The sequence below is a fragment of the Siphateles boraxobius genome, unplaced genomic scaffold (genome assembly GCF_051911475.1).
Source record: "Siphateles boraxobius isolate OS27281-9 unplaced genomic scaffold, OSU_SipBor_1 35, whole genome shotgun sequence".
NCBI classification, from domain to species: Eukaryota; Metazoa; Chordata; class Actinopteri; order Cypriniformes; family Leuciscidae; genus Siphateles; species Siphateles boraxobius.
In genome coordinates this window covers 9,519,195-9,635,941 of record NW_027508975.1, presented here as the reverse complement: position 1 = coordinate 9,635,941, position 116,747 = coordinate 9,519,195, and the positions used below count along the sequence as shown (strand labels likewise).

Sequence of the window (116,747 nt, the reverse complement as noted above, 5' to 3'; positions counted from 1 at the left end):
GAATGAAATGAATAGTGTTGGAAGATTTCAGCACAAACATGTAATAAAAGTAAGAAACGTTATTACTCAATAGGCCTAACGGTTTGGAACAACATGAGGATGAGTAGCTACATACATAATGTTATAATTTTATTTTGTGAACTACGCTATTCCTTTAAGGTGTCGTTCCACAGTAATTTAAAATACATTTTAGCTTTAAAGGGTTAGTCCACCTCAAAATGAAAATTCTGTCATTAACTACTCGCCCTCAAGTCGTTTCAAGCCCATAAGTCTTTCGTTCATTTTCGGAACACAAATTAAGATCTTTTTGATGAAATCTGAGCGCTTTCTTTCCCTCCGTTGACAGCTACGCAACTACTAAGTTCATAAAGAGATCATAACATCCATATGAATTGAGCGGTTTAGTCCAACATTTTCTGAAGAGACACGATTGGTGATGAACAGATTGAATTTAGGCTTTTATAAACATAAACATTTATCAACTCACATATCATTTAAGATAAACGGAAGCTCAAGCATGTTCGGTTGATGTGTGAGAACCAATGAGGTTCATTCTCGTGTTGCGCAGCACGTTTGAGCTTCCAATGAGGTTTGTTCTCATGCGTCAACCAGTTGAGCTTATGTTTATGTTCGCTGATCAATATTTATAGGTGAATAAAAGCCTAAATTCAATCTGTTGATCATCGAGTCTCTTCAGAAATTTTGGACTAAACCGCTTAATTCAAGGAAGAGTTTTAAAATCTGTTTATGAGCTTTTTGAAGCATCAAAGTGGTAGTTGCGTTGCTGTCAGTGGAGGGATAGATAGCTCTCAGATTTCATCAAAAAAGATCTTTATTTGTGTTCCGAAGATGAACGAAAGGCGTATGGGTCTGGAACAACATGAGGGCAACTAATTAAAGACAGAATTTTAATTTCTGGGTGAACTAACCCTTTAAGGTTAATGTTCACACAGTGCACATTATTCACTTTTAATCATTTAAGAAGTTCACCATACCTTTCCATCTAAAAATCATGTAAAACGATTTCTGTAAAAAATATAACTTTGTAAAATTAACTTTTAGCCAAGATAACAGATGGCAACTCCTTGACATGAGGCACAAACATCTTTTAGTGAATTGAGGGTGATACAGCAGCGACATCTTGTGGTAAAAAAAAAAAACTCAAAATCATAAACAAAATGTTAAAAGAAGTTTAACCTTTTTAGATAAAAATAAACTGATTCTTGAGACACAGGACAAAACTTGTTGCAAGCTTTTAGCTGACATAGCTTTTTATATTTTTAATAGAAACATTTCAATTTTTAAATGCATCCGAGATGATCACTGATAATACTCTTTAAAAAGGTCCCAAAACGAGTCCTTTTTTCATAGCGATGACATATAATAATCATTTTTCGGTAAACCATAGTGTGGGGAACATTTTAAAACTCTAAAGAACATTTTTTAACCATAAAGAACCTTGTATTCAGTGGAAAGCATCCATGGATGTTAGAAGTTTTACAGGGACAATGCCAATAAATATCTTTTTTTTTTTAAGTGCATTATAAATTCAGTAAGCCTAAATTGTAGGCCTAAATGTTAAATTACATTAGTTTGGTAGCAATTACTAGTTGAAGCTCACTAATGAGACAGCTGCTAAATCACACAAAAATACACCCACAAAAAAACTATACGGAATTAAATAAACTCAGTGACCCATGCAGCCAAATTAAAAGACAATGTGGTTTATAACTAAGCTTCCATTTAGAAACCCCTTGACCAAGGCCATTGCATCCATGATCTTTTGTAAAGGGAACAATTCATTACCCTTGAGCAGAGTGTGCATTAATGTAGTGTGGTCGGATGAGTCAGTTTACAACATTTATCCGTTTACTTACGGACAAAGCCAAATGTCGCCTTCAACGTCTAAAATAACAAAGGATCCATAATGACATGGAAGACAGTCTGATGATTCCTCAATGTGGTAATACCTGAATTAATGACTATCATGCAAACCGTCATTCTCATTTCCAGACCAGTCTGATAATATTCCCATGAATACTGATAAATAAATTAAAAATTGATTTCCTGAAAATCAGTGTAAAGTCCAATGCCTTTATAACCTTCCACTCTCAAAATCTTTGAACTGTTATGGTCCATACAAAAGAGGCACCACCTTCATTTGGCAGAGATCCAGACGCTTATTTTCATCTGTAATTGTGAAATATACAAACTACAGTAGCTAAGGGCTTGTGTGACAGAATTCCAAGAAGGGCAGGATCTGTTCTAAAGGTGAAGTGTGTCAAATATCATTAATCAGCAATGATAAGACCGGATGCCTTTAACTAGCTATTTTAGGGGCAATTATTACATTTTACCATCTTACCAAAGTCGGATTTGTCAACCTATTATTATATTGTGCTTCAGTGGGTTTACAAAGCAAAATATATTTTTATTTGCTGAAGGAAAAGTAGTGGTAGGCAGCATTGAAATTTAAAAAGCTTTGAATTTGATTATGCAAATGAAATGCAGCTTTGCTGTTGTCATGAGAATCGGTTCTGCACGAGAATCAACACGTACTGTGGCTTTATGAAGACTGAATATTCTATCAATGAATGTCAACAGGACATTCTCAAACCTTAATTTCTTAAAAAACATTCTTAATTTCTGTACCTGTGTCTGAACTAAATTTATGACACACACACACACACACACACACACACACACACACACACACACACACACACACACACACACACACACACACACACACAGACAGACAGACAGACAGACAGACAGACAGACAGACAGACAGATAGATAGATAGATAGATAGATAGATAGATAGATAGATAGATAGATAGATAGATAGATAGATAGATATAGATAGATAGATAGATAGATAGATAGATAGATAGATAGATACACACACATATATTTATATACACAGTATATTATATACAGATAGAGAGAGAGAGAGAGAGAGAGAGAGAGAGAGAGAGAGAGAGAGAGAGAGAGAGAGAGAGAGAGAGAGAGAGAGAGAGAGAGAAATTAATATGTTAAGTCAGTTTGGACTGAACTTACTCCACCACATAATAATAGATATGACATAGCCTACAAAGCCACCTAAAAAACAAACATTTGTCCCGGGCTCTAACAGCCTACTATTATAGCCACAACAGAATAGTCATGAAACCAGAAGAAAAAACAGAGACATAACATAATAGAAACTGTCCAATGTGTGTTTTTACCCGTCAACACCCAAAAGCGGTGCTTTTACTAGACTAGTACATTTATGTATATTGGATTAAACGATCATCTGACCTATATATATTCCCATTAGTAATTGTACACCACTGATTTTCAGGGCAATCAGGGAGCTGTTTGTTATCGCGATACTTACAGTGACGAGTCGAGCAGATGATATCACGTGACGACCTCGCACAGAATACTGGGAAACAAACAGTGGAATGAATAGCGCTCGGCGTAAACAACATCCGTTGCTGAGGTGGGCAAGAGCTCGCAGAACACAATTAAATCAACTCGTCCAGGGAACGCAACGACCGTCTATCCGCGACTTTTATAATCAGTGTTATTCTGGCCAACAGATGTGACATGTTGAGCTGGGTGAGCGGCGGGACTTTGGACCGGAGCCTGGTTGGGAGTAACGTTACTGCAGTGAGCTGTGCCTTGAGTCGGGAAAGTTGAGCGACGCGTGTGTGTGATTTATCCGTCAGACGCGATGACAGCAGCGATCTGAACACGCCTGGAGGGATTTCATTCCTCTGATGTTGGGAAGGAGAGTATGGCGTTCGTAAGTGAACGACAGCAGACACATTTGCATCTTGAGTCCTTGAAGTGGTACAAGTCCACATCAGTTTTCCCCAGATAAATTATTATACATAACTGGACTTTTCGGGATAATTGCTCACTATCGAGGGAATTGATTGCTGATCCCTTTGTCAGAGGATCCCCGGGATTTGGCAACGTGTAAATCCAAGGGTCAACATTTTGGACTGGACGTCCAATCAATCAATCGAGGGAAGTCATATGAAGAAGGGGTGAATATGTGGAGCTCAGGGTCAGTGCAGGGTGTGCTGAAAGCCCTGAAGCACGCCGCGGGGAAAGGACACATCCAGCTCAACCGCTGGCTGCAAAAGACCCCGGACTCACTGGACTGCGAGAAGATCGACATCTTGATATGTAACGTCTTTGACGAGAGAGCCAACGGCGGAAAATCGGAGGCAGAGCCCGCGGGACTGACCGAGACCGGTGCGCCCTTCACCCCCGAGTTCAGGCATCCGTGTTGCATTACCACCTGTTGCTTTAAAAGTGCCCTGTTGGCGTGCATCCTGACAGCCGTGTGCTTCTCATCGGTAGCCCTCGTGCGCCAATACCTGAAGGATGTCTTGTTGTGGGTGGAGAGTTTGGACAGTTTTGTGGGAGCCTTGCTGTTCATTGTCGGCTTGATTACGGTGTCTTTCCCCTGTGGCTGGGGTTATATCGTGCTGAACGTGGCCGCGGGGTATTTATATGGGTTTGTGTTGGGGATGGGACTGGTGATGGTTGGGGTTTTGATCGGGACTTTCATAGCTCATGTGGTGTGTAAGCGATTGCTGACGAACTGGGTTCTGAATAAGATCGGGAGCAGTGAACAGCTGAGTGCTGTTATTCGGGTGGTGGAGGGGGGAAGTGGACTCAAAGTTGTGGCCTTAGCGAGACTCACTCCGATTCCTTTCGGTCTCCAGAACGCGGTCTTCTCGGTAAGTCTGTTTTGGACATTCTTGCTAATAATGTTATTATGCTCATTTTTAACAAGGCATGAACAAATGTTTTCATTATAGCAATATCTCACCAGTGTTATTTATTTTATTATCATTGATATTCTGTTGTAGTAGCCTATTATTTATTCGTATTTGATTCGATTTTGTTCACTTCCATTTGAAAGTCATTTTTTAAAATGTTTTTATAGTTTTTTATGTATTATTATTAAAGTTGTTTTATTCATTTTAAGTTAAACTAAACGAGAATTAGATGTTGCCTTGGCAACTAGCTGGAATAAAATTTGCCTGATGTGCGAGAACAAACAAACCTCACTGGTTCTTGTAGAATCTCAAACGTGCTGCGTAACACGAGAATGAACCTCATTGGTTCTCACACATCAAGCGAACATGCTTGAGCTTCTGTTCAATCTGTTCTGTTTGGACTAAACCACTCAATACAAATGGATTAGTTTAACAATTAGTTTAAAACACTTTCTGAATCATCAAAATGTCAGTTGCATAAATGACAGTTAAGGGACATAAAGCTCTCAGATTTCATCAAAATGTCTTTATTTGTGTTCCGAAGATGAACAAAATCTTACGGGTTTGAACGATGGGTGGTAATTAATGACAGAATTATCATTTTTGGTCGAACCATCCCTTTAAAAAGCTGGTCTGTATCAGCATATATGAGTAGTGTGATAGATTTCCCCTCTCCTCTTAAATAATTCCGTAATCATTCCGCTTAAAATCCATTCCGGGAGTTACATTTCTTCATTGGTGAGAGAAACCTGCATGAGCGACCATGAAGCAAAAAAGCGCAAAAACACAGACTTCCAGGACGGAGCAAAACAACTTTCTCCACAACAGTGCTCACTAAGTCTGTATGCCATGAACACAGACAGGCCAAAAGAAACAGAGTGAAATATTATTCATATCAGTCTCAGAACGGTAACTCTATATTGAGGACAGAACTGTTACATTTGTTATAGTACTTGTCAGTTTTATTGTTGAGGTTTTTTTATTAGTAAAAATGTTTATACAACATAGAAGTCTCTGAATAATTACATTAAGGTTGCTGTTAATCTTTAAGGGGCATCCAGGTGGCTTTATCCAGCTTCGCTGGAATTAAACAATTAAGACCTCCTGCTCTGAGTCGGATTTAAATCAAACAAAACTGCTCTTCACGCAGGATCAAGGGTAAAAACAGGTCTCTGTGTACGTTGAAATATGTTGCCTTTAGACGCTCTGCAGAATCTGCAACCTTTAACAATGATAGAGGACCGTAAAGAACAGTGATGCACAACCTCTGCAAGTGTCTAGCATCATTTTTTTTAGCCTTACTCTGTCAGAATTGAATTATTACTGACCCAGTTTCTTCAACCCTTTTGTTAATGACACAAAAATATACAGTCAGCAACATTTAAATAAATAATTTAAAAAAAATAAAATTACACATTGGCTCTTAAATGGGATTTTAATGACAATTTTTAAATCATATTTGGCGTAGTCCCTTAAAATATGCTCATGCTTGGACTTTTCAAAGAGCTGTATCTTATTCTGTTTAATAAGATTTTCTCAGGCATTAAGGCTGGTTTGGTTTGTGGTATGAACGTGGACCAGCAGCCTGTCATTGTGTAACATATTTGACTATTATTTGTACTGTTTGCGTAATTTATTCACTGGATGATTCATAGGTCAATGTATTGCTGCTTTGAAGTTTTTTTATGATTATGAGCAGATTGATGATTTACATCACTCAAAAGTCTGACAGTGATTGACTGATTATATCTTGGTTTCTTGAATGCTGTGTGCTGGTAATGAACATTGAACGCCTGCTTACAGTTGGAGTTTGCATAATTTTAGCAAGCAGCCACAATGTTAAACAGAGCTGTTTTTTCTATGTCCAAGTATAGGGCTGCACAATTAATTGAAAATAATCTAAATTAGTTACAGCTGCTGTGATTTAAAGAATTGTACATTTTGTCAGTTATAATATTCAAGTTACGTCTGCTCTTGTTTCATCAAAATAATCTAGTATTGTGCTGTTTGCTTAGCCTACTGAGTATAATTAATTACAAGTTTGAATAACAGTTTTGTTTTCATGCAGCTCCACTTTTAAGGCCAATTCACACCGCAACAGACAGTCACCAGATTACAGCACGTCACTTCTCAGACATTCTAACTGCTATTCAACATGTTCATGCGGCGAAACAAAATTGGCCTATAAAAATAATGGTTCAAAAGGGGGGTCATAGAAGAACCATTATTGGTTCCCCAAAGAACCTTTCAGTGATAAGTTCTTTATAATAACCATTTTTGTTCTTAGTGTGAAAAACATTTTTAATAATCTAATTCTGAATAACTGTTTTCCATTATAAAGAACCGCAATAGAAAGCTTCAATGGATGTTTAAGAACCATCAATGCCAATTAAGAACTGTTCTTTTTTAGAGTGTAAGAGGACAAGTAAAAAGTTGGCTATTTATGTACAGACTTGATTTACAGATGTATAAACCCCCAATAAATCCATAAACGCACTTCTCAGCTTGTTTTAGATAAGGGCAGGGGTTATTATTGTTAACTAAAACCAAAAGAAGTTTAAACCATAAAAAAACATAAATGTTAACTATAAAAACTTGTTTATATAACATTGTTTTAGATGCATACATAAAGATGATATACATGCATTGCCCTGCACAAAAAAGAAAAAGATTTGTCATAATCGTGGCCCTATTTAGACATTACATTTGAGTCAGAAGTAACCTACATTACAATAGTAAGTCATTGCTCTTGAAGCAAACATAAGTTTCTGTTCTTTTTAAAGGACACTGTAATGATCAAGCACTCATCTCACTCGCTGTTCAGTTCTGGATTTGCTTTTACTTGGAATTGAACCTGATACTGTGAGTCAGTACTCTTGCTACAGTAGCATGCCTCTACCCATAGTCCTCCTTTTTAATATAAATGAGGATGATATTCAATATGCATCAGTTGGAAAGCGAGTGAACATTAGGGTCTCTATAATTGCCAGTGACTCTAATTGTGTTAGGCTAATTGGTTTTATTTCGCCTTTATTTTTTTACGTAACAGAGGGATCACAGCCCAAGGGTATGATGTATGTCGGCACCAAACAGGTCACACTGGAATTATGTTTCGTACACCCTCAGTAAGGTCCTATAGACCGGGCTATATTTCAATGTGCCCTGCATTTTCTGCTGAAGCAGAAAGTGATGCGTTATGTAGGTAACCCAACACAATGCATGCGTGTGCATAGTGCATACTTAAAATTTTGCCTCATGGCCATTTATAATGAAGTCACTTCTAAGAACGGGAATGCATCATTTTACCTTGTTCATGAATATTCATAGGTTGACGCAACCCCAAATCCAACACTGCCTGCATCTTCTGCAGTCTATTTATGTACAAAAATGGATGGGTTTGATGTCATGTTTAATAGTTTAGCACTGGAAATACAGGTTTGTGCCATATTTTATAACTCTCACACAGCAGGTGATGCAATTCAATTACACTAACCTTTAATGTGTTTATGTAGGGTGTGTTTGCATAGAGGCTATTGGATTTGGAACAGGGCAGACGCGCTGCTTAAATATTTGCTTTTTGCTTTTTCTTCAAAGCATTAGAGCAATGTAGTACAACCAGTAAAACAACCTACTGGGGTTGATGTGAAAATCTGTGCATAACATTGTGTTTAACTTTACACAGAAGAAATTGAGTTTACAAAGGATGTGAAATGTATTAGGATAAGGGCATGTTCACATATGGCGTCTTTTGCGCGCTCAAGTTCGTTATTTCAAATGTAGGCGCGCGGTACGCGCTCATATTGGAAGCGACGCGCTCGTTCTTTCCAAGCGCGTCCGCGCCGCATCGACCTAAAAACATCTCAACTTTCCGAATGCCGCAAGCGTTTTCCTTGCTGTAACGCATAGATATAAACACTAGGGCCGTTTCTCAAAACCAAGAATGCAAAGAACGGACTTGTGTTCTTGGGGAGAACGCTCTTGCTAGTTGTTCTTGGAAGAATGAACTTACAAGGTGACGAGCACACAGAACGCTGCTGACAGTTTGAGGCGATGTGTTCTTGCTGGTATTGCGCTATACCCCCACACAGCGCCGTCATCAGTACCCAAACATAACAAGAATTATTGATGATAACAGCCAGGTTTTTAGCATGACTGCCCGGTTGGCTCGCTATCTACACCCGCGTGCGCTTATGGAGATTCTTCACTACCGAAAATGTTTGAGCATATTTTCGATTCGCCATTAATTTTCGTAAAAATGGCAATATTTGAAATCTACACAGTAGATTTCTCGCATCAAATGTTCTCAGAAGTGAATTTAGTGATCAAATAGCATACGAAATTGTAGAAAAACGACTTACTGTTGTTCTGCCTTTCTGCTCCCCGCTTCTTCCTTGAATGCCGAAATGAATGCTGGGATATTTCTGCCATCAAGTTCACACAAGTTACCAACCGATGCATCCTCGGTAAATTGGGCGTGTCAAGAACACTTCCGGGATTTTTAACCGTTCTTGCCAAAATGCAAACTTGTGTATTGAGACAGTACTTGGGCAGCGACTGATGACGTTTCACAAGTCCACAAGAACACAAGTACAGACAAGAACGCATATTGAGAAACAGCCTAGGGGTGCTTCTCATTTCTTATTTGTGCATCCTCGTTTCCTTTCCTCGCTTCCTTTCCTAGCGTCTCAGCTCCACCCCCTGTAGGATACGAGGGAAGGCTGCAAGGAAAGAAAACGATGACGGAGGAATCGAATGAAAGCTTTTTTATACATTGGAATACTTGATCACTCGAGCGTCACTTCACTGCGTCATCAGCAGCGCTCAAAGGATCTGCCCTTATTTTGTTGAAGTTTGTTTATTTAAGAATTTCATAAGAAATAACAATAAAGCAAGATACCTTGTTGAAATATTTGAGATATGTAGTTTATATAAACTGCAAAGGTAAAGAATAAATTAAAATGATTGTGATCCATGTGAAGGGGGAGGAGAATTGACACGTGCGTCCCGTTTAGTCGATAAAACTCTTCCGCATAGGATACACCCGTGTATCCTCGCTCATGACTCCTCTGGAAGCCTCCTCACTCCTCGATCCTCGACTCCTCGCGGTGCAATTAGAGAATTGAGATGTCCTTCAAGATGGCTGCGCTCGATCGGTTTCCGGGTCATAGGATGGAGGACAGAGGAACGAGGAGACGAGGAGGGATATTGAGAAGCACCCTAGATGTCGCCTTGGGGGTCTAAACATGCGTCAAAACCGCCGCCATCTTGAAACAGGGGTCTTGTCATAGGAAGTCGCTAGGTAACGCTGAATTCATGGATTCATGAACTGCCGTAGCCAAGGCGACATCTAGGGTTGTAACGGTATACCGGTATGGCGGTTTATCGCGATATTGACTTGCACGATTATCATATCGTGAACATTTGCTTATCCACGGTTTTGGAAAAAAAATTAAAGCAGATCTCAAATGCGCATATGCAACTTATTTCCACTTGACTACTCCACCTATACATGTGCACTGGAGAAAATGTCTGAGACTGAGGCTGCGAATTCTTCGAAAAAAAAAGTTAAAATCTGCAGCGTGGGAATACTTTGGGTATCCGAAAAACGAACGTGGGTTTTTCCTTGAAGATTGATATCCAGTTGTGTCCAGAAATATGGACGAAGAGTGGCTGCAAAATGAGGAAATATGTCAAATATGTTCTCCCATATTCGCGAACACCTTCCCTCCCTGCAGATAAAGTTCCATTTATAACTTAAGGCCGTATTATTTACGTGTTGCTGAGGGAATTTACAATATAACGCAGATGTCACGTAAAATGCGCGATTTGATAGATGGATGAATAAATCTAAAATATAGCTGTGCAATAAATAAAATCGCTATATGAGTGTGTCTATTAAACAGCGCAAAAAACTGTAAATCTATATTCTGCCTGTTCAGCGTGTCTGTGTGAATGAGCAGCACCGTTTCACCTAGTATATACTCAAGTATGTGGGACGCTCATGGTGTTTAAAGCGTCTGCCGTCTCACTCACTATATAAGGACGTGAACACATGAACATATCCAGAGCTGCTCTGAGAGAACTAAATGAGCATTTCATAATTTTGTTGAAAATAATCATTGTCAAATACACTCTGACTGAAACTCATAGGAGTTTAGTACAACCTGTCAAAATAAAAATTATCTTAAATAATAATTAATAAATTAAGAATTTTATTAATTCAATTGATCAAACATGTTTGTTCAAATGGGAGATCTGCAGGTTTATTTTTTCTTTCTTATTTTTTCAAAAGGTAGATTAAAAAAGTTTGTTTTAATAAACCATATGTTCAACCAAAAAACCCTATCAGTTTTCATTAATTTAAGGTTCATTGCAGCTGATAATAATAATCATTGTTTAATACCGTAAACCGTGAAACCGTGATATTTTCTGAGACTATTATCATACCGTGAAAATCTCATACCGTTACAACCCTAGCGACATCTAGTGCTTATATCTATGGCTGTAACGGAGATCGCAGCTGATGGTTGCGCTTAGCAACGACAGACGCCTCCAGAGCGCAACCGCCCTAGCGCTTTGGAAAAAGGAGAACGCTGCACGCCTAGCGTTTTCTCCGTGTTTTTAGGCGATATGAATTTAAAACGTTTTTCTGCTCTTTAGATCACTTAAAAAAATCAATATTGTTTTCTAAATAATCATGCATTGTAGAGATGTAGGATATATATATCGGCCACCATATAGGTATCGTAACACACTAAGTGTTTAAAATAATTTAAAATTGAATGAACAATTGCTAGCATATCAACATATCAGGGATGCACCGATATGAAAAAATTTGGCAGATACCGATAATTCTTTATATTTCAAAGCTGATAACCCATATACTGGACGATAAATCTAAATCCAAATTTTTATATAATTATAGAAAGCCTGATAACACAAACAAATGCTTCACCATTAAAAGCCATGACCTAAGCACACAATTAAATTGTATAATTTTTATGTAGCCTATATGACAGACTTGTGCTGTGCATGTTGACTTTAACCATATTTTCCTTTGTTGAATTGATTCCAATCATATTTCAAGCAATTCAAAACCATCATGGCAAACTGCACATCTGAAGTGTCTCAGCTGAAGGAAATAATCAATTATTTATCTGCTTTAATGGCGGCCCAATTTTGCTTTTAGGCCGATAACAATAACATTAAAAATGAACATATATCGGCCGATACCTATATGGTGGCCGATATATATATCCTACATCTCTACAATGCATGAATATATAGAAAACAATATTGATTTTTTTAAGTGGTCTAAAGAGCAGAAAAACTTTTTAAAATTGCTTTAGAAATTGCTGAAAAAGTCCAATTAATATGTGAAGAACGGGGCTAAACAAGGCTTATGATGACACATTCTTGCATGCAGTGAAAACACTGTGATTAATATTGACCAACACCATGACCAAATATACTTGTCACTCTTTTTGACAGATCACAGATGTGTCCTTGCCAAATTATTTAGTGGCTTCCTCAGTGGGACTTCTCCCAACACAGCTCCTTAACTCCTATCTGGGCACCACCTTGCGCACAATGGAGGATGTGATCGCAGAACAGAGCGTCAGTGGATACTTTGTGTTCAGTCTACAGGTAAGCCTCCAGTAACAACAGTTTGAAATAAAATCAGCAAAGACCCTGGATATACAGGCTCACAAGTTTACATACTACTTGCAGAATATTCAGCATTTTATTAAAGTTTATATTTATTAGAAGCAAAAGTTATTTTGTTGCACTGCCCCGATTTGTTCCACATGACAAAACATTAACTGCATATTTTTTGTAAATTATTTTAACACATTTTATCCATTTTAATAGTTTACAAAGCCTTACACGCGAGAAGCGTGGCACGACATGGCAAAAGATAATAGTGATACTGTCAACACTGGATGCAGATTCTTATTTTCATTTATTTATTTAACAGGCATGCTTATTCAAAGCAACTTGCAAATGAGGAGGATTACAAGCGATTTGTCAGCCACTTTTATATATATTGCACAATGCAGATTGTGACACTTGACATTGTTCCTGTTTATTAATGTAAAATAGGCAACAATATCAATAGCACACAGTAACATGATATGTTACTGGTATGAGCAGTGATTTTCAGTTGAGGAACTAATGGACAACTATCAAAAAAACTACAACCAGTCACTGATTCTTGAGTGTAACACAATATGAGGATTATTCAAGGGTGTGCACATACTTTCAGTATCATTTAAGTTATTTTGTGTTGTAGAACATACTACTTGTCTGTCTTCTCGACAAAAATTTTTTTTAATTTAATTTTTAATTTTTTAAATTTTTTAAATGCTAAACATTTTACAGATTCTGCAATGGATATATAAACTCATAAGCAAATGAAATATTTATATCTAGTCTAGATTGTAGGGCTCATTCTTGTGGAACCTGTAGTAAACCATAATTATATATGGTCATTGGCAGAGCTTTAGCCAAAAATGTGTACGCATTTTGCATTTGCTCTTGTGTGTAGTAAAGTTAGATGCCAATAATGGATTCTTGCCTGAAACGGACTGTTCCGATATATCAGCCAAGGACATTTTGCTTAAATTTACAACCGCATTGAATAAGTCACATCATCTTGATCTTTGTATCAACCGTCGTCCAGCTCAGTCAGCAGATCCACCCGGTGACTCACTCTCTCTGTTCCTCTCATCAGATCTTCATCAGCATAGGCCTGATGTTTTACGTTGTACATCGAGCACAAGTGGAACTGAATGCCGCCATCGCCGCCTGCCAGATGGAGCTGAAGACGTCGTACATGAATGGCGGAGCGACCAACCACAGCGGCTCGACCTATTGCAGCAAAAGGGCTGTGGCGGGAGGAGGGATCAACGTGGTCTGATCAACCTTTTTCTTGATGACGAAAAAGTTTTCAACCCTCCATCCAGTTGCGTTGCCCTGACTGGATGGGAGGAGATCCGTCAGAGGGGAATTCCTTGGCTGCGTCGGAGTCTTGGGAGCTGTTACAGTCCCAGACAGCTGTTCTAGTTATGATGAAGGTCTGACTGCGGAGCGGTACTGGACTATCAAACAGATGAGAAGAGCTGACCATCAGATTTGATGGAAACGTTGCCCAAAGATTGGGACCCTGCGTCAGTATTGAATGAGAAGTTTATAAAATTGACTTGAGATGTTTTTGAGGTACGTTTTCTTTTTAAAGTTCTTTTTATGATGCTAATAGAAATTATAACTTTATAGGAGGTCTAAAGCATGAAATGGGTTAATTAATTAAAGAGAATGTTATAGAATTGTAGTTAGATATTACAGAGGGCCCAACTAATATATCAGGTTAATATGCTTCTGATGTTTGCTCTTTTGTTTTATAAATATATATACTGTTATTTGGTAAAAATGAAGAATTGTTGATTTTTTTTAATTATATATATATATATATACTTTTCTGAGTTAATCTAAAGGTGTTGCTTAATGGATTGTTTCTTTTCATGTTATGTGTAGAGTAAAAAAAAAACTAGTCCGTTAGTACCACCTGGATAAAATTGTGGCTTTTGCCAATTGGGAACACTTTTTTGCTACACTGCAGTTTTGTAAGGAACAGATGGAAGGAGCGGAAATTTTCTTAGCTGGATATTTAAGGCTGTCCTGCCAAAAACCTTTAGTACAGCATGATTAGCTCAGCAGTATATGTTCGATTTCTCATTCTCATATTGAGAGGACTGAAATTATTTGCCTTCTTTCTTGTATGATTTAACCAAATGCTTTATTATAGGGCTGTTGGCATTTTATGACATCACTTTTGTTAATTTACTCATTGTTAGAATCATATAATTCCAAAAGTTTGCACATATGGGATTCTATTCAGATAAATATGTAAGAGGCAAAATGCTGAAAATCTGGAAAAAGCTATTATATATTATATATACTTAAAATATAATGTATTTATATAATTATATAAATCTATGTGTGTATGTATATATACATATACATACACACACACACACACACACACATATATATACATACACACACACACACATTTATATAATAATCGCGATTAATCGCATCTGACTTAAGTTTTTGTTTACATAATGTCTTACATAATATATATGTCTGTGTGTGTGAATTGTACCTCCTGTGTGTGTCTGTGTGTGTGTGTGTGCATGTGTATATACAGTAGCCTATGTATATATATCTGTATATACACATGCGCACACACACACACACATATATATGCATTTATATAATAACTGCTGTTAAGTCGATTAATCGCATCAAGTTTTTGTTTACATAATGTATGTATGTGTATATATATGTATATGTGTCTGTGTGTGTGTGTGTATATATATATATACACAGACACACACACACACACACACACACACACGCATACAAATATATAAAAATATATATTATATATACACCTATTACGTAAACAAAAACGTATGTTAGATGCGATTAATTGCGATTAATCGATTTGACCACACTAATATATAAAGGGAAGCATTTTTTATATGTTAATTCATTATTATTATTATGTAATGAATGCTGAAGCTGAAGAGCATGGGTCACATTGGTCTGATGGGTTGCCAAAATGGCTCACAGTTGCCTACAATGCATCTTTTCGGTGTTTTTCTTGTTTCTTCAAAATGCTCACCAGTGAAAATTCAGCTCAAACCCTCTGTGGCACAGTTACTCGTTGTGAGTGCAAGGCGTACAGCTACAAATATCTGACAAAAGTGCAAACTACAACCAAAATATTATTACGTGACTCCGGTCATGGTTTTGTCTGTTGTTCCCTCCTTAGAGGTTCACCTAATTAGAAACAAAAGACTCCTGAGCACTGACTGACGTATTTGGGTCCCGGGTATATAATTTAGCACAGGCTTCTGTTATCGAGCCCAGAGTCAAAATGAACTTGCAGCTTCCACACTGGGAACATGAAACCCCTCAATGCAGGGAATTTCACGGAATCCTGGTGCATAGTTTGTTTTTGTCTTTTCACTTCATTCACTCATTCTCGATGGTCTGCAATACTGTTGAGCTGTTTAACATGAAATTACACTGTAAATACAGCCGTTCATGCTGTAAACCAGTATAGACATGGAAAAGACTTTGATTTAGCTTGTTTGTGAGCTTTTATTTGTGTTGAAAAGAAACATGATCTCAGTCTCAATGATGGATTTCTTAGTAACTGAAATTTACACTCAGTTGGTAGTGACTTCATTCTGAGTGTCATTTGAGACTCCCCGTTTGGTTTACAGCATCAACACTAGAGCGTCACCATAATCTGACAATCAGTGGAACACTGGTGCGCTGCTCATTCCGAAGGCTGATCTCATCTTGTTACTCTGTATTTATGTCTCCAGTCATAGTTTTGCTGCTACTTAGACTGTAGGGTCTGAGTGAAATGCTGACAAGGGCTCAAATTAATATTGCAATTTTATTACAATGTGATCAACACCATCTTGGTTTTTCTTACATAGAGTGTGCAAATTAATAGATTTTCTAACAAGTTGTTACATTTATTTTGAAAAGTGCTGGTGTAATGGTGCACAAATGGACACATTCCTTAACTTAAAAATGGGATGAATGTTGTTGGGTTTTTTTTTTTTGAGGAAATTGAATAAGCCCCTCTGTTTTCTGAAATTAGCAATAAATAAAAACTGAACATGCTGACTCACCATCTGAGTTACATTGTAGAGATCCAACAATCCTGGTCTTGTGTTACGATGTCAACCTGCCTTGTACCTCTTGCTGCCTAAGACATTGAAACAGGACACTTGCCTGCGGTGTGTTCAGAATCCGACTGTAAAATGCAAAAATGTAAAAATTTGAAGTGTTGCATAAAAATCCAACGGGCAACAAAAATAAATTACAATTTGAGGATAAGTATCAGTGCTTTGTCTTATTTTTCCAGTTCAAATGACAGAATGGGATATGCAACATTGCGTATAACAGTGAAGGGGTCTTGTGGGGTTCTTGGCTAACTTTAATCTGAGATTACAGCACATAAAAAAATTAATTAAAAAAAAGTACAAATGTAATTTCAGATTAGGGCACATCAGGTACTATATTGAAACCTCTTGACCCTGTTGACAAGTGCATTTTACATACACTGCATTTTGTAATACAGATAATTTTGCATTGTAAATGGATATTTATCGCTGTACCATGCTTGTTCAGTGTTATTTATTAAATAAAACGGTTGAAAAATCACACAAGCGTGTTTGTTGTGCCATACTGTGCAGTCTGCATATACCCCATTGTTTCTTCGTTTAATTCAGTTTATCAGTGTAGGAGATACGTCTTAGAATGGGTTCCAAACAGAAGGATGTTTGTGTGCTGATAATTCAGTTTAGTTACAGATTGACAGTGCGGTTTTGTAATTGCGTAAGATTTTGTCAATCACGTGGTTCCCTCTTTCGTTATCTTAGTTGCAGTGACATGGTACAAAGTACACCATAGTCTAACCTAAAACATGTAATCTGAATTGTGAAATGAAGGGGAAGATCCAACCCGGTCTCATGAGAAAAGTAACTATTTTATGAGGTGGTGATTTCGAGTGAATTTGTACGATTTTGAATAGTTCGAAAATGCACGATTATTAGGATCATGGGATTTTTAGGATTCTTTTACGAGTTTAGGAAAACAATAAGCATGAAGGTCCACCTCTAAACATAACCGAGCTCACAGGAAAGTGTAACTATTTTACGAAGTGGCGATTTCTTATGAATTTGTACAATATGAATTGGAGAACTTTATTTTTAGTAAAATAGTAACCATAAACCCTCAACATAACAAATATGATGTGATTTATACAAAAAAAGTATGATTTTTAGAAAGAAGCAAGCATGAAGTTCCACCCCAAAACATAATCAACCCAGCTAACACATGATATAGCCTAAGACCTAAGTTGTATAATTTATTGGTATTTTTGGTAATTACATGACTTACTTATTAACAATGTAACAACAACTTTGCATGTCTGTAATTTCATTGCCATCAAAATGCCAACTACAATGACTGCTCTAGCGTCAACACAACATGCATGTGTCTTGGTGCTCTTGAGAATGCGTGTTGGAGGTTCATATTTTTCTTTTCTTTTTTTATGTAAATATTATTCTGGGGCTTGAAAGTGTTAGTTACATAGGCTGTCAATGGAGGGACAGAACGTTTTCAGATATCATTAAAAATATGCACAAAATACTTATGGGTTTGGAACATGAGGGTGAGTAATGACAGAATGTAAAAAAAAGTGTTGAGATCTAACCCTTTAACAACATCATGTCGAACAAAATCAATTTTAAAGCTGTCTTAGAGTTCAAATGATGTTATTTATGACCAAGTATATTGAAGTTTATTTAAAGAAATAATTTGAGACATTTTCCAGCATTTTGAACCATCATATATCATAATTTTTCACAGGCTTGTGAATCCCAATTTAATTATAAATACAACACTTCCATACGCAATTCCATGGAATCCACTGTTTCCATTCCGTAATCAGAACTAAAGTAATGCATTTCAAGTAATGTACATTAGGGAATATAATCACACTACTTTTTTGATGTTAATGGAAATTACATTCTAATAATACAACTACATTTATTATACGGTCAAAATAAAACAAAAACATTTATTTACGGTTATTTACTGTTTCTGCAGATGAAGTTTTTTTTTGTTTTTTTGTTTTTAAACGGTAATAGTATGAATTGTAGCTGAAATATAGCTAGTGATGCATGATGTCCAATGTAGTGGACAGATGATTAATCAGAATTTCCTCCCAATCTAAAAACAATACTTGGAAAATGTATCTGTGATATGACTCACTAGATATCGCTTGATGCTACAACATTTTTTTGTTCCTGCAAGAGTCTCTCCTAGGATAGAAGGAATGGATGGATATTCTGGTGCAACCTGACCATCGGCCATCTTGGTTTGGAGGGGGGACAAAACGACATACATCGGCTTGCCACTTGGTTGCAATGAATGTATAGGATGATGCACTGGTTCCACTGTAGAGGTTGATATGCAACTATGCCATTAAAACCCATGCGTATGCAAGATAATGCTTTTTGAATAGCTGTCAACTGTGGTGACCTCTATGTGTGAAAGGGTTCAGGAATTTGTATATAAACATAACTTATGAATTACTTCTCACAAATCACCATTTTAGTCTGATAATGTATCCGTCTCTAAACATAAACATTAATTGGGCACAAGCAGATAATATGAAAATGTACGAATAAGATTGTATGAATTCATTCATGATCAATTCGCCAAAATGTAGTTATGAATTGCCTTGAGATTGTGTTGGACGATCCCTGCTGGAGTTGCTCCATGACCATCACTGTGTCCTAACGGAAAACCCTCCTGGAAAAGTGCTGACCAAACAAATACATTGTGTTCTTCTTGTGCAATCAATATTTACATATGTGGTGTGGTATACTGACATTTCTGTCTTTAACAGTTGGAGTAGGACTGATCTGAAAGGCACTATTCCCCCTTCACTGAAATAGCATGTGCTCCTGGCCATGTGTCAAAACAATTCAATGTGCTACAGTGATGCCTATTGAGGGGAATGGCATTGAGATTCATTAATATGTCTCATTGGAGGAGGTTGGGAGGACAGAGCGATCACTTAAACCATCCCCTCATGTCACGTTCTTCTGTCGGCTATAAGTAAGCATACGCTAAGAAGGATGTTCAAACAAAACCAATTACAGGACTGGTCCTTTAAGTGGCAGTGGACGTGATCCCGGTGAGAGGGCCAAGGAGAGTGTGTTTGTGCTTCAAGCTAACTTCTGTGAGCCAGTCATACAGACCCAGAGGGCAGATTCGTGGCAGTCTGACCTGTTTTGGGTTTCGGACTTAATATTTACTCATCTGACCAAGCAAAAGGTTTATTAGCCTTGGCAGTGGGAATGCCTTTCAAGGTTGTCTGGTGTCACGTGTCCACCCTGCTTGAGATAGCTGGTGCCTTGACACTTGTATGCTTTTCACTAATTCAGGGCAGTTAAGAAGAGACCTCACACTTCTCAAACTGCAACAGGAATAGAAAAAGCATTTACCAACCTTTTTTTTTTTTCAGAGAACAATTTATCAAGTGAGCTCCAACCCTGATAATTTAAGCATCAGAACATGCATTGGTGTAATAGCATTCTGTGATGAAAATGTCAGAAATCTAATTTCATGCATTCAAAATACGCAATAGTATTTTCACATCTTTTGCACAAAATTACAATTTGATTGGTAATAATGCTGATTGCAAGTTCTATTTACCTATTTTCCACTGCACAACACATGCCATATTTCATCTAAAGCTATTCACTGACACTGGTAAACAAGTATAATAACTTTTGAGAAATCTTTATTTGGGGCCAAATTTATGACATTTAATAATAAGAATAATTATTAATACAATCAATAATAATACAAAATTAACAATAAATGAAAATATATTTCATACTTTAAATTTACCAGTTGAGTTTGGTTTAGTATTTTACAATAGTATTATGAGTATTTTCAGATTACTGTAAATGTAAGTTTCATTGTTTTACTTTTTACTCAATTTTGATGATTTTACACTTTCACTGATGTTTTTTACAGTATATATATATATATATATATATATATATATATATATAGTGGTGTCATATCGATTGATTGCGATTATTGCAAATAATATAAAAGTTTGTTTACATGTGTATATATATTTTTATATACATGTCTTTGTACACACACAGACAATATAAATATATATACACACACACATTATGTAAACACACGTCAGATGCAATTAATAACGATTAATCGATTTGACAGCACTAATACACACACACACACACACACTGTTTCAATAATAATACACTGTGCCTATGTTTTAATGACTTTCTAAAGCTTATTTACAAAAAGGGCCATAATATTTGGGAAATACTGACCACTTGTGGTAAAATATAGGATGCACAACATATACCACAATAAATCAAGGTCTTGTTTATTTAAATAAAATCATTTAAATTCAGTCAACACTTCCACATTTCAATAAAATCACAGAAAACATTAACACAAATGGATTTATACCACCAAGATATTGGAGAGCAGTGATTGACTGAAACCATGGTTTTGTGATAAAATATTTTGTACAACAAATACAAAATAAAACTGAAGTAATGAGTACTGCGGTTTAAAAATGTAAACCATTTCATTCAAACCCCTCTCTCAACAATGTTTCCTTTTACAGTATTTTATAACCAGCTATGCATCCTATTATTATCTATATGCCTTTGTTTCTTACACTGATCTGTAGTCTGAATTTGAAGGCACTCTTCATCAAAAAATTCACAACTCTTTAAAACCAACTATCTTCTATATGGAAGACATCTGGTCTTTTTGGTATTTAATAATCATGTGTTGAAAGTGCAGTAAATTCCCCAGTGATCACTGGTATAACGGCCACAGTCTAGTTTCTCCATTCCAACCAAGGCCATGTGGTCAGGAGTGACTCCTGAGCCAGTTTTAGCAGACCTAAGGAAGATGCGGTCAAAGCGACATTTGCTGATGTAAGGCACAGTCTTATTGCTGTTTGCTTTGGTGTCCCAGGTGTATCGGCAGTGTTCCTGTTTGCCCAGCTGTTCCCAGACGTCGCAAACACCTGGAGGCAAACCTCCCACCTTTACGACCTACACGGACAGAAACGTTCTTCAGAAATACTGCATTCCACTAGTGACTTCCACTGTGCTTTCATTCCTCCATCATATTTGGAGTTAAGGTCCTTGCACATTGAGTCTGAAATTTTCGTATGCGTTTTTTCGTATTCGTCATTCGGTGGCTCTGAATTGTCAAAACACATCTCAAAATGCTTGCTACGGATGCAAAAAACGCAAAAAATCAAACCCGATCCGATTTTTATTATGACGGACGAAAGTTTCGGAGAGAGTGTGATACAACGTGAGGTCTTATTTATTTTTAAATGTGCAAAAAGTTTCGGACTAGTGTGCAAGGACCTTTATTGTGATTGTTAGTCCAGAGTTTTCCCAACCCTTTCTCCTATTCACCGGCCCATCAGTAAAATTTAAGTGGCTTTCATCAACACCAAAGCAAAAAATAGGGTTAATTTTGACTTGTATTATTAATACAATACATAATTTCACCAATTTTTTGTCAACATTTACATTTTATTTTATAGGTTTAACCAAGAAAATTCTTCCAAGTATACCAAAATTAAATCAAAATTTATTAACAAACTCAGTTAAATTTATATTTTCTTCAGGTTAAACAAACTCTGTGTACCACTGGTTGGGAATCACTGATCTAGTTCATGTGGTGAATTTTAAAGACTTTAAATTTACCTCAGTGTCTCTCAGATTAGTGTCTCCGGCAAAAATAACAGTGGTATCTTCTGGTGCTTCCTTTATCTTTTGAAGTATGACCCGCAGTTGTTTCATTCTCTCCTCTGATTGGTTCTTACAGCTTTCTAAATGTGATGTCATCAAGTACAGCTTTTTACTGGAAAAAGTCACCTTAATAAGAAACCAGAGTCAAAAAAGAAATGGATGCGTGTATAAATGATGAGAGGCAAATTAATTATGAGACACACCAACATAGAAATATGTACACACAAAATTTTGGGGTCAGTTTTTTTAAAAAGAGATGAATACTTTTATTCAGCAAGGATGCAGTCAATCAATCAAAATGTATTTACTTTTTTTTTTTATCAAATAAATGCAGCCTTGATGAGCATAAGAAACTTCTTTCAAAAACATAAAATCTTACCAACCCCAAACTTTTGAATGGTAGTGTAATTCTGATTCATTAAGAAATGCACCGGTGCCATTAATGATCTCCCCAAACAATCTTTGGATAGCTCTTATAAACCACAAACTCACCCGAGCAACTAACAGATTTCTCAACATTTGTGTTGTAGGATAACTGATGACCTCACTTTCCCAAAGTTTCACTCTTGATTTCTTCAACATTATTGCCGTGAAGTAACCATCATCGCTCCCTTTAATGACAGGAGAACTTCATGAATCAGCAAATAACCCATAAATAACTTCACTAAGATTATTCTCTTACCTTCAACAAACAGGTAGCTAACAGCACGTTTCTTAAGATACTGAATGTAAGTTGGAATGAGTTCTTGAAGAAAAACTACATCTGGTGTATATCTACAAATGAACAACAGATAAAAGGAAACTAAGTGTAAAACAAAACTCCCTTATTGTCACATAAACAAACTCACAGAACTAGATAACAACTCACAGAACTAGATATGAGCACAAGCCCCGGGCACGCTCTGCAAGACTTAATGTGTCCAAACCATCCACATTCCAGCTGATGATGGAGAGCTTGCTGTCCTCAGCATCAGATTTGGTTACGTCACTGTCAGCCGGACTTTTCTTTAAATTTACACTGCTGGAGCAAGTGGGTTCCTCTGCTGTCAAGTCAATGCTGCACAAAAAACAATTTGGAAAAAGAAAAGAGAAAGAAACAAAGTCAGCATGAAACAGAAATTGCGATAGTCTTTTCTTCCAGGGAAAAAAAATGTAGGGCGGGACTTGATTTTATCCATTGGGAATTGATTAATGGATCGTTTGATGGTTATGGTTTGCTACTGCTGTGATGTCATGTGAGTGACGGTTGATCCTGCCCTCGCACCAGTAAACACGTTGAGCAAGAGGGAGGGGAGGTTATTTTGATTAAAAGTTACATAGGCAAACATTTAAAAAATAATAATAATGATGTGCACAGATACTGCCATATTTTTTTATGGTGACTTTTAAATATTTTTAATTAAAGTATAGAGTAAATTAAGTTTTCTAATTAATAGTATCGAGTAGTGACCATTACCAATCCACCTTATCCGTCTTAAATTTCTTTTTTGTTCCAGAAGTATCAGCAGTGTCAGAAGAATTCACCCCCTTTCTCTTATTCCCAGGCACATATTTAGTTTCCTCTGCGTCTTCAACATCAAAGACTGAATCCATATGAGCTTCAAAGAAAGAGTTCAAGGCTCTCTGGCGGGAACACACAAATAAATAAAACAAGAATGTCGTTAATTACTACACATGCTATACTCAATCTAATGGCGTAATGGGAAACTTTACCCATAAAGTGCGTTTATAATGTGCAGTAATAGAGACATATACCTCCATGTCCCATTCGTTTTCTGCTAGATAACACTGCGCGACGGCACTATCCGATCCAGAGATAGAGGCAAACTGATCGCAAAGACTCGTCCTCGCTTCCTCTAAAGCAGACATTGGTTGATCCTTGTGGTTACCTGACATTACAGTGCTGGACAAGTTCGTAGTTGAATATAACGGCGGGATATGAATGTGTACAGCTACAAAAACATTCCGGGTGGATCCCGGAGAATACGGATAATATATCGATATTTACATATGCTTTTGGTCGCTGGAGCTACTTTATATACAGATTACTATAATCACGACCTCAAAGTATTATAAACTTAATTTTCACAGTAAACGTTGCATCTTTTTAACCGATTAATTACCATTGTTCAAACAAAGCGTTTCCGGAAGAATTTAACTGTAGTACTGAAAGAATCGGTTCTTTCGAACAGTTATTATGTTCGTTATTAACACGAATAATATATTGATCAAATGTGTAGGCACGTGTATGCCGGTACAGTTTGTTGCAACCATTAATTGGATCATAAGACATTTAGAACCAAAATATAATTAGCATTAAACAATTCTAAAATAAAGTGTGTTGCCTGAAAAGTTCAAATTGACTCAGTAATATTGAACAAATCATTTAGAACGACTTTGTAAAACGAATCAGCAGATTCATTGAAAAGACCCGATCCATTATTTCATAATAAAAGTTCTCACAGCCGAATGGTATGTCTTAGCTTCTAAAAATATTGGTTGTTAAATCTTTACATTTTGTTTACCCATTTAGAATAGTGTAGTGAACATTTTCATTTCTTCTTGGCAGTGGAGGACTCCAAAAATGCCTTAACCTCTTAAAATATTACCACTCTTATTTTGTATAACACTTAGGCAACCTTTCAAATATTCTGTCAGAGTGAACTTGTCCTTTACTGTGTTTTGGTATTTGCAATAGTAGAAATGGTTTCGTTGTCGCTGAAATCACTAAAAGAGATCATGAGAGTGATGGTGGATTGTCCTGGATTTGATCGGGTTTTAAGTAAGGTACGGTTGGTGTCTTGGTTAAATTCAGCGATTCTTCTCGATAAACCATTGATGTGCAAACCAGCCTGACCAGTTCACACTGCTGTAAACATAATGAGCCGTTTATATTGTGATCAGGTCGAAATACTGTCTGCAACCCCTGGGAAAGTGGTGTGTGAGATGAAGGTGGAGGAGGAACACACTAACAGAGGAGGCACTCTTCACGGAGGACTGACAGCTACACTGGTGGATGTGATCTCTACTACTGCAATCATGTACAGTGAGAGAGGAGCTCCAGGAGTCAGCGTGGACATGAACATAACGTGAGCTCTTGGGTATAAGTTTGTGTCACTGTACAGGATCATCAAAGTATGTGTTACTGTGTCATATAAAGGGATTACCTCCAGCAAGGGCTATATGTCAGCTATGCTTAAACCTGAGATATGGTTAAATAAAACTAATTGTTTTCGGCAATTGAAATAAAGCTAAAAATTTAAAAATGGAAATATAAAAAACGAGAATTCTAAGGTCAGACTTTAGATTAGGGTCAAATTCTCACTATTAACTATTACTTTTGCCTCAGTAAACTTATAATTACAGCATATTAATAGTTAGTAAGGTAATTAAGTTTAGGTATTGGGTAGGATTAAAGGTATAGTTCACCCAAAAAAATAAAAAAATGGTAATCATTTACTCACTCTCAAGTTGTTCCAATCCTGTATGAATATTTTGATGAAGGTTGGTCACCAAAACAGTTGATGGGCCCCATTGACTTCCATAGTACCATAATTTGGTAACAACTGTTGGATTCAGTGAAAACAAAACCACAATGGCAAACTATGTAATTCAAATGTAGATTTTAGCTGAAAATTTGAACTATTTGCTCTGAATATGGGTATTTTTCATAAATGCCTGGTGATACATTTCTACAATTAATTTATAACATATTGGTTTTGAAAAGTCTTATTAGGTTGTTAAATGGCAAATTCCAAATGTGACATTTATAGGGGCATGTCACAAAAGGTCTACATGTATTTTATTCCCTTGCTAATAATGGTGTAGCTGAGGCTTTAAAGGTATTAACTTGGAATAAAAGTGAAATAATATAAAAATGGGATAATAAGTAGTCCCAGTCTCCATTAAAAATAAAATAACTTCCATTCATCATCTAACACTTATTATATTTGTTTGCTTTCTAATTAACAGATACATGAATGCAGCTAAAATTGGAGAAGACATCCTGATCACTGCGCAGGTTTTAAAACAAGGAAGGACTTTGGCATTTGCAACAGTGGATCTCACCAACAAGGCGAACGGAAAACTCATTGCTCAGGGAAGACACACTAAACACCTTGGTAACTGATTATGTGCCCTGTAAATTATGTAGTTCTTTATGGTATATAATAAAAAGTCCAGCATAAAAGTATTTTGCACTGTGTTAAGATATGTTCAACAGTGTTTATTTTTAACAGAATTATTCAAACAATGGGTACATCAAAATGAAGACAAAAACCCACCTTCCCCTTCAATGTGAACTTAGTTTCAAAAGGGGAGAAAAAGTAATGATTTTATGCCATACGAACAGACAAGGATGGCTTACAGATACCAAGTCCCAAGCACTGCAATATTTAGTACTCTCAGAACAGGGTGGTCTATAAAAAAAAAAAAAATCCATAATGATCAATTTCAAGTTTCTCAACAAAATTTCTCATTAGGTACATAAGCTTGAACATTAGTCTCCCATCACATTCCCACCACCAATGATTACATCTGGTATCAGTAGCTTGTATGTATATAGTGCAGGAATTGCTTAATTGGTGACTATTACCATCCCAAGTAAAGAACAGCTTCAGAATCCCCCCACCTGACAGTTTGTCAATCATCTTAGATATACATCCCACCACACCTCCGCCCCCATCAGGCACCATTACTCCAGAAATTATCAAAACAAAGTGTGTCATATTATAGGCAAGGAATGACACTCAAATTAAAATGTCCAGCAAAAACTAAGGCAGTAACTGAATGAGAAGCAATGCCTACACCAAATGAGTTAAGTTATTGTTCACCTTGTAATAGAAGCCTTTTGAGGAAGACTACCCAGGCTCTTCTGTCCTCTGTCACTGATTGTCATTACTCATGAAATCCCTACTCAATATAAAGGACATGTTAACTATCCCTCATGAAACTGATGTTAAAGCCAGTCCAACACTAGAAGATCACATGTGAGAGACATCTGTCATTGGTTTCCTTTTTTCTCGCTCTTGTTTTTTTGTTTTTGTTTTTGTTTTTTTTGTTGCCTTAACATAAAGAGTTCCTTCGGTGACTGGTATTGTTGACGGTGCAGCTCCAAGAGAACCACTCAAAATCAATGTTCATGCAGGTTCAAATAAAAACTGATCAAAGAGAGGAGATGGGATGAGCCAAACCAAGATTGGTCGAGGGAGGGATAAAAAATAAAATAAAAAAAAGCTAAATTAATCAAGAAGAAAATGAGTGGTTAACAAAAAGGAGAGTTCCAAGCACAAGTTCAATTCTATTCAACTGAGGGATTTGTAGATAAGGACAACTTGCTTCGAGGCCTTGAGGGGCGTCTTCCGTGCGTTTCTCTCCTAGTCAGGCATGTATGGGCGGAGGTGGTCCTCAATGTCTCCAACCCCCCAACAGGTAAGCTGATCCTGTGGCAGGTAGAGACAGAGGCTGCACAACTTGAAAACTGTAAGCTTGGCTTTTGGAGTCTGTGAAAGAAAAGAAAAAAAGGTTATTGATAAATACTGTATTATGCAGTAAATATTAGGGTATAATAAGATGGGATTCACTAAAATTCTGACAATAAATGACACTTTTAAATACATAGTACATAATAGGTTGTTATAAGGTGTATAATTATTGGGGATTAACTTGTATTAAAATTCGGGCCAATACAGACAAGTCAATCAGTTATTTATTGGTTATTGGCAATAACAAAAAAAGTAGGTTATTATTATACAGTATTATATATAATAATATTATACAGTAAACATTAGGCTATTATAATAAGTTGTGTAATTATGAGGAATTCACTGATATTAAAACTCTAACCAACAACGATGACCAAGAAATTACTTTATATTTTTGTCTATAAATAGGGTTGGGAATCGAAAATCGATTCCAATTAGGGATGCTAACGGATGACCGTTTGACCGATGGTTGACCGTCTCAACGTTAACCGATCAAAGTTGTCGGTAGTCGGTAATAAAAAAAAAGTGATCTCTAAATTAGGCTATTATAGACAGTGGACTAAACGCTACTACAGTTAGCCATCTTATTCCAAGATATTTTTGTGTGAAGTGAACAAATCCCTCACACTCAATTTTTCATAACTCAGCTGTTTGTACTTAATAAACCAATAAAAACATTTGGCGCGATCACAAGGTTTGCGAAAAGTAAAGGCTACAGGCTAAAACACTGGAGGTTAGAGCCAGGGCAGACGACAGGATGAAGCGTGCAAAGAAACATAGTGTGTGGGACCATTTCACCAAAAAGAATGACACAGTAAGTTGCAACTTGTGTGATACAGTGCTTAAATACAGTAGTAATACCGTAGAAATACATTACATCTACATTTCAGTGGTAACAGATAAGGTGATGATGATCATCATCTTTCTTTATTATTGTTAGCACTAACGTTACCTCAAACTATGCGGAGTCTCTTCGGAGCTGTCATTTTTTTAAATGAGACGCTGCAATGTTTCAAATGAGCTTCTAACGCTAGACTAACGCCTTTATTTTCAACGCGATCACCTTGTACCCAAACCATTTCGAAACTAAGGAGCCATTTGTCCTCCGATTACATACAAGCTCCTCGGCGCCGCGTTTGCGGGACTCGTGTTTCGCGCTGTAGGGGATCTAAAAAAAAGCGACGTGAGTTGAAGCGCGGCGCCAGGGCAGTGTGTGTGTGTGTGTGTGAGCGGGAGGCAGAGAGAGATGCGACAGAGTTGCGAAATTGCAGGCGCGGCTCGAAATGGCTGTTATTTCAAATTGTGTGGCATATTTTAAACTAATCGGTTAACCGGTTTCAACCGGCTAATGAGGCTCTGTGGTCGGTCAAGAAAATTTTTAGTTTTCGCCATCCCTAATTCCAATCTGGAATTGGATGCTTAAGGTCAGGAATCGGATACTTGTTATAAAATGTAAAATTTGATTCCTCTTATCGATTCCTTTGAGTGCATTTAACTGAATATTGCACGATAATGAAAGGAGTTCTCATATATATTTTTGCACTCAAACAGACAAATAATCAGTCGTAAACACGTTAGTTATGTCTTATGTAAATGTAAACAGTTGACAAGAAAACGTAGAACACTATACTGGATCCATGCAGCTCAAGTGACTGCAGCTGCCGTCTCTATAATAATGTTAATCAAATAACAAAAGACAAAATTCACTCGCTGTTCTTGATTGAATAACCTTTGACTATATAAGTAATACATATTTTATTTAAAAAGTGCAGTGTTATGATTACAGTTTCTGTACCTGAAAATCTTAAAACACTATCAATTGCAACTTTGTACAGTTATATTATTTGTGTGATTGCTAATTTGTTATTTTTGTGTTTACTTGTCTTTAATAATCTTAATCTTTAAACTCACTATGTGAGCTGTTGGCACAAATAATCTAAATGTAAAAAGAGGAAATTAGCATGTACAACCAAACATACAATAATAATCATATTTTTTTTTTTTTAAAGTACTTTTATACTTAATGTTTTAATGAACCAACCTGTAAGTGCTGTCTGTCCATGAAGAGAAAGACAGACTGATTGGGGTTATTCATAACCATCCCAGCCTTGTCCTTCCGACCAACAGCATGCAAAAACTGCTTTTCATAGTCTCCGTGATGAAACTCGAACTTGGCCTGTGAATGTTGAGAAAGTAAATGTAACTAAATGGAGTCTGATTTACATTTATAGCATTAAACTTGTACATGGATTTTCAATATTTCCCCAACAAGACTCAAGGTTTTATGTACCTCTCATGTCCATAGTGCAAATGGCGCATGTGCTAAAGTTGAATACTTGGTGTCAAGGGTTTGAACAAGCATCTAACCCCCAAGTATGATTAATAAGAAGCAAGCGCCAGGAAAGACAGAGTTATACCTGAACAGGCCTGAATGGTTCATCTTCAGCCCCTTTCCATCTGGAGAACAGGAGACAGACAATCTTCTCAATATCATTGCGGGGCCAAAGGATAAAGTCCATCTCCTGGGTACAACCTATCACATCCTGTACAGATTTAGAAACATCAGTGAGATGCGAAACAGAAATTGACCTCGAACGACATGACATGGATTTTTAGACAAGACGGGGATTACGATCACAATGCTGCCGATAGAAGCAATCTTCAAAAATGTTGTGAGTCAATACTTACTCTACGCATTGACTGGTAACGCGGCGCGTGTAACTGCACCACATCTTTCTGGAGAAGTTCTAAAGAACTCTCTAAGGAGTAGCTTGTTCCCTTCACGCCTTTAAGGATATTCTCCTCATAGTTGTTTGTCATCACAGGTACCACCTCAGCAACTTCGAATAGTGCAGACTTCTTTTTCTGTAAAAGTGATAGAAAGGCATATTAGAACAATCGCAGTTCATTCCCAAATCATTTCTTGGTTTCATACAGAATCAGTCAACGCACCTTTTCCTTAAAAACAAAGGCAATGTAGATCTTGAAGTCGAACTGATCGGCCAGAGATTCTCGTTTCTTCCGTAGCTGGGCGCGGAGTCGGTTTCTTGTTTGATTCCGGCGAGAATTTGGGTCTCCCATTGTTACGGACAGTAAGATTTTCCAAACGCAGACTTTTTCGCTTTTGATTTTCTTGACTGTAGCTTATTTGGTTTTCAAAACCTTTTAAAAACTAAAGCAGCTATAACCAAGCACTACCTGCAGTACGTACTAATTTGAATTAAATAACAAAGTTAGTGAAATCAAATCAAGTCATTTTTAATCCGGGTAGAGCACTTGGGCCAAGTAATTTTACACTTGTCTAAGTTTTGATGAGTTACACCATTTTTTTTAAAGCAAACAATCAAGCCAAGGCTAAGTATAAACTAAAAGAAGCCACTCATATAACACGACCTGATCAATTAGTATATTTTTAGATGAGAAATTGTGTTGTATTACTGAATAAAGGACAGAAAACACAAATGCTTGCTACACTGAAAACCCATAACGACAGTTGTGTGTGCGAGTCCGTGTGAGGGGACAGATCCCTGGTTTTAGACAAATAAACCTCGCTTCAAGTTATCTAAAAAGCTGACCAAGCGATTTGACTTTGAAAAGTCTCTTCCAGCATTGACTCTTGCTTGAATCCATGTCTTTGTATAAACGGCCTGATAAAAGCACATCTGAATGACAGGTGAGAAAGACAACCATGGCAGAGAAATGCAGACGCCATGAGATATTGGCACGGAGTAAGAACACAGAGTTTGCTAAACATCTTGGGGTTTAAGGGCATAAAATGGGCCCACGAGCTCTCCTGCCACGGTTGAGTTTCATTGTGAGGCTTTTATTTTGTGGCTGGCTAGCAAACTAATGCTAGCTAAGCTGAATACACACACGCCACCGACTGATAACCTGGTCGAAGGGAGCTACATTTCTTTTCTAACCAATATTAGATCTACGAGAGCATTCAAAGCTAGTTGTCATCAATAAACCAACTGTTACATTGTGTGCTTGCCTGTTTTTTGTAATCGCGATGCTAGCAGAGACTGGCTTCGATGAGTGGGTAGCTAACTAACTATTGTTTCTCTCCATTTTTTATTCTCGAGTTGTCTATTAAGCCCGTTTTGATCCGAGCAAGTACTGCAAACAATCTTAACACGTCTTAATACATCGATCTCAGTACAAAAACCCGCCCCGGATGAATCGATCCTCGGCTGAGGTTTAGCTTGATGGTCTCCGTTTGTTTTCGAGCTTTTCCACAGTCGTCACACACCCGCATATGCCATGTCAAGATAAACTGACAAACCGACCGAAATCCTCCGTTCTCTCAGGTAACAGACGGCGAGATCTGCATCGCGGTGGGCCCATAATGATGGAAGGAAAGGGTGAAATGTCTTTCGAGCGATTCTTTCGACTGTTTCGGCCCTTTGTTCTGCGTTTGTCTGGAAAATAACAAGCGTTCCTCGCTGAACAAACAACTCAAAATGGCCGATGCGCGTCACGCAGTTGTGCACATGTGACAGAGGAGGAGCGCGCGCTGCTGAGAGCTTCTGTCAGCTGGATTTATGTAGCGAGGAATGTAGAGACACGTTTTCTTTAAACGTGTCACGACAGTCTATTTCAGTTTTGTTTTGTTGCGCAATGTGTCTCCAATACTCCCATTATTTGTCTGCAACAACTCAGTTTACTTTTAACTTACCATTAATAGTGCACATATTGCTGTTGTTACAAACTAGTGAAAACAATTGGCGGGGTCGTGGCATGGATTTAATGATTAAAATGGTTTTAAAGTGTCTACCTAGAGGATAGATAATTTAGTTGAATGTAGATACAACCATGAATTTAACTAAATAAAACCATTTTATTGTCATTTCGACCATACTTTATTAAATATTTAACATATACACATAATTGAATTGTGCATAGTAATCATTTGATTTTTGAGAATTGGATAGTAATTATATAATATTAAATTAGTAAACTTTAAAATCCCTTCAATCACATGGACTGGGAAAAAAAGACGGCTGTTTACCATTTACGTCTCTCTATCCGCGCGAAATTCTTGCGTCACGTGACGGTACAAAGGAAGTACTTAAACCAGTGGCGCGCTCCACACACAAGCTTTCGAGAAGTCGTGAGTTGTTGTTAGCAGTGCGTGCTTATCGTTCATTTCCCGTGAGTATTCTTCTTTAGTTTGAGTGGTTTATGTTGGCTTTTGGTCGTTTTAGGTTATTTAAGGCTTTCCATTGATTTTAAGAAGTGCCAGCGTGCGTTTAAATGTTGTTAACGTTATGAGTGTGGCTCGGTTTCATTCAGTTTGTGTGGGCCTGCTCCCCTTTTGATGTAACGTTAACTTCGGCTTATGATTTTTAGATTTAATTAATCTATATAACCTTAAGGAAATACAAACGTCATATTAATGTTACACCAAATTTAGAGTTTTAGTGTAATAAAACATTGGGTTATCTAGTCTTGTCACGTTAACTTTTTCTCTAGTAATGACTTTAACTTTAATCAACAATATAAAATGGTTGACATGAATTTTCAGCTCCCTGACATTTATAAACCACTGCGATGTAATGTGCTTCCTGTAATCTATACAGTAATCTAAGTCAATTAATGAATTTAAGAGATATTATATTCCTACTATTTATCATGATAACGTAGTCAACGACATATCAGCTGTTTTTTTTAAACTGATGAATTTGTCACAGAGTTCCTGAACTGTTTTCTAGGTGAAAACATGAGCTCCATCAGAAGACCCAAACATGCTGAGAATCCCTCTGAAAACATCAAGGTATTTGAGAACATCTTACTTTAAGTCCCTGTAAAGTCAAAATTAAGTATTTGTTCTGAGTTTGTCACACCACAGAAAAATCTGTTATTAGCCACCCAGCTAAATTTGAATGATAAAAAAAGCCTGGTGGATCTGAATTTAATTCCGTTACTTTTAGATGTAATGTATGCTGATTAATGGCCCCTAAAGGTGGCATGAAATGGATGTAATAGTATTTTCTTCCCTGTTGTGATGTATATGCCACTACAAGAGGGAGGGGACATTATTTTGGTTAAAGATTTAAAGGGTATATGATTTTTTTAAAAAGGGTAAATCCTCTAATAATTCTTGAATGTCCCTTAAGAATTGTAGGTTGATTTGTAAAAGCTAATGGATGGTGTTTATTGTGGCTATGTAACTGTGACCTCTAATTCTTATGTTTTGGTTATTTATAATGGTCAGGTCAGTTTTGTAAAAAAGGGAAGGAATTAGAGATCCACTAATGTATCGGTCGATGTTTAAAAAACGCCGATTATATCCTGTCAGTCAAAAGGGTGCGGTAGATATGATCGACTTGAACTTGCACTGTGTGAAGAAAGTCTCATGTTGAGTAGGGATGGGCATTTCTTAAAAATATTGCATTCGAATATTTGGGCCCATAATCGAATATTCCTTTATTTAAATGACGTTTGATATAAAACAAAGTTGCCACCATTTTTTTAACAAGCTTACGATTAGGCAATGGGCTATACACAAGAAGCCTAATAAATGTAAAATAAGCCTAATAAAGCAGACAGTCATCGTACAGAACGTGCGCATGCACTCGAGTCATATGATTATCGTGTTTATGTTGAGAAATGATGTACATGCTCTATTGTGAACGCGCTGACAGACGTTTCAGAGACCAAGATAACGGTGTTTATAAGCGAAGTTTCTAACAGCACTTTGCGTTTTCTGTTCTATAACATGTCTCCAACTTAAAGGCAGTATGTCTCAATCATTTTGCTATCAGATAAGTTATCTCTGATCACTCGGGGTCCAGCTGCACTTACCTGCAGCCGTGAATGCAGTGATGGACAGCTGTCTTTCCTCATTCGCCTGCTGTTTGGATTTCATGTGATTTCTCATTGTGGGATATAATTTGTGCACAACCCTAATGTTGAGTTAGTTAAGGCAAGTTAATGCGACAATAACACTTTAACCGCTATAAACAGCTACATAAAGCAGGCTCTATCTGACCCTATGAATCAGCCATAGTTCAAGCCAGGATTGCCAGATCTGCAGTTTTCCCTATAGCCTACTAAACATTATTTGTAACGTCCCTCTCACCCAATAATCACAAATAGCTCTGTGCTTTTGTTACTTCTAAAAAGAAAGTATCATCTTTCAAATTCTGTCTATTTTGTCGCTAAATTCAAACAATAAATGGCATTTTGACGCTCTTAAATGTGACGTGACCGATTGCTCTGTTCAAGCAAGAGCTCAGAGCAAGTATTTTTCCACTCACAAATTCTAACTGAAAAGATGTCAATAAAACTTGCTTGTGAACAATATCACTTAATATTGCATTTACCTCAGGAGTCATCCGTTTGTTAGTTGGCTTTATAAAAAAAAAACTAGAGGAGCTTATTTACTGTTAATTATATTAATTATATATGTCTGAATAAATTTGCCATGTAGACAAGTCCTTATAAAAACTGAGTTCTAGACAAACATTTCAGCTTTTATTTGTGTAAATTTATCTAGACATAAATGGCAGCTGAATATAATTGTCACATACTTCTTTGAGACACGAAGGTTGAGTATCCAAATGCAGTTAATTTTGAAAGGGTAATCCAAAGTACAGGCAAGGTCAAATGCAGACAGTCCATACAAAAAGACAAGGGGACACAGGCTAAAAGAGGAATCCAAGAAATGGGCCAAGCTCAAAAACCAGGAACACTGGATCAACAGGGAGAATGCTTGGAATTGCAGTGTAACACTAACTTCACAATCACATTCATTTCCAGTGAAGTCTTGTTTAAACAAGGTAATGAGACAGCTGAAAACGGTGAGTGCTGATGAGTCAGGCAGAGAATTATGGGACATGTAGTTTGTGAGGGAATGACAATAGTCTGATGTGGAGTGCCCCACCAGTTGGTGATGTTACAATAATAGCTCTGTTTATTTTAACCTCTAATATTATTATAGTGTACCAAATGAGAGAATCTCTTCCAAATAATGCTGCAAACTATACAGAGAACCATTTTATCCATAAGAAAAAACAAACTATCGGTATTGGCTGATATCATTCTGAATAATCTGGTATAGGCTCAGAATTCATGTCGGTGCATCTCTAGAAAGAATGTTTTCAACTACTCGATCAAGTTAGGATAAACTGAACTGCCAGAGACCTTGCTCTGTCTCTGAATTAATCATTGTCAGTGAGTTGAGATCCAGTAACTTGTGCATCCGTCTGCCACTGTATTTAAGTGAAAACATTAACCAACTCCAAACTTGCAGTTGGTCATAAGGAGACTTCTGTGAGTTCCCACGGTAATTACAGGTTAAAGAATGTTGCAGTTAGATAATAATGCAGGCGGTCCAATAGCTGCCCGTGGGAACTGGAGGTGTTTACGGCATGCAGCTGATGTGTGGCCTGCCCCTTTCCCACGCTTGTTAGAACGACCGATACGTGGAGTTGCTCCGATACCTTGCTTGTTGCCGTCTTGAACTGACAGCTTAAGACGTGTAAGAGGAGAATAATGACTGTTGAGGCAGGTGAATTGAGCCTGTTACTGTGCATGGATAGAGTTGCTCAGTTTTCCGTCTCACCAAAACGAGCCTTTATCCTCAGATTCTTGTTTTATTACTGATGACATCTGAGGACCCTGAGATTAATTCTTTAACTTTATTCTTTTCTCAGAAATTCTTTGTAGCACCAACATCTGGAGTGGGATCAGGAAGGAGGACGCTCCAAGTCCTTCAGCCGTCTGCTGTAAATAAGAACCTTGGTCGTATAATTGAGGTACTTAACAGTTGTTGCCATTTTGGACTTTGTAAAGTTTAGAGACTCTAACAATCACACAGTTTCACTCCAACTAAAGTCGATCTCACTCTGTTTAGAATGGCAAATCAGTTCCTAAAAGGAAGATGTGGAGCGCAGAGCAGGTTAAAGGTTCAAAGAGGGTGAAGGCAGAGGTGGCTGTAAAATCCACAAGTCCAGAAAATGAGAACCAGCCTGAGGGGGTTACGCAGGAGGCCTATGAGCTCATGATCAAAGGTAAGTTATCACGCATGGTTCAGAGGCATTGATTGGATTATTTACATTCTTGCCAAGGTATTCCTGTTAATGCTGCTAGGCAGAGACAAATTGCTTGGGGTTGGTAATGCATTCTCTTAACCCAGTTTATTGTTCATTGACTATTAAAGTGGAAATGTAACGGGTAGTCAAGTTAAAATTACGTAGAAAAAGAGGTTTTGTTATATTACCAATATCTTGCAGTTAGGGATGGGACGATTACCGGTTTCACTATAAACCACGATAAAATGTATTGACTGTTAGAATTATCGTTTAAAATTCAATTATCATTAAAACCGTGTTTGATTATCGCGGTTTTAATAACTCACTATAAATCCTGTCCAGCCAGCAACAGTCTGACGCAGGCGCGCAATGGTAAGGCAGTGACCGTGTTCGGGAGATTTCAGCCTTATAACTATAAGAGGACCAAATCTGAGATGTGGTCATATTTTGGCTTTTACAAAAATTCTGAGGGAAACTTAATCGAGGATGGTCACTCTGTCTGCAGAACATGCACAAGAAAGTCTCAGCAGATTTGAAGTGTTTACCCCTATTGCAGAGTCGTCTTGTGTGACCATCACACACTGTTGTAGCGAACGCAAGGCAAGTTTACTTTGACCTCTATACCAAAACTACGTCTGGGAAATAATTGGGCACAAAATGTTTTGAGTTGAAATATTTTATCTCCCTCACTTGAAATAAACTTGAAGCTTCCGCGAAGAAAAGTTCGCAGCAAGTGGCTTTGAGCCAAAGACGAACGAACAAATTCAAACAAGACTATTAAGAGTGACATTTAAGAGATAATAATGTATATTCATTGTACACTTAACATACACAGATTTTTTAGATTTATTTTTTAACCACATAATTACGGGGACATATTGAATAGTTTAATGTTTTAAATCTTACCTGTTAAATCCATTTTGTACAGCGTGCAAAACTCGTCCAGACAAGATGATCACAACAATATTATCAAATTCTGTAAACAATTAATCAACTCTGATTTAATTTTCAATACAATCAAAAATGGAGACGCAAGTTGACATTGTATCTGAATGAAATGAGCGCGCGTCCGTTGTGATACATGGATGTGCGCTGAGTTATAATGCGTTGCTATTGACGACGGTCATTATAAGGAAGGAAATGCCACAGAATAGAATCTTACTTTAAAAAGTGCATAGAGCTGCTCGTTTTATGTGTTTGTTGTTTTTCAAATATAAAACTTGTTGAAATGTTTTCAGTGTGAGCATCAGTTATTTTTTAACACTTTCATCTTGTTTTAACAAAACCGTGATAATATTGATAATCACGATAATTTTGGTCACTATAATCGTGATATTGAATTTTCATACCGTCCCATCTTGCAGTACAACCTGTGACTTCACTGGGTTTGTCTTGCCTGAGTTAAACTGATATAACTGTAGAGACATTGAAGGGCAGATGGTGAAAGATAAAGACAAACCATGAAAGATGGAAACTGGAAAGACACAGGGCACCAGAGGACAAAAGAGGCCACTATTGCATTGCTCCTGGATGTAAAGATCAGTTTTACAGTGTTAAAGCAAAGGACAAAAACACTCTGTTGGTCCACTACTTGGTGACCGCTGTTTAATAACAAACTATAATGATCTTCATTAACTCAACGGAGACAACCAACCCTGACTTCACAGGTTGTAGGACTGCAAGATGGCAGTTAAGACATTAGACATTTAGCTGTACTTTCAGTAGTGAAAGCCAAAATTCACTGCTTTTAGACCTTGAAAGATTAAACTGGTCGGGGCATTTCAATGGTCGTTTCAGTACTCTAAAGCATCATCATGCATCCAGGAAGACATGTTGCACAGGTTTTTCTCTTATGTCCTGTTGACCGCTTCAAACGGTTGTGATGTGCCATGGCAAATGCAGCCAGTGCAGATACGTTGGATGGGTTAAACGAGACCCTCTCGTTCACTCATTCGCTTGTGGCACATAGCAGCACTGGCTACGTCTACATGCACAATTTTGTTTAATTCGGACCGAATTCATTCCGATTGATGAATCCGAATATTTTTACATGAATGCTAAACGTGATCGGGTTGATGTGTGCGTTTTTCACACGCTTCAAATCGGAATAGATTTTTTCACATGCGCACACTGCACAATTACAGAGTTTCCATGCTGTTTGCACATACTAACTATTCTCCTACATTGGTTCTTAGTTTTAAACGGCAGACTTCGAATTATGACCAGAAATAGATAAATATTGAGTTAATGAGCATATGAACCGTTGTGCCGTGCTGCTTATGTTTATCATGCTGTAAAAATGCCCCTCCCAGTGCCCAAAACCAGTTGTCTGTGGATGAGAATCCAAAACCAGGACTGGTGGTACGTTGTTCTGCTCCACTTCACAGATGCTGAGTGAAAGGAGAATTTTAGGATGACGGTCACTCATTTATATGACGCTTTATTCATCAGAAATGGCAGTTCATTCTGTGCATCATACGTCATTATGCTACTTCAACGTCATTGCACATGCGCAGTCCTTTCAGTTTCGGTTTTCAATCCGATCAAGTGTTTACGTGTTCTCTCGATCAGATTAGAAAAGGAATAAACCACCCCTTTCAACCCGATCAATTTCATTCGGACAGAGCTCAAACGGATCAAGGTGTTTACATGAAGGCTTTTCAGTCCGATTGAGCTGCCAATCCGATTACTAACGGATTATTTGGCTGCATGTAAACGTTAAATGTTGGGCCTTTTATTGAAAGTACCATACTTGTGACATGCCTTCAAGCACCTCTAAGAGCGGTATTTGTAATATTTTTAACTAAAAAAAAACATTTAAATAATAAAACTACTTGTAATGAATTAAAAAAATTCTCGGATGCAGCTATTGTATTGGATGTTTCTCCTCTCTCCCCCCAGAAACTCCTGGGTCCTCCTACTGGAAAGAGGTGGCAGAGGAGAGGCGGAAAGCACTGTTCAGTGTTCTCCAAGAAAATGAGAAGGTGAGTTAATCGTTAAAAGGGTGATTTTGCTAATGTTTTGCCATCTTGCTCCATTTCTCTTATAGGACTGCTGAATCAGTTGTTCATGACACGTGTTTGGCATGACCATAGGTAGCCGTAATTAGTACATTATCTGGGGGGAACTATTTGGCCTCCCTTGAAGTTTGTCAAAGGTCCCCCTGGTATGATTGTTTTTATTTTTTATGTATTTAAATGTGATGCCTGTTATTTCGTTTCAAAACTAGTTGCACAAAGACATTGAAGCCAAAGATGAACAGATTGCTCAACTGAAGAGTGAGAACGATGAGTTACAGGAGCTGGCACAGCATGTACAACACATGGCCGACATGATCGAAGTGAGTTCTTTATGGCGTTTAATAGTGGTGTCCGCCTTGCCAAGATTTGAATGCAAGAATTTAACCACTCTTATGGTCGGACCAAAGAATAAAGTAACCTCAGTGTTCAAATAATGCCCATGTTAACATTTGCTTTTACACATTTCAATCAGAGATTAACCGGTAAAAGTCCAGACAATCTAGAGGAGCTGCGTGAGATCGCCTTTGAGCCTGAAGATGACGAGGATCAAGAAGAACATGGAGATGAGAGTGATTCTGATGGAAGCCTGAACGGTGTTGAACTAAACCCAGAACAATCACACTGTGTGCCACATACGGATTTCACAAATGAAGAAAGCTGAAATGATGCTCTTGAAAATATTGAACTCACTAGAACTGTGATGGACTAGTTGTTTGGTCTTAAGTGAATTTTTCTTTTTGCCTTTTTAGGACAATTTTGCACCTTGTTTTAATACTTCTCTTTGCTGTAAATTAGCTTTTTATTTTCAGTACCTGTAGTTCATGTTCACTGCCAGTGTACATATTGTAAACTTGAATGCATACAGTGGAAATAAACTATTTTGTACACATGTGCTTTTCTACTGATCTTTTCTCTTCCTGGTGTAAGTGCAACCATACAGGTTGTATGTCTTGTGCAGAGCATCGTTCCTCAAGCTTTGCTGGAATCCTAAACCTTGAGGAGCTCCTGAAGGTAGTTTAAGGCCAGCTGTCCCAGTCCAGACTCGCCGGTTTCTCCAGACCCATCTTGAGGTGGCGGGTCATTGGGATGATACAACGGAGGATGTTGTGCAGGTAGCAGCTCAACTGCTGTTGTGGAGAGATTGCGGTTTGGATTTTAGTAAGATGTTGTAGAGTCCAAATTCTTGACTTCTGTTTGGTGCCTTTTCAACAAGGAAGTCTTTCCTACTTCAACATTGTGCAATTATTAGTGTTAAGACATGTTTAGAAGTTCATATGCTTCAGATACTGTACATTTGTGCTCTGGTGATTTAATAAAACTGAGCATCTTGCAGAAGAACATTATAGCCAGAGCTACTTCTGTTTGTTACACTGGATACTCTGCAGTTGTCCTGCCAGGTCCAAATACAAGATAAGACAAAAACACGGTTTGAAAGCTGGATTCATGTATTTGTGAAACAAAGAAAGTTACATTGTTCAAGAAGTGTTTTTTTACACTGTCATTACACAATTATGTTAGACTAAAACTGGAATGAAAAATTCTTATTCCCAGCATGCTTTGCATGAGACTGGATCATTCATTAAAATTGTGACATGTATGACATCAAGTTAAACTAAAAACAGTGATTTTGTGAAATATTAAATCATTTTGTGATTTAAAGTAATTTTCAGCATCATTACTCTTGTCTTCATTGTCACATGATCTTTCAGAAATTATTCTAATATGTTGATTTGCTGCTCAAACATTTTATAAATTGTTACACATGCTGCTTCATATTTGTGGAAAATGATATACATTTTAGGGAGTTCTAATCAAGGAAGTTTTATTCAAAATAGGAATTTGTGTAACAAAGTATTTTCCCTTTGGATAAATCTAATGCACCCCTCACTGAATTTTTCAAACCCTTTGAATGATAAGTGTATGATTAAAAAAAACTCATGTGATAATTATGCAAAAATAAATTTTAATTACCACTTTCAGCAGAGGAAATACAGTAAATTAAAAATAATAATAAACGAGGGAACATTAGCATTGTGACATCAAGTGAAATACGCTCTCATTCAAACAGTAGTACCTAAAGCTATTGCAACGGCAAGCTGAGCGCTCAAGCCCTCGACACGTACAGTCACACGCTCACAAAACCATAACAGCTTTCCCATCAAGGAGAACACTAATTTAATGAGGTTTAAACAATAAAATGGAGTTCACTGAGCTTCTGTCTGAGATGAATACAAGGCATTAAAGTCAACCTTTTCACTTGATATCTCTGTGCAAAGAAAGAAATTCTCGAGGAGTGATCACCAATGCCCAGGGTCAAATACTGTAACGGATGTCATTCCTCAAAAAGCAAGAGGAAAACATTAAATTCGGTGACTCAATACAGAAAACGGGAAAAATAATCATTTTTGAGTATGTCATAATTCTGATAAATAGAAACCACAAAACAGTCTTAAATATATTGACTACGGTATCATTATGGCTTGAGGAGTTTGTGCAGTAGATGCCACATAACATGTTAAGAAACAATCTTCCCGAAACATTTCAGTTGTGCTTTTGAGGCAAATACTTACAGTAACCTTTCCGTCCTCAGTACATTCCTCGAAATGTGCTCTTTTGATGGATTTAAGCCCCTGCTTTCATACAATTCTCAATGTCATAGAAGAAATTTGTAAAAAATAGGTACGGTGATCTACAAAACCGTGTCTTAATTGTCGCTATAAGCGTAAATTCACATTTGTGAGACCAACATTGGGTGTGTTAACGTCATAAAGCGAGGCAAGCATTCGGTTAGCAAAGAGCGTTTTTTCAGGTCATGTGCATAAGCATTCTGGAAAGACGTTCAGGAAAAGTTCCCTTCAGCACAAATACTGTAGAGCTCAGCGAATACATTGTTAAAAGTGGATACTGGTCAATAAAACATCTTTTTATATGTAAAATGCCAATATATATATATATATATATATATATATATATATATATATATATATATATATATATATATATATATATATATATATTTATTTCATAGTAGCCCCTCAATAATACCAAATCCCGACTGTACCTAATCATATTGTGAACAGATGTTTAGTACAATATTAATACAATCTGTTCTCAGTATTTATTTATTTTTAAGAGGGTCAAATCAGCATCTTACCATTTATAGGGAAGAGAGATTAAAAAATAAATTAAATGATGTTACAGTCACGTGACTCAGTAGTAGTACAATAACAATAGGCACAGAAGCAAGTTCGGATCACAGAGCAAATAAGCTTCCAGTTTTCATTTATGCACAAACCAAAATTCACAGTATTGCATCACGCTTCTCTGACTGAATAAAAGTGCATTTTCAGATACTCTGATGGGCTCCAAACAGCTCTTGTTGCAAGATCCCATGTGCCCAGGTATTAGTACCATGTTAATGCAATTGTCCACTACAGGCTCTGTCGTCCATAGAAATATTCACTCCTGAACAGAGAAGGCAAGCGAGCGACCATCGTCCACGCCGTTTTTTTTAGTAGTTCATATGCCCGGCTGGGCTAGAACAACACCTAAAATCCTTCCTTTCCCAGCGTTTATAGAAATCTCACTTTGTCCGGGTCAAAAAAACAAAACAAAAAAAAGACAACGAACTCAAGCATTAAAACGGTCCCTTGTAATCCCTGAAACGGAACGGCACGTACAGAGAAGGAAAAAAAAAATCCCAGGACAAAATTAAAATAAGATTTGCTGTGCTATTTACACGCCTCTGACAGTGCAACTGCAAATAACTGCCAATAATAAATACTCTTATTGTTCGATCAGCAACAGTGAGTCATGACCACTGCGACACGAGTAGTATAAATGAAAACATCCTGTAGAAAAGGAGACCTCGTGATGAAGGTCTCAAGATAAGAGCCTGCATCGAAGCCGAAGCCTCGCCGAGCAGGTCGTGTGTATTTCCCGCCAGGTGTGTGCAGGCGTCACGAGGATGAGAAGTTGATTTTTCTAAAATGAAGTGGTAACCGCATTACCACGGCGAGTTCCCAGCCGCACAATCTCCCTTGGTACTGTGTCCAACTGCTCGTAAGCCAGACGCCCATCTTCACCTGAGAACAGAAACACACACAAACAAACTCTGTAAGACACAGGGAGGCTGGAGTTGTTGTTTATAGGCGTTGAGACGATGTATGTGCAACAGAGTATCTGCAGGGTTTTGAAAATGAAGTTTAAGACTTATTAGACCTTCACAAATTAAATGAATACAGTTTGTCCATAGAGAACAAACCCATATTCTTAAATTAAATCACGTAACTCAGATTCTTTTACTTTAAACAGGTTGGAAGAGATGTCGCTGAAAGTTATTTTGATTAAAGATTATGAGGGCACAGGAATTTAAATGAATATTATTTATGCACTGATAAAGCATTTATAATACATACCGCAATATTCCATCAATTTTGAAATTTTGATTTCATAGTGACTTAAATACTACTTATATCAGCAAAACAGGGGAACTGCAAGTTGAAAATACTTAAAACATGTTTTATTCAATGTATACCCATGGATTGAAATTGGTTATGTATCAATACTATATATAGATACAAATTAATTAGAGGTCAACTGATATTGGTTTTCTGATACAATAATAATGCGTTTAAACTAAAGAAAGGCAATTAACAGATTATTGTGTCGATACTAGCATAATCTATATACTGAATTTACCCTTTTCTTCCTTTTAATCATAAAACAAGTCATAAATACAGCGATATTTATTTTGAAATGTCTTTGATTACGTCTTTGATATGAGCAGTGCTCATATTTATTTCATTAAATCATTGCATTTTTAAGTTTATTGATCCACAGGGACTCTGATGCTAGCATATTCCCAAATAATAGATCGTACAGTATTTTTTTTCTGAGAAAACTGACCAAAAATACACATATAAACATTTGTGTCTAATAAAATGCTGTCTACAGTTTGGTCAGTCAGACATACACTCATTTGCAAAAAAGCGAAAACAAGAAGTATCATTGAATTGACTAATTGTGCAGCCGGTGTGTCATGTGTATGACTAGATGTTTTACCTAAAGTGAGGAGGGTTTCTATGGCAATCTGGTGGAGCTCTTCATCCGCTGAGTCACACAGTAACACCACGGCGTCAATGCTCTCCACAGCCTGAAAATAACCCGAGACACACAGAGAGGCTTGAAGTAACCAATCGCTGACATGATTTTAGCTTCAGTTTGAAGTGACGTGTGACTCAGTGAAACTCACCTGCAGGCAGCTCAGAGCGGCACATGCTGCTCTTGGTGTGTGTAAGCCAACTTCTGATAAGGCTTGTGTGTAACAGTCAACAGCCTGTTGAAGAAAATCACACATAGACAAGATTAACCACTCGATCGTCTCCTGGTGTCCTCAAACAGCTGTACATTCATTTTGTGCTGCATGCTGCTACAGTACCATGATTATTGAATTATTAGTGAATTTGCGCATTTATTTTATTAATATTTTTATTTTGTATATTTTTATTTCTTCATTTATATTATTACATTTTTATTTCTATGATTTTCTTTTTATAAATGTGTTTGCTTTATAGTTTATACACTTTTGGGTATTTGGTATTTCTATCCAGCATTTTAATGCAATTTTTCCAAATTTGCTTTGAAATAAACTACTGTTTAAAAGTTAGATTTGAAAGAAATTAATACTTTTATTAAGCTAGGATCCATTAACCAAAAGTGACAGTAGAGGCATTTATAATGCTAGATTTCTATTTTAGAATAAATGTTGTTCTTTCTATTCATCAAAGAATCCTGAAACAAAATGTATCAATGTTTCCACAAACATATTAGGCAGTACAACTGGTTTTAACATTGATAATAATAGGTTTTTCTTGAGCAGTAAATCAGCATATTAGAATGATTTCTAGAAAATTCAGCTTTGTCATCACAGGAATAGATTACATTTTAAAATATATAAAGTCATTTTAAGTTGTAATAATATTTCACATTATTACTGTTATTACTGTATTTTTGATCATATAAATGCAGCCTTGGTGAGCATAAGAAACTTTTTCAAAAGTATTACAAAAAATCTTACCGACCCTAAACTTTCGAATGTTAGATTATGTCGATATAAACCTGGCTATAGACTAAAATCATGTAATGTGGTAAACGACTGACCTTTGACCTGAAGGGCTTGTGTTGGGCAGCAGAGGAGAGGAAGGCAGAAGCGGCCTTCGTCACGTCAGGGTCATCAGAGGTCAGCAGCCCAGCCACGGCCCACAGTGTTTGAGTCCGGGGCTGGAGACACATGACGGACACTTCCTGTAGTTCCTTCAGAGAACGTTCTGTGTCCCCACAGCTCAGGGCTTCTTCAAGCATGACTGGTTTGGACACAAAAGAGAAAGATTACACTATGCTAATAATCTATTAAAGCTATTCAACAAATTATTATTACTCAACAAAATGTCTTACCTTCTTTGGCTAAATCCAGCAGGTGTCGCTCCATGTCCGTGACATCGTGTTCAACAGAGTAGCGGTGGAACTGAAACACGGTGAGGACATCCTGTGCCATAGAGGACGGTGACGGACATGAGGAAGAGGCCAGCTCGCTCCTGTCCACCATTTCGTTCACCACCATCCTGATCACTGGACACACATGTGAACACAGGCAGATGAACGCTGATGTTACATTCATAATAAATCAGCAGATTGCCCATGTCTCCTCCTGCAGATTATTACTGTCACTACCTGAGTCAGGAGAGTGAGGCAGAATCTGTTGCAGAGGCAAGGCAAAGCTGAGATGCATGTGCTTTAACACTTGGTCCAGTGTAGTATGGAACAGACCACCACTGCAGTCGGACCACAGAGACATCAGCGCCGGCCGCTCCGCCAGCCCAGGCAGCACTGGTGACCAAAGACAGGGGAGGTTACAATAAAAAAAAAAAAAAGAGTTCATAAATATTTCTTAGGTGCCATGTCATTTTGAAATATTATTTTTATTACACACACACTTTGTTATTGTATCAATTTAATTAATTAATTAAAAAACAGGCACACTTATATTATTATTTCCAGTCTTTTTTATTGGCAATTTCGACTAATTTATATTATAATTTATTGGTAGTAGTGATCTGTCACAAAACATTGTGATTTAGATCCCCATATAAACAATATCACACATATGTGTCATCACATGGAAAAATAAAATACAGGGTTTGTAAAAGTATCACTTGGGTCATCAAGATTATACTGTTGTTCTGTCAAATAATTATTTACTATTTATTTTATTATAATTTATTTTAATTATTACTACCATTTCATTTGAAGTATGCAATGTTGCTGTTGCTAGTAAAATAACTGTTTTCTGTCTGGTAACTTTTTATTGACTTTCTAAAGCCATTACTAAGTGCTATAATAAAGTGTAGGATGCTATTTGTAGTTATGCTTCTGTAAGAGCAACAATATTTAGCTCAAACAGCCAAAACACTATAAAAGTCAAGCTTTGAAGTAAATATACACATATTAAAAATTAAAGTTCCAAAGGGAGAGGGGGGGGGGGGGGGTGCATTGATGCCATATAACAAACTTTCAGTGAACAGTTCTTAAAAGAACCACTTTTTTTCTAAATGTGAAGAACATTTTCTTCAGAGAAGAGATGTCGTTGCAAGATGGAGGGGGGAGTTATTTTTGATTAAAGATTAAGATTAAAGATGACAGACTACTTTAAAAAAAATAATTATTTATAATAAATACTGCATTGTTCTATAAAAAATAAGAATGGTTCATTTTGATTTTATGGTGATTTAAAGGGATAGTTCATCCAAAAATGAAAATTCTGTCATAAATTACTCACCCTCATGTTGTTCCAAACCTGTATGAATTTCTTTCTTCTGCTGAACACAAAAAAGATATTTTGAAGAATGTCAGTAACCAAACAGTTTATGGACTCCATTGACTCCCATTTTTTTCATACTATGGAAGTCAATGGGGTCCATCAACTGTCTGGTTACCAATATTCTTTAAAATATCTTCTTTTGTGTTCAGCAGAAGACAGAAATTCATTAAAGTTTAGAACAACATGAGGGTGAGTAAATGATGGCAGAATTTTCATTTTTGGATGAGCTATCCCTTTAATAATCTAACCTTTTTCCACTGTAAAGAACCTTTTTTGCAATGGAAATAGGCTAGGAATGTTAAAGGTTCTTCATGGATCCATCCATCAATGTCATTAAAGCAACTTTATTTTTATTGATAAGTAAAATGGGCAATGCAGTTGAAACAACAAAAATTATCCCACAAGGAACATGAACACTTTACAAAAACCAAACAACATCTAAGATATATTCACCATCCGACACTGAAGTGCAGCTGCCCGGTCTGTCAAAGTTTTTCTCACTGAGCTCCTCCAACAGGAAAGTTTCAGTTGCTAGTTTGTGCAGGTACGTCTTGTGCTGCGACTGCCTTCCTCCTGAGGTCAACAACTACATCCCATACATAAAGAAACAGCATTTTATATCAACAAAACACCGTGATATGCTTTAATCTGTGGTGTATGTGAGCAGTTGAGACCCAAGGAAAATCACACTAATGTATGGAGTCTGAGAAGAAGGAAAAGGAAGTTGTAAAGGTGGAAACACAGAATCACCTGAATGAGCTGATTACAGTATTGTAGATGAACAACGATGGCAACGTCTAAGTTCTCGTTTCCCGTGGTGAGAGGCAACGGGCTGCCGGCCACACTGTTCCCTACACCAGTGTCCTCTGTGAGGGCTTCACTCAGGTGTCCTCTTGCTTCTGGATGTTGGACTGACCTGTCGGACGTGTAGGACATACTGTCACCACAAGGCGGCGCTGCATAATCACAACTACTGAGGTTCCTGAGAGAAACCAGGTCACCAAATGCTGTGATGTCCAACTCACCCGATTCGTTCCGACTCCATGTCAATAAAGACAGAGCGTGAGAGGGTGCCCACATCATCTCCTGTGTCATCATCATCGAAGTCAGATGTGTTAAGAAAGTCGAAGCTTTCCAGAGCGCTCTCCACAGTCAAACTGAGGCTTGATGAGCGGCTCCTATGGGCGGGTACACGGCACTGAGGAGAGACAACAACACCCTTCACAGACTGTTCACTCAGAATTTAAGTAAAAGCTTTCCCTTGTGTCTGTTTTGAGTTTTTCCTGAACCATTGTATGCTTTAACATCAGTGCAGTATATGCTGGTGTTTATTCCTGCAAAATCTGATACTTTTTTTTTTAGCAAGATTATATTACATGGATCAAAAATTATATTAAAGACATTGTAATGTTCAAGGATAAACAATATTATCTGTTTGTTATACCAATATTTAATCGTTCATGCTAATTTCCTCTATTTTTACATTTAGATTATCTTTGCCATCATCTAACACTCACTTAAAGTTAATCTTTAAAAACACCAATAGTTGAATAACACTGTTAAATGTAATATTTAGCAAATCATACTGAAAATTGTTTTCTTTAGTTATTTTTTGTCTTTTTTTTATTTTAAATATATTAATTTAGACAAAACAGTACAGAAATTTTATATCAGCCATAGCATGAAAATAGTTAGTGACATATCAAAATAGGCCAGGTTTGTAATATAGGTGGATCCCTATTAATATTAAGCTACCATGTATATTTCATATAAATACTGTGTACATCAAATTATGCAATGGCAGCTTTTTATTAAGCAAATTATATCTATTCGGTTGTTTTTACTGTAGATGTATACTTAAAAAAATATTTATTTTAAAGGAAAGAAAAAAAATTCTCATCTACCACAGTTCACTTCCAGATGAACCATGAACCATCAGTACAATCTGACAATTTGATGACAATCTGAACATCCTTTTCAAACCAGGGTCATAAATGACCCCAAGGAATTTATTTCCAGGGACATTTTTATCTTGGTAACATTTTTATTTATTTATTTATAATTACCTTATTTAATGTATCTGTGTTGTCTTTCATGAATTGAATTACATTCAGAAAGCGAACAAAAAAACATACCCCACCCCATCACTGAAGCAGTTCATGACTTCAACTTAATAAATGAGTTCTGCACTCATACAAAAAGTCCTGTTATAATCTCTGAAGCTGTCTACACTGCATAATGAATCTAGTTTACATTCGTCATTTTAGAAGAGAGAATTCGCGAGAGTGCAGATTCAGTTAGTAAGCGTGCACATTGAACAAAACGTCCGGGTACTAATCGGAACGGCTCTGATTGGCCATTGCATGTTTGCACAGCAGAAATATGCGTGAAAAGAAATTATTGATGCAACATGAGCAGAACTAAATGTAATTCCACAATCAACACTTTTCATTCATTTCTTTTCACTCTATCTCACATTAATCATGGCAGTCGTAATACATTTAGATCAGTTGTACAGGGGTATCTTTTGCCGCTTATCTTGAATTTCAGTGGCATTCTTGCTCCAAGCCTCTGTTAATTCCCGACCCGGTTTCAAACCAACTACGTTTCTTGAGTTCAGATGGCTTTCTTGCTAATAAAACACATCAAACTTCATGATCAATCAAACTCGAGTCTGCATGAAAACATCTAAAGTTTGAAGACCACAAAAAAGAGAACTAATTCACCTTGAGCAGGTCTTCAAGTCTCATGACCTCCTGCTCCAAGTCCTGCAGCTCCACGCAGCGCTGGCCTAAGCTCTCCAGCAGCAGGAGCAGAGACTGAATGGCCTCCTCCAGGCTGCTCTCCAGGAAAGTAAAGCTGCCCTCTCCAGCCCAGCTCAGAGCGCCGGTCTCTGGAAGCATGTCAGAAGAGGTAAGTCTCCTCACCAGCTGCCTGGTCAGACTGCCTTCCTCCCCGTCCAGCTCCACTGGCTTCAGCTCCAGGGCTTCATCAGGCATGTTGGGCTCCAGGAACATCACATCCTCCGGTCCCACTGCGGACAGCTGACTCTCGGAGCACAACGAGAGGGCAGCGGAGCCTGTGCCGGGCCCCTGGCCCTCAACCTGGTCCCACTCCAGGTCTGGATCGCTGGTGCTGACACTGCCGCAGTCTTCCTCAACGCACTCCTCCTCAACTAGCCTGTCCTCAGGGACGGGAGCCGGTTGAGAGTTAGGGTCCGTCTCAGGGGGCGTGACGGTGATCTCGGGGTTTGACTGGATGGGGGCAGGGCTTGAGGTTGACATGTCAGAGAAGGTGAAGGACAGGCGCTTGCATTCGGCCACACCGCATCCTCCGTTTTCAAAGACGTCATCTGGTAAAGTGGACTGTGCGTTTAAAAGAGAAAGAAAATATGGTAAGTATGGCTTGCTTATGCCATTTAGTCTTTTCAGTACTATTATTTATGTTGCTTTAGTGATCTAAAGATGCGAACCATAATTCAAGTCCAAAAGTTCCAACACACTAAAGAGCAGTAAAAGAAATAAAAACCTCTATGAAATGGTTTAACACAGGAATTCCCAAATGTTTTTGTAGGTTGAACAAAAGCAAATTGTTTTTACTGTGTTAACTAATCCTACTGAAACAAGAAGTTGGGTGTGACATTCTATAATTTATGTTTTTTTTTGGCCAATCAAACCATGATTAGCCACTTCCTATTGTTAATCAGAGACTAGTGTCAAACTGCATGAAGACCACCCACAGATTGTTCACTGACCATCATACATACTTCATAACTGAGAGTAATTGTGAAAACTGTGATAACCTGTGTTTAAAATGTACTAGGTTGATATTTTGTGCATTGTGATTTGTGGCTTAAATGTATACATTTACACATCTAAAGATTAACTATTTTTAGTTTAAGTGGGTGATTCTTGGTCAGATTTTATTTTAATCAGATTAAATTTCTTAAAAGTCCATCTTCCTGGAAGAGAAAGTTTTAAAACATGAATGTGTCTCCTAAATGTTTGTTTTGTGAACTGTGCATACAACAGTCCTCAAAGCTAACAGACATGAACTAAAAGCCACAGTTTCGTTTTCATGGGGACTTTGAACAGTAATACTAGTCTAGAAAAGTGTATACAGTATGTGAATGTGAGTGTGAGTATGAAGAAACCTGTGCATGAGAAATGTGACAAATGTTAAAGCAGAAAATGCAAGCAAAGAAAGTGACACACAGACTTGACTCAGAACGGCAGGGCACACAGTGACCTGACTCACGTAAACTTCCAGACTGGACCTTGAGCGAGGTCTCAGTGCGGCCAGATCGCCAAAAGAGCGACTGCGTCTGAGTTTCTCTAAAAGCGTCTCTCTGAGCGTGTGCAAGAACGAAAGACGCTGACCCTCCCACCGTCGGGGCTGCCACTTCTTTGCCATCGAGAAACACACAGACACAGACACACAGCCACGATGCACACGGTGCCACAGGGAGGATACAATTCATTACACAACAGCACAGACTACACAAGAACATTCACACACAAGCTGCAAGTACGGTCATATTTAATAATACACACAAAATAATAAAAACTGAACTCACAACAGCTAGCAGTGTTAATATGTAGGTTAGTACTGAGGTGTTAAGGCGAGAAAGGTGACAGTGTGATCTAAAATTAACTTTTTTCAAAATCTCAGTATTCTGTATTATACACTCACCTAAAGGATTATTAGGAACACCATACTAATACTGTGTTTGACCCCCTTTCGCCTTCAGAACTGCCTTAATTCTACGTGCAACTGATTCAACAAGGTGCTGAAAGCATTGTTTAGAAATGTTGGCCCATATTGATAGGATAGCATCTTGCAGTTGATGGAGATTTGTGGGATGCACATCCAGGGCACGAAGCTCCCGTTCCACCGCATCCCAAAGATGCTCTATTGGGTTGAGATCTGGTGACTGTGGGGGACATTTTAGTACAGTGAACTCCTTGTCATGTTCAAGAAACCAATTTGAAATGATTCGAGCTTTGTGGTGCATTATCCTGCTGGAAGTAGCCATCAGAGGATGGGTACATGGTGGCCATAAAGGGATGGACATGGTCAGAAACAATGCTCAGGTAGGCTGTGGCATTTAAACAATGCCCAATTGGCACTAAGGGGCCTAAAGTGTGCCGAGGAAACATCCCCAACACCATTACACCATCACCACCAGCCTGCACAGTGGTAACAAGGCATGATGGATCCATGTTCTCATTCTGTTTACGCCAAATTCTGACTCTACCATCTGAATGTCTCAACAGAAATCGAGACTCATCAGGACCAGGCAACATTTTTCCAGTCTTCAACTGTCCAATTTTGGTGAGCTCTTGCAAATTGTAGCCTCTTTTTCCTATTTGTAGTGGAGATGAGTGGTACCCGGTGGGGTCTTCTGCTGTTGTAGCCCATCCGCCTCAAGGTTGTGCGTGTTGTGGCTTCACAAATGCTTTGCTACCTTGGTTGTGAAGAGTGGTTATTTCAGTCAAAGTTGCTCTTCTATCAGCTTGAATCAGTCGGCCCATTCTCCTCTTACCTCTAGCATCAACAAGGCATTTTCGCCCACAGGACTGTCGCATACTGGATGTTTTTCCCTTTTCACACCATTCTTTGTAAACCCTAGAAATGGTTGTGCGTGAAAATCCCAGTAACTGAGCAGATTGTGAAATACTCAGACCAGCCCGTCTGGCACCAACAACCATGCCACAGTCAAAATTGCTTAAATCACCTTTCTTTCCCATTCTGACATTCAGTTTGGAGTTCAGGAGATTGTCTTGACCAGGACCACACCCCTAAATGCATTGAAGCAACTGCCATGTGTTTGGTTGATTAGATAATTGCATTAATGAGAAATTAAACAGGTGTTCCTAATAATCCTTTAGGTGAGTCTATTTACACCCTTGTGAAAAAGAAGTGCACTTAATTGTATTGAATGTGCAATTTTAAAAAGTGTACTTTGTAAACTTTACAGTACATATTAAATTATGTTATTATGTCTTTTGTCCTACTTAAGTGGGTCAAAAAAGTTCAGCTAAATGCATTGAATTTAAATTTTAACTTTAATACATTTTATTTACTTGTATATAACATGCAATTAAGTGTAAAAATATGCACATTAATTTCACACCAAAGTGCACTCACAAAGAAAGACGTGTCCTGGAAAGTGGGCGTCTCGGGTGTGCCTTGGCTGTACACTGAAACTCGTCTCTGAAGGGCGGTGGCTTTACTCACGTTTCCTGAGGACAGGGTCAGATCCTCCACGTCAAATGGACTGTAAAAACAAGGCAGATATATGTTCATGTACAACAATCTGATATCATACAATAGTAATACAAGAAAGGCAACACTAAAATGAAAGAAACTGGAGGGGAAACATATGACTTATAAGCCCCATCAAAGGTTACACCGAAATCATTATGGCGCTTCCATGATTGTCCTGAAGAGGGCAGTGTACATCAACACTTTCATCTACTGTGGCTAAATTGACTAAAACACCACACTTCTTATCTTTTTTTTATTAGATAATGTCACTTACAACCAGGCAACCTCCAGGTTAAGTTTAATGGTTCCCAGGTCGTTGACATCTACAGCTACCACCTGAGGCATAGCGGTGAACAGGTCCTTGGTTTCACAGATCACACTACCCACTAATATGTGACTGGCCAACCCCTTTAACTCCGTCACCTAGCAGGAAAAAAAGGTCATGCGTTGAGAAATTTCAGTTCAGCAATGTTTAATTCAAAGCTTTCTTTATAGGAATACATTTTGTTGCAATCAAGGATGTAACCAAATACTCAAGACTGAGAGGATGGAATGTACATTTTAGGACTTTCTTTGAAAACAAATATTGAGGGGAAGTGTTCTCTTGAATATCTATGGTGGTTACAGCCCAGTTTTTCAATAGCCCCTTTCACACATATAGTCTTTACAGGACCTTTTCAAAAATATCAGTAAATAATTGCTGCCAATTTACCAGTATGAGAAGTTGCAACATTACCAGTAAATTACAGGTATGATGCTGTGTGAACCAAGAATGAAGACTATTACCGGTATGAGCATGTACGAGGTCCAAAAGCACTGACATAAGAACCAAAGTTCTTATGGACACGACACAATTACTCCGCACTGTTGACTAAGCCTAGGGTCTAGGGACTAGGGTCATATAATGCCATTTTTGTACAAGTTAATATGAATATGCATATGCATATGCCTTTAAATGATAATGAGCTTTGCTCACTCCGCCCCTCTGTTCTGTGGGGCGTTTTGGTTTTGACACAACCGCACGCGGAGTGTTGCCTTGTCAAATGTTGAGGGTATATTTTGGAACAAGAATGTCAGTGGAAGTCTCTGAGGAAATATCTGTGCAACCATACCAATTTGAACCGGAGTTGGACCCGGAACAAGATGACGGCCCCGAAGAAGTTCGACAATTAAGGCTCGAACAGGACATTTCTGAATGGTTGGTTAACGTAATATCCCATAATGTACACCTGCGTACAGTTTTTAATAACACATTAACCATAACGCGTTGTTCATTATAAACGTGGGATTATGAATTATATTGAGGGCGTCGTAACGTTACATAGAAAACATCCCGTAATATACCCTGAGTGTTAAACATTAGCCGCATTCATCATGAAGTGTGCAAGCGATTTGCATAGATTAATATTTAAAGGTTAATAAAACGTTACACTCACTTCTTCTGGAAGTGCAGCAGGAACACGAATAGTTGGTACCGATTTTGTTTTCAGGACCAGCTTCTTAGCAAAACCAGATTTACACTGACCCTCGTTTATAAAGCAGTCTGGTGAGAAATGAGTAGCGCAAACATAAAAGCATTTATGCAGATCGTTGGGAATATTCCCTTCAAAAATAAAACTCAGCCACTGCGCCTTCAGCGGTTCGAATTTAGGAACACCAGAATGACGACTGCTGTGTTCCTTATTACAGCCAAGAACAGAACACCACAATCGCTTAGACGCCATTCTGCTCCAGCGTATCAACAATGGCTGACTATGAAGACAGCTCGCTCAGGGTGGTCTGTGTTGAAACGCTGCTGTCAATTAACAATCGTGGGAGGGGCCTCCGATTTAGTGATGTCACAAAATCGAACAGCTCAATTTGAGGCAGGGGAAAATATATAAGGAGATTAAAACAAAAACACTGGATGGATTTTTATCATGATATGATGGTTGTGTACAGGCACTGCCAACACACATTACAGTACAATAAACTTGTAAAAGTGCATGTACCATTATATGACCCCTTTAAGTAAATATGTGCTAGATGGAAATCTTTGTATGTAGTGCCATATCTCGCAGCTTTTTCAGAGTGTCGCGCTCGAGACCCAGCTTTCTCTGCAAAATGCGTAAAGCCAGAATGGCATTGCTTGTGAGAACAGCAAATTTGTGTATTTACTGGTAAAGCTGTTTCAGTAATTTACTGGGATTACTGCGTGGAAGGGGAAATTATCAAAATGAGTCGTTACATTGGGATGCTTTCATGGAAGACTGCAGCCCACCTTGATGTTAATGAGGTCTGTAATGAGGGGCATGAAGATCATCTCCTCTCCATCCCAACTCTGCTTGGAGTTTGTTTCGATCTTCCCCTTCAGTTTCCACCGCTGTCGGCCGTATCTCATGAAAATCTGCCAGGAATAGAAAGAGAGAGGCAACAAGAAACAGCAGAAATTGGAAAAAGCTACCAACACAAGTTCACTCAATCGTTAATAGAGCAATAAAGCAAAGGGAGTTTTCAGTATTTAGTTTTATACAGCCTTAAAAAAATGTAATTGGGTTTGGTGGGGATCAGAAGAGAAAACGTTGCTAGGAGAGCTGTGATTACTAATGAACTGGATGTACTTGGCAGAACAGCAGACAATTTATATAAGAGTTAAGTAATTTGATAGAAGACAGATGCATCTGGCTTTATTACAGAAAAACGGCATGAAACTTAGTATGTTTTGAAAGACTTTCTCCAAGCTACTCACCTCATACTGATCGCCCGGACAAAGCCTGGCAAAACCAGCCAATCCTGAGACAGGAGGCAAAGGAGTTGAAAAGTTTGTTATTGAAATCCAACAAAAACATTATAGATTTTCCTTTTTTTTTTGTGCAGAAGTCCTGTACCTTTCATTTTGATATGAAACTCCCCCAATAGGTTCTCCAGCTCGCACTCAAAAGTGCACATGTTCTGAAAAGAAGGGAACATATAATAATACAAATTGCAGCTGAACTGAGAAATTTTATTAGCCATAAATATTTCTTACTTGTACTATTCTTACTAAAAATAAACTGTATTATTGTTATTAAATAAATAAAAAATTGTATATTATATATTTATTACTTTAAGTGATAAATAAAAAAATAAAATAAAAAAGTGACTAGATAATCACGCATTTGTCTGTAATTAATTATGATTAATTGCATCTAACATTAAAATTTGCAAAGTTGTTCTCCAAATTAATGTAGAAATGCGGTTTATTTTAAATATTTGTTTAATGGTATATTTTTAAGTACTATGAATGAAGGACAGTCTCACAGATAACAATACTGCTACTGATGTCTATTAAATCTTTTTTTTTTTTGGAAAGTCTCTCAGAAAGGTAGTGTCTATAATTAGTATTCCCTTTAAAGCACCGCCACTACATATACACAATCTCATACTATAATAATAAGACAAATCATTTTTGACTGTTGCATCATGACTTTTTACGACACAAGTTTTGCTTTTCTAAGAAGCTGTCAAAAATAGTTAAACTTCTAAAAGTGAAAACTTTGAGGCCTGTTTGTCTAATGAAAATGTCCTCTCAGAAACAAATCTGATTGCTATCAGATAAACCGAAAACCAGCCTAATTAAATGGGTTAATTAGTCGACTGGTCATTCAGACAACCCACAGACTAGTCGATTTAAAAAATAAACTGTGCCAATATGCTAAAAATGGCCAAATGGTTAGAGAAACAAGCAAACATTTATTATGTACCTCTGTATATTCTTTGTATCTACGGTTGACCTCCGCCAGGCTCTCACGTGTGCCTTTAGTTGAGGGTGAAGCAGTGAAGGCCTGTTTCATCTTACTGGCGCCATCACGCAACCTTCTCTGAATACAAAAGCCCTCGTACAGCTCATCGATCTGTAAACACACACACACACACACACACACACATCATTAGTGCACAGAATTATATTATACAAAGAAGCAGACTACACACACTCGCACATGGCAACCCTCACTAAAGATAGCGTAAACTCTAGCTTTGACGTCTAAATCGCTAGCATACATCATTACAGAGCCCTGGGGGTCCCCATTCAGCATAGAAACGTGGCTATTACAATCTACTGTAACCTTCTGTTAGCACAATGGAGCGGCGTACTGTACGGAGCGATGAAAAATGAATTTGGGCACTTCAAAAGCAAACACAAAATGATGCGGCTCAGCGGCCCTCGGGACAATGGTTAGCCATACTTCTGTGACAGACGAGCACCTCGGAGCCACAGCCTTTATCATGGAAACGCACATTTAGCACATTCACAACTCAGTGAACACTGGCCGGCTCAAATTAGCTATGCTAATCCTAAAAACGTTGAAGAGCGAGTGATTGAGGGGGGTGGAGAGAGAGCGAGAGGGGCAAATGAGAGTGAGGAGATGGACCGCAAGTGACAGAAACTAGTGAGCCGAAAGGGGCAGCAGGAATAGGGGATGATGTGAGAGTAGGCAGGAAGAGGGACGGACAGTTCAGCTGAACGAGCGATACAGCAGTGTTCAAAATTATACATATGTCAGTGCTGTTTATGTATGCATTTTAAGCTGTTAATGCTGACTGGAACTGATTGTCCTTAGTGTAATGCCTGTTTGTGAGTAATAAATAAATTAACATTAAAGAGGGTCCAATTTAATCAAATTTAAAATAATTGTTTTCAATTTGTAATCTAATATTGTTGTGGAAACTGATACATTTTTCAGGATTCTTTGATGAATAGAAAGTTAAAAAGAACAGTATTTATTTGAAATATATATATTTTGTAACATTATAAAAGGCTTTAATGTCACTTGATACATTTAATAATATATCCTTGTGGAATGAAAGTATTCATTTATATATATATGGTATGGATATATATATATATATATATATATATATATATATATATATATATGGTATGGATATCTATATATATATATATATATATATATACACACACACTGAACAAAATTATGTTTTATTATGTTTTTACCCCCATTTTTCATGAGCTGAACTCTATGTACTTTTTCTATCTACACAAAAGGCCTATTTCTCTCAAATATTTTTCACAAATCTGTCTAAATCTGTGTCAGTGAGCACTTCTCCTTTGCCGAGATAATCCATCCACCTCACAGGTGTGACAAATCAAGATGCTGATTACACAGCATGATTATTGCACAGGTGTGGAATAATAGGCTGACCACAATAAAATGCCACTCTAAAATGTGCAGTTTTATCACACAGCACAATGCCACAGATCTTGCAAGTTTTGAGGAAGCGTGCAATTAGCATGCTGTCTGCAGGAATGTCCACCAGAGCTATTGCTTGTGAATTGAATGTTCATTTCTCTACTATAAGCCGTCTCCAAAGTCGTTTCAGAGAATTTGGCAGTACATGCAACCGGCCTCACAACTGCAGACCACGTGTAACCACACAAGTCCAGGACCTCCACATCCAGCATTCACCTCCAAGATCGTCTGAGACCAGCTACCCGGACATCTGCTGCAACAATCAGTTTGCATAACCAAAGAATTTCTGCACACACTGTCAGAAACAGTCTCAGGGAAGCTCATCTGCATGCTCGTCGTCCTCATCGGGGTCTCGACCTGACTGCAGTTCGTCGGCGTAACCGACTTGAGTGGGCAAATGCTCACATTCGATGGCGTCTGGCACTTTGGAGAAGTGTTCTCTTCACGGATGAATCCCGGTTTTCACTGTACAGGGCAGATGGCAGACAGAGTGTATGGCGTCGTGTGGGTGAGCGGTTTGCTGATGTCAACGTGGTAGATCGAGTGGGCCATGCTGGTGGTGGGGTTACCGTATGGGTTTTATTGATGGCATTTTGAATGTAGAGAGATACCGTGACGAGATCCTGAGGCCCATTGCTGTGCCATTCATCCACGACCATCACCTCATGTTGCAGCATGATAATGCACCGCCCCATGTTGCAAGGATCTGTACACAATTCCTGGAAGCTGAAAACATCGCAGTTCTTTCATCGCCAGCATACTCACCAGACATGTCACCCATTGAGCATGTTTGGGATGCTCTGCATCGGCGTATACGACAGTGTGTTCCAGGTCCTGCCAATATCCAGCAATCTTGCACAGCCATTGAAGAGGAGAGGATCAACATTCCACAGGCCACAATCAACAACCTGATCAACTCTATGCGAAGGAGATGTGTTGCACTGCGGGAGGCAAATGGTGGTCACACCAGATACTGACTGGTTTTCGGACCCCCACACATGTGAGGTGGATGGATTATCTCAGCAAAGGAGAAGTGCTCTCTAACACAGATTTAGACAGACTTGTGAACAATATTTGAGAGAGACCCCGCCCAAGGTTAAAAAAAAAACAATTAAATGTTGGAGAAAAAAAATAATTGGTTAAGTTGTATGAAGATTCCCTCCATAACGTACAGATTATCCTCTTATAGGAAAAAACAAAACATGTCAAAAAAACTAAATCAAAAGGAAATATTCAAACACATGCAGGGAAGGGACATGAAATATTGATGCAGGGCTTTTTGATGTCTCTCATTAGGATGAGAGGGTGAGAAAAGGGACAATCTAACCCGATTTGTGTATGCGGATGGGGTATATTAACGGTGTATGATGGATGTGTATGTGTGTGGTATGATGTGTGGGGGTTGTTCGTGATAAACGACTTACATTAGACAAATAGTTAGCTGTGTGCAAGTGGGGATAGAGTGTCTGGACGGTGGTCCAGTGGGTTTAATTACACTAGGAGGAAAGACCCCACCCAAGTCTGGAGAACTGTACCACGTGCTATAATCCCCCTGTACCACCCACCCACACACACACACACACACACACACACACACACACACACACACACACACACACACACACACACACACACACACACACACACACACACACACACACACACACACACACACACACACACACACACACACACACACACACACACACGTCACAGCCCTGCTGTGGTACACAGCTGCCTGTTTATTTGGCTCCATAAAATACCCTTGTCTGACTCCTCTCATCTGCCATAGCAGCTAAACAACATGGGAAATTAATCACCATAACCGCCCCCAGCCCGGACCATTCTGTCTGACGGGTGGGGTCTGATGAGTGAATTTTTATGAGCTGCGTTTTGAAAATGGAAAACAAGTTCTTTAACTCGAGCTATCAACCCAGTGTCTAAGAAATTTGAAGAAATTGTCGACACAATGAAAACAGGGACTTTAAAGCTCAAACAAAAACAAAGCACCATAAAAAGTACCATAAAAATAGTCCATACAACTAATTTTACAGATTGTGGCAGGATTAAAACCCCAATCTTAGCATTTTTTTAGTGCCCTGATGGTGCACTAGATTTAAGCTTTACTGAAGTCATACAAAATCTTTCTCTGAAAAACCCAAAATTTTATGGAATAGTTTACCCAAAAATGTTTACCCATTTTCTCCACCCTCATGTCATTCCAAAAACATAAGAATTTTTTTCCTCCCCTAGAAAGACAATTGAAGATATTTTTAATGAAGCCTGAGATTTTTGTCCCTCCATTGAAAGTCCATTCCACCAAAACTTTCATGCTTCAAAAGTTAATAAAGACATCTTAAAAGTAATCCATTTAAATCCGGAACAGATTTAATTTAGCCTTTAAATCACATACTTTTATTCACGCACATACATAAAGCACACTAAACATGGTAAATGGAAGATCAAAGTGTATAGCTAGCAACCCGAGGTATGTAATAGTGTATTATATATGTGTATATTGTGTGTGTGAATTATATATATATATATATATATATATATATATATATATATATATATATATATATATATATATATATATATATATAAATCTTTGTCCTTGGTTACTATTGATTTGAAACAAAGTCTCGGATTTCAAATTCCATACTTTACAGCATTGGTTAAGAGATTTGTTTTCCTTGAGAAAATTTTCCATATATTGTACCCGATATCCAAAATAATCGGAAAACAATGGCATCAGAAAAAGACTGCAATCAAAAAAAGGTTACTTAAACAAGAGAAAATTATTTTTAAGCATGCTAAATAAATTGCACACATCAGCTATGGAATGTGAGAGAGAGAGAGAGAGAGAGAGAGAGAGAGAGAGAGAGAGAGAGAGAGAGAGAGAGAGAGAGAGAGAGAGAGAGAGAGAGAGAGAGAGAGAGAGAGAGAGAGAGAGAGAGAGAGAGAGAGAGAGAGATGTTATCTTGTCAAAAGGAGGTTGCAAAAAGTATTTAATAAAAGGGTGTCAATAATTATGGCCAACGTGTTATGGAGAAAAACATTTATTTCATAATGTGATTTCTCCCCCACTTTCAATTCTTTTACTTCAATGAAAGGTTAGAATTTTGCAAATTGATTTAATGAAAGATTAAAAGGATAAACAAAGCAAATATTTTTTTACCGACTTTTTTACCAGGGGTGCCATTAATTCTGACCACAACTATATATATATATTGTATATGTTAAACCAATGTTAAACCTGCTTCCTGGTAGGTTAAATTTAAGCCTCAATTTAGTCCTGGGGTAATTCTAATCTTCCTCCAGGAAATCAGTTTATTAAACTCTGGGCTAAACTAAATCTGGGACTATTTAAAGCCATGACAGAGAAAGCAGATTTCTGTTAATCTGGTTTAAAGGGCCATTTTAGTCTAGGACTAGGTTTAATCTCTGTCTGGGAAACCGCCCTTCAATGTTTAAAACCCTTAATCTGGTTTTGGAATGACGTGTGTGTAAGTAAAGGAGCACAGAATTTTCATTTTTGGGTGAACCAACCCTTTAAGTCATTATTCACTAAAAACATTTACTAAAAACTCTCCTTATCAAATCTTGACCTCTTGAACAACAAATGTGACAACATACAAGCAAGAACCAATTATTAAGGTCATAATGATATTTGAAGACATTTGAAGAATGATATTTTAATGATATTTAAAGATGCCGTGTGAATATCCGAACACAAATGAGATTTGAGAGCTCATGTGTTATGTGATCCACATGACACTAACACCAATGTAATCTGACCAATCCTCAACAGCTTTCCAAATTTACCAAAGGCATCTGTGGAATGGGTCTAAACAAGAGTGACTCGTGACTAACAGGATAGTGTGCTGATACGGTTAGCTGTTGGTTGTTTGGCTTTGTGTTTGTTTAATAAGGACAAAGCAGAAAAGCAGCACTGAGCCAATACAATCAGCTGATACTCTGCCAGATTTATATTTTCTCATTTAAATATTCATGTCCACTTAATGACCGCTTTCTATCTCATTTGCTGTGCCCACAGCATTTGTTCTCACAGGCAGCACCCGTAGCAACACAAACAGACAGCTCTGCCGTGACTGCCGCAGTATGACCACTTCATCTGAGCACATGTCTGAACAGTGCCCAAGATACAGTGGCCTCAAAACCTACTTGGACACTTACACCACACTTAAATTGTGAATTTCATGATATAGATAGGTCAGTGACAAATACCACAGTAAAGAAAAGGAATCTTTAAAAAAAAATAGTTTAAAACATTTGCCAAGTACGTAGGAATTTACTCTTTGTATTTAGGTTGGTTTCATACGTTTTTTCTTCTTTTTTTTTTCAATTATTATTATACAATTGTCAATAAAAGGTAAAATTTTATATCTCGAAAATAACGTGATGTAACCATTAAATAAAAAGAATTAAAAAAAAGTTATAATATATTTTCCTTACACTTGTGAGCATACATAATGAAATAAAAGGCCACTTAAGTATACTTGAGTGTAAAAGTATACGTCTGACTGTTTCTTTACGCCCTTAAATACACTTTTAAAAAGTGCACTTTGTGATAATGTCAAACTAAAAGTTCAAAATTATGTTTTAACAATCTTTTGTCATGCTCAAAAGAAATGCACTTATTTTGTTAACTAACATACTAAAGCTTACTTTTAGTTTACCATAAATGCTTATTATGTAAGGCAGCACACATAACCATAACTATATTTCAAAGACAATAGAAGTGATTGTGAAATTACAATAAATATTTACTTAAGTCATGTCAACTAATTGCATTTAATATCCGTTTATAATGCATATTAATTTAATTGCAATGAACATGCAATTAATTGCCTGAAAACATTACATTGGGTTTGGACATAAGTATATGCTTTTCTACTACGTTATATATCAAATACTCTTTTTTTTTTAAGTATGCTAAAATGTACTTCTTTTACACAAGAGTACATAGGACAAGCGTTTTGGAAAATGGATGGATTACAATATAATATAATATAATATAATATAATATAATATAATATAATATAATATAATATAATATAATATAATATAATATAATATAATATAATATAATAATGCGTCAGTGAATTAGTTGTGTGGTGTGTAGAAGTGTGTTGGCGTATGGAAGATGATGCATCTGGGGCAAACAGAGACACACACCCAGATATGCATTTCTACAAACGGTCATTCCCACTGGGAGCGCTTTTGATCTACTTGGGTATGACTTCTTTTTTGGTTGACAGCAGAAGTGCAAGGCGCGACTCAACCCAGTCATGCGTGCGTGTGAGCAGCTGTTTGTCAGCCCTCTGTCCATCACAAGTGTGGGGTTTCGGATTAGGCCTACTGAGTCAAATAACAAGCCAAGAGTGCACAGCTGGTCCACACACCACAAAAACAACAGAAGAAACAAGGCCATGAGCACACTTACAAGCCATAATAATATGCATTACTGTACAAAGAGGAAATGGATGAAGAAGAAAAATCCTCTTAAATTACTAGCATCTATCAGCTGTGATCAGAGGATTTAGACTGCACTCAGTAGGGGATGCCAGCCAGATTAAACAGAGATTAAACCTACAATACATTCACCCACATCAAACATTGGGGTTCAAAGCCAGATCATAAAGCACCTCCAGCACTGATATCTGACTGCAAGCTGAGGCCTTTTGAAACTTCCTGTTGGTGTTGCTTGACTTTCTATGGGCAAGTGGGACGACTACACTTGATGAGGATGATTTTTAAAAACACAATCCCTGCTGAGAGTCTGCTTTAAAGGAAAAAAATTAAAAATATTTACCTACTAGAAATTAACTTCTTAGAATGTGTTTCTGTGCTCCAGTATCCTGAAAGAATAACAGTACTAGTTGACTGTCAGCACAAAGGAGAACTCCGGCGCAAAATTAACCTGGGGTTTAATAACACATTGGTACCGAGTCGACTGTTCTCTGTGATTTGTTTTCATGATAATCGTGTGTAAAGAGTTTTATCTCTAAAAACTGTTTAGCTTAAACACTAGTATATGGGGCGTATAATAAGTAAAATAAAAAAAATTATATACTTTATAAAGACAGTACCATCGCGCAGCCATCTTTAGAAAACAGCCTCGACCAGTCGAACCACTAACGCCGTGCTAAGTGAGCTGAACTGTGAGATTCCAAGTCACAGTTCAGCTCGTAACACGGCGTTCGTGGTTCGACTGGTCGAGACTGTTTTCGACTGGCTCCGCGATGGTACTGTCTTTATAAAATATATTATTATTAAACTGTCTGTACACTTACAAAGTTCTCAGTGCTTCGGTTTGTATGTAGAGACCCTCATTAAGCTACCGTGTGGGGCTATTTTGAGCCTTGTTAGTGGTATTAACTAGCGATCTCTTTTTACTTATATGCCCCCATATACTAGCGTTATAAGCTAAACAGTTTTTAGAGATAAAACTCTTTACACTCGATTATCATGAAAACAAATCCCAGAGAACAGTCGACTCTGTACCAATGTGTTATTACACTTTTACATCATATTATGTTGTCATTAATTCATAATGCTATCACCAAAGGAATGAAAAATACATGCTTAAACATATTCAAATAAAGTCAAGTGTAAATGCATAGCTGATTTACACTTTATTAAATTAAACAAAAATAATAATAACATTAATAATTATGAGGGTGTTTCTTTTCATCAGTACATTGTTTCATCAGTCTATCGTTTGACTCATGTGAAGATTTAGTCCAATTTGGTGAACTGGTTTAACTGGCAAATGTTAGAACAGAGCAAGACTTTGTTGATATCTCTTCTGAATTCAGAGAAGACACATTTGAGATTACATAGAGATCTCATTTGTGATTTTCTTGTCAAGACTGATGATCCAAGCGATATAAATAGGGCAGCACAGATTTGAACATAAACTTGAAATCATAAAGAAAAGGCATCCACTTCCATTTATACTTGCACACACTCATTAACACCCTGGATTGAGCCATCAGAGGTTTGCTCATCATCACTCAAAGGAATTGCTTTGACCTAGATCCATTGCCAACCATAAACAGCATAAAACACAGGGGAAAACAAAACACTTCCGCAAATTAACACAAGTCAGAAACAAAATGTTCTTTATAGGGCCAAAAAAAAAAAAGATGATGATTGAATTGTTTCTCTGAGATCTGTGTACGACCACACGGTTCAGAGTGTTCCTGTGAGCTAGCTGAATGTGGGGCTAATTTCAAGTGTGTAAGGCTAATTTGAGCTATGAATTGCTCTTCAACAGCCTCAAAGCTCCCATCGTCAGGTTGCCATGGCTACTTCAGGACTTGACGTGCTGCTGAGTTGCCAGTCTGCACAGTAGTTTACTGCAGACACCCACCTGTAATGTCACTAAAACACACTGCAAGTGGAAGGGGACACAGCAGGACTCCTGACACTAGAGAATGCCAAACTAGGGGACTCAAAATGAGTCAGGACATTTATTTGAAACAAAAAGCACTCCTATAAAAAACTGTTTTCACTTGTTGTACTGACTTCACCTTTTCTAACATATAAAACAGGCAATGAAAGTACACATACATTACATATATACATACATTATATAAAAAAAATATGTGAACTTTACCTTACTCATGTGGAACTCCAGTCGTCGCATGTATCGCTCTATGGTCTTGATTTGCTGGGAAGCAAGAAAATAAAACGTCAAAATCAGAAAGTTATTCGCTGAAAAAGAAAATGCAAAAGATTTCACAGAGAGCAATCGAAGTTCAGAGTTCAACTGACACCTTAGGCGATTAGAGTGTCGCAATAACGAATCACTGCTGCAGGAATGCAGCACATCATTTATGCAAAGCTATTTATTTTTCCTGATGCATGTTTCTAACTTCTTATAACGTTTTAAAAAGGTTAACACAGGTCAACTTCGACAGGTTAATTAAGAAGCATTAGTGTGTTTAAGGACCCTACCTTGTCCAGATCGTACAGCACACCCTGAGGAAGAAAACAAAAGATATATATCATATATATATATATATATATATATATACATATTTGGACAAATACACTGCAAATGCCCATATTAGACCAGCATGAACTGGTGAAGGTCACCAGGGATTTCTTGCTGGTTTTGCTAGAAAAGTAGTCTTTAAACTAAAAAAAAAATGCTACCCTGCAATTAATGAGCTTTAAATTTTTTTTTTTTTTGATTTTCACTTGTTTTTCATTTGTTTATACTAAAAAGAAAAATCTGCCAATGCAGTAAGCCAATATATCTCATATTAAAAATACATTCTCTGAAAACAAGTCTTAACATCTTATGCAGTGTTGCTTCTCAAGTAAATGTTTCTTATTTAAAGGATTTCTATGTTTAATACATCATTTTATTATAATATACATGTTTCTGAAAGAAGTCATTCGTACTTAATATTTTTGAGGAAACCATGATCCATATATATAGCATTTTAGGATAGTCGCCTATTGAAATCAATAGATTAAGCAGCACTCTGATGCACCGTAGACTATAGTGTGTAGGAAACCTGATGATGTCATTTCTCACCAGTCTGGAATTCCTCTTCATGTCTTTCATAAGGGAAGTGAGTTTATCCAGCTCTGTTTGGTGCACTTCTAGATATTCACTGACAGAAAGAGAAAATGACAAATCCTTCAGAACTCTGTAGAACTGCATGAACAATGACTGTACACAGTACAAAGATTTCATCACAGCCATTCTGAGCAGCAGTGATTCATGCAGTCAATGTGCATACAGTATGACTGTAGAGAGCTGAGAGAGAAGATCTACAGTATGTGACAAGACATATGTGAATCAGAGGAGACATTTAAAGAGCACTCACTCCAGGCCTTGTTTGAGGGCTGCGTAAACTTCTTCCACTCTTTTGGGCTGAGGCTCTCGTGAGCTGCTGCTGCTGCTGGATTTGTGCCCGGACAGATGGGGCTTCCTGGGCTTTGAGATGGGCTTCTTCTGCACTGCTGAGTTCCCCATGAAGGAGTTACACCTGAAAACAGAAACAGATGCGGATGAATCTCAAGGAACCTGTCAAGAACATGTGGTGGTCATTTTCACAACAAAATCAAAAGAAAGAATTATATGTTTCTTGAAGTAAATTAAGCCTTATTTTAGGACAATTACAATCAAGGAAAATTATTCTAGGTTGCCAAGTCTCTGTGTTGTTAGTTGCTAGTCAAGTCAAATTTATATAGCACATCGTTTCAAAAGCAGCTTTACAGAAAGTCATACTAATGACTTCGGGATTTACCATAAAGGTGTTTTAAAGGGGACCCATTATGCCCTTTTTCAAAGTTTGATTTTCTTTTTAGAGTCTACAAGAATAGGTTTTCATACTTGAATGTTCAAAAAAAACATTGTTTTTCACATATTTGATATTGTTGCAGCACCTCTCTTCCCAGTATGTCAGTAATGCTGTTTAGTTTAAAAAAGAGAGCAATTTGCTATGATTGGTCAACCATTTCAAGCGTATTTCAGAAATGTATGACCCTTACTGTTACCGCGAGTTTCAACACACTACTAACACAACTCAGCCAGGCCTCGTCTGGATCGGAAACAGGCAAACAGGAACCGAACAGAGCCAAACCAAAACACAAAGAAACTAACATACTAGTAACATTACCCCCCCCCCCCCCCCACCCCTCTCACAAGGCATGTCCTTGCGCAATAACTAAATAAAGTCCAAAAAGGCTTTGTAGAAGGACGTGGAGCTGGAGAGGGATTTGACCAAGGAGGGTCTGACAGAGGAAACCACCATGGAGGAGACGACGGAGGGAGGATCCAGATGCTGACCAAGAGCACACCCAGGATGAAGGACCATGGTGGATACAATGGTGGGAGGATCCAGGGCGGAATCAGATGTCCGACAACCAGCGGTGGAGACCCAGGCGGAGCCGAGGAGACACAGAGACCCGACGAAGATGAAGGGATGGAGGGACGAAGCGTAGCTGAAGGCCTGGAAGTCTGTGGCGCAGGCAGAGTCGAAGCCGTAAGGACAATTGCTTCAGGTGGAACTAAGTGAAGAAGGAGCCAAAGCAGAGCTGACTGGTCGACATGCCGAGGCGGAGACAGAGGATCCTCGTGCCAAGGCAGAGCTGGAGACTTGAAGACCAAAGGCGAATCCAAGTTTCTGGTTGGAGCCACCAGAGGAGGAGATGAGGGATTGAAGGGAACGAGCGGAGGCGGGGCCAGAGGACTAGCTTGCTTTGGTAGATGTGGTGGGAGAGAAAGGCCAGGTGGGATAATTAGAAACCCAAGATACTTGGAGTCTTGAAGCTAGGTGGAACCAGCGGCGACGGGAGAATTAAGGGAATGACCTCATTCAATTCTACCTAATCAAATTTCCCAGAAGCCAGATTGCAGTTCTTTTGCACCTAGTCAGACTCTTTATTGAGTGTGGGCTCCAGGCCAATGTTGAGCTCAGGAGTCAGCTCTGGCTTTTGTTTTAGGAGGGCATTGTCTCTGTATCTGCGTTGGCTCAGGCATCTTATCCTTCGGAAGCTTGGTTGATCCGGAGTGGGGCTGGTGATATCTCAACCCGATATCACGGCAATTCGTACGAATTTTACGAGGTGGCTAATTCGTACGAATTCATACGACCTCACTCGTACGAATTCATACGACCTCACTCGTACGAATTAGTAAGTTTTTTGCTAAATCGTACATATTTTACGAGTTGTTCAATTCGTATGAATTTGTACGAATGACCTACCCCTGACCCCGCCCCTAAACCTACCCATCACGTGGGTTTAGACAAATCGTACAAATTCGTACGAGTGAGGTCGTACGAATTCATACGAATTAGCCACTTTTTAATCACTCATACAGATTCGTACAAATTGGTGAGATAGCGTTGGATATCTTCATTGTCTGCAGTGCAGACAATGATTTAAGATCCACAATTCACCAGCACCCACTCCACATAGGCCGTAAAATTCCTCTGAGGACCGTCCACGGGAGGGCATAATTAAAATAAATAGGGTCTTATTTTTTATTCTTTGAGGTGAAACATGATCTGGAAATGTTTTTGTGAGATTCATCCATGTAATATCTTCACTTTAAAAGAGAATCCTACATCCATGATATATATATATATATATATATATATATATATATATATATATATATATATATATTTCTTCTGCAGCTCCCTAACGTAAACACCAGTGAGTTTAGTGCAGACTTGGAGTCTGTAGTCTAGTGTTGGAATTTCAGTGCACTTCACACTCATCTGTGCAATATCCTTGCAAATAACCACCCCTTTCTCTTTTCAGAGGTTTCAAGACTTCATGTCATAACATCAGTTAAACCCCAAAATATTACAAGGATAAAGCTTGTGCTGTACATCTAATACCACTCTTCCTCAATGCTTTCTGACATTTAAGACTTATGTCAAAAGGCAGGGTGCTTATCAGCCTAGTTCTGATGTCACCGTAATAATATTCATGTTTCATAATAACACAAAGGCAGTTGGTTGTTCGACATGTCTGAACGCGTCACACACAGAGACATGTCAAAAAGAGCACTAGAAGTAGTGCTACAGTAAATCTAGGACATTGTGTAGAATGAGCACATGCTGTTGCCTAAGGGGTCACCCAGTCACGATTCACTCCGTCATACTAAGTAAAGCCAGTACGCACAGTAAAAATACACTCTTTAATGCGGTTACTGCATCTGTTGTTTCACATCAGTAGAATTTGCAGTTCTTTTGCAATTTGTTTTTATAGAGGAAAGTCTTGCCTGAAAAGTGGTAGCTGTTATAGCAGAAGTCAGTGGAATTACCGATTTTGCAAAGATTGGTGTGGCGTTGGGGTGTCCACATACCTTTATAGAAACTCCCTTAAAAACCAATGCAGAGAGATAAGAGGTTTTGCCCACTTGTCACAAAATTTGCTAGGAGCAAATTTTGAGTAAACACCCAGAAATGGCACATGACATAAATTAAACACTATTACATGATTCATTATTTTTATTTATTATTATAATTTTATACTTATATATATATATATATATATGCATGGTTATGGTAACACACCTTATCACACCCTTTCTCAACCTCTCACCTCTGCCTGCAAATGCTTTAAAATATGTTTAACAGTCCTATGTAAAGTGTTAAAAATACAATTGTTTCTTCTGCAGTGGCAAAACTGATTTTTTTTTTATATGCATCCGTGAATCAAGAACCTCATCTGAGTGAGCTGAGTGTTTTAGCTTCTGACAGGGCAGATGACCTCACCGTGAGCGTCTCTCCTGCAGTGTGCTGAAGCCGGCGAATGACTGGCTCCTGATGATGCCATTGGGCCCTCCAGGAGAGTGAGTGCCAGCAGCCATGATGTCTGGAGAGCGGGATGACACTCCTGCAAGGGGACAGAGAGGATTCTGGGTAAGAGAGAAGTCAGTGGTACAGATGGGGGAAGGGTTGTGTGTCTAGGACGATGCCGTTAATATGATAAATATCTAGTTTATACGTAGAGTTACACTTCAACTAAGTTTAATGGTGCAATGCAAAAATATTTGGTAGAGCATAAATTGTAACTTATTGCCCCTTTAAGTCACAACTATAGGCTTAGTTTTAACTTGCACACAGCTGGTGCAACAGGACCTAGATCTTATTTTTTGAAAGATACTGGCTCTCTAACAAAAAGATATCCTGACAACCTTGACTGTAAATGAATGTACAAGAAGCCAGCTAAAAATCACACAGGAAAGCAAGAAATGAGTCATTTAATCTCCAGTGTATATGGTTACCAAAAATAGCACTGCAGGGTGAGAAGACCCCATACGGTGTACATTCAGAGGTTTTTATAAACCGCTCGAAGCCACCTGAGCCCACCGCAGATGAAGACAGAAAAAGCACTTACAAACGGGAGGTGGGCTAATGGAGCCCTGAGAGCCTAACGCAATCATTCATTTCTATCAAATGCAATGATCCAGAGAGGGTGTAGAAATCTCCCGCCTACAAAAAAGCCTTCATGATCATCTCTGATCTCCTTATAGCTCATCTCCAACCTCCCATATTTCATTAGAAAAAAATAGGATGATGACAGCAGCGGCAAACTCCTGATTTGAGGGTAATGAGGCAATGAGATCTGTGATCATCGATAAAAGAGGACTCATTTTGACCCTAAATTAGCACGCAACCCTCATAACCCCGCGGGGCACTGACATCTACACCAAAACAGAGAAAAAATCTGGGTTTTGAGGCTGAGACTCTCTCCACAGTTGAGGTTACATACTGTTTCCAGGGGCTGTGTGTTGCAGGTAATTATACACCTGTGGGTTTATGCTCAGTGCAATAGATACTTCATTGCTTAGATGGAGCTACACAAAAGCAATACAGCTCTGGGATAGATGTTGTTTTGCACGGGAAATACAAAAGAGTCTTGTGTAACGTGTGTCAGGCTATTTATAGGCACTGGAGAACATGAACTTATGTACTGTGCATTTTGATCATGACAAAATAAACCGATAATTCAGATAAAAGGCAGAAATAATCAAAAGAATACACCGTAGCATATAATTCTTGCTGCCTAAAATAACACATCCAATCAGAGAAAAGTAATGCTCTACAGAATGGTGATAAATTTCCATACTTCTCAAAATGTGTTCTTTCTCAAAAAGTAATAAAATAAATATATATATTTTTTAATTAATATAGTAATTATTTTATTTTTAATTGAATATAAACGGTGTGACACAACTTGAGCAAAACTTTGAAATAATCCAGTAATAGGGTCAAATTTGCCAATCACTTTCGGCATGTCATAATTTATTTCAACTTAATAATTCATACATCAAGGTGTTCATGTTCATGAATCAAAATACAAAACAAACACATGCAAAATGAACACAACCTATATAACCAATTGCTTATTTCAACAAACAAAGGTTCCACTTCAGTTTCACAAACACAAAGCGACACTGTGCCACCCAGTGCATGCTGGGATTGTTCCACTCATTCTATTCAGGCCTGGCCGTCTCGGTTCACAGGCACTTGTGAAGCGCTGTTGATGTTGGCTACGTCATCCCCGTCCCTTCGGGCACGGCTGCTCATAAGTATTCGGAGTACAGCTGCCTGGCACCCAATTCTGAACTCTTCACTGTGAGAGACGGATGACGAGGACAAAAGAACCGAGGAGGGGGGCTTCATTAATTTGTCACCTCCAGCAGGGACCATGTTTATCTGGCCCGTTGGAAGTGTGAGGGGGTCTTAAAGCTGGGCAGGAGAAGTACTGAATGAAAAGTGATAAACTGGTCCCTCGTTTCCTCCAAAAATCCCACATTATAAATTCTGACTAGTGTTTTTTGCTATTTTAAACATAAACCTAAACAAGTTAAAAAAATTGTCGGTGGGTTAAGAAAAATAAACAAGTTGTGATCTTACATGCAGTAAAAATATTTTTAAACAGGTTTTAAAAATAGTTTTTAAACAGGATGCATATTATATAGGAGTGGTTGACGTGATGCTCCATTTTTGTGTTCATAGTGACAAATATAAATAAAAATGTATAATATTTCATTAAAATATCTGTTTTTATATACAGTTTAATCTTCCAGAACTAATACATCTGTAATTAATGAGCATTATAATAATAATACGGTAATCTAAATATGAAAAATATGGGAAATGAGCATGAACAATTAAATATCCTATATCGACCAATACCTTTAACTGAAAGATAGCCAATATGGTCGATATTGGATATTTAATTGTTCATGCTCATTTCCCACATTTTTCATATTTAGATTACCTTTGCTGTCATTTTTAAAAACACTTAGAATTTAACACTGTTAAATGTAATCTTTATGTCAGTGCCAATAGCCTCGTCGGCAGTGTGTCCCGAGTTCGAGTCCCGGCTCGTGGACCTTTCCTGATCCCGTCCCCCCGTCCCCCCTCTCTCTCTCTCTCTCTCTCTCTCTTCAACTTCACTTCCTGTCAACTAACTGTCCTGTTATAATAAAGGTAAAAATGCCAAAACTCTCAAATTACAATTTTGTGATGCCTAAATTCACTTGTGTTATTTAAAGCGACTGATTTTATTAATTTATTTAGTATTTTACTCCATTTATTTAGATAAAAATTCTAAATAATATAACCAGTTAAGAATCATTTATTTTCTTCACTTCAGCCTCTGGAAAAGTCACTTTATTTCTCATGAAAGCATGCATGCACAGCAACATACACACAGGCACAAAAAACATTAGCTGCATGCGTGAATATCATCAAACTCAACCCACACGGCAACTTAACAGCAGAGTGATTCCGAACGCCTGTATAAATTATAGTTTCTATAGTAACATCGGACAATACACAATGGGTCCAGCAAAAGAACAATGCTATCATGGATCCCCCGCAGCAGGACTCCTCCTGTCCGTCTTCTCTGAGGATCCGTTGTCTTCCTCTGTGTGGTCTTTTGCTCCAAGGTAGGAGTACATCCCGCCCGGTTTCTATCCAAGCAGCTGTGTGATGCTCAGCTGGTCTTGTTCCACACTGACACTCCGCCTTGGAATAGCAATGACCTCACTTCAAGCATCCATGCCAGGTCAGAGAACTAATGTCAACCATGTGGCAGTGACCGACTGACCCTGTTCTAGCCATGCTGTAGTAATGTGTGCCTTTTGGCAGTGTTGCCAATTGGGCCAGGAGAATAGATACGGTGGATGTGAGGATGTGCAAAACGAAATACACACAAAATTAATTAGTCAGTGGATTGTCTGAATGACCAAATACTGTCTTAAAGAGGACCTATTATGCTTTTTTACATTTTCAACTTTATGGCTCGTTTCCACCGAGCGGTACGGTACAATACAGTACGATTTGGGACGGTAAACCCTGATCCAGTTTGCGTTTCCACTGCCAACAGTACTCTTACTTGATAGGCGTGGTGTAGCGGTCGGGCGTTACTCTCGAATGAAGAAGAAAGCGACACATTGAACAACAATGGAGGACATACAGCAGATCTTGTTCTTGCTTTACAGCATGTGGCTGTTTGTCACAAGACGGCGGCTTTGTTTGAACAAAGGCTGCAGGTTTCAAGGAAAAACACAGCCGAAAAAGCATGCACAAGTGACGATTGTCTCTTGGGATAGACTCTCTGCAGTGAGTCTAGCTCAACCCTTAAGTATCGGAATACTGTGCTAGGTACCCCAACAGAAGGGTCCCACAAAAAGTGGTACGGTACGGTTCGGAATTAGGGTGCCATTCACAACTTCTGACAATGGAAACAGCAAAAATTGTGAAGAGGCCTGGTTGCGCTAATAGTGTTAAAACTTGCAGCGTGAAATTTCTGAAAAACACTCAATGCGGTTGACCAATCACAACAACACACCAGTCCAGCAGACTGGGAAGAGAGGTGCTGCAACAATGGTTTTTGAACATTCAAGTGTGAAAACCTATTCTAGTTGACCCCAAAAACAAAATCAAGACTTTGTAATAGACATAATAGGCCCTCTTTGACAGGCCTGACTTGTATCTCTGCACGGAAAAGGACTAATCATGAGCACAAAGACTATAAACACAGTGAAACATGATTCTAAAGCAGGCACATCAAGACTGAATGGATGCTCTTGTGTTGTGACCGAAAAATCATGTGCTCATGATGACAGTGGCTGCTATTGATAAACAATGTCAAAAATAAATTATTATTTTTTTCTTGAAACTAGGAGGCATTTTAAGTCCATCGATGGAAGAGCAAACACTATTTGGGTGCCTTAATAGTAGGCATTACTTAGAAATAAAGGGATGCAAGCAAAAAAAAAAAAAAGTAATCTAAGCATTTCATAATTTGATGTGGGCTTCAGCAGCTTGTACAAAAATGACAAAATAAGGGTTAGCTGTAACCACACACACTGATTGTATCTCCAAATAGAGGAAACAGAAGAACATCTCTTCTGACTTTGTAACTCTCAAACATTTTAGATAATATTTGAAGGCTACTTTAGTCAACCTAAAGAATATAGTGAAATTAAAGAAAAGTTAGCAGAAACCCAAACTGAAGTGGACAAAAAAGGGATCCAAGTTCACGTGTTGTGCATACAGTCAAATTGAAATAGTCTTTATAAAATGAATTTCCATGCTGGTCAATATACTGCTTTATTGCCAGTTGACCAGCATGGTCTTAATGGTGAAGCCTTGGAAAAAAATTATTTGGTGGGAATGTTTGCCACAATTTAATAGTTTAGTTGAACTTAGATAAATGTATGCTTGTTTTTGAGTGCAGCATAAGGCATGCCTCATATTTCCTTTCTTTCTTCTTAAAGGTCAAAAGTCCACGTAGTCTGTCAAATGTAATGGGTGGAGGGTTCAAAAAATTTTGATAGATGAAGCTGACACCTTAACACATCCAGTAGACATGTTAGGCTATAAATTGAATATCCCCTAAAACTAAAAATTTAGAGCTGTTGTAGAAAATAAACATATTGACATGCATTTTATAGTCAAATACTTTTGATTCTTCTGATGGTCAAAGACAACTATTTAGGCTATATTTAAATCATGGACATGATTTCCATTACACGAGAGTAGATGTTAAAACTTCATGCTGATTTGTACTCTGCTTTCGCCAAGATGAGCACCAACTAAGACGTAGCTTTACAGTAACATATGCTTCTATGCGTCCCAGAGTCACTCCCCTCCGTCCCCCACTCAACTCAGCCCAGCTTACTGACCTTTACATCCCTCCTGCTGCTGAGGTTGCTCCCTCCTCGTAGTTCACATGTGACCTAACCACAATCTCTCACAATCTCACCGCAACCCGCACATATGCGCCAACCCTTTTGACTAAGGCTGTTCAGCCTCACTGCCGTCGTTAAAGCGGGTTTAGTGGCAACGGTTCCGTATGGCATACTACCGCAAAACACAATATCTGTCCAAACACCAATCCTCATTCACGCAAAATACACAGGAACGTAATAACTGTAATAACTATGCAAACTATACAAATAAACCAGCAGACACTTCGAGTTTTTCAAGAATTCTTCGAAACCGTAGCGTGGCGGCCAGTACACAGCCAGCCAGAATCTTCCCGTCTCATCCACAGCCAGTTGCTGCTCCTCTCTGCTGCTTCAGATAAGTACCATAGAAACACTCCAGTTAATTTATTACTAAAAGGGTCAATATTTGAACAAGAATCTATGTTCAAGCAGGATCATTTGGTTTAACTTTGGCATTAATGGGTGATTTATTTCATATTTAATCCACAGACTTCAGACTACAGAGCACTTGAAGGTTATCTAAGAGCAAATAATAAAATGTCAAGCTATTTTAATTTTTATTGTGACTGAAGACAGAAAGAAACTATGTTAGGAGGCCTGAATTACACTTGACCACTGATAACCTTTTAAGGCATATGAGGGGTTTGTAATCTTAAACTCATACCCATCTGAGCATGCTGGAAAAGTAATTGTGTGAAATGTCTGTTAATTATTCAGCTGACATTAAATAAAAAATATAATAACTGTTCTTTCAGAAAACACACTTTCACATCAGCAGAGAAAAATAGAGAAAAAGCTTTATTGTAGTTTTACATGAACATGGTTTTGCGAAATGTGGATTTAAGGCTCTACTTTTCTATACATCTGTATATTGATTTATGTTCATTTATGTTAATGTTTGGGAGGGGAAATGGCCTCTTTCTCACTCTGGAAATGAGCTCTTTTCTGAATAAGACATGGCAATAAGGCTTTATTATATAGTATTTGTTATATTAGATTAATTGGGTTAACACCTTTACATGCCACTTTCATAATTGTGATATGAGTCGAATGTTTTATGTGTATGTAAACTCAGTTCATAGGCAGAGCAATGACTCACTGGCTTATGAGGACAGCTATGAGGATAATGCACATAAAAAGGCTGAGAAAGAGACAAGTTTAAAAATAGGCTAGACTAGAGGGTCAATTCTGAGTGATATGTGGATGTTTTGCACTGAGCAATATTTCTAAAGCACAGAGCAAAGAGAGGACAGGGAAAAAACTAGAGACAGAATGATGAACATCCTTATACTGTATGTGGAGACAGAAGCTTGAGGCACTGGGGGAAAAAAATGTGTGAGCGCATCTATGAATAACAGAGCACATCTGGCTAAAAACCAACCCAAACTAATGTCAAAACTGAAATGATGTGAAGCAAAAAAAATATAAACATCATCTTCCCTGTCCCACCTCAGCTTAAAAATGTAACACCTTTCTGTTTATAGTTCATGTTAATGGGGAAAGATGATGCATTTAATAAGTGACTTGCAGGAAACTTGTTAAGGTAGGGTATTGTATAGCCTACATTTGCTGTCATTCTTCTAAGGAACACAATATTTCAGTCATCATACAATTTCTCACACAAAACTGTCAGTTTGCCTCAGAAGACTTGGAATATAGCATAAAAATATTTTTATAAAATTAAAACTTCACTGTATGTCAATGAGCAACTTGGACATTCTACAAAATATATTATTTTGTATTAAATAAAATGGTTTTGGAATGGCATGAGGGTCAGTAAATACCACATTTTTCATTTTTAGGTGAACTTTCCCTTTAAGCAACTCTGCTCCAAGGAACCGCTGTGCTAAAATCATCTAACTTCACCACTAAATGTGGATTGTCACTGAGGGGCTATGCCAGTCCCGTACATTTGTTTAGCTACTTAACCAAGTTTCACTTGATTTGGTCTCTCTTTATTCAGACAGTGCTGACCAGTGCCACACAAATGGCCAAAGCTCAAGCTGAAAGCAATGCTTTTAGCTTTGGAGAATGGGAACTGAACTGAATTCATTATGCCGGCAACGACAGCACATCACGGGATGCAGACACTTGCAGGTGAACCTTTAGAAGGATTCAGCAGTTCATCCACAGATCATTGTGAATGTCTTTATGTGTGTGTGTCAATGCAAGATGCATGAGAAAGACAAGAACAGAGAAAAGACAGTTGCATTTCTTCATTTCTTTTTCTCCTGCAATAAAATAAAGATGCCAACACTTTGACTTATGGCAGGCAGGCATACAGATAAAATATTGAAACAGTCTTTTTTGGGGGGGGGGGGGGGGGGGGGGGGTTGAGGGCTGAAAAGACATTTTAAATTAAATATTGTTACTTTCAGCTTCAAATAATCTAAGAAAGAAAGCACACACTCTTGATGTGCAACTGTAGATGAAACAGTGTTCTAAAAATACAATAAATAAATAACATGATGAAAAATTATGACAAATAGAGGTTTGATGTGGTGCATTTAGGTCAGACGATAGACAAAATCCCGAATTAGTGGTGCTTGCCAACCCATCACACATGCTACAGTACTACATGCTCTTTTGACTTGGACCAGTAAAAATTCACCTAGCAACTGCATAGCAACATGATAATAAGCACATCTTGGCAACACCCTGGCAACCACCCAGAACATTCTTGTGGCGACAGGTTTCAGAGGCAGTTGTAGTTTATGAGGGTGCTTTCCTGTTTTCTGCATTGCTTCTGGGATTGACAGAAGGGAGTTGATAAAGCAGCTGTATGTCAGGACAGACCCCGAGGAGGACAGCACCCTTTAAAAGGCATAAGGATTTGGCTTTTCAAAGCAGATTACATAGCAGTTATCACTGCTAACAAAATCTAAAAAACTGCCATCATCTGAGGGAGAATATGTCAGACATGACAACATCCAAGGACCTCAATTCAATCAGCCAATGACATTTCAGACAGAATCCACCACAACCAATCATATTCCTGCACACCTTCTAACTGCTATGCAAACAGACAAGGAAAAACAAAAACATTCAGTTCATCAGCTTATGTTGGAAGGATAAATCGCCGTAATACTAATCACAGGGCTGAGAGATTGTGATTTTGTTACTATGCAAAAACTGTGTCTGCAAAACGGATGTATGAGGGGTGTCAGTGCAGTTGATTTTAAATAGACTGTTAATCAGGGGGATTATGGGATAGCACCCCCACTGATGAGAGCTAAAAGTACATGTCATCTGTTCAGGAAGAGAGAGAGTGAACAAGAGAGAAAGATTCCCCACTCAAGATGCCAAGTCATTCACTTCATTACGTGTCATTTGAGAACGAGGCAATCCAGAATGCATGGTATCCAAGATGGAGAACGAGGCAAGAGAAATACTGATTATTAACTGTAATAAATTCAATTCTATAATTAATTCAATACCAAACAGTTCTAATTAAAATACACAATTAACCTAAATTTGTTATGTGTTAAATTAGGGCTGCGTGATATAACAAATTTCTCACAGTATCACAAATCGTGATACACATATCGAATCGGCTAGCATTTTTTGGTTTTAATTGATTTCACAAAATACATCGCATCACATGTAGCGTTATTTAACAAGTTATCGCATATTGCATTTTTCTTTAATATTGTGCAGCCCTACTGCATATTTTATGCTTATTAGAGTATTATATCATTAGCTTAACAACATGCTAACATCAAACACTTCTGCAATCAACAATTGTGAAATCAATTGTGAACAAATCTACAGTGTGCTTTGTACCAGGAGCGCTATTTGCATAGTATTGCTACCTGAACATTCCAAATAAGTCAGCTTAGAAGTCAGCTACCTTTGTAGGCGGTACAGCAAGACATTTCATTACATTTTGGAATAGAGGCCCTGTTTGGTATTATGAATTTTGGTCGATCAGATCATAGGTAGACGTAGTAGTCTTTTCGTCTTCCAACCAAACTTGGGTCTTCAGCCGACAGAGTTTCCTTAATCCCGTCTGGCTAGCGCACTTCCCATAGTGTGTACTTAATTTATGTATTAAGTCAGCAGGAGGAGAGTGGGTGGTCTTTTGTGGCTGTGGACAAGCTCAAGACATTTTAGACCCCGTTTACACATGCTGCATTCAGCATTGTCCACTTGATCCAATCAACCAAAATGCATCTTAATACCAGGTCAACACAGGGCCAGAAATAAACTATAGTCATCCAGGATTGTACTTTAAAACATCAGGAAAATCAGGCCCTTCCTGCAAGGAAACTTCTTGTCTAAGCTCCTGTCATTTTAAGACTGGACTACTGCAACGCTCTACTAGCAGGCCTACACTAAGCCTGATGGTAGATGTAGATGGCTCCAGAACACAGCAGAACACCTGTTCTTCAATCAGCCAAATAGAACCCATGTCACACACCTCCTGATCTCAGTCCACTGCCTCCCAGTTGCAGCCAGAATCAAATTTACTGTAAGGTTTTGACGCTGGCTTTCAGGACTGCCACTGGGACAGCACCTCCCTACCTCATTTCACTCCAACAAGCATACGCTTGTTCTGCCAGCTAAGGTCACTGAATTAGTGATGCCTTGCTGTTCCTTCATAACGAAGTAAAAAGTCACTCCCCAAAACTTTTACCCTCTTTGCTCCTCTCAAGTGGAATGAGCTGCCAACCTTCACATCTTTCAACCATCTCACATCTCGACCATCACATCTTTCAAGAAACAGCCCTTCTGAAAGCACTTAACCACCCCACACCCATAAACCAATGCACTTGCACACACACAAGAAAAACTTTCCTTTTCTGCATTTCTCCTTTTCTCTAGGTTACTAGTTGTCAAATAAACCTGCCATTGCATATTATGAATATTGTTGGGCTCATTGCTTCTGTTCCTCTCTTGTAAGTCGCTTTGGCTAAAAATGTCTGCTAAATGCATAAATGTACCCAATCAGAACATCCAAAACATAAATCAATATCAATAATAAAAAAAACATTACAAGTTAAACTATGGTCCATTATTTATGAATCTCAAATTCAAATGCTGTATCAGACAAATCTACTTTCCCCTTGATGTATGAACTTCTCTTGACCACATGAACTTGTTAACATCAGAAAAAGCATTCAGTTGTAATATATTTATTAAGAATGCAGTTGTTGGATGGAGTTTGCTGACAACAGAGAACATATCTCAGTGGAGACTGATTCTATAGTAACATTGACATACTAGTGGCCTCTTGCTGACCGCAATGATTTGATTTAGGTTTTTTTTACGGCTGTGACGCAAGCCAAACCTCTCGCTGCCCCTTGTCATAAGAACAGAGTGACCGTAGATAAAACCCAGACCCCTTTCATCCTGCTTTCTCCACAAACTAAAAAAGATTCTAAGATAAGCTAGGCCTATACGACTCTTTCATCAACAACTTATTTTCTACCTCCTCCATTTCTTAAAATACCCCTCCACAGGCCCTTGGAGTCAGACTATGTGATGGGATTTGTCTGTACATGATCACTGGAAAGAGAGAGCCTTTCAAACACACATAAAACTCATAAGCTTGATTATATCTCTGTTAGGAGATACCCCTATGATCTGCATCTAAATACGCTTCAAGATACATCTCCATGAAGTCGAACGATATACTGTATTATACAGATTTCAGCAAAGCCAGTTGACATCTATTACAAAAATTAAGACAGGCCTCCACTTATACACTGATGACCACCAAGAGAGGAACATTCAATAATTATCAGCTGTGAAAACACAAACCAATAAAGCCTACTAAGGGAAAACAGTAGGGATAAACATTACTGTAAACAGCTTAACATAAACTCAGCAAGCTGATGTGCTCATAGCCTTTCCAGAGAACTAGGATTGGATGTTTTTGAAGAGCCTGCAGTAAAGAGGCCTCGTCTCACTGAACTCCTGCCAAGTTTCACTCAGCTTTTCCCTATCCAGCGAAATTCGCGAATAAGAAATAACATGCACTGCTGAAGACACACACTATGCCCTGAAGTACACTCAAAAACCAAACATCCCTTTTATTTGCTTTAGAAAATAAATTATTAATATAAAGAACAACATTCATTATTCTCACTGTTGACAGTTCAGATAGACCTCAAAGACCCATTGTATCAAATAATAAGCCATAATGTATTGTATTCAAACAAACAGCTTTCAAATAATCAGCACAGCAGCCCACTGGCTAAGCAGACCTAGATAAAACTGATTAACCTCTGAATCTTTGCTTTGACATGTCGAACAGAAAACAGAGCAGAATGTGATCTAAACTGGACTACACGACATTTTTGAGAGGCTGAGATTAAAGAGATAAGAGTAAAAGGGTTGGGGCTGAATGGGGGGAGCTGGAGTTAGAAGGAAGGGAAAGGTGGGTTTTAATCAGAGAAAGATCTTCAGATGAAGTTCTGAGAAATGCTCATTTGTCATCGGTTTGGCAGCTCTAGACTCATAGCAGCCCCCTCCAATAGAGCATAGCAGTGACAACCCACTTTTTCAGTGGTCATTCTTTTCATTCTTATTCATTCTTATTCATTTTCTCTGGTGGAATTTTAATAAAATCTTCATTAAAGAGTTCTAAGCCCTTTAGCAAAACAACAAGCGCTGAGAGAAATCACAATATACAAACTCTGATTCAATGCAATACATATTGGATTGAATCAGAGTTTGTATAAAAAAGATCAAGGTACAAACATAAAAAAGCATGAAAGCATTGCAAATTATGTAATCATACTTTTATTATTTTTTTATATTACTTTTAATATATTTTAGGTTAATTGCAAAATATTCAGAAATGAATACCTTAAATCACCTTCATGTTCACAATCACTTTCATCAGATTCTACAAAGTAACCAAGATAAGTATTTCACCTGTAAACATGGCACTCTCTGTGTTATGCATATGAGCTCATGAAATACTAAACTGACAGCTGCCAAAGTATGCATTGCTAGCCTATACTACAACTACAGCAGGTTCAAAAAGATATTGTCTGGTGTTCTGTTGGCAGTTTTTCTTATCTCATCACACAATCATTATAATCACACCAGCACAAACCAACAAAGTGCAGTAGGCTAAATCATCCGGACATATTCAGTCGGATTCGTGAAGCCCGACAAATGAACAAAATTAGGGCTGCGTTTTCGAAAAGCAACGTAAAGTTATGCCTAAATTGATAGTGGAGGAAACCATAGTAGCCAATTGTTCAATTTAGCCTCATGCTTTTCGGTTTTGATTAATTGAAAAGATCCGGCTCTTAAGAACAATTCGTTCGAGAAGCGAACTGAAGTCTCACTCAGTTTAAAGCGGGGTAGATTACATCGTTTATTAAATGAAGCAGACGAAAAGCTTTAAAGAAACTGACCAGCTTCTGCAAATGTCAATTACGTGCTTCTCGGTCAGTTCCCTTCAAATGTACAAATATTCAGTCTGTTTATTTAACAGATTTATCTAAACTGAATATCATAGGAGCATAAAATAAATCCTTGACTCGGATGCTGAGTTAAAAACGGTAGTTATTAGTTCATCACATGCACAATGCATCAAAACAAAAGGAAATGGTAAACCACAACTATTGTCATTTGAGAAAAAACTCCAGCAAACCCACGCTGCAAAACAGTAGGCTATGTCGCTACAGTGAGCTATAATATCAATATTTAAAGTCGTTGTAGTATTAAGTATACAGATCATAGACTACTCACCGCACGAGAGAGAAAACTTATTCCCAGTCAATGTTATTTACTCGGGTTAGGCACTTCCATTTATGAAAGCAAAATCTCCCTTTCCCTTTCTGCGGCTCATGTGCTAAATAAAACTATTAGAGCAAAACGTGTAAAATGTCAACACCACAGACTTTACCACGCGAAACCATCCGGAACGACAGCAACGGATCAAAAATCATGTGTCGTGCACTCGTACAGATTTGTAGCGCTCCCTCACGGCCGCCACGGACCAATCATCAGGCAGCGCTGTGGTAGTGGGCGTGGTCTTCTCGTTTTGTCACTACATATTCACCCTTGACTCCTCTCGAGGCTTGACTAAAAACGCATTGTAGTGTACAGGGGCTGGCATTAATAGTGTATGTGCTCAGCTGTCAGAGTGAATCTTCAGCTGCTTAAACAATGTGTCTGTAGGAGTTTTGCATATTTAAAATACATCAGTGTGCCTGTAAGCTACATGAAACCGGCACACCATAGAAAATAGTAGCCTACAAGCTGCAGACTACTGACCATTGTATACGCTGGATACAATGGTCAGGGCTACCCCCAAACAAACAAAAACTGAGATTTAGCCTATACAATAAATAAATTCAACATAAACTACTAAGACAACATGTCAGGGAAATACATATAGCCTAACACTAAACTGGTAATGGGACAATGAGTGTAATTTTATTATGTGTATGTTACTTTTTAGACAAGGTGGGCAGATAAAAGATCAATTAGAAGGATTAATTAAGCGTGAAATACCCCTCTTTTATCTTTTTATCTGTAAAACACACATTTATTCATCATGCTGAAGTCCTTGCTGTAGGTGGAAGAAATACAGGCACTGCCCTTTATAGCAGAATAAGCATGACCACATTACAGTTTGAGCACCTGATTTAGTTACAGTTACGGTGAAAGCGACTTTACATCATGTCTCATTCTTTAAGTCCTAGTCTTCCTGCTGAGCTCATGGTGGTTAAACCTGACCTTGATGGTTCATCAGTCCTGTGCCTTGTAATGTATTGTATAATTGTCGGAGAGACTGAGTGCACCCAGACAGGCTTGGACAGTGTAGCACAGACACCTCCACATGCATCCTCTCTCTCAGCTGCTGCTCGGCTCAACCTGTAATTATGGCTGTCATCAACAGCCCCCGATGAGAAGCTATATTTACTGGAGCCCTGTACAAACAGTTTTCAGGCTTAAATGAGCCTGATACAAAAGTAAAAGCTCTCTCCATTCACTTGCAACTGGTCTTAAAAGTCGGTGAAATACGAATGAAAACAGCAGGTTCTATAAGATGAATCAATAAACAATGGAGGAATGTGACTCATTTGAAACACTCAAATAAAGACATCTTATTTGTATCATCTCTGGCATTTATAGCGGCTGGACGTGCTCTTATACAAGTTGAAATCTAGAAACACTTATCATGTTCAATCAATCTGTCTTGGTATTTTATGCTGCCATCTTCCTGCGCATTGTAGATATAAACTGGGTCAGATATAAATCATCCACACACGTTTGTACAATTCTGTTCAACAAATTTGTCTCATCTCAGGAATTTGCAAACACTTCCATTCGGAGAGACAAACAGACATAGGTTACGGCATGCCACTGAGGTCAAGAGGTTACAAAAAGCCGCCAGACGAGTGCAGATGAAGATCAGTATGTTCAAAGCTGTCGACAGAATGACCACTTTAACAAGGCAGAAATATTCTATACTACCTCTGTAAACAAGACTTTATGCAGAAAAAAATATTCAAGTGTATTCAAGTCATTATAAGCGTAACGGAAGTAGGTCAGTAAGAGTTGTGCGTGTAAACCTCACTCCCCTGGCCTCAAGATGCGCACTAGCAACAGACGCAGTTTGTTAGCGCACCCGCCTCCTGTGCCGGAGACTCCGATTCGAGTCCCGTTTGGAGTGGTTCGAGTTTGAGGGGCCTCAGCAAACTTCCAAGCGGGCCCTAACTTCCAAAGATGACCTAAGTTAAAATTATTTAAAATAATAATAATAAAAAACATTTGTGGCGAACAGGACGGCCGGGGGACGTGAGAGAACGGCGGGGGGCCGGTGGTGCGATTGCTAATGAGCAGCACCTGTGAAGCACACCGGTCTCGCATCTCTCACGGAGGAGCGGAAGCATAAAGGAGGAGCGACGATGTTGATGATCGAGAGAGGAACAGGCCTGTGTTTTAGTTGTGTTTTGTTTTTGTATTTGTATTTTAGCCCGCAGTCGTCAGCGAGGGGCTGCTGGCAGTTATGTTTATTTCCGGTAGCCAGCAGTTGTCCGCGAGGACGTATTTTGGTTTGTTTGTTTTATTTTAAATAAAGTTTATTTTGATTGTTCTACAACATTGAACAAGCTAAAACTATTAAAGATGTTTAAAAAATTTATTTTAGGGCTCCCCAAAGATATTCCCGGAAAAATGAGGTAGCATAATTTTAAAAGTATGATATCTGAAAATGTCATAATTAGTACAATCTTAAAGCTCCTTGGGCATTTTTATAATGAATATACATTTTTCTTGTCATGCCAAGCTCTAAAGCATTTTATTTAATTGTAAATTGTAAATTAAAAAGATGTTATTTAAATCATTACCAAGTAAATCACAAACCATGTGAAAAGTCATATATATTTATTGGTTAAAAAAGGGGGAGATGTGGAATCCTGAAATTTAATTTCTAGAAACTATAGTGTTGGGCCTTTGAATATCGTTGGAGCCACAAAGGTTGAGAACTCTGCACTGGTTTAGCAGAAAGCACAATATTGTGAGTTTTGTATGGGAGCCACTCTCATTTCCTTGTAAAATGTATAAACCTAGCTCTAAGTAAATTGTCAGGTGGGCATAAATTTTCCCTTAAACCCTTTGAAATGCAGCACCGCAAAACTGTGTATATTTCATGGTGTTTGAAGGCAGTCAGTAAGCCTACATTTTTAAATTATAGACTGCCATGCCCTGTGGCTGATCGCCTTTGGTTCTATAATGACAGGCTCTGATGCAGGTATAGCAGCCCATGGTGCCGACCCACACAGCTGTGTGTGACAGCCAGGTGTTCAGTATTTCGATATCAGCATTACAGGCTTACAGTAAGATTGAGATCATGACATTATAAATGGCATAAAGATAAAGAAATAACCGGGGCATGGTGTTCCCAGATGGATCACGTTTTCCAACGGAATGGTGGTTCAGAGCAAACCGCGAAGTGTCTCTGCTCATCTGTCAATGGCCACATCAGTGTTTTTACCTCTCCACATTGTGCATTTCACCCACCGAGTAGCACAAGTATACAGTCGTAGCCTCGTGTTTGTGGAAGCTCCCCTTGTTTGGTCTAAAGTAGGTCAATGGACCATCAAATGGCAGCGAGGAAAAAGCACACAGTAATGCACCGTAAACAGTCATTGTGCACGTGACACCTGAAAGTAGTCTTTTAAAAACACAAAGAAAGAGAACAGCAATCCCATGTTCTTTTCCTCACACCCTGAGGGGGCACAGTTTGTTCTGTGCGCTCAAGGGAACGTGTCCTGAGTCGCTATGACCAGGTCATGGCTGCTTCCTTCTGACACACTTTCTCAGAGCATCACACGCTAGATGCAGTGAGAGGGCCTAAAGCCTCCAGTCGGCATATGCCTGAACCTGCCAACCTACCAAAGATGTCATTATCCTTAAAGTATGGCTGTAGATCTAAAAATAAATAAATATTGGAGATACAATCTAGCGGCAAATGAATGTTTCCAGTGGGTTTACGCAATGCCCCACATCTTACTCCAACTTTCACTTTCCAATAATTTCAAGTTTTCTCATCATTTTTTAAAGCACAATCTAAATAAAGCAGGTGAGGGTTTTTCAATATTTGTTAGTTATAAGAGTAAAAATATTTGTCAATGAGATAAGAAGTCTTGGATGTGTTTTTGTATATTTGAAAAAGATCAAATATAAAAAGATAAAAACAAATTAAGAAAAAAAAAAAAAAAAAATCATTAAGTGGCTTAAAGTGATAGTTCACCCAATAATTTATATTCTTTCATCATTTACTCACCCTCAAATTGTTCCAAACATCTTTCTTCCGCTGAACACAAAAGTTTTTTAAAGAATATGATTAACAAAACAGTTGATGGACTCCATTGACTTCTATAGAAGTCAATGGAGTCCATCAATTTTTTGGTTTCCGGCATTCTTCAAAATATCTTCTTTTGTGTTCAGCAGAAGAAAGAAAATCAGGTTTGGAACTTGAGGGTAAGTAAATGATGACAGAATTAAAACATTTTGGTGAAATATCCCTTTAAGTGCCTTATTGCTTTTATAACACGATGGCAATGGAAATATTACAAAAGACCTGCAATATATTATGCAAGCAATAAGGTACTTGAGGCTGTGCTGTATCGTGAATAGGTCCGAAGCGGAGTATATTATAAAATATATATTATAAAAGATGTGCAATAAATAGTATTATTATTATTATCACACAAATTCTTCTTAACTGTAGGTGATTTGTAGATATACAGAAGTGGCACATTTATATGGAATTCAATACAACTTTGAACAAGTCTCATCCAGTTCGATTTCACACAGAACAGTTAATCAGTTTTGCAATCTGTGGTAAATAATGTTGTTATACCGTTAAAAGTGTCTGTTGTGAAGAATCAAACTGTGTGAAATGATCAGTGCTACATCACTCTCTGACTCCCACACTAAATCAGCTTCTGATAACGATAAGCCATTGTTTGATGGGTGCCCATCATACAGCCATTTAGAGCTACAATTGTCCTTCTTTGCTGACATAGACACTGACATCATAGATATTCATGGCAGCCATGGACATGTGTTGTAGAGTGATGATGACTAAGCACATTGTGTAGTGATCACTGTGCCAGTTCTGATCCACAGGCCTACAGATAACATCTCTACCGACGGCTCAGTTAAAGCTAGACTATATACCCGTAAATCTCTCCCATCCTGCAGGAATCAATACACGGAGCAGCTCAGCATTGAAATCTAATGCCACAACATTAAGCTTTGCTGAAGCCCCTGAGGGGATACGGTTTCTCTGGGCTGAGTGCAATAGATCAGGGAGAGTACAAATGGTTTGAAATCCGACACTGATTTTTCCATGGGCGTTTGATTTGATTGACAGAAAACATGATTAAATCCAGCTTAAATGATGTTCTTAGCATTTTTTGCAACAGCAGCTTTTTGACACCTCACAGATACATTGCAGCAATATCACATGAGGACTCCACCCAATCAAAAAGTTGCAAAGACCTTTAAATTAAAAAACATAAACATGTCACAAAGTTTCAATTAATTAATTTTATGCTTCACAAACAATTTAGGAAAAATTTTAATGTAATACTGCAAAATCAATGTAGTTATAATGCCAACTCTAATTGTATATTGATGAAATCAGGAGCGAAAGAACGATTTGAAGAAGTGGGGATGAAAAATTATAAAACAAGCTGGCTCATGAATATTAGGTAATATTAAAGTCAGCATGAAACGGAAGTTGCGATAGTTTTTTCTTCCCTATGTGTCGACATCCGAGTGAAACGGCTTCTCAAAAAAGAAAACATTTAGGACAGGACTTGATTTTGTCCATTGGGAATTGATTGGATGGTTGGATCGTTGTGGTTTGCTATAGTGTGGTGCCGGTGTGATGTCACAACCTGGAAGTCTAATTCGCCCCTAGTTCCTTCAAGATTTTATAATGGGGTTTTTCAATTTATGAGTAAAACAAAGCCTGTGAGTAAACATAACTTGACGATACTTTGACATTTTGTTTTTACCAAGACTCAATTGTCACTTAGTTTATTCTCAGCATTGCTGATACTTCATAGCTTCAGGATCAGAAAACAGGCGTCACTCTCTATTCAAGGAGCCGCAGGCGGCCACATGAAAACCCTCTTTGAATAACTCATGAAGCACATGCAAGAAAAAAAAAAAAGAAAAAAACACACAAGTATTGTTTTGTTTCCAAAAAGGTGCCCTTACTCAAACACTTTTTGAATGAATTAGGTTAAAGAAAAAGAAAAAAGTTTTCAGGGAAAATTTAAACTAGGTTGCAAGCTGGATGGCCTTAGTGCAGTAGTGACTCTAATGAGCTGGTTTTATTGGATGGACATTAAATATGGGAAGAACAATGTGCTCACTTGGATTTTGAACTTCAAAAGAAGAAAAATACAGAAGTTGCATGATTATTGAAAAAAAAGTCAGTCTAATCAAGTCAGCTTTCACGTAATGCTGTCATTACCATACAAAAGGAGATATTTAGATTTTTTTTGTTTATTATTATTTCAGTTTAGCTGCTTTCTTTAAAATACATTAGGTCAGATTTGAACATAGGTCCCCATGCATGCTACATAAAAGTTGTAGCACTAGACTAACAGATCTGAAAATAATAATTGTTGTTTTTTTTAATTTATTTTTTTTATCTCGCCTATAAAACACCAAGTCAGGATTGTCCCATAAAAAAGTGCACAATCCCCATGTGAAGGACAATCTGTTTGGTTCAATTCATGTGTAACTTTACAACATCTCAAATATCAATAATGTAATGTCTGCTGATAATTCCTTCCAGCAACACATTAATGCATATGATACCATAGTAGCATAGGTACTGTGTATATTATATTTAAATATCAATATCTAACTATTCCATCTATCACATGCTTCTGCATTTGATAAACACCCATCTCTATATGTAATATGTGAAAATGATGGGTAGCAACACATTCACACAATCACAGTCTTTAACAGATAGCAACACATTTCCACCCGATACAAACTCAACCATGCCATTTCTACAGTTCAAACCCTTTAGGGAAAATACAAAGACCTCAGTCATTACTTACAGACAGTCAGGGATTGAGTGAAATAAATCACTTACTATTCCTTCTCTCTCTATTCTCATGCACAGATGTTCCCGCTCTTTCTCACCTACCGAGGCAGCAGGTAACAGTGTTTCTGCAGAAACAGCAGCTAAATCTGAACATTCAGTTCTTTAGTAGTAGATAGAGATGACAACATGTCTAAGACAGCATATCACAGAGAAAGCACTAGACATCTGCTAGCATAGAAACAGGCTTTAAAATGACAACATTACTAGTGAAGTGATGTTTTATATGTGACATTTAATGAGGTAGCAAGTTTCATAGCCTCTGATGCCAATGTGAACCCTTCATACACAGAATAAGCAACACAATGGGAATGATCTTGGGAATGGGAAAGATGTATTATGTTTATTCCTCAAAAGGTGCCTTGAGTGTCCATAATGAACTTTGGAAAAATGCATCTGGTGAGTGAATAATTTAGCCCACTAATTGTGTCCAAAAATCCAAATTATTTAAGTTCTCTTATTATACAATAGTTTTTAAAAAATTGGTCTCAGTAATATTATTATTATTATTTGAAAGAAAGAAAGACAGACTTTTATTCAGCAAGGATGCATTAAACTGATTAAAAGTGACATTAAAGGCATTTATTATGTTACAAAATATTTATATTTCAAATAAATCCTGTTCTTTAGAACTTCTGTTTGTCAGGGAATTGTAAAGTATCACGATAATAAGATATGTTTCTTGAGCAGTAAATCAGCATATTAGAAGGATCATGTGACACTGAAGACTGGAGTAATGATGCTAAAAATTCAGCTTAGGCATTGCATGATAAAATTACATTAGAAAATATATTTGAATAGAAAACAGTTATTTAAAATTGTGATATTTTGCAATATTACTAATTTTACTGCATTTTTGATCAACAAATGCAGCCTTGGTGAGCATAAGAGACTCAAAAACATAAACATTCTTACCAACCTCAAACTTTTGTGTATGTGAAGCATGTGCAGACTTTTCTCCTTGGTTGAACACAAATCATATATACTCCTTTTATGAAAGCAACATTTCAAATGCTCAAGCAGATAGAGAAAGATTTGCATTACATTCATCTGCTTGAAATGCCATTAACAGAAAAAGCAGAAGTCATTACATCCTCAAGTTATTACATTTTATTTGTGCTGCTCCAAAGAGTCATTGAGTAGAAAGTATAAAGTAAATTCTCTTCAGAGTGTTTATAAAATCCGTACAGTATGTTAATTTATGCAAATGTCATAAACAGGAGAAATGTATGCCTTCCAGAACATCGACCAGCATCCTGTTCCTCCGCTCGAACAGCAGATATCCCTCACATGAACATGTTTCATCATGCATTACCTTAAAACAATCCCAAATGGCTGCAGTGTTTCAGTTTTACAAGCGCAGCTGTACATGCTCAAATCATAATATATCTGAGTTATCAAACAGATCTTTGTACTTCAACACAGCCAGGAGTTATACAAGAAGAACGCCCACTCAACACACTTATGTTGTTATGTTGAGATATGACACATAAAAACGACATCTCCTTAGGATTCACTCACAAACACGGCCTAAACTTCCCACCCCGTCCCAGCATGACCCTACCGTCATCATCAAAGATGTCCTCTGCCTCCTCACGCACGAGTTCTTTTAAGTTATCCTCCGTGATGTCAGGAAAGGCCATTCCGTCTTATCCTCTCTTGCTCTTCTCTTTTGCGTAACAGCTGAGCAGCAACTATACTGTAAAATTAAATCAACGTTCGGACTGTCTTCCCTCCGGGCGAATGTAAAGCCCACTGTCAGCTTGAGACTGAGCAGAGAGGCGAGAGGCAGTGGACCACTCTGAGCTTCTACTCACTGCACCAAGTCAAGTGTGAGTGTGTGTGGGAGCCCACACCATCCAGGCCAAGTTTCATCAACAGGATGATTTCATAATCTCCTGTGTGAGTGTCAGAATGAGGGAGATATTGTGTGTGGTAAATATGCCAACGGTGTTTCGAGTGGTGGTCAGGACAAAGGGAGAGCCAAAGCTTGGTGATTTTGGTGATAAATTGCATAAAATGTAACACAGGGTTGTGTTCACAGGTTTCAGCCTCACCATACAGCCATTAAAGGTCAAGAAAAAGTTGACCTTTTGTTTTAAAATGGATCATTTTATTGAACCTTTAGATAACATCTAAAAAAATGTGCATGCGTTTTTTTTTATATACAATAATATACAAGTAACAATAATTAATTTACAGTAATTTAGTAAAATTCTTCTAACTTCACAATTTGGTGAGTGTTGGAAAGATCCTATCATGTTCTTCACATATAAAGTCTTTCTGAAATAGTAACTAGGCTGCAGTGAATTTAAGTCTTTCTCTTTAATTTTTGAGTGCCTCCTATGAAAGCTCTGTGGAATAGACCTAATGACAATCTCATTAACGGAGGGGTCAGCTCACACACTCACAGTCGTATAACAGCAATTATTCACTTCTGGACTCTTTTAAAAACATGTCCTATATAGGGGAACCAAAATAGATCCACCCACACTTGTCACGTTTCCGGGAAACATTTTGATGTGATTGCTCCATCCATTAACATTTAGTGGTGTTTGCTTAAGCAATAAACACTATTATTATTATTGCTTAAACAAGTGTGGGATTTAAACAGTATTACACTGCTACATGTAACTCATCAAGAACAGTTTATGGTAATGAAAGATACCTCAAAATATGCTTTTCCAAACAACCAGACTTATGATTCCCCAGCTAACAAGGAACGTTTTCAGAATTTTGGCTAATGTTCTGGCAAGGTTCTCTCAAAATTATGGACAAATATTCATCCAGCAACGTTAACAGAATGATCATTTAGAGTTATCTGGTCTTTTAATAATGTTCTAAAAACGTTAGCACAAAAATGTTCATGGAACATTTAATTTCTGAAATGGTTTAGTTTGACATTCTTCTAACATTTTTTTTAAATGTTACTACTTGTTACAGAACATTCACAAAACATTTAAAAGTAACGTTTCCACAATGTTTGCAAAATTTAAAAGTAACGTTTCCACAATGTTTGCAAAATGATAAAATGCAATGTTTCCTTAACATTCGCACAACCACATTTTTTTTTTTAAGATGTCACGGTGGTACAAAGTTTTAATTACAATCTAGAAGACAGGCAAACAGGTTGAGTAACACACACTTAATATAATGGTGATCAGACAGAGAATGGATGTATGGGACCAACTTATAGGGCAAACACTAATGAGGATGATTTATCAAACACAGCTGAACCAAATGAACTCATAATGACAGTGACCATGGTAACAAAGGAGTGGCGGGAAAACTAAACAAAGGGAAACATGTGACTAATGAAAAAAACTGACAACGTTATGATTGTTCAGAGAACAAAACAGAGTTTTTACTGTTATATATCAGTCATATAGCAATGCCCTAGAACACAAATGTAAAATTATTTTTTTTCTTTTGAATGTAGTAATTGAATAAAGCGTTTACATTACCATTGCATCTACTTATAACCAACTGACCTGGTGCAAACTAATTGTAGAAAACTGTCAAAATAAAACTTTTTTTAAATCACAAAACAAAGATGTTAGGAAGATAATCCTAATTTGTAAATTTGCACACATGTACAAACATAATGGGCCTTTTTTATTAATAAGTTAATACAATTTGTGCATATATATGTACTGTTCTTACGCAGCATTTCCGCATGATTAACCACAGGTAGGCTATGTAGACCTATGCTCTATAGCCTAATAAAAATCATTGGAGTACATACATAAATTTGTTCGTATACCTTTGTTGTAATGTTGATGAATCAGAATTGTTCAGCGCTAACTAACATGAAACTTAGAAACGTGTTCTTAAAAGTTTTTTTTCTCATTCTCCTGCTTGTTAGCGCTCGCTTCTGCAATATTACAATCAATTAATCAGTTCGTCCAACGAACTCTTTTGATCGTAAAATAAACTTTGTTGCAAGCAGAGAATCAGAACCAAATACACATTGTGAACAAGTTTTATTAACAAAATCATGAACACATAACTAACATACAAACAATTACACATTCGTGGGTAGATGGTAAATGACAGAATGAAACTGGAAATGAAATGAAGTTACGGAAAAGATTCAATGAACATGAAAAGGACCATCAGCTTATTATTTTAAGAGCACATCCTTAAATGTATACTTGCATGGCCTTTGCAGTGAAAGCATTTCTTGAAGTTCCAGGAAAAGGGTCTTGATGGTTCCGTGAGTGTCAAACGTTGAAGTTGCAATCGTTTTCTTCTCCGTTGGATGAAAAAGATATGATGAACTTGCATGGTTAGTTTGACTCTCTTCTGGTTGAAAGTTCTCTCTCTCTCTCCATGGGCACATGGCTGGTTGTGAGTCAAGGCCTGCTGCCCTGGGGCCTGCTGAGGTCACGCAGGACAGCACAGCACCCCGAACGTACCAAGAAGCCAAGGGAAGGAAGGGCTTGTGTAGAGGCAATTTAAAGCCTGAGAAAGGTCCCACCTTTCAGGGTTGGCTCAACCAATAAGAAATGGGGAATTTCTAAGCAGGAGATTACTCTGTTGGGAGGATTTATGACGCTATCTCAAGTGTGGCAGACATATGGGTTAGTGTTTGTGTCCATTTATACTCAGATTGATATAACAAACACACACTGCATTCTAAGAGAAGGTGTTGTACACCAAAGTGTGTGTCAAGAAACGAGGATTAATTAGATAGGAGACACAATACAGGTGGGGTTATATTGACCGTTGGTTGTATAATGAAATACATACTGTAGTATCAAAGACATAATAGTGCACAAGACAGTAAATCATTCACGCAGTGTCCTGGGGTGCATGTTCACTTATAGGCCATGACTGATTTCCCGCGTTCTGCACACCCACTAAAATCTCATCATAAACACTGAAGTTGTCCGCACTGCACAGTGTATTTCTTATTTATATCGTGTCTAGACTTTGTTGTTTATGGGGGGATTTGCAAAAGGATAAAGCATGTGCTGATTCTGAACATACATTGTGAGCAAATTCTCCGCATGTCTGCCGGATTTTCCTCTTTGTTTAATTCCGGGAGTTCTGTTGGAATTTTCCCGCACGTTAATTCTGACCAATCTAAGTGCAGTTGTGGAAATATGTTCAAGATCTTCATCTGGCCAACGAGTGATGTGGATGTTGTCACATGACTGCATTTTGGTTCGTTTAATTAACTCATCAGTTGACCAGACCAGACTGCCTGGACAAGAGCAAGCAGTGTGGTGTGAAAAGGAACCAAAACGCCTGAAAATGATACAAAGTATCAATTTTCGCCCTTAGTCCGGACCAAATGAACCGAACTACAGGTGTGAAAGCACCCTTTGATTCGTGCAGTTCTGATTTTATAGATTTTAACTTGACTGATTTTAACCTGACTTTTTGTAATTACAATTGTGAGAGAAAAAGTTGTTATTTCCTTTTTATTTTTTTCTGTGGTGGGAACAAGCTTCCATAGATTAGTGAATGAGTCCTATTGTTCTTTAAAATGCTTCAAAGCACTATACTGTATGTCTCCTGTAAACATTGTTATTATAATAATGATACTTAATAAGATGGGTTCTAGTTTTCTTCATAATGTTAGTTTGTTCTTGAAAACGGGTATTCTTTTACAGTTGAACACTAGCATCTGATAATCCCACACGTCTTTCTGATTCTACAGCTATGCAAGCAATAGTCACAAGATGTTTGTATTTTGTTTGATTTTAGTTGGATTGACTCACCCCTGGCCTACAGTTTCCTGGTGGTGCATTTCAGGTCTGTGCGCATGAATAATTAAGGACAAGAGAGTAATAAGATCCCTGGGGTAGCCAGGAGGAACCATTCTCCAGACCAGAGAACATGCAAAATATAAGCCTGGCTATAGCCTATAATAATGTCAGTGTGAACCTTAAATCTGATGCAAAATATCGATGAAAAATTAATTCTTAGGTTGTTTAGCATTGGAATATAAGAATTAAATTAGTAACATAAAACAGGTCTTTTGTTATACAAATTAAAATGTTTTAAATCAGCTGAGCAGTGATTATTGGGGGTCTTTTAAACTTTGAAAGCATTTCAGCTACTGTAATATACAATTCACAATGAACAAGTTATGGCCTTGTATTTGTTTTCATCGTCTGTGATATACAAATAATTTTACAGCAATAAAGACTCATCAACAGTGTCCTTTAATCATCTTAGTCATGCCATTGAAAATAAGCATCATAATGACACACACACACACACACACACACACACACACACACACACACACACACACACACACACACACACACACACACACACACACACACACACACACACACACACACACACACACACACACACACCTGCTGTGTTATCAGCACATCCCACAGACTGCCCTAGGTAAAAACAAGAAACACACTGAATGAAAAATATCAAACAACAAAAGCATTTGGGAAATAAGGGCAGTAATCTGTACAATATCTCCACAAACATGTATAGATTGTTAAACAGCTAGCTGAAATCCATCTCTGCAGTCAGTCTTCAGTGTTTATTTTATGGAAAATTCTTAGTGTCTGTATTGCCATTACAGTTGTTCACATTTAATTACTTTAAATTAAAGTACTCAGATCACCTTTTACTTTCTTAGCAAAACTATTTTACTACTTAAGAGTTCATGCATATGTCTCTTAAGTGAGTTAGATAAAAGGATCCTGGGTCATGTTCTTGATTTGGTAACAGTTCAAAGAATTGCATGAGGGCTGATATGAATAATTTTAATCCACGCCAATCAAAGCCGAACAATATGCTTTACTTATGCAAGAGCGTGTAACCTCTTTTAGATAGCACAGGTTGTATTAAGACTTAAAAAGATGGTATAACAAGGAAGGATGTTGAAGTAAGCTGAGGACATTCTCTTATTGTGCCAATTTGTTCATTTCCTTTCTCCAAGAATGCCGACATAAATATCATTATATAAGCATCTACTAAGAACGGCTGCTTTACCAGAAAGAAAATAAGAAACATAATGTAACAAAAGATGACATAAATATAAACATTTTACAGTGCAGGTCGAGGTCATACTAATGCTGATTCAAGGTGTAAGATCATTGCCAGTCTGTCATTAATGCTTGATGAGTATGTTAGCAGATTTAACTTGAATGGATGTTGGAGGAAACTTTTGTAAGTCCAAAATAACAGAAGATAACAGATATTTTTTTTCTTTTTCAAAAGCTTAAAGACTACAGGCTAGTGTCATCAATGCAAAAATAAGGGGAGGGGTGTTGTTTTGTTTCTGATTCTAAACTCTCAGTGACCCAAAGTCATGCTTTTCCCATGCTTACTGAAGGCATGTACTGATGGCACAATCAATGTGACAAACAGTTTTACTGAACCACACCCGTTGCCAGTTCCAGTATAACTTCTGTTTTTTTCACTAAACTATTTTTCATATCCCCAAAGGCTTTTAAAATGCAAATGCAAAGAGTGTGAGTCAAAAAAATATGTTTTATAAAAGTGAATGCATAATGTTTTTTGTAATGACATAGTATTTTCTTTGAAGTATTAGAAAAGTGATGGTATTTAATGTTTTTTAATGTATTTAATGTAATGTGAATTATGTACAAGTGAACAAGTAATGCATTAATTTACACATTAATATTTGAGTTAATTAAAAAAGAAAAGAAAAAGTAATGCATAATACTTTTACAGGAAATATTCTAAGTGTCAGAATATAATAATATTTTTACGGTACAATACAGTATTTGTATTGTATATATTTAATATTACTTATTACTTTTCAAAGTAACTTTCCCCAACATTGATGATTACTATAGTACATGTACTAAAAATGGTATTACCAGCACTTTTTGTTAGCCTTAGAGTATGTTTACACAACAACAATATACTTAAAAAATGGAAACATTTTCCTTTGCAGTTTTAAAAAGTTTAAAAGTTGGCGAGGTAATTAGAATTAGTTGGCAATGTTAGTATTTGGTGTATGTAAATAATGCATCTCTGCTTGTCGTAGTAGTATTGCAGTAAAGGCTCAATAAACACATTGTTGGAGAAGCCTTAATAAATTCAGTATTTTGAGCAGCAAAAACACAGTCCTTTAGTCCACCACTGTTGTCTTGGTTTTCAAATACTTGCGCGAGACTAAACACATAATACACATAAGCATGACGTCAACTTTTTCACAAATTCATGTTTTTGTACTTTACACAGAGACAATGATGTTATTGTTTTCGAAAACGGGCACTTTGAAACCACTTGTTTTCAAAAGTTTGCATTTTTGGGTTCCCAAAACAACAATGGGTTGTCGTATAAATTAACAGCCAATAGGCATACAATTTTCCCCATTTTTAGTTAAAAAACGGTTTTGTGTAAACTGCCCTTAAACTAACAAAAAAGCTTCCGAACAACTTTACATGGGTGAACTCCTAAGTAACCAGGTGACAAGTGTGATATTATTCACAAATAATCAGGTATAGCATAATTTTTCCATCACAATTTGGTATTCTTAAGATGCCGTTTATACCATCTTGTTATTCAAAGCACTTTGTGGTGATGAAATCAGCAATTTGTTGCACTAATTAATTACTGCTAAACATTAAGGTTAAAGGATAATTAAAGGGACATTCAAGCAATAATATAACATAGTCTTTATGAGCAGAACAGGGTATGGGTGGAGAAGCTTCTGCGGTTTGCATCACATCCGTTCCCATACAAACAGGTGACCAGAGAGAAGGGATGCGTTTGCAACAGGGGGTGGAGAGAGAAAGAAAAAGGGAAGGAAAAGAGCCACACCTCCCAGATAACTCATAGCATGTTTATGTTAGTTAAGAGCGATTTTGGTTATGCCTCAGTTGGGCCACATCAAACATTTACCACTTCCCGCAAACAAGCAGTACAGTGACTACCCCCCCCCCCCCCCCCCCCACACACACACACAAAAAGTGATATGGTACACATGTGGTAATATTACAGCAAAGTGTGAGTAAAATTGAACAAGTCAATAAGATCTCCACTGGACATATTATAGTGACACATGATCTGTTAATACCTGCACTGTTAAACTGAAGAATTTAAATTAATTTAAGGAAATTAGTTCATTAAACTCAAATATTAATGAAAGTTCATTGTACTCGGTATAGAAAAAAGTTACATGAACTCAAAATTTGAGACTGACTGGGTTGCAGCAGATTTCTAGTTCCCGCAGCATGCTTTGTTTTAGACTGTATAAGGAGAATAAATGTTGCAATTACGTGTTATTTTTGTACAAGATTACTATGGGAGAGATGTGTAAGTGTTTAATGTTCTGTTATCCTGGGATTTACATGGGTTTCTGTTATGTTGTAGATTTGGGTCACTATTGTGGGGAAGACAGTTATTGGGAAGACTGAACTTGGGTTTTACAGCTTGCCCATATGTCTTTAGAAATGAGGACATGTCCATGGTAGTGTATGCCTGATGATATGGTTAGTAGTTTTTTGTAGTGGAGAGAGAGAAAGAAGTGAGAGGGGAGGGGTGTGGGTAGACAAATTGTGAATGGACCTTTTCTACTGAGAAAACTAAGGATGACGTTTGAACAGCCTCTGAAATAACTATTGTGCATTAGAATAACAATGGCAAAACAATATTTTTGATTAAATGTATAAATCTATTATTTTATTTAAATATTTTTTTCAGTAATTATTTATTTAGATGCTAGTGATTATGGTTTGCTAATGGTGAGAATGCTAACTAAATAAATATATTATTTAAATATAAATATATAAATCACAACAAAACCTCACTAATACATTCTCAGAACCCCCAAAGCATTCATGTCATATATATGAAAAAGAATGAATTTAATTTCAAAAAATTAAATGCTCTTTAACCCTGAACATGCTGAGCTCTGAATATGGCTCTTAGTTTCTCATCCTGTTGAGTGTGAGATTCCCATATGGAGTTCCAGAACTCCAGACAAGGAGCTTTTTTCCCGTTTATCTGCATGAGAATGTTCTTTCCCAGCATGCCTGGCGAGGCTGTCACCCTCTGCTCATTCAGCCTAGCCAACCCAGGGATCTTGGCATTCATTGTTGGGCCCACATCCTGCTTTTAAAACAACGATGAGCCATGGTAACATCCCAGAATCCATCAACAGGAATCGCATGCCCCAAAACCCACAGGCCTTATAGAGAGCTCTTGAAAACCCAGGCTCTCCTCATTTAGGATTGCACAATGTTGTTGTCCCTTCTGTTCCAGTAATGTGTACCTGTTGGGAAGCTACTTTTGTAATACAACATAATGTTAAATGAGGCATCGTCACCCTATTGGTGCATGATTTATGGGCTTCAGATGTGTCAGAGTTGTTTTTTTATTAATTCCTGCGAGCTGCTGCTGGCTTCTTTAGGACTGGATTTATTAGAATGACTCATTTGTAACTGTCATCTTTATGGAGACAAGATGGAACTGGTAAAGACAGCATTCTGTAATCAGTTGTCTGACTTATAATGTTACGAATAGTAAATATTCATCAGAATTGAAAAATAAACAGTACATTTTAAAAATAAACAAATTAAATTAAATTGTAAGGGGTTTGCCAATGTGTTGGTTCGCTACATAACTACAGTAAAGACACGATGAGTGAGTGGATTTAAAAGGCTGTGAGATGGGATTGATAAAAATGTTCATATATTGCAGCCCATTCTCATCCCTAGGCGTCATGAAACTGACGCCTTGGGAATCATTTTGACCATGCTTCAATATTCGACGCTTTAGGCACCCTTTAGCGTCAGTTACATGACGCGATCCTAGGGCGTCATCTTACTGACGCTTTACCTTTAACGTCAGTTAGATGACGCTATCTAATCCTAACCCTACCCCAGACCTAAACCTACCCGCGTCATCTAACTGACGCTTAGGTAAAGCGTCAGTAAGATGACGCCCTAGGATTGCGTCATGTAACTGACGCTAAAGGGTGCCTAAAGCGTCGAATATTGAAGCATGGTCAAAATTGTCATTTTAGTGACGCCTTGGGGTGAGAATGCGTTGTATATTATGTTCTTACATAATCTTTTATCATGATAATAACAAACTTCATTTGAATGCTGTCTATAGGCAACATCGCCCTTAATTAAATGGGCTATAATATATTCATTTAATAGTTTCTTAATTCCGCCCTTATTTTGTCATTCTTAATTAAAAATAAATATTGGTTACACTTTATCTTAAGGTGATGTATTTACATTGTACTTACTCAAATAAGTTATAAGTAATATTAATTATTAACTACATGTACTTACTATAGAAGTACAGTTAGGTTCAGGGTTTGGTTTAGGGATAGTTACCTGTAATTATGCATAATTTACTGTTATAACTATAGTAAGTACATGTAGTAACGTGTAACTATATGTCTCCTTAATATAAAGTGTTACCTAAATATTATAGGCATATCTATTTTTGATCTTTCCAGGTTGCTATGGTCATGCAGGTTGTTTACGCATTTAACTCGTGGCCACAAGAAATAGATTTAGTTTCCTCAGCATATGAAGTTGTGCCTCAAGAAAAATATGTCGTTCTCTTATATATATCTGATGTTTCATTTGTTTTATTTTCACTGATTTATAGAACATTAGCATCAAACAACACACTGAGAAAAATAACTTAGAAACCCTGAATCATTCTAAAAATGTTCATATTGATTGAAACTAGAATATTCCATCATTCACAAAGGTCAATCTAACAAAAATGAGTGAACAAGCAGTCAACAAGCTAAAGGGCCCATTTTTTTTATGTTGTTGAACCTAGTGCACTCATGCTGTAAGCAGGCACAGTAAATTCCTTTCCAGCAGGGGCCATTCAAGAATACTGATATTGTGATCAAAGACTGTGAGATTGTTAAATAATCCTGAGAGGGCCTCTATGGTTGATAGTACTTGCTGTGACCGTGTTTGAGGGTTCTTACCTGCAACAGCATGCTTGAATGGCCCCTATTGTTTTATAATATAAGGGCCAAGTTATCATCATAGTCTTGTGTAACTATCAGTTACATTACTGTGGATTTCTAAATAATCCATGTTATCTGAGAAGAAAATTTGAGCCAAACAGCAAGAGGATGGAAGATGGTTCGAAGAGAAGGAAATGAAACAGCAAGAGGAGTGAGAATGAATCACATCTCTGTAACCTAAACATCTCTGGGGTGGTTAACCTCCATATTAAATATCCTATATTAGCTCCAGAGAGGCGTGTTGCCATGGTGTGGGAAGATGCTGTTCTGCCTCCAAAGCTCATAGTAAAGCAATAAATGTTGAAAAACAAAGGAAGCCAATAGCTGAAAACAAAACAAAACCAAACACATAGGTGTTTATACTCAAAAAACAAAATGAGACTTTAATTGTTTAATGATGCTGCCCTCAGAAGTGAGTACTCTTCATCTTCATCTTCAACTTCATGATAATGTATTTTCATCACTTTAACTCAAGTCAAGCACCAATTAACCAGGTAACCTCATCATTGCTGATATTCAGACCAACAGCATGGCACTGTAAAAGTGTTAAGCTGTTTTCCCCCCTTTTTTCTAGTTTTTTTGGTTTAGTCCTGTTCAGTTAATTTTGAACAACTTGATTTGATTTAAGATACCATATTGCGAATTACGTTGTCTATTTTTTTGCTCTGCTACATAATTACTTAATGCTTACGGATCCACAGACAAATCATTCTAGTCTCCAAGCAACATACAGTTGTGTTTCATGAAGTGTTTTTGAACTATTCATTTGAGTGAATGATTATATAAAGACTTTTGTGGTGCTCGAAATAGAATACTAGCATACTACTTTTACTATTTGTGCCATGGGCTTTTGGTCTTTGCACTTGGGCACTTATGTACTTATTTCGTGGTATTTAGCTCAAATGTTCAAGTGGGCAAGAAGACCACAAGTGTGTGTAGAACTTTGGATTGCCTGATGAGACACACTTACAACATTCCAGCTAACAAAAATATGTTCTATGAACGTTTTGCTAACGTTCCCATTAAGTTACGAAAATGTTACTTTTGAATGTTCTGGATGTTTAAATTTTTTTTTCCTTGGTTATGTGAATGTTAAGGAATGGAAACATTTAACTGGTATAAGCATAACAATGTAAACTGCAGAAAGTGTCACTAAAAATCACCACCACTAATGCTCAGAATTGACCCTTTTCACAGTTTTGGGTAACTCAGAAGCGGAAGTCGTCATAGTTGGGTAAACTTCTACAGGTCCTTCTCAAAAAATTCGCATATTGTGATAAAGTTCATTATTTTCCATAATGTAATGATAAAAATTAAACTTTCATATATTTTAGATTCATTGCACACCAACTGAAATATTTCAGGTCTTTTCTTGTTTTAATACTGATGATTTTGGCATACAGCTCATGAAAACCCAAAATTCCTATGTCAAAAAATTAGCATATTTCATCCGACCAATAAAAGAAGTGTTTTTAATACAAAAGAAGTCAACCTTCAAATAATTATGTTCAGTTATGCACTCAATACTTGGTCGGGAATCCTTTTGCAGAAATGACTGCTTCAATGCGGCGTGGCATGGAGGCAATCAGCCTGTGGCACTGCTGAGGTGTTATGGAGGCCCAGGATGCTTCGATAGCAGCCTTAAGTTCATCCAGAGTGTTGGGTCTTGCGTCTCTCAACTTTCTCTATGGGGTTCAGGTCAGGAGAGTTGGCAGGCCAATTGAGCACAGTAATACCATGGTCAGTAAACCATTTACCAGTGGTTTTGGCACTGTGAGCAGGTGCCAGGTCGTGCTGAAAAATGAAATCTTCATCTCCATAAAGCTTTTCAGCAGATGGAAGCATGGAGTGCTCCAAAATCTCCTGATAGCTAGCTGCATTGGCCCTGCCCTTGATAAAACACAGTGGACCAACACCAGCAGCTGACATGGCACCCCAGACCATCACTGACTGTGGGTACTTGACACTGGACTTCAGGCATTTTGGCATCTCCTTCTCCCCAGTCTTCCTCCAGACTCTGGCACCTTGATTTCCGAACATGCAAAATTTGCTTTCATCCGAAAAAAGTACTTTGGACCAGTGAGCAACAGTCCAGTGCTGCTTCTCTGTAGCCCAGGTCAGGCGCTTCTGCCGCTGTTTCTGGTTCAAAAGTGGCTTGACCTGGGGAATGTGGCACCTGTAGCCCATTTCCTGCACACGCCTGTGCACGGTGGCCCTGGATGTTTCTACTCCAGACTCAGTCCACTGCTTCCGCAGGTCCCCCAAGGTCTGGAATCGGTCCTTCTCCAAAATCTTCCTCAGGGTCCGGTCACCTCTTCTCGTTGTGCAGCGTTTTTTGCCACACTTTTTCCTTCCCACAGACTTCCCACTGAAGTGCCTTGATACAGCACTCTGTGAACAGTCTATTTGTTCAGAAATTTATTTCTGTGTCTTACCCTCTTGCTTGAGGGTGTCAATGATGGCCTTCTGGACAGCAGTCAGGTCAGCAGTCTTACCCATGATTGCGGTTTTGAGTAATGAAACAGGCTGGGAGTTTTTAAAAGCCTCAGGAATCTTTTGCAGGTGTTTAGAGTTAATTAGTTGATTCAGATGATTAGGTTAATGGCTCGTTTAGAGACCCTTTTCATGATATGCTAATTTTTTGAGATAGGAATTTTGGGTTTTCATGAGCTGTATGCCAAAATCATCAGTATTAAAACAATAAAAGACCTGAAATATTTCAGTTGGTGTGCAATGAATCTAAAATATATGAAAGTTTAATTTGTATCATTACATTATGGAAAATAACTTTATCACAATATGCTAATTTTTTTAGAAGGACCTTATAGCGATGAATGAGAGACTACTTTAAAGGGGTCATATAATGCCCTTTTTACAAGATGTAAAATAAGTCTCTGTTGTCCCCAGAGTGTGTATGTGAAGTTTAAGCTCAAAATACCTCACAGATATTTTTTATAGCATGTTAAAATTGTCACTTTTTGAGTGTGTCCCTTTAAATGCAAATGAGCTGCTGCTCCCGGCACAGAGGGTGGAGCTTGTGTGTTAGCAGCTCCGATTACCTCACAGACACTCACTAAAATGTCAGAAAATGGTTTCCCGGGGTCGTAGTTTATGTAAATTTTAGGGTAAGTGATGTCACTAACCCGTAAAGAAGCTCATGTCCATACCAGCTGTTTGTTGTAGTCCTTAAAAAGGGATTTATGTAAAAGAAAATATCTCCCTTTGCTTTGAACTTTGAGCGTCGTAAATTTGCAGATGTTGTTTATGCTCAAACAGCAACATTCGAACTAACTAAAGTTAAAAAAGAGAAATCATAATGAACCAACCCTTTAAATATACAGGTGCAGTGGTCATATGATTAGAATATCATCAAAAGCTGATTTATTTCATTAATTCCATTCAAAAAGTGAAATTTGGATATTATATTCATTCATTACACACAGACTGATATATTTCAAATGTTTATTTCATTTAATTGTGATGATTAAAACTGACAACTAATGAAAATCCCAAATTCACTATCTCGGAAAATTAAAATATTACTTAAGACCAATACAAAAAAAGGAATTTTAGAAATGTTGGCCAACTGAAAAGTATGAACATGAAAAGTATGAGCATGTACAGCACTCAATACTTAGTTGGGGCTCCTTTTGCCTTAATTACTGCAGTCTGTGGCACTGCTAAGGTGTTATGAGAGCCCAGGGTTGCTCTGATAGTGGCCTTCAGGTCTTCTACATTGTTGCGTCTGGCGTATCGCATCTTCCTCTTCACAATACCCCATAGATTTTCTATAGGGTTAAGGTCAGGTGAGTTTGCTGGCCAATTAAGAACAGGGATACCATGTTCCTTAAACCAGGTACTGGTAGCTTTGCTTTCGCAGGAGAGGAGGTGCTAGAGGTGAGCGCCGGCACCACTCTCCGCAGGAATAGGACTTCCTGTGTCCTGCAATGCCCTGAGGTCCTTCCTGAGCCCCTGGTCAGCTCAGAGGCCGTCTCCGAACAGGCCGCTCTCAGCCCGGAGGACCCGACTTTGGTGATCTCTGATCCGGTTGATCCAGAGCTGACCACCATCAGTCCTGTCACGGCCAAGCAGGCTGTCTTCACATTTTATGTAGTGGTGGTCCTTCGTGCCTGGGGGGCACACACCTCAAGGGTGACTGTTCCTGTGTTTAAGCCGGTGTCTGTTCCTGTGCCTGAGCCGGCGTCTGTTCCTGTGCCTGAGCCGGCGTTTGTTCCTGTGCCTGAGCCGGCGTCTGTTCCACTGCCCTGGCCGCCGAAGGGTCTTCACCGCCCTGGCCGCCTGAAGGGTCTTCACCGCCCTGGCCACCCGAAGGGTCTTCACCGCACTGGCCGCCCGAAGGGTCTTCACTGCCCTGGCTGCCCGAAGGGTCTTCATCGCCCTGGCAGCCCGAGGGACCTTCACCGCCCTGGCCGCCCGAAGGACTGTCTTCTCCGCCCTGGCCGCCCGATGGACTGTCTCCTCCGCCCTGGCCGCCCGATGGACTGTCTTCTCCTACCTGGCCGCCCGATGGACTGTCTTCTCCGCCCTGGCCACCCGATGGACTCTCCGTTTCGCCCTGGCCGCCAGCTAAGCCGTCAACCCTTGTTCCTGTTCCCCTTCATGGACCTGGCCCACCATCCCTCCCCCTGGTCCTCCACCGTTCCACCTCCCTCCTGGACTCTTGTTTGGTTTTGTGTGGTGTCTTGGCGTGTCTGGTAGCCGCTCCGTAGAGGGGGGGGTTATGTCACAGTGTCTGGTTTGTGTTCCCTGGGTTTTCACTAGTTTTCACTACTTTCTTTCCCTGATCGTCACCCTTATCATGAACTGCATTTCCCATAACCCTTTGCCTGAACTCATCACTGATCATTGCACACAGCTGTTCCCACTCACATTGTTTGCACCTGTATATTTATACCCTATCTGTTTCTGTGTTAGTTGTCGAGTCCTTGCTTAATGTCTGTTTGCACTTCAGAGTTTCTTGTCTGGTTTGTTTCTTGTTTTGGACTGCTTTATATGATTTTGAACCTTTGCCTGGCTGACTATGGATTTGGATTACCCCAATAAACTACTGCACTTGGACCTAACCTTTTGTGTGCGTGTCGTGACAGGCTTGACACAAGGAATGCGACAGCTGAAACCCATGTCTTGCATACGTCTGTGCGTGGTGGTTCTTGAAGCACTGACTCCAGCTGCAGTCCACGTTTTGTGAGTCTTCCCAACATTTTTGAATGGGTTTTGTTTCACAATCCTCTCCAGGGTGTGGTTATCTCTATTGCTTGTACACTTTTTTTCTACCACATCTTTTCCTTCCCTTCGCCTCTCTATTAATGTGCTTGGACACAGAGCTCTTTGAACAGCCAGCCTCTTTAGCAATGACCTTTTGTCAGTGCCACAGACTGATCGACTCCATGCCACACCGCATTGCTGCAGTAATTCAGGCAAAAGGAGCCCCAACTAAGTATTGAGTGCTGTACATGCTCATACTTTTCATGTTCATACTTTTCAGTTAGCCAACATTTCTAAAATTCCTTTTTTGTATTGGTATTAAGTAATATTCTAATTTTCGGAGATACTGAATTTGGGATTTTCAGTAGTTGTCAGTTTTAATCATCACAATTAAATGAAATAAACATTTGAAATATATCAGTCTGTGTGTAATGAATGAATATAATATCTAAATTTCACTTTTTGAATGGAATTACTGAAATAAATCAACTTTTTAATGATATTCTAATTATATGACCAGCACCTGTATATTTTTGTGCTCCCTTTGCTCAAAAAGCAAATAAAAACTCCACAATAGTGTTTTCACAACTTTCAATAAGAGTAAAACATTGAGAGAGATTGATAACGACATTTAGAAGAAAGATGTCACGTCACTCCAAAAGCTGCTGTATTAGAAACACCCTCACAGCAGCATTAACTATTTTTTTGTTGTAATTTAACGCAGAGGTAATCACAGTCTCTAAAAAAGGTCCATGAAATAGAGTGATACAAAAAGTGAAAGGTTGTAGTGGAGTTGGGACTGTATATCAGCACTCTTGCAAGTTGCTCAGCCAATCAAATTTGAGGACCGGAACTAACTGTTGTATAATACTATTTAGTACATCCGTTTCCACTGGTCTCAAAATTGCTTCCATTGCTTCCTCTTTACAGTAAAAGGAAAAAGGAAACTTTCTTCATTTCCTCGATGAACACTAAGATTTTGTAGGGCAACAAGTGCAATCTTCACATTGCAAAATGTTTTCTCTGAAAGTGAAAGGCTTTAATGTATCACCATCACAGTTAGATAGATTAGTGCAGTCCCAAACAGGAAACATTCTCAGAACTAATTGGCTTACGTTCTGGCAAGGTTCTCTCAAAGTTATGAACAAACATTCTTCTGTAACATTAACAGAATGTTTGATCAATGTTATCTGGTCTTTAAAAATGTTCTTAAAATGTTAGCACAAAAACATTATATGTACACAGTTCATGCACTGTAACAAAAATAAAATAGTTGAGCTAGCTTAAAGATCATATTGCAGGTAAAAAAAAAATCAAAATTAATATATAACCTTGTATGGAAATACCATATGAAAGGGGGGAGGAGACATTTTCCACTAAAGCCCAGTATGCATCCACCTCCCCGCAGCAATGACTTTCCTCAGCTGTGAACATTGCTTCGCATTTCCCACACAAGCACATATGGAACAAAAAACGTGTATCAGGAATAAAAATATCTCTCTGTCTCTCGATGAAAAACCGCTAAGCTATATCACGTAACGTTAGTCTGGACGGATATTAATGAGCATTACATACGCCTGATCAAAGCTTATTTTTTTCTGTTATTGGTAATTTCCAATACTAGATGACCAATAATACCTTTGCTATTAACTGATATACGATGGTAATAATCTGTAAAATATTGTGAGCACAGTGTATATCGTTAGCGAACGTGTATATATCTATAAGCTAACACTGGTCTCTCACCAAGAAACCTGCCCTGTTCTCCACTGGTTCTCCTCACACCACAACTCAATTTGTCTCCTCTGACCGTTGTTCTGTCTAACATTAATCCTGGCCTGTCCCTGCTCTCTTGGCAGCATAGCAGGCTCATTGTATGGCTGTGGTCCGTCATATGAGTAAGAATGAACAATTTCCTCAGAACGTCCGAAATATCATTGCGATCCATTGTTTTCCTGTTGATTGAATCGAGAAGCACATATAGCTCAACACCTCGACACAAATCTCAAACATGTTGAGGATGAACAAATGTAATTCAGTCAAAATATGAACTCTGAACCATATGATAGCTAAATAACTGTGACAACAACGGGAGCAGCATTATTTTTTTTCAGTGTACAATGTCTTTCTGAAACGTTTTAATTGGATTTTAAACTTTTTATTTATAAGGCCAATTCACACTGCACCGACAAACACCGACCAATGTGGACAATCACCAGATTACATTACATCACTTCTCAGCCATTCCATGAGTGCAGATTCAGCATGTTCAGTCAGTAAACAAGCTCCTACAGACGCCAATAGACACAGACAGGGGTAACACACTGATCCGACAAAACCTGACAAAGTGTCTGTTGCCTTCTGGCAGCGCAGTGTGAAATGGCCTATACAACTTGTTTCAGAATCTTCAGAGAACATTAAAAAGTAACTTTCCCATAATGTTTGCAAAATTGAATGTTCCCTTAACGTTCACATATCCAAGAAAGTCAAGTCAAGTCAAGTCACCTTCATTTATAAAACGCTTTTAACAGTATGGATTGTTTCAAAGCAGCTTTACAGTGATAATAGAAATTACCGTAACAGATTGTTTAGGCTTTACCTCAGCTCTAGGACAAAGTTATTGTCCAGCTAAAGATAGTCTTGATTGATTCACTTCCATTGTGAAGATAATTAGTTATTAACTTGGGGGCCGCTAACACGATACCGTTCTAACAGAAAGAAAAAAACCCAGACGAAAAAAAAAGAAAGACTTTTTTTTTTACTAAAAAAAAACTGGACATTTTGAATGTTCAGAGAACATTGAGAAATAACGTTTTCATAAACTAATAGTAACATTAGCAAAACATTCTTACATATTTTGTTAGCTGGGAGTGCTGTGTGGTGACTGATATGTTCAAACCTGACACTTTGAATATTGGTATCACAACAATGACACTTAGCAACCCCACAGACTCCTTTGCAGCATGTTTAATGCTCACTGCCCTCTCGGGAGTTCTTACGTCTCATTGTCAGGGCTCTCAGGTGGCAATATTAAGCAACAGTCATTGTTGGCGAGTTAGTGTTAAACATTCGGCTGCCGTGTGGCAGTACGCTAGGCACCTGAATGGACCTTTCTGAAATAGGTGGGTGTGTGTGTGTGTCTTGTTAAAAAGGGGGATTGGTTGTATCTCCTAAGGACAATTTTTAATTATCATCAGACACCATGGATCTCCCATCTGGTCAGAAACAGACACAATCTCCCCTCAAAACGTGTGTACTGGACCCTAATCGTACAAAGCATTATCAAAACATAAAATGCAATTCTTGTCCAGCAGCTAGGGATTTACTACAAGAATAATCTATTGAAAGAAACATTGTCCACTATCATGCAACCATGCCAAGAGCTCCAGTGGGTGGACACACTGCAGTCACTGGAGGGTTTCTGTGGGTGGAAATGCTCTTCAGGCGCTGATCAGACTGCTAATCTGTCAGATTGCATACTGACATGTTAAATAGGACTCTAAGAATAACGTTCTCTGTTTCAGGCTCTTCAGAAGGGAACCGGGTTATCGAAGGTAAAAAATTAGTATTTTTGGCATCTAAGTTTCTTCAGTGATTTGTCAGTCCCTGTGATGAAACAGATGCCACTGCTGAAAGATTCAGAGCAATGAGTTACAGCTGTAATCGAAATTATTCAACACCCATTGCAAATCAGGTTTATTGGTAAAATTGGCAGACTTTCAGCTGTTTGCAATGAACAAATCAAATGGCCTCCAGTTCAGTAATATTCTTGGGTTTGCGCGCTGCAACCGCTGCCTTCAAATCCCACCAGAGATGTTCTATGTGGTTCAAGTCAGGTGACTGTGATGGTCATTGTAGAATCTTACAGGACTTGTTCTGCTACCAAGGCTTGGTGGAATTTGGAGATGGTTCTCACTGCGGAACATGAAATCCACGGGGAGGAGTCGGATCCAGATCCAACTCCTCCCACCTTACATACACCTAAACCTAGCCAACTCCGCCCCCTGATCCCTAAACACACCCCTAATCCCTAAACCCAACCCTAATCCTACCCATCTCCACCCCTTGGATCTTGATCCGACTCCTCCCCGTGGATCTCATGTACTGCATTGAGGTGCTACTGGGAATTTGTGGTATGCTTTGGATCATCGTCCTGTTGGAAGATCCAATGACGCCCAAGTGTCAGCTTCCTAACTGACGTTATGACGTTTTCTCCTAGAATTTCCCGATACTCTTCTTACATCTTGCCTTCAACACGCTGCAGGTTTCCAGTGCCAGAGGATGCAAAACAGCCCAAGAGCATCACTGAGCCACCACCATACTTAGCTGTAGGCAGAGTGTTCTTTTCAGCATATGCTTCATTCTTCTTCCTAGAGACATACCGCTGATCCATTGGGCAGAAAAGTTCCAGTTTTGTTTCATCGCTCTACAGAACAGAATCCCAAAACCTCTGATTTATTCATATGATTTTGAGCAAATTAGAGACGACTTTTCTTGTGCTTTTGGGTCCGTGCTGTACTTCTTGAAGTTCTGGCATGCGTTTAGTACGCGCCTTACTGTGTGAGCTGAAACCTCAGTGCCTGTTGATACCAAGTCTTGCTGCAGGTCTTTTTCGGTCACTCAAGGGTTTTTCTGAATCTGCATTCTCATAAATCTAGTTGCAGCCGTTTATAGCTTTCTTTTTCTGCCCCGTCCAGGTAGTGTAACCACGGTTACTTTAACTTTGAACTTTAATTTCCAACGGTGTCTCTAGGAACATTAAGTGCCTTCACTATCTTTTTGTTTCCTGTTCCTTGTTTGTGAGGGGCGATTATATCTTGAGACAACACCCGTTTTGCAGATTTGTGCTGTTGTGAGGGATTCTATTCAGGTGGTTGAATAATTTTAAGACTGCAGAATTCATTAAAAGTTGAATTTTCAATTGAATTTGGGGGAACCACTTGAAACATTTGTTGTATTGAGCTATTTCAATTACTTTTGTTTGATTTGTTCATTGCAAACAGCTGAAAGTCTGTCAATTTTGCCAATAAACCTGATTTGCAATGGTGGTTGAATAACTGTAAATATATAAGTAATAAATAAACTGTTTATATATATATATATATATATATAGGCTATTGTCATGCTTTGGCTGCATGGGGCACGTTCAGGAAGACGGAAAATGATCAAACTCTATTAATTATTTATGAACAAGACATAGCAAGCAGTAAAGATGTAGAACCGACAAGGAAGAACTGAAACTATGGAGACTATATACACGGACAAATGAGGAGACTAAGAGACAACAGGTGCACACATTGAGTGATGATGACTGATGAGGATATATATATATATATTTTTAATTAATTTAATTCTTTAATTCAGCATGGTTGCATTCATTTTATCAAAAGTGACAGAAAAGATATTTGTAATATTACAATAGATTTCTATTTCAAATTAATGCTGTTCTTTTGAAATCTCTACTAATCAAAGAATCAATATTTTTCAACACTGATAGTAAGAAATGTTTCTTGAGCAGCAAATCAGCATATTATAATGATTTCTGAAGGATCATGTGACACTGAAGACTGGAGTAATCCTGCTGAAAAGTCAGCCTTTTTGAAATTTAAATGATTTAAGTTTAAATGTTTTAAAATTTTAATTATTTAAATTGATGAAAAAAACCTGTATGTAGACTGAGCAAAGATTGCAGATTTCAAAATTATTTTGACTAAATGAAGGACAAGCCAAAATTATTTTCACTTATATTGAAACTAGAGGAAGTCATCATCAAACATGTCTATCTTACTTATCTTAAAGGCTGATCAAGACCTTGAAAAGTCTCAGGGGTCAACCAGGCTGAAAATCACTGTTGAGCAAATCCGATAAATCTCCATAATCAGGCATCTCTTTGAGGATGTGCTTGGGGTGTCTTGTCAGATGGCTTTACACCTCACAAAGGCCTGTCTTTCCCTCAAGCGTGGATCAATACTCCACCTTTATCCAAAACTTCAGCAAGAGCCTTGGAGGAAATTGAAGGCAACCAACCCTCATTTTAACTCTACCAATAGAATCCATACACAGTCAGATGCTCTGCTGGTGTTTCTCCTCCACCATATTTTCTTTTGTTCTCTTCAAAGACAGTCTCTGCAGGTAAAGTCAGACAGCAGACAGCTCTTGTCCCAGAGACACCACAGGCTGTGATACAGCCTAGAGTATGGGGCCCTCACCACCCCTCAGACACCTTCAAACCCCTCATGTGGAGAGGACCGAGTCCTCTCCCCACGCTGTACTGCCTTTTGTCTCGCTGGCACAAACACCTCTACAACATATCTATATGTGAGTCTCGAAATAATGGTCCAGACTACCCAGATCCACTCTTCACAGAGATGAAAGGAGTCTTTGAAATGAAATAAGCCCCCCAAAAGCTCTGTGTATGTGCGTTTCATCCTTCACAAAAAAAAAAAAAAACCACAGTGGGGCGTTCCTAACAATTAGTTTTAATACGGGTGGAGTGGGGTTCAATTCACACAGATTATCTTTTTATCTACAGTCCACGGTGAGCCTTCAGCTTCTTCTCAGACACAAAGGGAATAGGCTAGGCTACATGCGCACGCAGCGACAGTGGAATCAGCAATTATTTTAAGACTTGTTGTAGAGCTTTCAACCATCAGTTTTGGACAAGCACTTAATATCACCAAAACATTTAGGCAATAACATATTCTACTTAAGTATGTGAATGCAAATGCGACATAAACTCAGTTTATGTGTCATTAGCTGCTTCCATCCACATTTTATGCAAATTTTAAGATATGGCAAAAAAAAATTGTTTAGATAAGACGTGCATAAACTATGATGGAAACACATTTAGCGAATGAGGAGTATGAATGGATAAGATTCTTAAACATAATTTTTGAAAAAAAAGTGACTTAAATTGTTGATGGAAAACATCAACAAAACACGCAGATTTTCCAACAAGTGCGACTGATGATTGTGTTCCCACACACCGGCATCTGCTTCCGAATGCAAGGTAACATGACGTTTAACGTTTATTGGATGTCGTCCGCGCACTCTGAAAATGCAAGTAGCATAATTTATGACGTACGAAAAAAGAGCCTGGTTGCATCAACTACCATTGTTTTATGGTTTCATTCTTGTTTGCAATTTCTCTCAAATTATGACCAATATATATTAGCCTACTCAATTAGCCTATAGCCTACTCAAATTTAGTTTGAAATGTCTCTCTGCTATTAAAACAAATAAAAGTTGTTTAGTAAAAGTTGAGTACTGTGTAGAATGTTTAGGGCCTAAAATAACGCTTCAGTTCAGAATTCAAATATTCTGAATCGTGAATGCCCCGTCACTCCCATTTTCTGAGAGAACATCGGTGAAATAGGTGGCCAACTCTTAGCATGACTAAGATAAATAGCATTGCACAGATCAGACTCTCCCCAAATGAGAAACAGGTGGAAATTAATACAAATCTGGGTGTGACAGAGGCGGAATTCATGGCACATGGTCAACATTCCCAGAGCAGCAGCAGCTGTAGCTGTTATGTTTAGGTTTGCAGAGGAATGATTGCGTATTAGCTGCAAAGCTAAAACATGGATATGGTTAATTAGCTATGCAAAGGGATTCTGAGGCCACGGGTTCCCTCTGTTGTCACAAGGCATTCGGATGATGAGCGTGAACTAAATCTTTTCTGTCACACGTGAAACAGGATCTCTCTCTCTCTCTCTCTCTCTCTCTCTCTCTCTCTCTCTCTCTCTCTCTCTCTCATTTTTTTGGCTGTAATGCAAAACATAGTTAGCGCTGTACTCATTTTGACATTGGGGTGCTAAGATCCATACAAAAGTACTAGAGAATCAGCATCATGTCCTATTAATAAACATCTGATTTATTTTACAGGATTATGCTCGTCTGAGATAATCTACAGAAAACCAGAGAGGAAGAGGAGAGCGTCCCCTGCAGGTAAATCACAGTAACACAGGTCAGGACACACACTTGCTATAATTATCATGCTTAAGCTTAAAAAAACACATTAAGCTATATCTAAATTGGCCATATTT

General features: G+C 38.0%; 6 protein-coding genes across 11 annotated transcripts; 3 read left to right on the top strand and 3 right to left on the bottom strand.

Annotated features, from left to right (window-relative positions):
• The first annotated feature begins 3,423 nt into the window (after positions 1-3,423).
• tmem64 (transmembrane protein 64) lies at positions 3,424-14,213 on the top strand. The gene is made up of 3 exons (XM_077196359.1): positions 3,424-4,741; positions 12,275-12,430; positions 13,518-14,213. The coding sequence occupies exons 1-3, from the start codon at positions 4,046-4,048 to the stop codon at positions 13,701-13,703; spliced, it is 1,038 nt and encodes a 345-aa protein (XP_077052474.1). The 5' UTR covers positions 3,424-4,045; the 3' UTR covers positions 13,704-14,213.
• Positions 14,214-20,792: 6,579 nt separating this feature from the next.
• Positions 20,793-24,224, bottom strand: tdp2b (tyrosyl-DNA phosphodiesterase 2b). Its single transcript, XM_077196297.1, has 7 exons — positions 23,971-24,224; positions 23,672-23,838; positions 23,084-23,272; positions 22,898-22,989; positions 22,708-22,826; positions 22,171-22,341; positions 20,793-21,501 (listed from the first exon to the last, which is right to left on the bottom strand). The coding sequence occupies exons 1-7, from the start codon at positions 24,109-24,111 to the stop codon at positions 21,226-21,228; spliced, it is 1,155 nt and encodes a 384-aa protein (XP_077052412.1). The 5' UTR covers positions 24,112-24,224; the 3' UTR covers positions 20,793-21,225.
• A 518-nt stretch (positions 24,225-24,742) lies between these two features.
• acot13 (acyl-CoA thioesterase 13) lies at positions 24,743-26,419 on the top strand. The gene is made up of 3 exons (XM_077196295.1): positions 24,743-25,002; positions 25,120-25,304; positions 26,188-26,419. Exons 1-3 carry the CDS (start codon positions 24,919-24,921, stop codon positions 26,342-26,344), a joined length of 426 nt encoding a protein of 141 aa, XP_077052410.1. The 5' UTR covers positions 24,743-24,918; the 3' UTR covers positions 26,345-26,419.
• Positions 26,408-32,877, bottom strand: cunh6orf62 (chromosome unknown C6orf62 homolog). The gene is made up of 5 exons (XM_077196294.1): positions 30,651-32,877; positions 30,387-30,563; positions 30,116-30,241; positions 29,740-29,874; positions 26,408-27,716 (listed from the first exon to the last, which is right to left on the bottom strand). The coding sequence occupies exons 1-5, from the start codon at positions 30,777-30,779 to the stop codon at positions 27,591-27,593; spliced, it is 693 nt and encodes a 230-aa protein (XP_077052409.1). The 5' UTR covers positions 30,780-32,877; the 3' UTR covers positions 26,408-27,590.
• gmnn (geminin DNA replication inhibitor) lies at positions 32,264-40,645 on the top strand. 3 transcript variants are annotated; one of them, XM_077196291.1, is made up of 7 exons: positions 32,264-32,852; positions 33,413-33,474; positions 36,359-36,460; positions 36,559-36,715; positions 39,638-39,720; positions 39,966-40,076; positions 40,229-40,645. In XM_077196291.1, exons 2-7 carry the CDS (start codon positions 33,421-33,423, stop codon positions 40,415-40,417), a joined length of 696 nt encoding a protein of 231 aa, XP_077052406.1. In that variant the 5' UTR covers positions 32,264-32,852; positions 33,413-33,420; the 3' UTR covers positions 40,418-40,645. The 3 variants fall into 3 exon arrangements, with proteins under 3 accessions (XP_077052406.1, XP_077052407.1, XP_077052408.1); XM_077196292.1 differs by having other exon boundaries at positions 32,792-32,852; positions 33,392-33,474; XM_077196293.1 differs by lacking the exons at positions 32,264-32,852; positions 33,413-33,474 and adding an exon at positions 36,158-36,209.
• A 2,210-nt stretch (positions 40,646-42,855) lies between these two features.
• ripor2 (RHO family interacting cell polarization regulator 2) lies at positions 42,856-93,339 on the bottom strand. 4 transcript variants are annotated; one of them, XM_077196339.1, is made up of 23 exons: positions 93,070-93,274; positions 71,418-71,538; positions 68,010-68,171; positions 67,715-67,793; positions 67,126-67,149; positions 66,785-66,838; positions 57,628-57,777; positions 56,773-56,836; positions 56,634-56,677; positions 56,166-56,291; positions 54,180-54,328; positions 53,786-53,915; positions 51,893-52,039; positions 50,362-51,000; positions 48,661-48,833; positions 48,386-48,551; positions 48,089-48,221; positions 46,489-46,644; positions 46,213-46,386; positions 45,919-46,121; positions 45,011-45,094; positions 44,821-44,911; positions 42,856-43,841 (listed from the first exon to the last, which is right to left on the bottom strand). In XM_077196339.1, the coding sequence occupies exons 1-23, from the start codon at positions 93,146-93,148 to the stop codon at positions 43,741-43,743; spliced, it is 3,249 nt and encodes a 1,082-aa protein (XP_077052454.1). In that variant the 5' UTR covers positions 93,149-93,274; the 3' UTR covers positions 42,856-43,740. The 4 variants fall into 4 exon arrangements, with proteins under 4 accessions (XP_077052454.1, XP_077052455.1, XP_077052456.1 ...); XM_077196340.1 differs by lacking the exon at positions 93,070-93,274 and adding an exon at positions 84,605-84,795; XM_077196341.1 differs by lacking the exon at positions 51,893-52,039 and having other exon boundaries at positions 93,070-93,339.
• Positions 93,340-116,747: the final 23,408 nt, after the last annotated feature.

Bases quoted from the DNA above. Each gene is read 5' to 3' on its own strand.
- tmem64 (XM_077196359.1), top strand. From the start codon at position 4,046: ATGTGGAGCTCAGGGTCAGTGCAGGGTGTGCTGAAAGCCCTGAAGCAC. The intron at 4,742-12,274 runs GTAAGTCTGTTT...TCTTTTTGACAG, and splicing joins TCCAGAACGCGGTCTTCTCG to ATCACAGATGTGTCCTTGCC. The intron at 12,431-13,517 runs GTAAGCCTCCAG...TCCTCTCATCAG, and splicing joins ACTTTGTGTTCAGTCTACAG to ATCTTCATCAGCATAGGCCT.
- tdp2b (XM_077196297.1), bottom strand. From the start codon at position 24,111: ATGTCAGGTAACCACAAGGATCAACCAATGTCTGCTTTAGAGGAAGCG. The intron at 23,839-23,970 runs GTATATGTCTCT...TGTTCCCGCCAG, and splicing joins AAAACGAATGGGACATGGAG to AGAGCCTTGAACTCTTTCTT. The intron at 22,827-22,897 runs GTAAGAGAATAA...CTGTCATTAAAG, and splicing joins TAGCTACCTGTTTGTTGAAG to GGAGCGATGATGGTTACTTC.
- acot13 (XM_077196295.1), top strand. From the start codon at position 24,919: ATGGTTTCGTTGTCGCTGAAATCACTAAAAGAGATCATGAGAGTGATG. The intron at 25,003-25,119 runs GTACGGTTGGTG...TATTGTGATCAG, and splicing joins TTGATCGGGTTTTAAGTAAG to GTCGAAATACTGTCTGCAAC. The intron at 25,305-26,187 runs GTGAGCTCTTGG...TCTAATTAACAG, and splicing joins AGCGTGGACATGAACATAAC to ATACATGAATGCAGCTAAAA.
- cunh6orf62 (XM_077196294.1), bottom strand. From the start codon at position 30,779: ATGGGAGACCCAAATTCTCGCCGGAATCAAACAAGAAACCGACTCCGC. The intron at 30,564-30,650 runs GTGCGTTGACTG...TCACTTTTACAG, and splicing joins CCTTTGTTTTTAAGGAAAAG to AAAAAGAAGTCTGCACTATT. The intron at 29,875-30,115 runs GTATAACTCTGT...CAACATTCACAG, and splicing joins AACCATTCAGGCCTGTTCAG to GCCAAGTTCGAGTTTCATCA.
- gmnn (XM_077196291.1), top strand. From the start codon at position 33,421: ATGAGCTCCATCAGAAGACCCAAACATGCTGAGAATCCCTCTGAAAAC. The intron at 33,475-36,358 runs GTATTTGAGAAC...TTCTTTTCTCAG, and splicing joins ATCCCTCTGAAAACATCAAG to AAATTCTTTGTAGCACCAAC. The intron at 36,461-36,558 runs GTACTTAACAGT...CACTCTGTTTAG, and splicing joins ACCTTGGTCGTATAATTGAG to AATGGCAAATCAGTTCCTAA.
- ripor2 (XM_077196339.1), bottom strand. From the start codon at position 93,148: ATGGCCTTTCCTGACATCACGGAGGATAACTTAAAAGAACTCGTGCGT. The intron at 57,778-66,784 runs GTAAAGTTCACA...GTGTGTTTACAG, and splicing joins TGGAGTTCCACATGAGTAAG to ATCGATGAGCTGTACGAGGG. The intron at 46,122-46,212 runs GTAAGACATTTT...TGTCCAAACCAG, and splicing joins GCTGGATTTAGCCAAAGAAG to TCATGCTTGAAGAAGCCCTG.